Raw genomic sequence first — 144,179 nt, forward strand, 5'->3', positions numbered from 1 at the left:
CGTCGGAAGGAAAGAAGCCAATAAAAGATATTTAGCTATAATAAACATATTGATTTATGACTTTGAACAGCGGTATACTACTGTTGCCTTAACTTAATGCATGTTTGTATATACATGTGATCATTTATGTAATTTGTCAATTGACATTGTAAATATTTTCAAGAAAACAATTATATATGACAATGAGTTTGAAAAATAAATTATGAGAATACTTGCAGTCATTGATAAAATAAGTCTAGCTCAATATTTAAAATGTTGTTTGGCATTTAACTATTCTCCTTCTCCATGTTCTCTTCCTAATAAAATGAAATTTTAAAATTTACTGTGTTTAGATTTTTATTTTTGTGAAATGATAGGGAAAATTGTAAACAACAAGTCTAATCAGGGTAGAATTGTTCTTCGATGTTTTTGGTGATAACTGAGATATATATATATATATATATAAAATAAATTGGGAATGTGTCCATGGAACACGGATGATGCCCCCGCTTGTATATCATAAAAAGTTTAAAAGGGACATAACTGAAGAAAGTGACGCTACCAAATTCAAACTTGATCGGAAACCAAAAATTCAGCATTTTTTTTCATTTGTAAAGGGGCATAACTCTAGAACAGTATAAGTTATACCACCAAAATTCAAACTTGATCTGTGTTTTGTGGTAGTAAGCATTGTGTATAAGTTTCATAACATTTGGTTGAGGCAAATTAAAGTTATAGAACGGAAACGAAAAATTCAGCAATTTTTCCATTTGTAAAGGGGCATAACTCTAGAACTGTTAAAGTGACACCACCAAAATTCAGACTTGATCCGTGTTTTGTGGTAGTCAGCATTGTGTATAAGTTTCATAACATTTGGTTGAGGTAAACTAAAGTTAGAGAACGGAAACCAACTTTTGGACGTACCTACAAAGGTTAAACTTAATGCCCCTCCACTACGGCGGGGGCATAAAAAAACTTTCTCAGAGGCATCTTTGCTATCCAAAGATTACGATGCATTCCTTCCTCTTGGGACTGGATCGTAATCCTTTGCTATTAAAGATGCCCAAGAGGCGGACATAGGCTTTTACTGGTCAGCCTCATCATTTATGTTCATGATTTAGTGAAGGCTGTTTTCGTCATGCAGCAAATATTGTATGCATATACAGGAAGATAACATAATAATGAGATATGAATATACCATGACTGGAACAAGCGACTATGATCTGTGCTGTTAGTTACTGGTGAACTACAAGAGTACCTCATCTCCAGGCATCTTATTAAGGTAGAGACATATGTCTATGATTAAGGGGATAGTGTTCATTATCCAGTAGGACGCATATCAAATATTTTTTGGCTCAACTGGTCTAAAAGGTTGTGTAAACTAAATAATCACAAGTTATCATTACTAAAATCATATTCATTGTTTGCATGGTACATTTTGAACTTGAATAGAGAAGTTTACTCCATCCTACATCAAAATGTTACCTTAATACATTTCAAAGTTTTTGAAACGGTTTACGGGGTAAGTAATGTATGCTATTGTAGTACACTACAATTTATGATTTCGACGATAACCATATTCTATATGTAAGCTTTCAATGACTTTTCAATTTGGTCTTGTTTAGTGTTTGTTGTAATTTTACTGTAGATTTGAAGTCTATAGGCCTGACAAAGACACTATTGAGTTATAAAATAGAATAAATCTTCAAAACATGTAAACCTCTTCTTGAAAATGTTCCCAAGTTGAATTTATTTAATTTGATAACTTTGATTTCTGATGTTCCTGATTGATGCATCTTCTCCCAGGCTACTTTAGACAATGAACACAAATGCATCAACTGATTTTAACCTTTGATAACTGTTTACACCACTGGGTCGATGCCACTGCTGGTGGACGTTTCTTCCCTGAGGGTATCACCAGCCCAGTAGTCAACACTTTGGTGTTGACATGAATGTCAATAATGTGGTCATTTTTATAAATTTTCTGTTTACAAAATTTTGAATTTTTTGAAAAACTAAGGATTTTCCTATCCCAGGCATAGATTACCTTAGCCATATTTGGCACAACTTTTTGGAATTTTGGATCCCCAATGCTCTTCAACTTTTTATTTGTGAGCGTCACTGATGAGTCTTATGTAGACAAAACGCGCGTCTGGCATACTAAATTATAATCCTGGTACCTTTGAAAACTGTTTAAAAGTTTTTTTTTCTAGTTAAAACTTATTTATTTGTTCCAAAGCAGTAAGATATGCAACAAATACCTTCAAAAAGCAAGACTTGACCTCCATGAAAGACTCAAATCGTATTTTATTCATTCATATCATGCTTACCCCACTTCAAATCCATAAACTTATTGGTCAAAAGGATGCATAAATAATGAAACAAGAATAAGATAATTCACTTTTATATAACAACTGTTTTGTGGCAATCATGACTGCATGAATATATACTAACATAAGCAAATAAACTGGCTTTATAGTATTCTAAAAATAGATTGAAGAGCTAAAAATATCACTGTAAACCACAATATTATCTACTATTAAATATTAACCTATGCTATTGTAAAAACAAACTGAAAAAATATAAATCCTAAAATGCTTTTTCAAACAGAACAACTTTTTCCACTTGAATGAAAAATTTCTCGCATATGGTATGCTTGTTTTATAACTAGCATTCTATTTCAAGAAAAGGTGATTTTCAGTTAGACTATAATTAAAATAAAATCTATAATCATGAAGCAGTAATTACATAAAGAGACATCTCTTATGAAGTCTCGCTTAGTTCTATACAAATTTTAAACTTTAGTATCTGTAAGTCTGCCATTGTTATTTCATTTCTTAAAGAAATTTGAACACAACAATAAAATAATTATATAAATAACAGATGAAAAGTAAAATAACAAATATATCAAAAGTAACAGCCCAAAATGACTAGCAGTTATACAAAAATATTAATTACTATTGATTATTGATGATGTTGTTATACAAACTTTGGAATGATGCATTGGAATGCAGCTGTAGTGACAAGGGTTGTCACAATCTGTAGAAAACTTATGATTCTGTCAGCATTACAAAAATCCTTGTTTCAACTCCCCATCTAATTTCCATTTTACAAATTTGATTAAGGAACCTTTCATGATGTGTTTTTTTAAAATTAAATCCAAATATATTATCCTATATTATTATGAGTAAAGTTTTCCTCTATTTGTTAGATTTTGATTATTAGATAACACTATTGGCTATATTTAGCTGGTAAGTTTTCATTGGTAGAGGAAAGCCATAGAGATACTTTGGCAAGTGTCAGGAAAACGGACAATCCTAGTCAATTAAGTTTGGATTCAAACACACCTGCAAAGTGTGGGGATAAAATTCTTTCCTATTAAAATGCATTCTGGTCAGGATAAAACAATATTCACACTTAATGTTACATTCTAGATAGAATGATATACACATACATAATGGCATGTCCTAGGCTACTCTTCACATCAAACTTTCTACTGAATAACTCACATTTGAAAACAATATACGACCAAAAAATTTTCAATTTTTGCGGTCGTATAAAAATTAATACTAGAAAAAAAAATCTGATAGTAACTTGTGTGTAAACCATGAAAACTTATCATCGTAAACATTTACAACATTTACTATGTTTTGATTTGATTAATACATGGTTGAGTCGATTTTTGCGAAATTCAACTTCACTTCTCATGTTTGGCTCATTTAATTTTTCAGTTCCCAAAAAATCTCAAAAGCTTATATTTTCTACACAAAATAGTTATCCAATGACCTCCTTTCAATCGTAGTAGAGTTTAATATATAAATTGAATGTATGTAGATAGTCATGATACGCTAAGTATGTTGTAGGTGTTAACTTTACAAACACTTATTATTGGGACAGAATTTGTTTTACCAGTTTCTAGTAAATTTTCCTATTTTATCTTACTTTATGATATTCAGTTATAATTTTGTGAAATATATATTTGCAATCAATATTCAAAAAGGTCCAATTATTAAGTAAATAATTTGGGTTATCAACATGTTATGCAGCTTGAGTCAACTACATTTTGTAACAATGCATTTTTTTACATAAATGAGGCCGTTAGTTTTCTCGTTTGAATTGTTTTACATTGTCTTATCAGAGCCTATTATAGCTGACTACGAGGTATGGGCTTTGCTCATTGTTGAACGCTGTACAGTGACCTATAGTTGTTAATGTCTGTTTCATTTTGGTCTTTTGTCGATAGTTGTCTCATTTGCAGTCATACCACATCTTCTTTTTTATATTGTTGTTTAAACAAAAGTGGTTAAATTTTACAGGCCAAACGACTAATTGTAATAAAAATATGTTGACAAGGGGAGAAATAGGGATACTATTCACAAAAGAAAGACAATTACCTCCCTTATAGAAGACAGGTAATGTAAGGGAGATTCCTAAATTTTGATAAATTATTTGAAGACATGCATCCATATTTGGAAAGTTAACACCTGTTTATAAAGAAATCAATAGTTTACAAACAAATTATAATAAAAACAACCCCTGGTACTGACTAAATAGAATAAGCACTAGTTATATCTTAAAATAGATTTAGTACAATTTAATTATTTTATAAAATAAAAGCATAAAGGGCAGTGATTGGCGACTATATATAGCAATTTTTTGCAAGTACTTGTTAGCACATTCTTCTTGCTTCAGACACAACTTTATAAATCTTTGTCATAATTTTTTTCATTTTTCATTTTCGTTTTTCTAAAAGATTTTTTATATATCGTTCAAAGCCTGAGAAAAACTAGATATTCTTCTTATTTCAAATCACATGAAATTTCAAAAGATTCAAATATTGAAGAGAAATAGAAAGGGGTCAATTTAAAAAGTATAAAATTGCATAAAACTGTGATAATTCTCAATATGTTTTTCAAAATGTGTTAAAGACCATAAATAAATTATGTCAAGGTCAAAAGAATGAGCTATATAACAACCTTGCCACCAGATAAGACATTTGGGGACTGAGAATTCATTTTTTAATCAATTACTGATGCCCCAAACATGTGTAGTATAGCACCTTTTAATTTATTGTCAAATTTATGTCTTTGAAATCCATTACAAAATGATGATGAAATTGGGAAAATTATAACCAAAATAACAGGTAAATGAAACCTGATCTTTACTTGGAATGTAAAAATATTAATATGCCATTAGTTAATGAAATACCTGTTAGTAAGTTTTGGAGATGAGCAAACATGTTTTATACAAAGAAGACCTTTTCATCTTCTATCAAATTTAATTTTTTAGCTGTGTAACATAGATAAGTTTGATTTTTAGCATGTAAAACTCAACTTTAAAATATATCATAAAATGCATTTTACAAGGAAAATATTATAGATATAGAATAAATTGATTTAGTTTAGTTTTGGAGAAATATCCTCCATTTTTAAAGAACATTGTTTATAAATGGCTGTTTTCCTAAGTAAAACCAATGACATAGACTGGTGATGTCAAACATTCTCTTTCTGTTCAACTAAGAAAATCCCATATCACTTGAGTAGCATGATATGAAAAATTATCACAGAAACAGATCAAAGCAAAATTTGAAGTTATAGCCATATTTTCAAACAAATTCATAAACAGGACACACAATTTTTAATGCTTTGAAATTACTTCTTATAAAATCTAGGACCTATTTTGATCAATAACAAAGCTTCCCAAAAATTTCAGTAAATTTCAATGGTGAAAAGACTTGACTGTATGATTTTATATATGACTCTGAGATAAAAGTTTTGGTCAAAAGCAGAAAACCACAAATTATAGAAAAACAGTATTCATCTTCTACAAATAAGCAATATACAAGTAGAATAGTGAGCTATGTTAAATGTTCATTTATATATATACTATATGTCGCGTTACAATATATACAAATTTACAGTACTTATTTACAAAAATAAAATTTATATGCAATATATACATACAAAATAATGAAACATATTTAGATAATTGAAGCTAAATGAAAATGAATAATGTCAATTTTGGGAAGTCCCCACCATACCTGCCAAGTTATTTTTTAAGGGCCACATTCTAAAAAGTATTTAATACCACTCAAAATAATGAAAGACAGTCCGTCAACGCCATTCAACCCTCGTGTCCTTTAGAAAATGATTCCATACTAGCTTACCAATTATTTATATCCATTAATTTCCCAGTTACTATAGAATGATACATCCTATATCCATATTTTGTCATTATACATGTAATTTAAAATATTTTAATCTTGAGTTCTTTCAATTGAGTAGATATCAATGCTTTTTCTATGAAACTGTAATATTTTTTAACCCATGGAAAAGTGACTGCTGAATCATTAATCACATAAAAAAATAAAATTTGGCAGGTATGTCAAAGAATTCTAAATGATAAATAAATCAAATGTCTATGACTAAATGCAATTTACTTTTAAAAAGGGAATTACCTTTAATTTTATGATGTTTATCCCCACGTTTTAAGAAATGTAACTTAAAGGAAATAAATGCGTCACATAAATTTGATTATTATAATCTATGTATGTAAATTTAGTCAGTATATTATGTTTCAAAAGGGGTAACAATTGAATTGTCATTCATTGCATTATCTTCGCTTGATAACAAAAAGGTAGCCAAGATCACATAAAATTAATTAGAATTTTATCAAGTCTTATAATCTTGAAATAAACTGCACCAAATTGGTCTTTCTGATTTTTATCCTAAAAAATAATTTTTTTTTTTTTAAATTGGTCATTTCTGCTTTTTATGCATTTGCATGTCCATTTTCTCATGTATGCTTATCAACTTAGCATTACTTCCAGTCAATTTTATTTGCTACATCTTATCAAAATGCAAAACCAACTGATTTTAAACAACTGAGCATTGATTATATTCAGACAAAAAAAATTGAATTTCTTTCATTAAACTTTTCTTTGAGCAGTTGTGAAAAAATAATCCTCAAATCTTTTTTATTTTGGTGACAGGCAAATGAGAATCTTAATAAATTTGACTGTGTCTAACTGACAATCTACATTTCAGATGAATAAATATCCCTTACAATATGGTACAAAACATGAAGCAAACATAAAATATTTATACAGTGTTAACAAATATGTTAATTTCAATTATAGAACTCAAGTCACATGACTACAGGCAAAGCCATGTGACCTAGTTGTAAAAAATATCACAGTCTTTGTTGTAGTATATATACACCATAGACAGACAATAATGATAGATGAGTTCAATGCTCATGCCATAATGATAAAGTTCACTTCTGTTAAAATATTTAATACAGTAACTCTGTATTTCATATAACCTAATTTTACATATAACCTGTGGTGTTACATTGGAAACAGGACAGAGGCCTCCCCCCCCCCTTTTCTGGGAAAAATTTGATTGATTATATAGGGAATCACTAAAGAATGACCGGAGTCACCCCCTCTAAGGCAGTCAGTGAGTGGGCCCCAACTTTTTAAAATTTCTAGATTTGCCACTGCAGGATACTATTCAAAAGCATGTGTCACAGTCTCAAATAATATTGTAAACAATAGATAGATCTATCAAAATTAATAAACTTTAGTCAACATAATTTTGTACGTTTTAATATTTAAGAAAGCAAGTAATCTAGGTCGCTTTTGAGCAAGAAAAATACTACTACGTCAATTTGTAATCTTATCACTTAAAGTTTACAAAATCAGGTGGTCCGAGACCACCATTGTCGTCCCTTGATTTTCGTTGTTCACAAATATAGTCCCTAGTGTTGACAGTGGGTTACTTGCCATTAATTTTTATACCCCTTCCAAATTTATTTCTCCATGTTCACTGCCTCAAATTGCAAGAAGGGGGTTGAAATTACACTGTAAAAAAATTTGGGTCCAGAATTTTAAAGGAAAGTAGTGATTTGGTCCAGCTGAAAAAGGTTGAAAATGAGCACTTCGGAAGCTGTCAAAAGATTTCAAGACGCCCTAAACATAAAATTGGCCATATTTTGAGTTAGAGGCGATGAAGTTTTCTATAAATTTGATATAATTTGTCCCAAAAGTAGTACAACACACTGTAAAAGTTTCTTTGAGAAAGCGCAGGTGGGATTTTTTTTATTTTCATTTATGTTCTAAAAGAAATGCACTACGAATTAATTGTGTTCTCGGACCTAAGAGGTGAAATCTGTAAATATAGAATTTGTACTCTGGCAACTTCCCTAAATGATTTGATGGTGTCAACTTGTCAAATAGCATGAAACTAAAGGATTTAAACTTTTATTTTATAGAATTTCTGCCAAAACGACCAATTTTGACATTTTATGGTCAAAATAGGCATTTTATAACTTTTTCAATATTGATGCATAAATGGCATCCTGACTTTCTATCTGACAGGTTTTTATGTGTCAATATTTGTGTTTCTATGCCTTTACCTGCTTCTTTTACTTATTTATGAACTCTGAATCTACAGAAAAGAAGTTTATCTCAGATAAAATGTGCAAAATGTGTTGTATGAATGACCCTTGTCTAACGCCTTGTTTGGATGAAGGCAATAGTGGGGAGCTTGGTATATAAAATTTGATGTCCATATTAGAGACTTCACTAAATTTGTATCAAATGCACTTTACAATGTCTATTGTACCTGTTCCATTTCACATACTATATTTCTTTTCTTCTGTAGGATAGCAAGTGGTTTAAATATAAGCCTGTTGAGAATAAATTGCATGAAAGTTTTTCCCTAAAAAGGCAAAAATCTTTGTTTCAGCCCATACTGCTTGTAAGAAAAGTTATTTGCAAGAGTCTTTTTGTGCTCAGATTTGTTGTATCATGTCACATGAGTATAGAAATGATAAAAAAGACACACATTTTTATTTTTTATAGCCTCAATATGCATTTTTAAATGTAAATATGTGGCACGGCCTTAATTGACCCTAAATTTTTTCCAGTCTTACTTGGCCTAAGACCCTTTTAAACTAATATGATATGTTATTTGTAACTTTTCTTTCCATTTAAAGTACTTTAAATACATATGTAAGGATTATTTATAACCAAAAAGCTTCACAAATTTAAAATTGCTGGAAAATATTACATCTTCATGTAAGGCTCCACTTCATTGAAAAACCTGAATTTTTAGGCGCAGGCTCATATAAATTTGACTTATGAATAATTATGCCAAGTCTGATAAATCAAATGAGTACTCTATTGCTTTTAGTACATGATAAGTTATATATTAAGGCATTTAACAAGTATTTTTTTGCAATATTTAAATTTTTAAAGCCCCAAATGTTGATAGTTGAAATTTTTCAATTTTAACGTCAAAATTTTACACGCAAAGATGAGTATAGAACTAAAGTTAATGTCTATAATATACATCCTATTGTCATGAAACTTTGTAAGTAGTGTTATAATACATTAAGCTTTGTTCATACCAAGTTTTTTTAAGATTTGTCTACTCTTTCTACCCTATTAGGTCCGAGACCACCATTGTCGTCCCTTGATTTTCGTTGTTCACAAATATAGTCCCTAGTGTTGACAGTGGGTTACTTGCCATTAATTTTTATACCCCTTCCAAATTTATTTCTCCATGTTCACTGCCTCAAATTGCAAGAAGGGGGTTGAAATTACACTGTAAAAAAATTTGGGTCCAGAATTTTAAAGGAAAGTAGTGATTTGGTCCAGCTGAAAAAGGTTGAAAATGAGCACTTCGGAAGCTGTCAAAAGATTTCAAGACGCCCTAAACATAAAATTGGCCATATTTTGAGTTAGAGGCGATGAAGTTTTCTATAAATTTGATATAATTTGTCCCAAAAGTAGTACAACACACTGTAAAAGTTTCTTTGAGAAAGCGCAGGTGGGATTTTTTTTATTTTCATTTATGTTCTAAAAGAAATGCACTACGAATTAATTGTGTTCTCGGACCAGGTGTTGATTCTTAAGTAACAACCACTTAAACTGGTCATACTTTACTCAAAACCACTTAAAGTGGTCATGTTACTCTTAACCACTTAAACTTGCCATAGATTACTCTAAACCACATAAACTGGTCATACTTTACTCAAAACCACTTAAAGTGGTCATGTTACTCTTAACCACTTAAACTTGCCATAGATTACTCTACACCACATAAACTGGTCATACTTTACTCAAAACCACTTAAAGTGGTCACATGAGATATCAGTTATTACTAAAAAAATCTACTTTTATGAACCACATACAATGTGCTTGGCACAAATTCAGGACGTAAATTTTGCTGAGATTCACAAATCAATTTCAAATCAGACGTGGTAGTGCTGTAAGAAATGAAAGAAGTGCAAACCAAAGACTCATATAGGTAGAGATACTCATTTTTTCTTTCTTATTTTTCTTTTCTTTATACATAAAATGCAATGAATAGCCATACTTTTGATTGAAGAATACTTTGATGGAAGACATATACCACGTTTGAAGATAACATTATGGCATGAGCAAAGATTATGACTATGATGAAAACATTAAAATGTCTATACAGTCATAAGAACAACAAATGCAAATATGAACAGGAATAAGATACTTTTCACAAAGCTTTAAGCCTAGCCAGCAGTTTTTCAGCATCACTCTCATCTGTATCAATGGACGATTGTTTTGTTTTTGAATTTCGTCTTTCCCCTGCCTTTTCGTGATTATAATTGGTGTCCCTTTCTATATCAACTTTTTCTTTGTCTTTATTTTGAGACGGCGCTGTATTTGGGTCATCAAAACTGATTTCTGTTAATGTTGTATTATCCAGGTTGAAGAGATTCTGTCTAGATCTAGATCGAGAGAGTTGAGCACGTCTTTCAGCTAAAAGTATAATTCAAATTTATAAATAAATTACTTCATACAAATATTAGTATACAAATATTAATTTCATAATTGAAAATTATGTATATAGTTATTATTCATATCACACCTACCATAATCCAATGTTATGCATATAAAATATTATTCAAAGTTTCTGAGAAAATTTCATACATGGCCATTTTGTGCAAGGATATACATAAGTATTCCTGAAAAAGCAAGAAATTGATAAGCAACGTATGTTAAATCACATCACTTCTCCAATGAACCTTGATGCAAAATTTCCAGAAGCTCTAATTTTAAGTTAAAGATGAAGCTAGATGTCATATATAACTAGAAGTATGTGACTTATATAGTTGCTGATAAAATGTGAAAACAATTTCCAACATGTGCATCAAAGATATCATTTTTCCTGGCTAACAGAAATAAGAACATTGAAGGATCATGTCAAAAAGAATTGCAAAACTAGATGAAGCTTGTCGCCATAATGTTTTTAAAAGAAGCATTGTCTAGTAGTTCTAGACAAAAATATCGTAAATCGGTTATGGGTAGATGGATGAAAGTACATGAAGATCAATTAACCAGTCATTTGGAGCAGGACTTCAAATTGACTTATGTGACTGAAACTTTTGAAAGCGTTTTTTTAATATCGATCATCATAAAAGGTTCAGAATTAGAACAAGATGTATATATTCAACACTTATTAATTAATGAAATAAAAAAGTAATTCTCATTTCTATCAATATTGATATTTTTATGTAAATGAGTTTATAATATTATTTACCTATATTAAATTCATAAATTTTACTTCCATAACTAACATATTGCTGATCCTCTTTAGAATAGTAAAGTTAGTTAAGCTAATGTTTCAGCACAATTCAATTTAAGAACATTTTCAATTTTTATTTTACTGGTAATAAAATTGGCATGGACCCTTAACACATGCTCAATTCTGACAAGTTTCAGAACAAAAGTTTTCTTTTATGACTAACTAAAGTATGTTTTATTATCAACTTACTAAAACATTACATGTAAATAATTGGAACAATGTCAGTTTTTTCTTTTATGCATATACTGCACTTTACAAGCATATAGTTGTAGTTGTAAGCAGGCCATAACAAATTTACAAAATACACTATCATGCAGCGATTACATGTAAGCATACATGATGAATGAAATGATGCCAGCCTTCTCCTCCAACCCCATTCTACGCTCCCAAAAACATTGAACAGAATATATAATTTAACAAAAAAAATATTACTTAACTGAAATTATTTTCCTTCACACTCAACATTCAGACAAATGGTCTTTTAAAATAAAAAAAAAAATAGAAAAACATATATTCTTCGAATGGATTTATGTATATATATTTATGAATGTGAGTGGGTCAAATGTCAGATATTTATCATACACTAGATATTTTAGATTAATCTTGTTAGTCCTCTGTATGTTGTATATATCATGATTATGTCATGATTACCTCAATGTTCAATACTTGTTAACAGACTTGGGCGTCTGCTGTAGCATGCTGCAATCATATATCAACTTTTTTCACAAAATTACCAACAAAAAAACACAAACTCTACATCTCTATGTTTCAGATACACAAAAAATAAAATAATTCCCACACACAAAAATAATAAAAATCAAAACAAAAACAAAAATTCTAAAAATTAAAATTTCAGAAAACTAGTTTTTCAGGTGTACCATTTTCTAGTCTCCATAAAAAATAATAGAACAGAGTACATAGAGTATATGGGTTTCATAACAAAATTATTTCCATATTTTTGTGCAGATTTTCATGAACATACATGTATAATAAATACTCTGGTATTGATTGAATCCCTGAAACATCAAACAAGGTAACAACATTTTCTATATGTAAACATGTATAAATATTTCACATAACAATCTTGGGAATATACATAACAAAAAAAAAAGGATAAAAATCAAAGCAACGAAACCAAATGAATGCAGCACAACCCATTAATACAACAGCTATTTATAAATCTCTCCCTCTACGATATGCTACAGACAACATTTAACACATCATGCATGGCAGTGTATTGAGAAACAAACCAGTATGACGATGAGCCATGCACGATTTTACCACCGTGGTCGTCTAATCCATCACCGTTGACGAGGGGTTTATCGTGCCACACACGAGAACGAGACAAGTTGGAAAATCTATCTGCTAGTCAGTAAGAGAAAATAAAAAAAAATTGTCAGAAGACAAAATTTAACCACAATTAGTAGGATATTACAACTTATCACATGTCTGCTATATAATTCTAAGGTGAATATACCTTTTTCTTCTAAGATTGAAAATTCAAGTTTTGAAAATTTTACATCAACAGAAAATAATCAACATTAAAGACAACAACACTTCAAAAAATTTAGCAAAGTAATTTTTTTTATTGGTCTATACGTTTTGCTGTCAAGCATTGCTTGAATTTGATTGGCTTCTTCAGTATAAAAAGAAAAAAATATACCAGTTTAATGCACACAATTTCACTTTTTTAACAGTATACTTTCCATCAGAAAAAGGTATGTTCAACTATAGCATGTATAGAACTTAAAAACATTATATGAAGAATTGCTTCATTCTAATTATAAAAATATAGATACAAATGGAAATATATCCCAAGTTTACAAAAATCCCACATTTCTACAAATCCATAAAACTCTACAAAAAAAGCGACCCTCCAATATTTTGCCTCACCTCAATGTATCTGTCTTTGATTATGCAGGTACTGTTTGTTCACTTTCCCTGGGTTTATGACATACATGTATGATGCATTAAAAGCAGTTGGATATCACTTGGTTAATTTGGATATTTAAATATCCCAAAACCATGGGTTTGGTCAGATGTCTTTTTACAAGTGAAGATCATTTCAAAATGTTGATAAAGGAACAATTTTTATGCAAAATGTTTAGTGAAATATTTCTGAATTATTTTTCATTTTTGTTTAAAAAAAACCTTTGCAATACTATTTTCCCACAAAAAGAACCATAATTAATATATAATATATTAAACTCTTATGTCAAAATACTTACTAAACTATCTTAAAGATTTTGAAAAAAACATATGAAGCTCTTAAAATTATTTTCTAGTATTTCAAATTTTTTTAGGGTAATTTCCTGAATAATTTTGTGACCTTTATTGTCATGAAAACTTAGAAAATGCATCAATGTTCTGTTATTCCTTTAAGGTGGTACCTAACACTACAGGGAGATAACTCTGTAAAATCAGCTTAACGTTTTAATTGTGTTGTGTTGTAAAGGGAATATTAAGCTTCTCAATGATCAAAATTGGTGTTTATCAAACTACTATATAACCAGTGTATTTTTTCTGACAAAACGGTTGGTTCAAAATTTTTGAAATTTTTATATTTTTGTTAAAGGGTCAAAGTAAATACTTTGTCAAAATGTCAAAATTTTATGAAAATTAAACGAGCCAAATTTATTTTAGTGAAAGTGTTGAGTACCACCTTAAATTTTAAACTTAACGATCTTTTCAGTTTAATTACATGGACTACAGCCTTTCCCCTTGTCCTATTAAATTTTTCCAACAGGAAAACTTCATACAAAATTTCTATCTACAAATCTTAAAATACCAAACTTTTACTAAATAAACCCCTAAGTATTGTATATAAATAAATAAAAATAATAAAGAAATGATTTTCATTTGTAATGGTAAAGGTATTCATATCCAAACCACTCTAGTGTTACCATGATTTATCTCACGGGAATGTCCTGTTCAATGAAGCATGAAAAAAGCCAAGTGCATGATCAGCTTGAAAGTATGTATACTGTGCAACTACTAGTACAGATATATTTATAAGCTAAGTCGTCTCTACTAAATATAGACATTGATTTATGTAGATTACAATGTGTATTAATCACTGTAAACACATTTATTTAAAGGATAACTGATAAATAAAGCTGTAATCATAACAGGAAGACGAAAATTCAAGGGTGAGAAATCTTCCTTGGCTCATGACAGTACTTCAATACATTTTGTCCAAATATACCATACAGTAGAACTTATCTATTTTATTTCAAAAGGCAAGTGACATTTAATATATCTTAAATGAAAATCTGTTGAAAATATTTCTCATCTTAGACAAGCACTATGCAGTTTTTTACTCCAGAAATCGAAGCTATGACTTATTGTTCCACCAGAAAAAAAGTTACTTCCATTTATATTTAATGGAACAATAGAGATATGAAATGGCATAAGAGAAGTGAGAAAAGATCTTTACAGTATATATAATAGACAAACTAAAAACTGAATATACATGTAGTTCTAATACCATTGAAGATGAATATCATTTTGTTTCAGATTGTATCACTGATAAAGATAATAATGTGTAAAGAAAACATTGCAACATCCCATTGCTGCAGACACCCAACCAACAGAATTAAAATAAATATAATTATAATCTATTTATAACAGAGAGTTATCTCTCGAAGGACAGTACTTCTATATGAACAATTCCATTATTTTAAAATATTTGTTTCATGCTCCATAAAATTAGTATATTGTTTGAATACATGTATACCTATAGCTCTGTAACAATTATTTTGGGACGCCTCACTTTTGAAATAAAATAATATGCAAATGTATTAAATCTTTACATAGACATGAAAGAGTCACTGGATTTTGAATTCCTGGACAAAAACTGCCTGTAATGCATAAGATTTTCATAATTTCAGTAAAACAAAAAAATATTCAAATTCAATGCTAAACCACAGTAATTATACTTTAAAAGTATATGTCTAGTCAAAAGCCTTTAACTCTGTTACAATATTTACTTTAGAAAGCAGGTAAAAAAAGAATCAAGTTTATTTTCTCCTACAAATATAATTTGACGGTAATTGTTTCAAAGAAATGTGCTTTGAAAATGCAGCATGAGAAACCTGATCTGTTGAGTGTGATTTCCTTCATGTTACTTTGTGTCATGAGTCAATTCTTTATGTCCATTCAACTAACATCTTTATATTCTTGACCTATTAGGTCAAACTATTGATTTTACCTACCATCCTCCCTCAAAATCAATTCTTCTTGTAGACTTTAAAATGTACTTTTTTCTTTAAAATTGAAAGATTCAAACATTTATCATACATTGGGATCACTGTAATTAGTTATTAAAAAAAAAAACGAAAAAGTAGGAGCTTTAAAAGAGATGAGAAACATCTATCAAGATATAAAATAAACTGAGATTCTAATAACATATGACTATTTCAATGACATTACCTCCAGCCGCTCTAGGCGTCCTTTGTTTGCGGTCACGTTTTTCTCTGACATTATTAAAAGCAGAACCAGTCTTCAAAGCTTCTAACAAATTATCCATAACACCTTCCTGGTCTCCTTCTGCAAGCAAAACAAATATCTGCTTGTAATATAAAACTAGAGTCAAATAATAATATAACTGTTTTTTCAGTTGCAGTTGGATACAATTCTACTCTTATTTTTGTCGTTTGCAAAAATTACGAAAATAAATCGCACAGAAAAATGAAGCTCTTGTGGAATCAGGGTTAATATAATGCTTCACTCCATTAAGTTGTTTGCCTGTATTTTTCTAGAAATCATTCAAAGAACACTTTCTATCATAAATTCTAGCCAATTAAACATTACTAGAACACACCCGTGATATCGCGGGTCCGTGACTGAATTAAAGTACTGTAAATTCAGAAATTATTGCGAGGTTTTTATTAATGCGAATAATGCGAGCGTCGGACGATCGCAATAATTAAACCTCGCATTCTTACTTTCATTTTTCCAATGTCAATTTGTGATTGATTTATCTCCCTTTGTTCAGTGGTGTGATGTGTTTAACCTTTCACCTGGGGCATTTAAGGGTAATATGTTTTTACAACTTATTTCCGCTAATCTGTGTAATCAGTGAAGCCAGGTGACATTTTTATAACACTTCGACTTTTAATTGGTAATGTGTCTGTAATATGTTTATGATATCCTATAATTACCCAAGCCAGGCCTCGTTCTACACTAATCTTCTGCACGTGGTCGATGTTCAATTAAGTTTCTAGATCCCCAAAGTCGGCATGCACAACACATAAGTTCTAGTAATGCATCTTAGTTTCTAGATCCCCTTTACAAGTTACATCAGTTAAGAATTGTGTATTCAATCACAGAAAACATACGGAAGGTAACTAAATGCATAGATTTGAACAAAGCTTTACTTTGCGAAAAGACATGTGAACATCTGTGATTTACAATAATGTTCAGCATAAAAAAAATTTTTTTTTAATCGGCAAGTCGCAATAATTAAACCTCGCATTTTTGCCTGTGGTCGGCACATCGCAATAATAAATGCACGCAATAATTTCTGAATTTACAGTATACAACTAAGCGTATTATCTGATAAAGTTATGCCGATTATAAGCTGCACAGTTTTGGTCTGCTTTAAAAAGCTTTCTGTTTGAACCCGTCGACCTGGAACTTATCAATTATTGGTAATATTAATTATTTGGAAAACAAAAGTGCCTGGAATGGAGTATTTTTTAATCAACAGCATTGTCCTATATTAGTTATAAATAAAGTTGAATTATTTGATTCGCTTGTTTTATGTCATGTCGGCTAACCAATTGAAAACTGTACCTATACGCCTTAATTTAAGTCCAGATCTTTATTATTCGTATTGTTATCTTAAAAAGTCAGGCATACTGATTAACATACTACAATAGGGAACAATGTGACAATGGTTGAATTTAGTAGTGTCAACCCTGTAGTTATGACCCGTGTATATAGCAAAATCCTAAATACACCGTATGGTGGTGCGCCTGTTAGATGCGGAACGTACAGATAATTAAGGTAATAGGTATAACAGGTGAACATACTGATTAAAAAATACTACAATAGGGAACAATGTGACAATGGTTGAATTTATTAGTGTAACCCTGTAGTTTTGACCCGTTTATATATCAAAATCCTAAATACACCTTATGGTGGTGCGCCTGTTAGGTGCGAAACGTACAGATAAGGTAATAGGTAACAGGTGAATATACTATTGGTATCGGTATTGGATTCGACCGGGACTTGTTAATTATTGGCAATATTAATTATGTGGACAACAAAAGGGTCTGGAGTGGTGTAATTTTCAATCAACACCAATGTCCTATACTAGCTATATATAAAGTTGCATTCTTTGATTTGCCGTTTTTACCTGATGACGACTGACAAATTGGACCTTATTTTAGTATTATAGATAGTTACAATTGGATTTCTTTTTTTACATTGAAAATGATCCAATGAAGAAATATCATATTTTAGAAGATGAGAAAGTATAATCTGTATGTAATGGTTTTAATATTAGCCTATTGCAAATTCATGGTTCACTTATACCCATGTAATCTATGAAAAATTGGTATCCCATGGCTGGAAAAATAATAAATTAGACAGAAATACATCATGTCTAAAGACTGCAATATAAAATGATCAGTCTTATAGCCAAGATAACTTTTTCTATTCACAATTTCAATCTGAAGATTATACCCATCGTCATGTCCACAATAGCCTTCTTTCTTGCCACCTTGGCTGCTTTGTCTTTCTGTGCTCTATCCTTTGCTTCCTTCGCTCGTCTGATCTTCTCTTCCGTTTCTCTCATTTTAGCATTCTCCTTCATTGCATTCTGAAAAAAACAAACAAAAGCATTGATATTAACTACAATTTGCATGATAAAGGGAAGCTCAACAGTTCCCTGCATGTCAAAAGTAAGCTCACAGATAAGATAAGATATATCCAGTTTGTATAAACATTTAGAATTGCTAAATCATGTAAAACAATCAAACATCTATACAGTGTACTAGTAATTGAAGTTATTACAGTAATAACATTTATTAGTAATTGATCCCATGTCTGCTATACGCCATGATGATGCATTCAAAAAACAGATTCAATATGATATGCCCTTTAGATCCTCATACTTGTTAAAACTCAGCTTTATACTGTTGATACATTATCATTCATTACACACCAATTTTTTGTTGAAATTGTGAGTAAAGGTAAACCACGAATTTGAAAGTATAACCGAGTACTAATTCTATTTCCGACGAAGGAATCTAGGAATGCTATGTCTTGCTTTCGCGAAATAAATTTTGCAGGCTTGACAGAAAGAGTAAGCCTGTAACATTTGAAATGTCTGACATGTATTGATACCATCGCGGTCAAAATGTCTAACATAAGTCAGTAAATTCTTTTAATAGAATAATAATTTAGGGCTGATCAAAACTTGATTTTGACTGACACATTTTTAGACTTTGCCGACAGTCCAAACGTCTTATCCGTAATTCAAATTTCTCTTCAAGAACACTTGATACATTAATACTACTTACACTAAAGCTATCTCGGAATGCTTTTATATCCTGGAAGAACTCTTCAAAACCGTATTTCTTGTAATCAAATGCGTAGAACTTTCCCATTTCCTTGTATAAAGATTCCATCTTTTTCTGCATACCACTTAATACATCAGCCTGGTCTTTTGCAGATGTTATAAAGGAGTAAAAATAGTCAAGGAAAAATCTTTGGTATTTACAGACATTCCATTGCATTAAATAACCTTGAATTTAAATAGATTCATCTGTGCCTCACTAGTTTGAATTGTACCAAGTATAATGAAGACCCTTTTTTTTTTTTTTGCACTAAAACAAATTACATATAAATGTAAACAAAGATAGACATACTTATGAAGCAGCTCATATTCACACCATTTGGACTCTGATGGATAGTTGTCTCATTGGTTATATACCACATCTCCTATTTCAACTAAGAACAATCTATAGAACAAATACACAGAATAACTAAATAAAAAATCATTTAAGGTGGTACCTCACACCTGAACTAAAATTAATTTGGCTCGTTTAATTTTCTTTAAATTTTGACAAAGTATTTAATTTGACCCTTTGACAAAAATATAAAAAAATTCAAAAACTTTGAACCAACCGTTTAATCAGGAAAATTACACTGGTTATATAGCAGTTTGACCAAAACATATTTTGATCATTGAGAAGCTTAATATTCCCTTAACAACACAACATCAATAAAATGTTCTGCTGATTTTACAGAGTTATCTCCCTGTAGTGTTAGGTACCACCTTAAGCTAATAAAATTGAGAATGGAAATGGGGAATGTGTCAAAGAGACACCCCAACCAAAGAGTAGCCCAAAGCCAACAATGGATCTTTAAAAGAAACTTTAAGAAAGCCAGAAAAAACTGCACCAAAAGGCTTGCTTCAGCTGGCTAAATATGGTTAATATAAGGATATGTTCATAACTTCAGCAAAGCGATCCCCATCCACATTAGTTTTACTGATATTTTTAATATCCGTTTCTAACTGTTTTAACTGTTTCTCCATACTCTTCAGATTCTTTGTCACTGTTTCTTCTGAGACTGAAAAAGAGAAACATAATTTTTAATCAAGATGACTGATACAGATTGGTGTAAAACATTATCTGATAAAAAGTTCTGTTTCTAATACTACAAAATATTCAGTGTATATTATGTTCTCTCATCCTGCAAAAATCAAAAGAAAATCAACTAATGTGATGTATGCTTATTTCAACTGTAAAATAAAAAAGAAATATGTTTCATTGTCAAAATTTTTTTTATTGCTTTTAATGGCATATATTAAGGTAGATGGGGTGTCTAAATTATAATCCATAGATCTTTTTAATAATTTGCCAAAATGTAGTTTTTGTCATGCTTTTTTAAAAGAAATAACAAAAAGAATGGGTCACCGGGCTTATTTTCACACTACACGGTGTTCAAAATTGACAAATTTTGTATAGATTATGCATGGAAAACCAAATTTTCTGCAATAAAGTATAAACTACACCATAGAATTTTGAGATATCATATGAGAAGATAGCTTTAATAGTATGCTTTCAGTTAAGAAAAAGAAAAAATGGGATCACCGGACCTGTTTTCATGCTACGCTATAAAATCAGTAAATTCCTAACACATTCTATTGTAAATGTACCTTAATCTGAATTATCTGCCCTTGCATTTGAGTTGCCTCCCCTTATGTGACAGAGTTGGAAAAAAATTGACCAAACAAAAGTTTTCTGTTTTTTGTAAAATACAACCATAAATATGATAAAACATGTCATTTTCTATATCAAAGTGGATGTTCTTACACATGAGTACCTACTACTCTAAAAATTTGCACTTTCTATAAAAGATCTAGACCTTGTTTTCTGGTATTTCCAAATCCAAGATGGAGGAAGACACCCTATCTACCTTAACCCATGAAAAGGTAATATCGACCTCCACTTAAGGTTGTACGATCTTTAAGAAATCATAATTATAGGTTTATAACGAGTGAAAATTGGATATCACTCGTTATCATGCTTCCAGTTAGTATAAATGCCAGATTTTGATTGGCTTATAAAAGTGAGATAATTTATAAAATTGAGAATGGAAATGGGGAATGTGTCAAAGAGACAACAACCCGACCAAATAAAAAACAACAGCAGAGGGTCACCAACAGGTCTTCAATGTAGCGAGAAATTCCCGCACCCGGAGGCGTCCTTCAGCTGGCCCCTAAACAAATATATGCTAGTCCAGTGATAATGAACGCCATACTAATTTCCAAATTGTACACAAGAAACTAAAATTAAAATAATACAAGACTAACAAAGGCCAGAGGCTCCTGACTTGGGACAGGCGCAAAAATGCGGCGGGGTTAAACATGTTTGTGAGATCTCAACCCTCCCCCTATACCTCTAACCAATGTAGTAAAGTAAACGCATAACAATACGCACATTAAAATTCAGTTCAAGAGAAATCCGAGTCTGATGTCAGAAGATGTAACCAAAGAAAATAAACAAAATGACAATAATACATAAATAACAACAGACTACTAGCAGTTAACTGACATGCCAGCTCCAGACTTCAATTAAACTGACTGAAAGATTATGATTTCATCATATGAACATCAGGCACAATCCTTCCCGTTAGGGGTTTAGTATCATACCATCATAACATATATGAGAAGAACATAACCCGTGTCATGCCAACAACTGTTTTTAGAATAAATGTGTTTAGTTCCGATGCAAAGACCTTATCAGTGACTCAATATTAACGCCAAAATATGCAATCTTTAATGACTTGACAACAGTATCGTAATTATATCCCTTCTTAATAAGTCTATTCAAAGGTTTTGTAAGTTTCTGAGGTGAATACTGACACCTTTGTGCTTTATAAAGAATATTACCATAAAAAATTGGATGTGAAATACCTGAACGTATTAGAAGTCTGCATACTATATCTTATGGGCCAGCAGGAGAAAATTTGTTGAATGTCACCTTCTTTTACAGACCAATCAAAAATCAATAATCAAAAAGACAATGAATTGAATTTACATCAATAGTTTTAAAGACAATACTCAAGTTCTACACTATGATGTCCGAACTTTTTCAGACTGACATATGAAAAAAAACATCCTTCAAGTTTGTTGTTTTTTTTAATAAATGAATGTTGTTATGTAAATGACATCATAGATAAGACTTTAAATTTGTGTGGTTGTTGGGAGAGTTGTATCCCTTTACTTATTTACTAATATAATAATGTCATGTGTTATCAGCAGTTACTTTCTGAATTTAAATTCCATGGCATTGGAAGTGTTGATGGTGTATTCAAGTTTTTAGTTAAGTAAAATGAGGAAGCATATATATGTGGCTCAACATTCATAATTAACTCAAATTTAACAAAAATGTGTCCATAGTACACTGATGCCCCACTCGCACTGTCATTTTATATGTTCAGTGGACCGTGAAATTAGGTAAAAAAAACCTAATTTGGCATTTAGCTTAGAAAGATCATATCATACTGATCATGTGTTCTAAGTTTTAAGTTAATTGGACTTCAACATCATCAACAACAATCTTGACCAAACATTTTAACCTGAAGCGGGACAGAAGGACAGACATATGAACGGACAAACTGACAAACGAATGGTCGAAGACATGCACAGACCATAAAACATAATGCCCCTCTACTATCATAGGTAGGGCATAAAAACAGAAGAATTCATTATATGGTAAAAGTTTGTAATTATTGAATACTTAAAAGTGACTAACCTCTTGCTGCCTTATCTAAATGTGTAAATTCATCTAAAAATCCCACTAATTCTGGGTATTTTTGCTCCACAATGTTAGCTATGAAATGTACAAGTGTTGTTTTACCGTCTTGAGCTTTAGTATTGGCCAACTGAAAAAGAGATGATAGTAAAAATGTTTATTAACATATAATTAAACAGCATTATTTAATTTTTTTTTGTAATATTCATTTATCTTACAGCTTTTTCCTATTCCTTTAATTTCAAATATAAATATTTGCAATATTTTGTTTTAGAGCCAAAGTCCTTTTAGAGTTTATGATCCAAGATTCACACAAGGCAGTTCGGTTGTATTGCATCACCATCAAAATGATTCCAAAATTTTAAAGAATATTGGATTTGGCTGATCAAGCTATATATCTTATCATCCTTTGAACACTGCTTTTATTTCCTACATGTGGATAACATCTTGGTCATGATCATAAAATTGAGAAATATCTAATTAAAAAAAAAATCAACATTTCACCTAAAAAATGTTAATTTGCCATTCCACAAATGCACTGATGCAATATTTTTTTTTATATTCTAACACATATCATTCATATAAAAGAAATCAAAACCCCCAAATGAAAACAACAAATAAATAACAGAGATACACTTTATTTTCAAAAATAAATTCATTTAAGAAATAAAGTTTGTAAACATTAATACTTCACTTACCTTGGGAAGAAAACTAATTTCAAATCCTACAGACTGAGCATTACGAGATCCAGCATTGAGAAAGTTTCCCATTAACAATATAAGTTCTAATAACTTTGAGAATTTAGTGCTATTCTTAACTTCTTCACAGGCCTCAATGGCTGATACCAAATTCTAAAATGTAAAAGGAAGTACAAAATGTATGTTAATTATAGAAATATTTCAGTCACACTGTGGATTCATTTATTTTCGTGGATACCAACTTTTGTGGATTGATGAAAACTTGCTTATTTGTGGATACTAAATTTCTTGTTTTGGCCAAAGTCTAAATAAATTCCTGAATTAATTTTGGAATTCTTTGGACATTGGAATTCATGGCTCCCTGATAACCTCGAAATCCAAAAAATTGGTATCAAATGAATAACAATGAATCCACAGTATTCTAACAGACACCAAGAAGTTTTATATTGTTAATAATATCACAATTATGTTGTATATTTATATCATTATTATGCTCATGCTTAATTCTTAATGTATATACATGTTGTTTAAGTTGTTGTCATCTCTCATCAATTTGTATAGATTGGTGTATGCATAAATAAAAGGTATCTTTTATGAGGTGTGTAGAGGGCTGTATCTGCACAGAAGAACGCGATATAAAGTTGCCTTTTCACGATGAACAAACAATAAAAAATGTCATACACGTTGATCTGTTAACCGATTTCACGAAACACAGTGAATAACCAAGTTTAACCTTTTTCACGGCTGCATGTGAAATAAAAATGACAAAACACGTTGCACAAAAATAACCCTTTACCACCCTCTTTTATGATTGTATAGAAGAAACATGAAATATTGAGTTGCATATTTTTAATTTAAAAAAAAAAAAAAGGAAAATGTTGTATGATTGCCAATGAGACAACTATCGATCCAAGTTAAATGATGAATTTGGGTTTAAAAATATCAATGAGGGTCTTGCCAGTCTTCACAATGAACTTTTAAATATACAGGCCCTGAGCTCAATTTTCAATTTTTTTTTAGTTAGATTCTGTTGGCCTGTTGATATGATTTTTACAGGCCCGAGAGCAATTTTACTAGCCTGGGCTGCCACTCAGTGTGAAGACTGTCTTGCATGGTCATTCAGCCAATCAGAAGACGTGTTACATCCAAAATTAAATTATTGACAAACACATCAAACAAGAACTAATGCCCCTTCTTCAATTACAATACTTTATACCATATGTTGAATGTGTTCATATCACATGCAAAACAAACTTACTGGTTTAATATCTTGCACCATGTCTGGAAACTGCATTTTAAACAACATTGAATTTAATCTGGGTGTAACTCTCTTTATACCACACATCTGTAATAAAGATATATAGATCATATAATGACATGAGAATTTTGATTGCATATAAGTACTATAAATCTAAAACTTGTACGGCTGTGAAGTTTGGGAATTTAAAGAAAAAAAAAGGATATGAAATGTAACAGTATAAAATATCTTTTGCTGCCAATTAAATGTGAACAAAATACCCCTTACCCTACCAAGACTGAGATACAACCATGCCTAAATTAAAACATCTCTAAAGATTAAAACATTAGGAGGTTTATACTCTATAAATATGCCTTTCATGAATAAATATAAATATGTTATCATTTAGACAGAATCAAGTGGTTTTTACATTATAATTGAATAGGAAAAGAGACAAAATTAGAAAATCATTGTAATTTTCAGATGAAGAACAGTTATAAAAGCAGTGTTCATCAGCTGTGTGCTTTGTTAAATGTGTGTGAAGACTTTTCTGTCATTAGCTTTAATATTTTGCTGCATCCATTTTTTTCTAATTTTATGTACATTTATGTCACGTCTTTGCATATTGCTGTCATATCTTATTACATTCGTGTCATGCCTTTGTATATTTCTGTCATGTCTTTGTAAATTTGTGTTATGTCTGTATATTTCTGTCATGTCTTTGTATATTTGTCATTCCCTTGTATATTTGTGATATGTCTATATTTCTGTCATGTTTTTGTATATTTATGTCATGTCTGATCATATTTTTTTATTCTTTGACATGAAATGTTTAATCACATGTATACCATGTCTTTGTACATTAATGTTTTTCTTTTTACATTTATGTCATGACTTGGTTCATTTATGTCATGTTCTTAGTACATGTATGTCATGTTCTTTGCACATTTAAGACATGTATTTGTACATTTATGTCATGTATTTGTACAATTATGTCATATCTTTTCTCATTAGACAACAGCAGCCTCTTTATAACTCACAGTGACAGAAAACTGTTCTGGCTCTGATAAATCATTGTACTGGTCCTGTAATTTCTCTAATTGTTTCATCTGTTCAGGCTCTGGCATGTATCGTATCAAACTTTCTAATATGGAAGACGACAACTTTTCTTCATCAACTTCTACAATTCTCCGTTTAATTTCGGGATATGGGACCTTGATGGATCCTAATAAAATGGCTGAAAAAAAATAATAAGAAAAGCTGCAATCTTTTCAATACTTAGGAGTTGTGTGGAATTATTGAGTAAATGTAAGATTTGCAGTCCTCTAGCTTTCATTTTTTCTAACAGAAAAGTCCTTTTATCATAATCGCTGTAATCCGAAAAAAAATCTCAAAATTGTTAGATGTTAGTCAAACATGTATTTCTTATTTTTTCGATCATATCTTAAATGAAATAAAAAGAAATATTTTCACTTTCATGTTTTATATTTAAGAACCAAAGCTTCTCATTATTTTTTCAAAAGATCAAGTTTCACCTGTAGAACCTAGAACTTAAAATCATTAAAAGCTTACACAAATTCTGAGCTGCTTTAGGATCAAGTACTTTCAACTCTTTAGCCTTTTTTGTAGGTTTCTTTTCTGCTGTTTCCGAGGTATTCATAATTTTTGCTGAAAAAAAAGAAATATCATGAATAGTAAAACAAATTTTCTTAACACGACAGGGAGATAACTCTGTTAAATCAGCAAAACATTTTAATCATGTTGTATTGTTAAGGAATATTAAACTTCCCAATGATGAAAAGTAGTGTTTGTCAAACTGTCCATTCTCAATTTTATGCTATATAACCATTGAAATTTTTCTGATGAAATAGTTGGTTCAAATTTAAAAACAAATTCATATTTTTGTCAATGGGTCAAAGCTAATATTAAGTAAAAAAAATAAAACATGAAAATTCAACGAGCCAAATTAATTTTAGTCAAGGTGTTGGGTACCACCTAAACAAGCTGTTAGAAATGAATAACTGTAGGAATTTTCACCTATTTTTGTAAAGGAGTAGGTCCAGTAAGACCCCTTTTTGGCCCCAAAATATAGCAGATTTACATAATTGTTAAAATGTAAACTTTTAGTTATGTTTTGGACAGTAAAATGCTTCTGCTACATAAATATGGGCTGTTTTTGACTGTACAAAAAGTAACGATGCACTTATCTTGGGTACTAGCACCATTAAGTCATGCTAAATTACTAAAATCTTCACAATTCTAGCATTTTAATTAAATTTTATACGTTTTTCGTGTAAAACGAAAGTGGCCGCATTCATGTTCATCCTTAATATTGAAATGTAAGTTGTATTTGATGATAATACATAACATATATATAAAGGTTGAGGATGAACACAGATGCGGCCACTTTCATTTTTTACAAAAAAACATCTGAAAAGTGATATATTTGGTAGATTTTTCAGATTTGAGCTTGAATCGGATCGTTTTTAATGACTAAATCAGTTAAAATCTATTACATAAACTAATTGATTCAAATGAAATAGACTGTAGACACTTGTGTTTAAAAAGTGGTAACCAGATGCTCCGCAGGGCGTAGCTTTATACGACCGCAGAAATTGAACCCTGAACGGTTGGGGCAAGTATGGACACAACATTCAAGCTGGATTCAGCTCTAAATTTGGATTGTGATTAAATAGTTGACACAGCATAGGTTTCTGACACAGAATGAATGTGTTCTAATGAACTTAAAATTTTTATTTTCTCTTAGAGCAATTCACTATGCTGTTGAATATTAATCCTCTCAAAAAAATGTTTGAAGAAATTTTCTTTTTTATTTATGAAATTTCAAATGAGAAAAATTGATCCCAATTTTTTTAATCACATCCCCCTTTCCCTTATTCCAAAACTAATCTCAATTAAAATTTCTAATGGAGTTTGCAACAATAACTACTCATTTAAATACATCATAAAATTTTAAGATGTAAAAAAACTGCTTGTTATCACTGAATGGTAAAGATTATTTTAATTTATCAGTTGGTAGTAAAAAGTGAATATACATTGTTTATTGTATATAACAAAGATTTAAGTTGATTCTGGACAAAGAAAGATAACTCCAATTAAAAAAAAATCTTGCTATTGCACAATATTTTGCAATTAGATATTTCTTGCTTACTATTCTGGACAAAGAAAGATAACTCTAATTAAAAAAAAATTTGCTATTTCACAATATTGTGCAATTAGATATTTCTTGCCATTGCGCAATACTGTGCAATTGAAAAGACTTGCTATTGCACAATACTTAATATAATAATTTTAGATCCTGATTTGGACCAACTTGAAAACTGGGCCCATAATAAAAAATCTAAGTACATTTTTGGATTCAGCATATCAAAGAACCCCAAGATTTCAATTTTTGTTGAAATCAGACTAAGTTTAATTTTGGACCCTTTGGACTTTAGTGTAGACCAATTTGAAAACAGGACCAAAAATGAAGAATCTACATACACAGTTAGATTTGGTATATCAAAGAACCCCATTTATTAAATTTTTGATGAAATCAAACAAAGTTTAATTTTGGACCCTGATTTGGACCAACTTGAAAACTGGGCCAATAATCAAGAATCTAAGTACATTTTTAGATTCAGCATATCAAAGAACCTAACTGATTCATTTTTTGTCAAAATCAAACTAAGTTTAATTTTGGACCCTTTGGACCTTAATGTAGACCAATTTGAAAACGGGACCAAAAGTTAAAAATCTACATACACAGTCATGACAGTTAGATTCGGCATATCAAAGAACCCCAATTATTCAATTTTGATGAAATCAAACAAAGTTTAATTTTGGACCCTTTGGGCCCCTTATTCTGTTGGGACCAAAACTCCCAAAATCAATACCAACCTTCCTTTTATGGTCATAAACCTTGTGTTTAAATTTCATAGATTTCTATTTACTTATACTAACGTTATGGTGCGAAAACCAAGAAAAATGCTTATTTGGGTCCCTTTTTGGCCCCTAATTCCTAAACTGTTGGGACCTTAACTCCCAAAATCAATACCAACCTTCCTTTTGTAGTCATTAACATTGTGTTTAAATTTCATTGATTTCTATTTACTTAAACTAAAGTTATTGTGCGAAAACCAAGAATAATGCTTATTTGGGCCCTTTTTTGGCCCCTAATTCCTAAACTGTTGAAACCTAAACTCCCAAAATCAATCCCAACCGTTCTTTTGTGGTCATAAACCTTGTGTCAAAATTTCATAGATTTCTATTAACTTAAACTAAAGTTATAGTGCGAAAACCAAGAAAATGCTTATTTGGGCCCTTTTTGGCCCCTAATTCCTAAAATGTTGGGACCAAAACTCCCAAAATCAATACCAACCTTCCTTTTGTGGTCATAAACCTTGTGTTAAAATTTCATAGATTTCCATTCACTTTTACTAAAGTTAGAGTGCGAAAACTAAAAGTATTCGGACGCCGGACGACGACGACGACGACGACGCAGACGCCAACGTGATAGCAATATACGACGAATATTTTTTCAAATTTTGCGGTCGTATAAAAATCTTTCGTAAGAGGAACCTGAAATCTGAGGCCAAATTCGGTCCTAACCGGACCTACTCCTTTAAGCAGTTTCCAACCTGTCATTTCATCCAAGAGTTTCTACTTTAATCTAACCATAAATTTGATACTTGAAGAAAAGCCCTTTACACTTTTGAATTCAACATCTGTAAATGTCGGTTAAATGTTTAAAATCTATTCTTTTTTCTGAGAACGTTACATAAACTCACACCCCTAAAAACTGATCAGTAATTATGATAAAAGCAAGAAATCTTCAAAGGTATGAAATCTGAAATTTACAGCTTATTTCCTACGGCTTGTAGAGTTAAACTTTGGTAGTCTTGCTTGCTCTCCTTGTATACAAATTAATTCAAGCTTTGTTATTAACATTGACATCTTGAAACAATATATATATATATATATATTTCAACCTGTATACATTATCTATATTTAAATTTAATTGAACATTGTCCCAATTAAAATTGTTAAAATATACAAACAAAACAAGCTAGCTAACCAAAGTCTTGCTTTACATGCATTAGGAAATAAGCTGTAATAAAATTCATTCGCTGTCATTTAATGATGTGGTTCATAAGTCATAAATCTATTTACCTTTAGTTACTCCAAAATTTTCAATGAGACCTTGAAATAAAGATTCATCCTCATACTGATCTTCGCGAACTTGGACCCAAAATGAATCTTTTTCTAATTTTTTGGCTTGTACCTAAAAAAATATATATGTAAATACGTCAATTACAATAATCAAATGTAAATATGTAAACATTGAAGTTGTTTTTCAGGTCCAAACTAAGACAAGGAAATTTTCAGGTGAAGTGAAGAGTACAGGTTATTTTTGCTAAAACCTCAATTGCTTTTATGTTTTACATGTTATATTTGTAATATCTATCTTATTCTTGTTTTGATATTTTTTATTCAAATAAAATACATTTTATATCTCTGTAGTTACGTTTTTCATGTAAATTTGTCCATCTGTTTGCAATCTGGAAATCTGCCATGTCTTAATAAAGACACAATAAAGCTTTTGCTGTCGATTAAATTAGCCTCTGTGTTCCTTGTTGTCATAACTTACTGTTTGTGTATGTGTTCATCATAGAGAGTTGAAGAAAAGTGTATGAAAATTGAGTAAACCACGCTCGTTTTGAAAAGATAAACAACCATTTTTCTTATGTATCAGGTGATCGACAGTCATGTGGGTCAGTCATGTGACTTAATATTATAAAGTGATGATTAAGTCTATAAGAAGTTTATTTTTATCAATACAATTCTACTTTGAAACTTTTAAACAACTATTAAAAAAACTGTTCCAAGAAATAATGATTGAACACATAATGATTCCATAATAAACTTTTTTTTCTCACGTTTCGTGGACAATAAAGGGGGTGCACACTATTCACCCCAAAAGATGGTTGGTCAAAGTAGGACCTTAGTACTATATTTAGAAATTTTACCTGATTCCAGTTGAGTCGTTTGGTCTGCATTGGAGGTTGGTACTTCTTCTTCTTTATACCATATGGAAGACTAGTTGATGGGGCTGCGGGTGGACTCATGAATCCTCCTGGTGGGGGCGGAGGTGCTCCTGGAAATCCTGGTCCTCCTGGTGGGGGAGGAGGGGGTGGTACTCCTCCACCCCCTGGGAATGGTGGGGGAGGGGGTGGTGGCGGACCACCACCAAACCCTGGAGGAGGTGGTGGGGGAGGAGGAGGGGGAGGTCCTCCACCGCCCCCTGGTGGTGGTGGGGGTGGCGGTGGTGGAGGTGGAATAGCCCCTCCTCCTGGAGGTGGAGGTGGTGGTGGTGGTGGTGGCGGCCCTCCCCCTCCTCCAGCTGCTCCTGTGGACTGAATCTGAGCACCAATACCAAGTTTTATCTGCAAAGACAAGAAAATTCATCTTATTATCTATATATATATTTGAAATAAACATGATTATCATATATTTGATCATTTACACTGTGAATTCTTCTTTAATACACATATTTTATCCAGTTCATAGTTAATTATGAACTTTTAGATACAAAAACAAACATTATTTACTATTTGGGGATTTGACTAATTCACCGTTTCAGACAGTACTATTAACAATGTTTATATTTTTTCAAAACTTTTTTATCTTTTTTAATCTTGATTATTGAAAGGTGTGGCTTTTTTTTTTTAAATATTCGGAATTAAAATACAACTGACATAAACCTTACAGATTTCTTACTCCAGAGAATACTAAAGTATAACAAGTTTTGTTTTTTAGAGTACATGTAGTAATTAACTCTTTTTCATTTTACAAACAACATGCATGTTAAAAATTAAATGATATAATTAAATCCATTAAATTTATAAAAAATGTGTAATGTATTGTTCAGTCTGAGTTATTTTTATGGTATAAAATATTATTTTAAAAAATTGAAAAATTGAAAAATTGAAAAAAAAGCTAAAACCCCAAAACTCCACACATCATACTTTTCTCAAGGCTACCAAACCACAAATTCACAGCATACCATTAATCATCTAAAATGTATTGCGATGTACTTAAAATACAGTGATTATAATTAACCTTTATGTGATGATAAATGATAAGAATAAGAATTGAAATACGAATCTTAAGTGGAAGTGTGAGTAAAAACTATCCAACACCTAGGAATATCTAAAAAAAAATTGAAGTTGTGAAAAGGCATTCAGTAAAAGATATATGTGTGGATTAAAGAAAGCAAAAAAAGAAGAATTTATTTGATCTTTTCTTGTTTCTGTGACTATTTACTAAGAAGTAGATCATCACAATGAAAAATTCTTGTCATCATGCCAAAAAAAATCCATTTTATGTTACAAATCAGTTTGTTATGATTTCAAACACAAAAATTATTAAAAAAAAAATTAATACCATTTTGCATAATGTGACCTACCATTTTTCCAGTATGTTTAACCTAATGTGAATTTTATCAAAAATCTACATGTGACTTTTTTATTATCTGTGCAGCGAGATAACCCAGATTTCAGAATAGTCAGAATAGAAATTTTATAATCTAATGGAAGCAGAACTGTGTTTATGCTAAAGTGTTTCAGGACAAATTCACCATCTTGTATTCTACAACTAAAATTTATCTAAGGAAGGAACTGTGTAAAAGACTATAGTTCTGGCCTATCATATACAACTTAACAAAACAAATGAGTGTCTAAATTTAACTCTGTATCTTTTATGAATTGCAAGGGCATTTTTTATCCATTTATATCTATAAATAGTCTTGTTGTGTTTATATTATAGGATAATGATAAAAATCAGTACCTGAAAGAATTTATAAATAATACTTCTGTCACGGAAAAACCAATTTCTTGATAACCTTTTTTCTCTCACGGTAAAACCTGTTTATGAAATTTTTGATAACCTTTGTAAACTGACCTCTTATCTTTATACACGTAGTTTAACACATGTGCACTTGATGTTGTATTGTATAAATGTATAGTATAAATCAATTGAAGTTGCAAAAATATCAATGTAGATAGAAGTTGTCACATTGATTGTATATAAAATTAAAATTTATATATAAGATGCAAAATTAGAAAAAACAAGAATGTGTCCTCAGTACACGAATGCCCCACTCGCACTATCATTTTCCATGTTCAGTGGACCGTGAAATTGGGGTAAAAACTCTAATTTGGCATTAAAATTAGAAAGATCATATTATAGGGAACATGTGTACTAAGTTTGAAGTCGATTGGACTTCAACTTCATCAAAAACTACCTTGACCAAAAACTTTAACCTGAAGCGGGACGGACGGACGAACGGACGCACAGACCAGAAAACATAATGCCCCTCAACTATCGTAGGTGGGGCATAATAAAATGATGATACCAATGATTTTAATAGCTCAAACAGATTTAAAAGTAACGACACCTCTACTTATTACAAATTTTCTTGCAGAAAATTATTCTATGTAGATTTATTCATTAGGTTACTTTAAAAGAAAGCCAGAGAGGTACGGAATCAAAAGTGTGATGATAGAGCTAGAATGAATCAACCGACTCTTCCTGTTTCATTTACAATTTGTATTTCAAAAGTAAACTTATCATATCCTGAAAGTCTGATGAAGTAAACAATATGCAAGAAATTTTGTGTAAGACAGAGGGGTCTTACTGGCAAGCATGATGGGATTAAATTCTACCATGAAATAAGTGACCACGCGATACCTGATCTTGACCAGCTGGCATGCTATCCATAGTACTAAATCCTGACTTATTGCCAGCGGCAGTATTCATTAAAAACATTTTTTCCTGTTAAATCAGAATAAATAGCTGCTTAAAAAATTCTTGGAAGTTATAAAAATTAATCAAGATCTAGTACTGAAGTGGACAAAAGTTAAGAGTGTGGAAAATTGATTTAAAATTCTGTGTTCCTTAGAGCTATTTTTTTTATGCTTGTAGTTTGAAGGTGCTGTTAATGTATTGTGGAAAATAGCTCTAATGACAGCATTATTTGAGCGCTCAGATACATAAATGAATATCTGCAAACATTTTGTACATCTTTCCTTGTAGATGAAACTTCCCACAAAGCAATTTTCACATTTATTATAAAATCTTCACAAACATTTCTAAATCAAAGTATGTCTGACAAAAATCAGGTAACATGTGAATGTTGAAAAAAAAGTTATTATACAAAACAAATGTAAAATCATAGCTGAAATGTCTATCCAATTGTATACATCAAGGGTCCGGAAACGGTCATATATGCCAGACATGACCGATTCGGAAACTCAAAAGTCCTAAATCATTTATTGGGATTTAGGTCAAATTTTATTTTTCAACAGAAATAATTTCGGTCATTTCGTTGAGATTGAGTTTCAAATCGCCATTCTAAAAATATTTCTGTTTTTTTATCGATTTTATGTAATTAAACTGCCACTCCACACAGCTACTTTTGCATGCAATGGGTACTATTTCTGTACCAAAAATATGTAGTACTGGAAATCTACTTTTAATATTCAGTACTATTTTGTTACTTAATAATTATTGTAATATTAAGGTACCTGTATTTTACAGTACTTGATTTGTACTTGAAATTTAAGTACTACAGATTTTTGGTTGCACGGTTACATTTTCAGCATTTTCAGCATTTTGAAAGTTTGATCTTTTTCAAATCTCATAAAGTTATGATGTTCATACATGGAATACTGTGATCATTGTCGGTATTATTTTTGTACCAATATTTTAAGTACAAATCAAGTACTAGAAAATACAAGGACCTAAATTTGACAATAATTCTAAAGAATATTAGAAGTAAAGAAATAGTATTAAATATTAAAAGTAAGTTTCCAGTACTACAGATTATATGTACAGAAATAATACCTATACAAAATTAGCTGTGTACATGTGAACATTAATAATAGAATAATCCGGGGCTTAAATCAAAGACAGCAACTCAGAGACATATTCAGTGGTCTTGATGAATATGGAACATGTGGAACATGTGGAACAAAGAAACTAAGAGCAATGTTCTTGCATCTTCTTGGTTCAATTTGTATTTTATCAAGAGTTTTTCATATGTAAAAATAATAACTCTACTTATTCAAACTTGGATTCTTTCTAATATGAATACATCAACACAGATACAAAATCATGAAACAAATCCTTTGGAACTTGCATAGAAAAGATAGGAATTGATGTGAAAAAAGAATCTGCATCAATAAGTTTGTTTATCATATCGAAATGCTTTAATTATTACAACAGCTGGACAAAAATAATTATCCTCTGCACCTTCTAAATCTTTATAAAATATCAATAGAATTTCACAAAATGATGATGTGGCATAATATGAAACAGATTTTGTTAATAAAATAAAAATAGAATCTACTAGTGCACAAATTGTAAATAAATTTATCAACATGCCGAAAAATTATGAAATATATCTAAGATATATTTTGACCCAATGCCTTACTTTTTCTTTCATAACAGTGAGTTCATCCTCATATTTCTTCACTTTTTCTTCCAATGTCATTGCTTTGGCTTCTGATTCCTGTTTGGCAGTAATGGCTGTCTCTAATTTTGAACTTATTTCTACAATGCTGACTTCTGCATCTTCTACTCGTGATTTTTCATGTAATGAACCTGTTAGAAGAAACAGCATAAGAATATTCTTGTATAGACAATTTATATGTTAGAATAGGATAGAAAAGTGTAAGAATCCATGATTTCTGTATTGAAATATATACGCACTTTGAGTTTTCATCTATATTGAATAAACTAGTTCCTCTTTTTTTACTCCATAGTTCCAATGCAAGTAAGGCAAAGAAAGGTTTGAGAGCTCAAAACCAATTAAAACCTGTCCACATTTCTAATGTGTCTATCCTTAGCCAGATGCAGCTGTTAATCCAGTAGTTGTTGTTGTCTGACATAATAGTTTTATTTTAATAGGCCATTCTTTAAAGTTTTGAATTGTTTAACATTTTGTCAGCCTGTTAAATTTTACTTTGAGGTATCGTCTTTGTTTATTGTTGAAGGTGGTAGTTACATGTATCTATCAACATCTTTATCCTTGCAATGGATTGTTCTCTTCTTATTTCTACAGAACTAGATTAGCATTCAAGATCTGTTTTTTTTTTTATCTTCTTGAATAGATATTGTAGAGCAACGTACTTGTTTCTGAACTTATTTGTATTGTGCATTTTTTTCCTATGTTTTGTTTCTATATCAAAAACCTTATCTGTAATTGTCACTCTATCATTTATTATGTTTAGAGAGGGTGGTAAAGGGTTATTTTTGTGCAACATGTTTTGCCATTTTTATTTCACGTGCAGCTGTGAAAAAGGTTCGTTATTCACCGTGTTTCGTGAAATCGGTAAAAAGATCAACGTGCAAGACATTTTTAATTGTTCGTTCATCGTGAAATGGCAATTTTATTTCGCGTTCTTCCGTGCAGATACCCCCCCTTTACGCCCCTCTTTAGATGTCTATTGTGATGAATTTCAATAATATACACAACATACTACAGATAAAACAATTCCAAAACAATTCATGAAAACAAGACTGCTATTATCAATCAAATTTTACATGTCCAAAACCATATACTCTCACTCATTTATAAAAGACAAATATTTTTTTTCACTTTTGAATCAGGTAAAACAGAATATACCAGATGCTCCGCAGGGCGTAGCTTTATACGACCGCAGAGGTTGAACCCTGAACGGTTGGGGCAAGTATGGACACAACATTCAAGCTGGATTCAGCTCTAAATTTGGATTGTGATTAAATAGTTGACACAGCATAGGTTTCTGACACAGAATGAATGTGTTCTAATGAACTTAAAATTTTTGTTTTCTCTTAGAGCAATTCACTATGCTGTTGAATATTACTCCTCTCAAAAAAATGTTTGAAGAAATTTTCTTTTTTATTTATGAAATTTCAAATGAGAAAAATTGAACCCAATTTTTTTAATCACATCCCCCTTTCCCTTATTCCAAAACTAATCTCAATTAAAATTTCTAATGGAGTTTGCAACAATAACTACTCATTTAAATACATCATAAAATATTAAGATGTAAAACAAGTGAAACTGCGAGCTACTGCTCACTGATGATACCCCCACCGCAAGTGGATAATATTAATAGTGTAAAAATATGCAAGTGTTCGGTAAACAGGAAGTTGTCGAGTGATGAATCTGAAAACGCATCACACGGTATAGCTGACTTATATAAATACTGAAACCAAATTTCAGAAATCCTTGTATTGTAGTTCCTGAGAAAAATGTGACGAAAATTTTCAACTTGGCTATCATGTGTAAAATCAGACAAGTGTTCGGTAAACAGGAAGTTGTCAAGTGATGAATCTGAAAACGCATCACACGGTATGGCTGACATATATAAATGTTGATACCAAATTACAGAAAGGGTGGTTGTGTAGTTCCTGAGAAAAATGTGACGAAAGTTTCATGGGACGGACTGACTGACGGACGGACTGATGGACAGACAGAGGTAAAACAGTATACCCCCCTTTTTTAAAGCGGGGGTATAAAAACTGCTTGTTATCACTGAATGGTAAAGATTATTTTAATTTATCGGTAGTAAAAAGTGAATATACATTGTATATTGTATATAACAAAGATTTAAGTTGATTCTGGACAAAGAAAGATAACTCCAATTAAAAAAAAATCTTGCTATTGCACAATATTTTGCAATTAGATATTTCTTGCTTACTATTCTGGACAAAGAAAGATAACTCTAATTAAAAAAAATTTTGCTATTTCACAATATTGTGCAATTAGATATTTCTTGCTATTGCGGAATACTGTGCAATTGAAAAGACTTGCTATTGCACAATACTTAATATAATAATTTTAGATCCTGATTTGGACCAACTTGAAAACTGGGCCCATAATAAAAAATCTAAGTACATTTTTGGATTCAGCATATCAAAGAACCCCAAGATTTCAATTTTTGTTAAAATCAGACTAAGTTTAATTTTGGACCCTTTGGACTTTAGTGTAGACCAATTTGAAAACAGGACCAAAAATGAAGAATCTACATACACAGTTAGATTTGGTATATCAAAGAACCCCATTTATTCAATTTTTGATGAAATCAAACAAAGTTTAATTTTGGACCCCGATTTGGACCAACTTGAAAACTGGGCCAATAATCAAGAATCTAAGTACATTTTTAGATTCAGCATATCAAAGAACCTAACTGATTCATTTTTTGTCAAAATCAAACTAAGTTTAATTTTGGACCCTTTGGACCTTAATGTAGACCAATTTGAAAACGGGACCAAAAGTTAAGAATCTACATACACAGTCATGACAGCTAGATTCGGCATATCAAAGAACCCCAATTATTCAATTTGGATGAAATCAAACAAAGTTTAATTTTGGACCCTTTGGGCCCCTTATTCTGTTGGGACCAAAACTCCCAAAATCAATACCAACCTTCCTTTTATGGTCATAAACCTTGTGTTTAAATTTCATAGATTTCTATTTACTTATACTAACGTTATGGTGCGAAAACCAAGAAAAATGCTTATTTGGGTCCCTTTTTGGCCCCTAATTCCTAAACTGTTGGGACCTAAACTCCCAAAATCAATACCAACCTTCCTTTTGTAGTCATTAACATTGTGTTTAAATTTCATTGATTTCTATTTACTTAAACTAAAGTTATTGTGTGAAAACCAAGAATAATGCTTATTTGGGCCCTTTTTTGGCCCCTAATTCCTAAACTGTTGAAACCAAAACTCCCAAAATCAATCCCAACCGTTCTTTTGTGGTCATAAACCTTGTGTCAAAATTTCATAGATTTCTATTAACTTAAACTAAAGTTATAGTGCGAAAACCAAGAAAATGCTTATTTGGGCCCTTTTTGGCCCCTAATTCCTAAAATGTTGGGACCAAAACTCCCAAAATCAATACCAACCTTCCTTTTGTGGTCATAAACCTTGTGTTAAAATTTCATAGATTTCCATTCACTTTTACTAAAGTTAGAGTGCGAAAACTAAAAGTATTCGGACGACGACGCCAACGTGATAGCAATATACGACGAAAAAATTTTCAAATTTTGCGGTCGTATAAAAATGACTACCAACTGTAAAACTTACTTAGTAAAGGTTCTACATCAATATCAAATCTCTTTGTGTGTCTGAAATCTGGGTCTGTTCCATTCTTATGTAAAACTATCTGGGTTATACATTCTTCTATTAACTTATAATATTGAGGTCTGAAAAGGTAAAAAGTGCAACTAAGTGGTGAATAAATACATAAAATACATTCACTGATTTCTAAGATGTTTATTCTTTGTTTTACATTTTGTTAAGTTAGAGTTTCAAAGTTTGTTAAAGGTAGATAACTCTGTAAAAATCAGCTGAACATTTTAATCAAATTCTATTTAGAAGGAAATATCAAGCTTTTCAATGATCAAAATTAATGTTTGTCAAACTGCTATAAACATTTATCAATTGAAATTTTTCAGATAAAATGTGTGGTTTTTTTTTAATTTTTAATATTTTTTATCAAAGGGTTAAAGTAAATATTTTGTCAAAATATTATGAAAATTATACCAGACAAATCAATTTTAGTCAAGGAGTTTGGTACCACTTTAACTACTTACCTAGCATATGCATCATCTCGTACAATTAATAAATGCTGTAATATGGATAAAAAGTAAGGTTCTGATATTGTGTCTTTTGTTGAATTATAAACAAGGTCAAAACACTGACGTGGATCTCTAAGATATGGTTAAGAATAAATAATCATTTGTGAGACAACAATATTGAATGACTTCTGTTTGTTTAACTACATGTGTTGTAATAAAAAGTTAATTTTAATTCTGTAATAAATACCTTCAAAGCACCTTATATCCAACAAAATTATGCCTGTAATTACTTTACAACAAAATAAAAAAAAAATCAACTTCCTTTTTATTTTTTCAGTGAAATCAGTTAAAAAGTTAACTCAATGATGAGGGAATACCACATGATTTACATGTAGCATCATTTCGGATTTTTAATGTAACCTATTATAAATATACCTAAGGGTTTAAACAGTATCTAACTATTAACAATGCACTAAACATATGTCTATCTTAGCAGTAAATAACTGAAAAGTGTTCAACATAGAGAAATATCCAGTTTTGGCTGACAATAGAAATAAGAAGATGTTGTTTGAGTGCCAATGAGACAACTCTCCATCCAAGTCATAATATGTAAAAAGTAAACAATTACAGGTCAAAGTATGGCCTTCAACATCCAAGTCTTGGCTCACACCTAACAACAAGCTATAAAGGGTCCAAAAATGACTAGTGTAAAAAATTCAAACAGGAATATCAAATTTTATAAAAATTGATAAACATTTATGAACCACATCAACTAACGACAACCAATGAACAACGTGTTCCTGACTTAGGACAGGTGCAAACAAATGCAGGTATATAAGGGTAACTTATAATCTGGTATAAAGGATACTCTAGCTCAATATGAGCATTATCATAACGATGAACAAATTCATCTAAATCTTCTTCTTTATGGTCATGGAAAATTCTTAAATGTGTCTGTAATTCTTCATCTTGCTGAGTATCTAATGACTAAAATTAAAAGACAAAATATAAATGATACTGAAAAAATACTCTGACCAAAATGAAATTCCACCTTTATAAGTTTAAAGTCATATGAAATGAGTGACTGGTGAAAAATAATGTTTATCCAATTCTTAAACCAATGCATGTATATATCATAAACTTAGTCTTCTGTGCACTATTTAATCATTTGTAAGGCAAAACTATTGTATAATTGTCATTTTGTTGTCTCTGTCTGTTATGATTTAACAAATATGGCAGCTAATTAATTGCTGTGTTTTGAAGCCATTGTTTACAGATTGTCACCTTATAGTAAACAATCAACAAAGAAGCATGGCTACTGAAGTGTATAACATGTATAATCAGATAATAGTTTATTTCAATGACAGATCCATACGTTTTGCGATCACTGGATTTTTACGAGAAGGGTCGCGCTTAGGTCACTTGCATACAGAGAATTGATTCCTGGTAACAATTACTTAAAAAAAAGTAAACTTCTTCCAAATGTGGACAAATTAAAGAATTTTCTCAAAAAAATAGTATATGTACATAAGTTTTATATAAAAAACTTTCCATCTAGTTATAAAAAAACATGCATAATTTTTTTTTAATTTGAGGTTTCATATGACTTTAATGTGTCATTGGGCTTTTCTGTATTTATCTTCCTCAGGAGTGCTCAAGGAGTATAAGAAGTATATTTTAATTCTTGGATAAGTTATTATTTTGAATACATTGATCATTAACCTTTTCATGGTAAAAAGTACAAATTCAAAGGGTCTATATCTTTTTTTCTATGCCTTTTCAGTTGTTTTGATGTTACATCATTGACGATGTCTTGACAACACTCATTGTTGTATGACGTCCTAGAAGTGAAATCATTGAATCTATTTCACCTGTGAAATAATTTATTCTTACTTCATTGGGAAGTCACGGTATCTTTTATTGCCACCAATGAAATCAATTTTAGAAATACAAACCCCAATCAGATCTATCATCCCTGTCCTCATTATTTCATTCCGTAAATGCAGTCTGAAATCTAGGTCATCAGGCGTACTGACAATAGCATTGACTAGTTGAATGTTTGCCACTTGCATAGGTTGGTTGTCCCGCATACCTAAACCCATGATTATTGGCACAAATCTATCTCGCCCTCGAATCTCTCCACATACTGTTATACCCTCCAAAACTTTTTCATGTCTGCAAAGAAATTAGAATTAGAACTGATAATATAAAAAAGACCTAAATATATGTCAATAATTAGGTGAAACAACAATACAAAAGTATATGACAGGTGTATGAAGATATTGAATATAAAGTAGTTCTTTTAAAAGCACTATTACAACTATATATATATATGTATAATGGCACTTTGACACCATTTTTTACTAAAGGGTAAAACAGCTGGAAACATTTCATCTTGAAAATTCTGATTGAAGAGATACCAACTTTTCCTGTTATGATTTTGAATTAACCAAATGAAAAAGTATATTCTTCCTTAATCTGTTAATGATAAGGGATACAATTTCAAGTCTGGAGGATGTTCAGCAGATAACTGTCAATCAACTAAAAAAGTCTTACATCTGGAACATTATACCAGATATTTTTTTAATTCCTAAGGATAAATGTTTAAGCCTATAGATCAATTCTGGTCTAACCTTGAAATAGCAGGAATTAATAAATAGAACTTATTGCTATTTGAGAATTTGCAAGGCTTGACCTGAGAATTTGCATCACTTGAACTATTAATGTCAGATTTTTCTATTGTGACCTCAGGGGAACATGTGTGTTGTCAATGTAGTCTTTTTACTGCTAACTTTTACATATAAATCATCAGGGCCCTTATAGTTTGTAATACCTACCCATCTGGAGGTACTATACATATAGCAGCTAGAAGTCTGACAGCCTCTAACATTGTATTAGGGTCTGAAGGATCAACTGTTCTAGATAATATAGTTAAGGCTTCTTCATGTCCTATCATTTGCATCAAACCAAACTGAAAATAGAGATATATATAAAAGATATTCTGTTGTCAGAAATGAAACCAAGAACATTGATGTATTACACAGAATAAAACTTTCAACTAAAACAGGTATTTTTTTGTTTCAAAAGCTGAAAAACAGAAATGAGTTTATAAAAACTCGCCAACATGTGAATTCAAATATTGTGTTATTCAAATTACAGTTTATAAATGACTAAACAATAGAAAAGATCTTTAATTCCCACTATAACAGAATACTCTAAATGTATCTATTTCATGGGATACCAACTTTTGTAGATTTTTGTTGGACATAGCAAACCAAAAACATTAGAATCAAACAAAAAATTGATCCCAAGTTTCAATTGTGTTATGCAAGAATGAATTGAAAACATGAGAGGGTCTAATTTCATTGCTGATTGATGTTTTACTGTATAAGTAGCTTAGAATTAAATTTCTGTATTGTGCAAGGATTTAAGTAGAAATACTATTAATTCCTTGTATTAAGTGTGAATTTTATAACACTTTCCACAGATTTTTAAGAAAACAAATTAATGCGAAAGAAGAATGTGTCTAGGGTACATAAATGCCCTCACTTGTAAATTGAAGTGAAGAAATGGCGAAGTCAGCCATTTTTTTTTATATATATAAAGGGACACAAATAAAACAGTGAAGGTGACACTGTCTAAATTCCAAAACACATATCTGTTTATGGTGATAATAAGCATTGTGTATAAATTTCCAAACATTTGGTTCAGGAACAATAAAGTTAGTGTACTGAAACTACTTTCAGAATGTACAAACAGATGGACAGAAGAAAGTACAAACAGATAAGAATAAACCTTAATGTGCCCTATAATATTGGACATGGAACATATAAAGTATACTTAATTAATGTTGTTCATACAAGACGTTACCTTATTGTTCATAAATGCTTTGAGACATCTTACAGCCTCATATGTACTTCTTCTTTCTGTTTTTCTAAAAATAAACAAAAAAGAATGAACATAACAAACTATCCTTTGCAAGCCATTTGAGTTGTAGATTTGCTGTCTCCTTCTTAATTTTCTAGAGCTCTCTTCTTATATTTATAATATGCACATCTTACTCTGTTCAGTGTATTTCTTAATTCAAGGCAATTTGATGCTACGCACATAAAAAATAAATGGACTGATTATTTGGTAGCATTAGATCGATTAACCTTAAAGATCAGATGAACAATCAGACTTCTATAGTAGGCCAGGCCTGAAAATGTAAACAGGACGTTTCTAGTCTGCTTGACACAAACAGTAGCAAAATACTGGAAACAAACTTCTTTCCCATATGCCTTTTTTCCTGTTTAGCCCTTTCCAGATGGCCTTACAGCTTTCTATTCTTGTGATTTTCTAATTATATTGGTGTGATTCTACAAGGGAGATGCGGAAAAATACACATTTGGGTTGATTTATATTCACATTATTTTTCCAGTTGCAAAGTGAAAAAAATAAACTGCTCACAAAAATTGTGGCTATTTTAAACAAATTACTTACGAATCACAGCAGTAAGTTAAATTCCTTAAAATTCCATTTAATCCAGCTACACCAAACTCTTGTACCCAACTGTAATCATAAAGAACATCAGTATGAACATAATGATGAATAAGATATTTCTATAAAAGTGTTAATAAATAGTTTTTTTATCATAATTGTTTTGTACATAATTTATACAACATGTAATTTGTTTTCTTTTTTTCAGCTGGTTAATAGGCATTGATTTATCAAACTTTATTAATGTAATTATCTTTTTTCATTTTTCATAAATTTTCAACAAATAAACTTCAATTTTCATAAAGGAACTCTTCAAGGTATTATTTAAGGATGTTCAGTAGGTAATTTCTTCATTAAAGGTAAACCTTTTCATGTTTTACATAAAAATTCCTTCTCCTTCTCAAAAATGTGTTCAATACTTTCTAGGCACAAACAGTTCTTGGAACTATTATTAAGTTTTAAAGATGAGATATTAGATTTGAAATCATAACCATTTTCTACCATGTGATTTCAAACATTTTAAAATAACAAATTCTTACAATCTGCATTTCATAGATGAACTTGTACTTCAAAGAAAACAGCTGATTTTAAATGATGTATTAGCAAGTTATAACAGTACCACATTACCTTACAGGATTACTTGTTAATGATACTCGTAAAGATTCCAATAATTTTAATCGTTTATCTCCCTTGACTTCAGGATTCCGTAATTCTGCATGAAAACTGGCCGGTGTATCAAGGTTTCCTGGTCCTACTATCTGTAATGTTAATATAAAACTGTCAAAATCATCAAAATACAATTTGTCATGAATTTTATGTGCAGTTACATTGTATTCATATTTTAACAGATTTGGTTTGGTGATACTTGAATAATGGTCCAGACAATTAACATTCTATATGTGTCTGTCCAAAGTCAGGAACCTTTAATTCAGAGGTAGTGATTTGTTACTGTATACATGCATCAGATGGTTTTTTTGTTTTGTTTTGTTTTGTATGTAAATATACATCAGCCATTGGGTTTCTCATTTGAATTTTTTTAGTATTGTTATGTCAGAGCCTTATTTCAGTTTGATATCCATGATATCTGGTATGGGTTTTGCTCATTGTTGGCTTGTGAGTATTAAGATATTTAGGTTACCTACGGTATCACACGTTCATGTTGGACATATTGACCAGGATTAATAAAAGATCCTCATAGGAGCAAACATAGACTGTAGTTCTTTTAAGAGTTAAGTTGAGTGTCTCAAGGACTTTTTTTTAACATACCTTGACAGACTGGTGCATACCAAGCATAGAACGTTTCTGGAATATGTCTTTCTTTCTTAGAGGGGCTTTTTTTTCTTCTGACAAATTCATGTCATCCTGAAAATATATAGTATTAATTGTAATTATAGCAAGTATCAAATATCAAAATCAGATTCCTCACATTTCTATAATAAATCTTTCTGCCATCTCATACATTTGTCATAAAATTAAAAGAAACTTATTTTTCCTGAGACTGTCTTTGAAGATGAAATAAATGGATGATGTGGCCATGGGAAACAGATTATGACACCTCTTAGCTTGCATATAATGCTGCAAAAGGACATAACTAGAAAAAGTTCTGTAAAAGTGGAGCCATCCAAATTGGATCTTGATATGTGTTTTATGGTTATAAGCATAGTGAGTTTCATAACAATTGGTTGAAGCAAACTTAAGTTTAAGTTGCAACTAATTTTGTACGTACTGACCGACAAGGGTAACACTTAATGCCCCTCCACAGTTTTATTGGGCACAACAACAAAAATGATGGTACATTTAAAAAGGAGTACAAATCCTATCAAATGAGTAAACAAGAAAATCTATGAAAAATCATATTTCATAAACAAAATGACTGCATGTATGTATACTTCTTTTTTCATTGACAGAGAAAACACTTTATTCATTATTATTTGAGTAATATAACTTTTCAAGATTTTGAAATTATTTAATTTGTGAGAGTCTCTGTTAATTAGCTATATGTTAAAAGCTGGGGTGCCCCCTAAAAATAATCATCAGTCCAATACAAATTGATTTTCCCTAAAGCTATATTAAAACCACTAAATATTCAAAAAGGGAGGATTACAAAATTCTATAAATATCTAGTCATTGGTAGTTGTAACTGCTGCTAAAATTGTAACACAATTTATTAATAAAATATGTAACACATTTAACTTTTTGTCTTTTCCAGTATATGATACATGGCTACTTTTTACTGTATTAATCATAACAGAAATATTTTTATCAGGACTCTGACTGTGCATCATTTATTGTATACAAATATTTTTATGATCAGCCATGCAGAAAGTTTCACCTTTCCTCAGGTGTAAAAGTTATACTCCAGGTAATCAAAATTCTATGTAATCTAGCACCTCTACACCTTACAAAACTTGACAAGGTAATTGATATTGTGTGTACTGGAAAATACATCTTATATTGAACTAGTGGACCTTTGGGTTATTACCGTTAATATCATAATCAAACATAACTTGGATCTTGATATGAGAGAACTACATAATAATCTGTCTTGATGATGTCAGGAACTGGCCAAGTTATTTTTTTCGCCTTTAGGTGTTTGTTTGTATGTAATCCCACACCAAAATGAGAAATATCTAAATATTTATATCTAATGTTAAACTTTCAATTAATCCTTCAACATGATCAGCAGAGATGTCAAAGTTTGATTGTCTTAATTTGTCTACTTGACAAAAATATATTAGTTACTGTATCAACCCAAAATGTACTTTTAAAATAAAGTACACTGTATGACCAATTAACTTAATAGTACATCTAAACTAGTATACTACATTATACCATTCAAAAAAGGACCATATCTAAAATTGAGCCATGTTTTTTTGTGTGCTTTAAATGCCAGTCTCTTGAGTCAATCTCTTTTCAACTTTTTGTTCTTGTGCTGTGCTCTTACACCACTGTCCTGTGTTACTCGGGGAATGACCGCTCATCGAAAGCAAGAAGAATGTCATCTAATGGTGTTAAAGTTGCTCTACTGATTGCTGTCTGCCATATTGTTTTTCTCTTCGTTAAAATTGGCCACTTATTTTTTCTTGTTACCAAGGCATTTCATCATGTTCATTGCATACTATTCTGTATGGGTTTTGTACATTGAATTAAAATTAATAAAGCCTTTATCCGTGTCCTATGCATGCTATGGTCTCTTGCTCACTGGTATTCTATTTTCATACTGTATTGTTAGTTTGCTGTCTCTTTGAAGTGTATCGATTATTTCTGTATATTTTTAATGGTTGAGTGATTATTTATTGTTATTTCATTAAAGAAAATACAAAGGACTGTCGTTTTCAGAATAACATCCTTGTAATTTTAAATTACAATATTATTTGATCTTATTTGAAGTAGTAGATTTTTTTTTTCAAATTATAACTTCTCTTACGTCAAACTGATTTTAATTCTTTTATCTTAAGGAAGTTCTTTTCTAAAATTGTCTTAAATATTTGACATTTTACAGTTTTGATAACATAGGTGATCAAATTTACTTCAGAATATATGGTTACATCCCTTAAGCAATTATAAATGAAAAGACATGCTTTGATTAAAGAGCATGTTTATAAAACAAAGAGATAAAATAAAAGATGATTAAGAACATGAAGCATAGAAAGAAACAAGAGGAGAGAAAAAAACCTTTGATTTATCAAATGCAAATAAAACTGTGGAATGGTGGAAAGAAAAGCAAAGTTGATTAATTGATATCTGCTTAAGATCCAGATCAGGTACATATTTCTAACAAGAAAAAAGGAGTCGGACGGTTAGAATGAAGAGAGAAAAATAAGAACTGAAGAACAAGAATGTGTCCATTGTACATTGGATGCCTCACTTGCACTATTATTTTCTATGTTCAGATCGTGAAATTGAGATGGATGGACGAAGGAATGGCCGCACAGACCGAAAACATAATGCCCCAAGATTGGCAATAAAAATGAGAACTATTCGTGCAAATTCAACATGGTAGATGAATAAAAAGGTGTTTCAAACGTTTGCAAGTCATTTACACATCTATGGTTACATTTTTAATTTTATGTCTTAAATTCAGAATGCTGTCCCATCTCATATTCCAAAGTTAAGTGACATAAAACCATCATTGGTTGGAATAAAAACTATGCATATATTGCCAAAAACAAAATTTATTGGATGCTTAAAATCCAATTAAATTTTGTTATATTAAATAGTAAAAGGAAGGCATTTTAATTCTGTAATCTGTAGACACATAAGTAGTATTAGATCAAATTATAATATCTAATATCAAATTATACAGAAACAGTGCATTTAAACTTTAGTGTGTTACGTAATATACAACAATCGAATATATTATTATTTAAGCTGTCAAATTGTTACTGTAGTGTTTTCTTTCTGTATTGTAATTTGTACAATACTCTACTTGTCCCACGATTCAGGAAACTTATAACATAGAAAGGCCACGGTTTCATGTAATGTCCCTCAATTTGCTTGATTAACCTTACAATTAATTTGGAAAATATCAAAGTGGATTTTACATGAAGAATGAAAAGGAACAAAATGTGATCAATAAGAAATTAGAGAAATAAAATTAGATGTTAATTAAACTTTATAGGAATCAATGAGGCCTATTATAGATCAGAGACAACTTTTTAAAGAAGTAGTTGTACTGGCTTTTAAGCATCCTTACACCAAGTCATACGATTGTGATACTTCTAAAAATGAATCAAATAATGTGCCTAGGGAATGTAAAAGTCTTAAAAGCTTAAGAAACTTAAACTGAATATACAGTAACCTACAAAAGCATAAAATGTAGGTCACAAATGAACTAGTCTGATCAGAGCCTGTAAAGTTCCATGTACATGGCATACTGTATACTTATTTCAACATGTTCAAAATTTATTCACATGATCAAAGTCAATGAAGTGTAAAAGTTTAGGTCCCCATTTCATTAATTGTATGAATGGAGACACTATGTATGTGTATATAGTAATATACATGTTTGGTGGCCTTCGGCTGTTGTCTGCTATTTGGTCGGGTTGTTAGTCTATGACATTTCCATTCTCAATTTTATGTCAATCAGATAGCAAACCAATATTAAGAGAAAATCCAAAGCTAGAGACCAAAACATGTTCTTTGTAATCTTATGTAAACTTTCATTTCAATAGCAAAGTGAATTTTGAAAAAAACAACTTATTTTAGTAAAATGAACATGATGAAGAAATTTGAAAAAAATACCAGATTAAATCATACAATATAAAGGAGAACACTGAAGGTTTACTATCATACAATAAAGACTAGGGTATCCCATGGCCCTAATTCAAATTTACACTTCCCTTTCTTTCATAATATTGAATTTTAATATATTTTGAATTTCTTTTGAATCTAATTTTTAAAACTTCCTCCAAATCCTAAATAAACTGATGAGTAACTTTGTAAAATATCAGTGCAATGGAGATAGGGAATTCTGATGCAATATCTGCAATTGTTGACTTCTTTCTGATTCATTAAAACTTATAAATTGGATAATCCACAGGAGATTATACGAAACTGTCAACAATTGTTACAGGAAATTAACATAGCCTCTAAACTTCAAATAGCCTCTAACTGGGAGATCAATCATTTTGTATTCTAACATCTGCCAATAATATTTACGTAAGGAAACTGCTATTATCATCATTGCCATTATTTATTACATACACAATGGGTGGAGTTCTATTGTGCATGCATTTATTTCTTCCTCATCAATTTATTTATATAATATTGCTTTCTTTTCTTTTACAAAAGCTGCTACTTCAAGCGTACATCTGACGAAAAATAAACGAATAGCTTCCTCAAATCGTATAAATCATAAATCTAGTATATTACAGATATATAGTAAATCACATCCTACATGCTCTACATTTTCTAAAAAATTTAGTTCCTACAAAATGTTACCTCAAGATCTAGCAATCTTCAATTTTCCATAAATCTCAGGTTCATAAAACCCACACAGTCCTATTAAAACAATACAGTCCCTTGAGGACTAATGTCTTAATCGTCACGTTTGCTAAATTTTAGGCTCATCTTGGTGATAAAATTTTCTAATCAACTTATTATGTCAAATCAACATGTTTGGAAAATATTCAGCTCAATGTAAATCAGAATTTACTATCAAATAAAAGCCTCAAAAGTTTAGCTGAAAGGCTGTTGTGGATCTATACATCTGATAAATATTGAAAATTTTTACTCTGAATTTGCTAAAATTTCTTTGTGAATGGTTAACTAGATTTATTTTTATTAAATTGAAACAAATTGAAACAAATTGAAACAATTGAAACATCATCATGATAGAAAAATGTAAAAATTAAATAACAAAAGTATCGAACTCCAAGGAAAAATAACTGAAAGTACCTTATCAAAATGGTTAAATCAAAAGTGCAAACCCATCAGGAATGGAAAACAACTGTCGTATTCCTGACTTGGTATATTATAGAAAATAGTTAATTAATAGATATAGGAAGATGTGGTGTGAGTGCCAATGAGACAACTCTCCATCCAAATAACAATTTAAAAAAAGTAAACCATTATAGGTCAATGTACGGCCTTCAACATGGAGCCTTGGCGAGCTATAAAGGGCCCCAAAATTACTAGTGCAAAACCATTCAAACGGGAAAACCAACAGTCTAAACCTAGTTGTATAGCTAGCTAAACCTCTCACTTAATGTGTGACAATCAACTCTTTTTTTTTAAGTTAAAGCAGTGTAGAAATGATAATCAATTTCTATACAAACCCCATTTTGAAGTATTTTTACTCAATATATCTTTTTTCTGTTAAACATTTTACTTCTTATTCTACATTCTGTCATTTGAGAAATTGCACAACAACTAGAAAATGTGGTCATTATAAAAAGATGGGGCCATTTTCTGCTTGAATAAGAAAAGAGAAACTTGTCTGCAAGACATCCTCAGCATTTTCTTAACATACAATGACATGTGCGAGTAATTACTTTCACAAGACGACAAGAATTGGAAAAGATTGTAGGACTTATCTGTGGAATAGGAATTATAATTACGTAATACTGATTTCTTGGTTAATTACTTTGAAATCTTTCAGGCAATTCTAGCAATACATTAAATGTCACATAACAAAAAAAGTTATGTGTTGTAATGAAACTGACAACTGGGTAAAATATAATCATCACTCTAAACGCATGTGATAAGTCTCTACTTCTTTCATTTATTGTCCCCAAACATAAATAAAATTGTTACAAGTATTTCTATTATATTTTGTTTTACATTGTCGAGATATTGAAATATAAAAGGAAATAGTACTTTTATTGACCGATTTAAAGTATAAAAATTTACCTTGTAACACATTTATTACAAAAAGTACAATTAATCGTACATACTTAAAAGTTTGCAATAATCTCTAATGATTTCCTTATTTTTTTTATTTATTTTTTTTGGCAACTAAACATAAATTTCTACTTTTCATGTTTTTTAAGTGTTAATTTGTTCACATGGGAATGCATAATACAAGTTGTACAATTTTATTATATACTTCACATTTACATATCATCACCATAGGATTGTTTCTAAAAGGTCTTATTTATTAGCAAAACAGCTATTTTGAAATTTTGAAAATGTCATTTTCTTTACCAAATGAACCCACATGCCAGTCATGTGACACTGATGTAGACCATATAAGAAGATGTGGTATGATTGCAGGTGAGAAAACTCTCCGTCCTAGTCACAATTTATAAAAGTAAACCATCATAGGCCAAAGTATGCTTCTTCAACACGCATCCTTGGCACACACCAAACAGTAAGCTATAAAAGGGCCTCAAGAAGAAGTCACAATCAGCAACAAAATGTAAGCATACATAAACAGTCAGGGGACTTACTGAAATAAGTGATTTTTAAATCACTTATTTGAGTAGCAAATTCGAGGTTTTGTCACAAATTGGGATTTTGTAGTTTTTTCAAAATTTTAAACATAAAGGTTTAAATAACATCTTTTAATTAGTAAAATTAAAAAAATATGAACTTTTTGCTTCTTTAAAGTAGCAAGGTTTATGCCTTTGATGCTATCATTTACCTGAAAATTCTATTTTAGTTGAAAAAATGCTATAATAATGGCTTTACATAATGAACTGATACTTTCTTAAAAGATTTTTCACAGCAGTGGGAGTATTTTTCCTGTGAAGTTCAAGGTTTCATCTTTCAGATTATGTAATAAAATTCTACTGTTCGCGATAAAAATTTCACTGTTCGGGGGTGTTGAAATTAGTGGGGGTTATTAAAAGAATGATACTTAAAGAAGTGATTTTTGGGAAGGAAATTGAGGTCTGATACTTAAACAAGTGATTTTTATGTCATTATCCTAGATTCAGTACAAGGTCATCACCTGACATGACCGGGTCATCCTAGACAACACAGATGTTGGTTCTGATAAGTTTAGAAACATAATTAGTCCCTGGATCATTAGTATTCTATATTTAAAGCTACACTAATATTAAATCACTTCATCTAGTGAATAATTTGTACCACTTAAATAGGTGATTATTAAAGAAAGACAACTCTAACTTCCAACCTTTATGGAAATAATGTTACTTGAATCAGTGATTTAGAAAATCACTTGTTTAAGTAAGTCCCCTGACTGATAAACATGATATACACGTATAAGATAATATATATATCTATATTACACAATTAACATGAATGATTCCAAAATAAAATAAGAGTAGACATAATGAGGTCAACATGCTGTCTTCAACATAAGCCAAGTTTGTCAAACTACATGTATAAATGTCATTCATTTAAGTGTAGCAATGTTATGAATGAAGTGAACGCCTATCAAAGATCTGCCATCTGCATGCACAGTCTTCATATTATAACTAAAATCGTTTGCGTTATTTATGATGTCAGAGGTCTGTTATTACATCTGATGTCATTAACATATCCTGAAAGTGTGAAATCCATTAAACAAGTGAAAATTAACACACAGCTAAATATGATCGATAAAAAACAATATTGCTGAAACTGACAATATACATATATATCAGAATAAGTCTTTATATAATCTTGAAAAGTTTTAGCCAAGGTAAATTCAGTAAAGCAGATGATACAATGAATAACCTGGATTTATTTTTCACTGATTTAAGTTTTAATTAAAATTTGACTCTTTCTAAATCTGTATGTATTAAACTTGAAATGATAAGAATGCAAAATAAGTATCTTGTGAATCTTTATGATAACATTTATTGTGATCTCTTGAGGGGGGATTAAGCTATAAAACATATACATAACATACAATCGTAGTATCAAGATTTCTGTTTTTAATTTGCAAATAATTGAACACATGGGAGAACCAGTACAATAATTCGTAACAGAAACTGTATGCAAGAATACACCACTAACTGCATTGTACTAATTAATTATATGGTTTCTTATATCTCTTTACAAGTTTAAAATTTCAAAGAACAGGAATTTGAATCCCTTCTATTTGCACAAAAATTTCCATAAATATTCAAAAATCTAAACAGAAGAGAGTTGGGTATATTTATCCCATAAACAATCTTTTTTCTACTTCATTTTTTACTTCATGTTTAAGGTTTTACACAATACATGTAAGCATTTTAGATAATAATAAATTTTGAACAAAAAACACTTGAAAATTATACAACATTTACCATGTTACATATATACATTCTTAAAATAATTAATTTTATTGAAATAAAATTAAATGGACAATCACGGTTTGTCATTTCTTACTCTAAATGCTCCACGTCTACGAATCTATATACACAAAAGATGTTATCTGGTGTATATGTAAATTTCATTTAAGAAGACCTTTTAGCATTTGTTAAGCTACCATGATGATGTGAACAGATTGCCAATTACAGGCCAAAGTCTTTTAACATGTTGATAATGAATGACAATAGGTCTGAGCATCAATGATCAATATATTGGCCATTTTGTTTATTAACCATATTTAGATCATTTCAATATTTTACATATTTTATATGATTTATGTTTCAATAAATTAATTTACGAAGTTTTCACCATTGCATAATATTTTATATTGTTTGTATTGTGTATACTAGAAATAATTTAAAATTTGACTTTAATGGTCCTTGAATCGACCTTGACATTAGTTTACATGTACACAGATTTTTCTTCATTTTCTTGTGTAACAATGCAAACAGAAGGTGTTAAATGTCAATTTGTTTTATATTAGACATGAAAAATCTGTTGTGTCGTCACATTATTTATTTCAAAACTTTAATCTTACATGTAAACATCATTGTCAATAAAGGGAAAAGTTATAAAAAAAATATAAGTATCATATGAAAATGGAACCAAATAACAATCAGTTATAAAAAAAAAATGCATCTGTTTTTGTATCAAAATGTGTATGGCAACATAATATTTCCTAAAGAATTTATTTAACCAAAAATAACTGTCATGTTCATTAGTGCACTAGTGCAATATCCCTTTCATGTTTTACAGTTGTCAAACATGGGCTGCTTTAAATTTACATTTTAAAATCTTTGTTATACTGTACAATAAAACTTGCTATTGTCATGATTGTCTGAATTACTGTTGAATATTTATGAGAAATAATATTTACAAATACACATGTGACAAACAATCGAAAAATAAGGAGATGTGGTGTGATTGCAATTGAAACAACAATCAACAAAGACAGTTTATTGCTTGAGACATTATAACCTTATAAATGGCAATAGAATAAAGCTTATTGAAAGACAATTAAAATGAGGTCAAGGTTAAATGACCCTGGACACATTTTAATGAGTCAATAGACCTAAGGATGAGGATCTTTTACATATAAAAACTTGGATACTGACAGAATTAGGAAAGAAAGACACAAAACACTAACTTTAACATTTAAATAAGGTCAAGGTCACTCAGGCATGTCAAATGAAAATGTTCATCTTAAATTCTTTATTAAACCAAAAATATATAGCAGCCATGTTACATGTCCTTATATATTTGACCGCAACACCAGGCTTTAACACACACTGGGTCATCCTGATATTTAGTGATTTCAACAACATAGCAATCAAGGGCCACAACTCCTACACAGCATAGTGAAAAATTTAATATGACCTCCATTTTGTCATGAAAAACAACAAATCAAACTTTGACATTGAAATTGATTAAAAAGTTATCAAATCATTATTTACACACAACATCATTATCGAAGTGATTCAAACAGTTTAAGACAACAAAAAACATGAAAAATACCAAAATTGACCAAAAGTTTATCAATATTTTTTGTTATCATTATTTGGTTTAAGTGTATATATATCCACATGTAATGTATTTTCCTAACCTCTAATTAATAAAGGAGGGATATTTATACTAGATGCAATTTCTGATTTTGTTTTTGATGTTTTTACTTATATTTGCTGTAAAGACCACTAAAGAAAACAAACAGTATCAATACGTCTACATCTGCTCTCTGTATATCCATCTGACCAATACCTATTACTTAGCGTAGTGTTTATTTGAGGGCTTAGTACCATCTAAACAAACAGATATCATATCACATATGATAACGGTAAATACTACTGCCCAGAATTATTAAATACCTGAAATATTGTTGTTATCTAAGGTCAAGTGTTATACCTATACTGAACATGTTTAGAATATTTATTTTCACAACAAAATGCATATCTGGTTTGAGGCATGTACAAGTATACTGTACTACATATAGGTCAACCATGTCAACGTCGGTGTGTTGCTGTGAATAATCATTTGAGTCATTTTAAATTTTAATTATATTAAATTTGTCAGCTTTACTTTTCTTAATTTTCTAAATCAAAAATTCTGAACAAGAAAGAATGACATTAATGTCAGATTTAAGAACATAATTATGGTCAATATTCCTGAAATCAGTTTATAGTGTTTTCAAGACAAAATTTGCAAAGCAATTTGTCAAAATATATACTTTGCAAACTGTATCTTTAGAATTTCGAAACTTTAAAATGAAAAGAATAGAGAAAATCAAAAACATGGCTAAGGTCAATTTTGCTTGAGTTGTGTTAATCATAGTACAATTACCATATTCATGTATGTATAGATCTATAAATTAATATTTCTTTCTTTGTCTAGCATGTGTAGTTTAGCTGCTATGTTCCTGTACAATAATATAGTTTAGTAACCCAGTCTACATTTGATCAATCCAGTTATTTTTTGTCTCTTCATTTTACATTAAATTGTTTTGTTTAAGGAGCAAGAAAATTCAGGGTTGATGGATTACTTTTTCGTACATCTAATAAATTGAGAATGGAAACTTGGAATGTGTTACAGAGACAATCTGACCAAAGACCAGTAAACAGAAGAAGGCCACCAATGGGCAGATGGATCTTCAACACAGCAGGAAAATCCTGCACACAGAGGATCAGCTTACCATGCTTATTTTTGTTCTTTTACATTTCATAATCTTGGTAAATCCTTTGAACCCTTAAGAAAGGCTATAACAAAGTCTGCAGGATATATATGTATCAATAGCATTTAATAGAAATTTTATCACAACTTTTTATGGAGTGTGAAAAACTCTTTTGAAGTTTTAAATAAGCTTTGATCCTCAAAAGGTCAGTTTGCCATCATTTGACAGTTTAGAATTATTTACCCTTTTTGGTAGATGTACACTGCAAAAAATCTAATTAAAGAGAAATATTCAGGACTATAATGTTGATTCATTATTATTCGTTGGATACAAATTTTCGTGGTTTTAGTGGGTACAGATGAACCACGAATTTAAATGTTAAACGAAGTACAAATTTTCTATCAGGTCGTATGCAGACTTTGGCAAAACTACGAAGTTACATATCAAAGAAAATGCAAATATTTTCTGCAATCCATGAAAATAGGTACTCATGAAAATAAATGAATCCACAGTAATTCAATAAAAAAGTTATAGATCTCCAGAGGTGCAACTATATGACTATATACATGATATATCTGCTGTTTTTGTAACAGTTCCTTTATTTCATCAATTTTATTTAACTAACAACATGAACAAATGGCAAAGAAATGATTAAAGCCATTATTTTTTTGCTTTATAACATGTACAATGTATGTAACTGTTTTTCTTGTACATGTTGTAGATAAAGTATAAAATTCAGTGATTTGTACAAATTTCAATAGGAAAACGGTTACCCTCTTATTGCAGAGTGATGGTAAAGCTTCATAAGGAACTAATTATGTATAAAACACCACTTGATATATATATTTATCATATATTTAGTACAAAATACAGCTATTTTGTATATCTAATAAAGGTTGTTTTTCCAGTCTGTATCACCTACCCTGTATCGCATACCCCGTATCGCATAGCTAAACCCGTATCGCATACCCCGTATCGTATGGTAAAACCCGTATCGCATACCTTTTTTTTTTTTTTTTTTTTTTTTTACATAAAGTTTTTTTTTTTTTTTTTGCTTAAGAAAAAATTTCCTCAAAATAGGTCATTTTTTTTAATGACGTCATTGTTTGGTATGTAACGTCACGAACGTCAAGTTTTCATATTGTATGTGACGTCACGAACATCAAGTTTGCATATTTTTTGGCACACTAAATGCAACTATAAAAAATACAAAACACTCAAATAAATACAATAATAAACAAAATATTTTTAAAACAGCAGCAGGCAAATGGTAAGGTAACCCAGGTGCTTTGTATAAGCAGTTATTTTAAGGCTTTGAACCAAGACAAAAGCAGAACTGAAGGTAACCCAGTGCTAATCTATCGGGATCAGAAAACAGTTCATATAATATAATACTCTTCTGTTGAAATATATGATAAAGCGTATAATACATGGCAAAATCCGTATCACATGCCGTATCACCCTCGACCAATATCATCCCTCGGGCCTAAAGGCCCTTGGGCTGATATTGATGTCTCGGGATGATACGACATATGATACGGATTTTGCCATGTATTATTCTCTATATACATTGTATTTAAACAATACAAGCAGACATATTGTATTCAGATACTATATATACAAAAACGTATAAGGCAAAAATAAAATGTGTGTTACCTTCCTATTTATCTACATGCAGTCTGGAATTTTGATGAAATAAGTTTGTGGATACTAGTCATATATTGGTGAGGAGTTTTTGAAGAAAATCTCATTAAAACCATTAAGGTTCAAATAAGGGTTAGTTGGGAAACATTGAAGTTTTGAACCCTTGTAGGTGTCATTTCATCAACCCTTTCCCAGTTGAACATATTGAGGACACATGCGTCACATGATGTAAAAATAAATACTAACCAGCATTCTCTCAAACTTTTCCAAGACCTCTTTGTCCGACAATTGGCTAGTGTCTGGACGGAATCCATAAGCGTTCCCATTAGTGTCATCGGACTCACTGGGTGTTGGTAGTTTGTTTGGCGCCTTTTTGTCTTTTCCTCCTCCCTTAATTTTATTAAACTGTAAACAAAATAAAAACACATTTCAAAGTAATTAAACTTAATGCAGTTAAAAAATGTACTGGATCTAGATAAATCTGTTGATATTTTTTAACACATATAGCTAATAGTCTTTGATATACAGTAGTTGTTTCTCGATGTTTCACAAAGACATTAGGGAGTTGCATTTTGGCTAACAACTTCAGATAATTCACTAATATAGAAAATCTGGTCTTGATGTTAATATTTCTGTAGATCAACATTTGTGTACATGCATCAATTATTGTAATTATAAGCCAGAATTCAATATGTTCAAAGCCAAGGCCAAAAAAATAATGCATGTGTTTCTGCTAACCCCTACCTACCCTAATTTTTAGTGAGCGCCTACCCTAACACTTTTTATGCGATTTTGTAATAAGCTGTTGAAGTCTGACTGATTCCCTAATATAGTAGTAACCAGCTAAAAAATGTTTAAAAAAAATAAAATGATATTGCCTACCTACATTCATTTTGACATTGTACCATGCCTAAAAGATGTATGTTCAGTAAGCTACAATGTACTACCCTATTTTTTTTCAAAAGAAAGAATATACCTGTAAGATACCTGTAAGATCGTTGTGGGGCTCATATGGAAGGATCCTATCCTTTTTAGCCCACCATATTTTGGTACACTTTTAAAACTGATACAATACATGACCTATTATTTATTTGTTTGGCATTAATGATTAAAATTATCAATTACATTTGGAATGGTCATAACTCCTACATGTATGAAGATTTACCAACAATTTTGGCAATATTGATTTATTTGTCATGTTTGTCATGTTTGTAGATCTTGTCTTGTGGATCATTTTTTGCTTTTCAAATATTCTTTCTCATAATTTTAAAATTATTAGAATGTCCTATGTGTACCACAAAGTTTGTTAACGGTTGAAAAATTATATAACGCCCGGTAGTTGCATTCAAAATTTAAAGTCAGTAATTTTAGAACGGTCTTTAAACATTGTTAAAGATTACCATAGCTGTAGAATCGTGGCGCTTAGGTGACAGGTCCTGGCATTAGTTTCTGACAATTGGACCTTAGAGCTACGGTTCTGCAACTACATGTAAATATTACCATGGCTATTGTATATGAGAGGGGGATAGAAGGGGTCCTGATCCCGAAATCCTGGGCTTAAAAACACTAAATCCTGAGGTCCCGAAATTAAATAAAGTAAATCCAGGAATCCTGAAATCTGAAAAAAAGAATTCCCGGATCCCGAAAGGGTCAATCCCGAAATCCCAAGCTTAAAAACAGCCGATCCCGGAGTCCCGATAAAGGTCCTATCCCCCCTCTATATGCTGTACCCTAGTTACAAATGTATCATTTATATTATTGAATGATAACAATGTCCACAAATGCATTTCAGTTGTTCAAGTACATTGTACAAGTTTATTTTTCCGTTTGTCTACCTGTAGTTTCTGATTTCTTCTTCCTGCAGGTACATTTTGTAACTATACTGTATAAATTTGTTACCTATTTATACTTTTTTAAATCTTTTACCTTGAATGATTTTCTCTTCTGTTGGTCCTTCTTGGGAACAACCTGTTCACTCATTGTATAATTAATACTCCTGTCAGCGATATAATATAAATTGTGTTACTGTGTACCCCAATGATGTTAAGGAACACAAATGTGTATTTGTCTTATCAGAGAGCTAACTTCCTGAATGTCAGAGGGGAAACAACACAGTAAATAGTAGTGTATATGTGCTATATACTTACAATACTGTTCCGTTTTGATATATCTTTTTTGTCCATGGTTTATCTTCAAGTATATACTTCCTCCGATATACAAAACCGCATGTAAACATACGACATTAAGTCATATAAGACATTTAGTCCATTTGAATCTTGGAGCTGGGCTGATTTGAACGAATCTGTTCGTGAAGTTTCATTAATTTTCAAAGAATAAAACTTGAAGGGATTATATGAAAATGAAGGTAAATTATCAGTTTATAACAAAATCTTGCTGTCAATAGTTGCTGCGGTATTTAACACTTGAATATAAATGAACTTCCATTCATTGTGTTTTGACACACTTTTTTGTGATTCACTATCCGCCATATCATACTCCCAAAATTTTGTCCAATGAGATTCACGGTTATATGTTCACTTCGGCACTGTTTACTATTTTTAGATTCTGCATAAGATTTCTTTTTTCATTTAAGTCCATTTTCAATTTTCTTTATTGCATCCTTCTCAGATGTATATAAAGTTATTCGCTATTAAATATTGTAAGAATTAAGGGCAGAAAAAAAGAAGTAAAAAAAAGGGGATTTTCCAATATTTCCAAATTGACCAATCAAAATTGCTGTTTTAAAATCAAGGAGGTTGGAAAATGGCAGGTGCCACATTGGATGCCAAAGGATGGTTAGAAGAAACCCAATTTTAATACACTATCTCTCACATTAACACGATAGTTGCAAAGTTTAATATTGTGCTTGACATGTTAAGCTTGTGCATTATTAATTAACACAAAATTTCATTTCATTTAAACAAATTATTTACTTTAGTTTTAAAACTCAATCTGACAGTTGTTCTGGAATGTTTATGTCTGATACTACAGAGATAAGAGTTCATACTTCTTCAGACCATTGGTATTTTTTTGGTGTCACAATTTTACATAAGCAATATATGGTCAAGAGAATGACATGAACCTAGTGACACCCGACATGCATCATGTTTCAAAATCTGCAGCTCCCGTCTCAACGTCTGGGTGCATTCGAGACCGGCATGCACATGTTCTCCAATCATGAAGAGTCTTATTTCTGCGCCATAAAGTATTAAGAATCCACAGGGTTCCAATAGAAACTGCAAGCGACTGTACTGAAGAAATCACTCGCATCTGTTACTTTGACAGTGTTGCCCAATTGTCAAAATTGATATAAAGTTACCTTCATGTTCACATTAGTCCCTATCCTCATCATCAGTTTTCTAGTTCAACCAAGTCAATGAAACATTAATTTTTCATTTATAAGTAAAGAAGTTCAAAGACATGAAAAATATATATATTTCTTTAGAAGAGCTGAAAGCATTTGGAATCGGCCTCATCAGGTCTATTCACTGCCACTACACTTAGCACCATATGCATCTATACGTTCGCCCCCTTAGGTCGGTTCTCACCCAATCATTATTCAAATTCCAGTTGAATTAATAGATGTTTTTTTATATGTATATATATTCCAAATAAAATAAATATTTCGTTTGGAAAAAAAAAATAAAAAAATATATAGCATGTTTAGCAATGCAATTACCATGATTACCAAAACATAATTTACAATTTATTAAAAAAAAAAATGTTGTGAAAATCTTACTTTGTTTTGAAACAACAATGATTTTGTTTTATAGAAATACACTTTAACCAAAACATGTTTAAGATTTTTACTATATTTGATGAAACAAACAAAAAACATCAAAATTTCACTTACATGTACTTAGAAACAAATATATTTTTTATATAGTAATATTATACTAACTAAAACATGATTTAGTTTTATTCCACTAAAATATGTTGTCAGAATCTCACTATTTGAAACAAAGAAAAAAAATAGCATTAAGCAATACTTTCCAAAACTCGAGCACAAAAGTATTAAACACAAAACCAATAAAAAGGCTTCGAACTGACTATAAGAGAATTTCAAGAAAAGAATGAATAATGGGGTTTATGCAGCTCTGAATTATCCAAAGTAAAGCCAAAAGTGTAAGGCACACAGATACAGCAGACTGCACCGTACATATTAAACAGCTGAAAGCAAGATTATCGATCATCATTAATAATTGATACATGTAGATTACAGAATAAATTTCAAAATTTCAAATCTTACATTATATTTTAGGCATTTAAGTACAGAGGGTATTGAACAGTGTGTTGGTGATAACGCCAGAAAAGATGAAAAGATAATTGATGTTGCCAAAGATGTAAGTACTTTTAAAGATTTAAATCAGATTTTGGTTCTGTAGGATAGTCATGATATTCTCCCTATCTTGGCATATATTTTCTGACTTTGATTTAAACAGTCATGGTCTTACCAAAAAAATCACTCACATGTTTCATTAGGAGAAGAAGCAAATGCCAATTATAATCAAATTTTTGGATTGATTTGACAATGGATCAAACTGACAATATCCAGCGCCAGAGGTGGGCATTGAATTCTTTTAAAACTATTATGTATATTAATGATACACTGCTTTTAAGAATACAGAACATTAATTTAACATTAGAAAAGAAAATGAAAACATCTATTTTTTTTTGTTGATTGTACATTAGGCTTAAATTAAAATATTGTTTGTTTGCAGTTTACCGACCGACCCTTGAAAATCCTCCCGACTGTGAAAATTTTATTGCTTTAAATTTAAAGAAATTTTTTTTAATACTTCTATTTACGCGATCCGGAACTTTGGGTCCTTTCCGGAAATGATTTAAAGTCTGGGTCAATTACGCATTTCAAGTTCGGTTTTTCTTAGCTTCCCGTCAAGCGTTCATGTGACCATTTAATGATAAAGCACATGGAAATTGTTTACAGGTATCCATGAAGTCACGGAGGAGTACTTTACGCTGTCGTCTCGTGTCAATTTTAAAACAAATAACAAACAAAAAAGTTTATTAGTAAACTGTTTATACAGATTCAGGCACATGTAACGATGTGTGATGATATCATTGACGATGATGCAGCAGATATTCATAACTGACACGATAACCATTCCGTCTCAAACAAATCGGGTACAGAATCTGTGGAGCCTGACTTTATGGAACCAATTTCAGTGGTTAAATAATTCGACAGCAGCTTGAAGTATGGCATATTTTCTACTAATCGTTGTGGAGACGACAAAGATGAAACCACTCCTCCGTGACTTAAATCTTCATGGATATCTGTAAACACGCCTGTACGGAGAAATGGGCTCATTTGAAATGTTAATGGATATAGATCATGCCAAATCAATAAGAAGCAACCCTAACTACACAAAGATGTAGAGAAAATGAATGGTTAGCTTGAAAAATAAATATACTCTATCTATATTAAATCTATCTTCGATTGCAATGAGTATGCTCCTTTAGGATAAGGGGGGCTGCCCCACTCATTGCAATTATTCTCTTTCTTACAATATTGAATATACCCAAACTGTGTGGCCTGTGTGAATTCAATTAAAACGTGTCCTTAGGAGCTATGCTGCCAATTTTTTTTATGCATTAAAAACATTTCAGTACAGACCATTTACTTTTAATGGGGTGCTATGGATTTCACCCCAAACTTTAGATTTCTTTGGTTTTCATTAAAGCCTGGCAAAAATATAACCTTATCACATATAATTAAATATTGTTAGAAATATGAAAACAGTCGAATGTCTTAATACTTTTTTTTCAATTGAGGAAGATTCAATGGTTATTTTTTTTTTTATTAAAAATACACTCTTTAATACATTGTCTTATTTATCTTTAATATCTACATTTTTCTGATGAAAATACTCTACTCATGGAAACATTCTAGTCAAGAAGCATACATGTCTGAATATATTTCTTTAAAACAGTTCTAGTCATAATGACATTCCTTGTTTATAAGTGTTCCAGTATTTAATAATTATACCATATTTTATGTCATAAATTGGATAATGACACTATGTTAAAGTTTCAGTTTTGGTGTAAAGTTTTTTATCTGAAAATGCCTGTTCATTTGATGTTGGTTTTCAGCATGTCCAGTGTTTGTTGTTTTAAAATGTTTTTTTTTTCTTCACAAGAAACTTGGTTTAGTGTAACTGCTTGTTTAAACTGTATTTTGACTGATAAAATAAAATATTTTTCCTACCTACCGACCCTTCAGTCTGAAGGTACAGTCGGAAAACTGCAAACAAACATATTTTTAAGGTTGGCCTTATTTGCACCTTTTTAATAATGTTCTTTTCTCTTCCAGACTGATTTTAAAGAAATTGGAAGGAAATGGTTACCAGAAGATGTTAGTAAAGTCAGCTGTGAATATGTAAGTACTATGGAAGCCCTTTCAATACACCATTTTTTATCACATTGTAAATTGGCTACGTAAATGTGACACATACAAAAAGTAAAATAACAAAAATAGAAAATTTAAACAGAAATCCATTATCAAATGGCAAAATGAAATCAAAAGTAAAAAAATATCAAACCAATGGAAAACAGCTGTCATGTTCCTGACTTGGTATAGGCATTTCTTAACAAGATAAAAAGATTTACATATCTCTTTTCTTGTCTTCGTATCAGCTTCCTGTTATTGTATTAGGTAAACCCCTTATCAATTGTTAAATTTAAGAATGTTACATCTATAATAATAACACCATTAACTATATTATCATGATTATGTGATTAAAAAACTCTGTTAATGGTTGATCTCAATTTAAGTTTTGTTGTGAACTATTATAATAAGTTGAATAACTCTGAACCCCCGGTTAAATCTGCACTGCCGGTTACCATATCTATATAAATAGGGTGCAAACATTAATCCACCATTCTGCCTCTGATGAAGGTCATTTTTGGACCAAAACCGGTCAGGCTAATAGGCGGCTATGAAACATCACCAGGCGCTGTTAATTATGTGTATATTTTTATACTTTTACATAGTCCCCACTGATACACATAATTAATGTGGCTTCTACTAATGAAAGCTCTATTTGGAGTTATGTATTTAGAGACCACTTATGTCAGTACACCTTTCCTATATTGCCTATTACATGTATTATAATAAGTTGCAATATTAATTCCTGCTAGATAATGCATAAAAAGAATACAGGAATTGACACAAATATCCTCAGAAAAAAAGCCGCAAATGATAAACAATTACAAACTGCACATCATCCATATATCTAGAATGTTTTAGAGGTAAAACCAGTTGTACATATATGTGCACAAGAACCCCTTTTTTGCTTAGATAGACCATCATTGACCATATATTGTGAAACACACAATAAAAACTAGCAGAGGGTACTCAATATTCAGATTAAAATCATAAATTTGTTCAAGGAAATTCATGTGTGCATGTTACAGGGTCTACTGTGTATGGATTTAGAAGAATACAAATTTCACATCAGGAAAGCTGACATAATTGCAAACATGACAATATCAATTTTTTATAGGTTGAAGGTCCAGGGGTGTTACAAATACAGAAGATTAGGAATGTAGCAGCCCCTAAAGATAATGAGGAATCTCAAGGAGCCCCCAGACTGCTGAAACTGACCCTTACTGATGGTCATCTTAACTGTAATGGTGTGGAAACAGAAAAACTTGATAAGTTTGGGTATAAATTAATATTTATTTCTCAGTGTATATTTATTTAACTATATATATAGCTTTGACTGTAAGCTGCAAATATGTTGAGTCTACTGCACCGCATTTGGCAAAGCTCAATGATGCACCTAAAACATTCACAATGAAGAAATACTATTTAAAAATAGTCATGCAAATTTATTTGCAAGTATATATTTCTATATAAATGTGGCAGTGTAACACAAGGTGTAATATTAGTACTTTTTGTATTAGTTGAGATATGAAAAATATCTTTCATTAATTGGAAACTTTTCAGATTATTGATTTGTTTTCATTTTTAACTGTTATAGGTTAGCATATCTAATATTAAAGTTTGAAATAAAAAAAACTTTTTTTATGATAGTTAATTTAATGAATTAATGAAATGTATATATGACATAGCATAGTATGCAGTTGTTCCATACTTAAAGTGTATACTGCCAATTTTCACAACAATGACATATTGTATATATTTGCAGAGTGAATGTACCACCAGGAACTAAAGTACTGTTAAAGGGAACAGTAGCAGTAGAACATGGAATTCTGTTGTTGAACAATAAAAATTGTCACCTGATTGGTGGACGTGTGGAGAAAATGGCGGAAAACTGGGAACTTAAAAAGGTATGTTAAAAATAATAAATGAAGACACTATATGATGAAAATTATATTACATGTATGTTGGTTAAATTGGGTCAGTTTGATTGGATAAAAGCAATTGAGGGGCATTTCAATATCAAATTGTAATTCTCAAAATTAAGTCTACCATTATGACAACACAAGATTCCTGTGACCACCTCACAACAATGTATAGGAAAACAATTGAAATATTTGCTGTAGCATTTAATTTCATGGTTGTTGCATTATAGTATAATTAAAAGAATTGAACTCTTCTTTTTTGTTATTTAATAGGTTTGTAAAGCATTGATTTTGGGAACATTTAAGTATAAAGTGCTTCCACGTATTTCATTTTATTGGTCACAGTATTCACATTTTTTATTCTCGAGGCTGAATGCAGGTATAGTTATTATGATGCAGAAATATGAACAACTAATGGTAATGTAATTGTACTATTTATTTTATTTTTAGATGTTATCTAAACAGTCCAAACTGAGAGGTGTGACAGAAGGAGGACCACCTCCATTTGTTCCTTTTGGGCATAAAATACAACAAGTCAAACCTGCAACTCAGAAAGGTAAATTTCATGGACTGCTGCAAACTACATATGCCAAATTTAACGTTTGCATACCTTTAAATGACATCTACATCTACATAATACTTCTTAACAACATTATGGTGAAGACACATGCTAGGTATTTTTTTTTTTGTATATGAACTAATAATACTCCCTGAACAGATATGTTTTCTTTTTTTTTTTATGCCCCATTTATGGGCATTATGTTTTCTGGTCTGTGGGTCTGTTCGTCCATCCATTCGTTCATTTGTCCATCTGTTCGTCCTGCCTCAGGTAAAAGTTTTTGGTTGAGGTAGTTTTTGATGAAGTTGGAAGTCCAATCAATTTGAAACTTGGTACACATGTTCCTTGTGATATGATCTTTCTAATTTTGATGCCTAATCAGAGATTTTCCCCCATTTTCACGGTCCATTGAACATAGAAAATGATAGTGCGGATCTGTGTACTATGAACACATTCTTGTTTTAAAAAGAATTTAAACACTTGTAACCTGGAAGATTCTACTCAAATTATATTAAATTCTTGAAAAATTTGGTCATCAAGTTTGACAGGTGTTTGAAAGGTTAAGTTTTAGACCGTTTTCTATTCTCTGTAAAATGCTTATGGTCCTAAGAAAATCTGAAAGAGTTTAAACACCGCTATTTCTGTCAGTCTTTTATAGTAAGTAGTGGCTTCCATTGATATGTTGAAAAAGAGATTTAACTTAAGTTTTTTATTCTTTGAATAATTAAAGACTAAATAATTTGAGATGATTAAAGTGTATCGTGTTAGAAGGCCATTGTCAGTTTCTTTTTGACTTATGAACTTTTAATGTCCTATTGTTACATCAGCCTCTTTTATCCTTCATTTATGTAGCTATTATCTTCAAAACTGAAGTATATAGAAATAGATGTAGGCCTTATTCATTTGTTATTGCTAAAAATTGAAGATAAATGCTTATTCTAATGCAACAACGTTTGTAACGTTCATTTTGATTGGATAACGTCACTTTTTTACATGGCATCAATTGACAATTGATGCTATGGGACGTACGCGCAAGCGCATACGGCATATGACAGATTTTAATTACATGTTTTAACGTTGTTTTCTGTCAGTTTCATTAGAATGGAGATAACAATATTGTATTTTAAGCTCCGACGGCATCAATTGGGGATTTGATGGTCGCAAATACCCGTTTACTGTCTCCGCTAACGCGTCGCCAGTAAACTTAATTTGCGACCATCAAATCCCCAATTGATGCCGTCGGAGCTTAAAATACAATACAGTTATCTCCTAATTGATACAATTTTTTGTTGGGTATTAAAAACTGATTATTGGACAGTTGAAAGATGAACATTTTCTTTTGATTTTTCTAGACAATTTTAAGTCCCTTGCAACAAAGAAGGAAGAAAAGAAAGAGGAAGGAGAATTTGAACAACAGAGACAGGCAACCATTGCTGAAGCTCTGCAGGCCAAAGAAGAAAAGACAAAAACATTTGGTGGTGGACAAAAACAGGTGAACTTTTAAGGCTGCAAAATTTATAACGAAATAAAGGAATTGAATACTAATTTATAGCTTTAGTTTAAAATTGGATAATCTGATTTTCAATCATATCTAAAAAAAAAAAAAAAAAAAAGCATTTATAAATTCAATGCAATTGCCCTCAATCAAAGACAACAGTAGTATATCAGTGTTGGATAGTCATAAAAAGTAAAATCACAAAAATACTGAACTTAAAGGAAAATCAATTCGGAAAGTCCATAATCACATGGCAAAATCAAATAACAAAACGCATCAAAAACGAATGGACAAGAACTGTCATATTCCTGACTTGGTACAGGCATTTTCAAATGTAGAAAATGGTGGATTGAACCTGGTTTTATAGCTAGCTAAACCTCTCACTTGTATGACAGTCGCATCAAATTCCATTATATTGTCACCGATGCGTGAACAAAACAAACAGACATAATAGGTAAAAATGTCAAAAAATATGGGTACAGCAGTCAACATTGTGTTATCATATTAATCACTATAAAAACAACAAATTGATTACGCAAAAACAAATCTGGGTCACAAACCAAAACTGAGGGAAATACATCATCTAAAAGAGAAAACAACAGAACAATAGATACACTGAACTGCAACAAAAACAAACGCCAACATTTCTAATGTAAAAAAAATCTAAGTTTTTTCTTTAGAATTAAATCTTAATAATAAAAGTGATTTAGAAGCAGATTGTATATATTTTGAGTGTATGCCACTATATTTAAATACACAGTATTTTTATATGTTTTTTATGCCCCATTTATGGGCATTATGTTTTTCTGGTCTGTGCTTCCGTTCATTTGTCCGTTTGTTTGCTCGTCTGTCTGTCTGTCCCGCCTCAGGTTAAAGTTTTTGGTCGAGGTAGTTTTTGATGAAGTTGAAGTCGAATCAACTTGAAGCTTAGTACACATGTTCCCTATGATATGATCTTTCTAATTTTGATGCCAAATTAGAGCTTTTACCCCATTTTCATGGTCCACTGAACATAGAAAATGATAGATGGGGCATCCATGTACTATGGACGCATTCTTGTTTAGTCAAATTTTTTTAAATAACAAGTTTACCTTTCAGGTTGGCTCTGATAAAGACATTGCAAGAATTATGGAAATGGGATTTTCTGCTGATCAGGCCAGTAATTCTTTAAAACAGAACAATGGGAACTTCCAACTAGCTGTCAATGATCTCCTACAAGGAAGGGGAGGAGCTAGACAGAACCAATATGGTAGTGATAGACAAGGTCCATCAACAAGAGGTGGGAAAGGAGATTTCCAAGGGAGACAACCCAGGGAAGATAGGAGAGGTAATTAAAAAGGAAATTTCTTAATCCATCAGAAAACAAATCTGCATGTATTTGAATTTTTTATTTTATAGTTGGACATAACAATATTCAATCAAATTTTTTAATGCAAAACAAAATCAGAATTTTTGAAAGTCATTTATTTTTTTGGATTTTTAGTAAAATATCTTGATGTCTTGAATACAGTTTTTTTTCTAAAACTTCTGTAAAAAGTTCTCATCTCAACACACTTTCAAATTCCAATATTAAAACTTGGGTTCAAGGCCCAGGTTTTTTCTTTAAAATACACTGAAATTGATGAAATCACAGTTATTTGAGTTATATAGTAAAAACTTAATTTTTTCTTATTGATGAAACATTAAACAATATATATGTTAAAATTCAATGATTACTTTTGAGAAAATCATTAAGATAAGGGGATCATATGCCTTATTTTCTTGAAAAATGAAAATCACAAATTGTCTAATCAAACAGTATAATTATCTGCCTTTTGTTTTTAAAAAGATTTTTTTCTTAAAATTTGGTATACACATAATAACAGTTTTTTGAGAGTTTATTCATTAAATTTCAAGATTAAGAAGTTTTTGTTGTATATTCAATAATACTTGGTTAAATATTTTTAAATCAAAAAATATTTTTTCAACATGCCGAGAAGAAATACTTAAAAAAAGGACACCCATCTACAAAAGAAGAATTAAGACATTTTAAAAAAAAGATTTTGATATCAAAAGGTTGTTATGTCTTCTCAAACTGAGTTACAGTAACTTTGTTTCGAGCATCTTTAATAAATAAATCTAATGCTGGTAGATTATATTCATGTCAAGCATAGTCAAATTTCTGAATATTTGTAACTGCTCGAGGACTGAAATCCCCCACCTAGGGTATCATTTACCAAGCAGTTTTTATAAGTGGCATTGTTTATATTACATACATTTCTTACATTTTCTAGAAGGTCGTGGCAGACGACAGAAAGATGAAGATTCTGAGGAAATGTCCAGTAAACCATCAGCTCCTGTTACTCTGTTTGACTTCTTAGCTAAAAGTAATAAAATACCTGTGGGAAGTAAAGAAAATAAAGGTACTTGAAATTACAGATGGTTATACTCATTATCAACAGCAGGGTACTTTGATACTTCTGTGTTAAAGAGTCTGTTCTATATTGTTTTGACACCATTTATCCATTTATTACCTCTTCAGAGTTATGATTGATAATCATGCAGTATCCTGATACAATATTTGAAACTAATGGTTGTCTTTAGTTTTACTATAGAGATTATCTTCATTTCAGTTGTTACATATATCCTTCACACGTAATGGCTAGTTCTGAGACAGAAATTAAGATTAAGATATCTCTACAGATTATTCTTCAAAAAGCCTATAAAAATCAGTTTGCATACTTAATTGATATATGTTAACCAAACAAACCATTAAGAAAGATACCTTTTCCAAGTATCCATTGTAATAAAAGATTAAATAAGTGAATATTTTTCAACTTTTATTTTATATTTAAAATTTTATCAAAATAATTTGATGTCTCATTTATTTCATAGAAAACAAAGATTCAAAATCCAGCAATAGTGTGCCTTCTAAATCTATGCAATACTCAAACGATGGCAGCAGACAGGGTGATAGAGGTTATAAACCCAAATATCAAGACAATTCATCTAACTATGATAGACAAAATTCACAAAACGATAGACGAAACTTTGATAGCAGACCCAAATCTAGTCCCGCATTTAATCCACAACAATCCTCCAACTATGATAATAAATCTCAGCGACCTGGGAGTGGTTACGATCGAAATAAACAACCTGATAAATTTGACAGAGGTCAGGGTGGTTACGATCGTAATAAACAACCAGATAAATTTGACAGAGGTCAAAGTGGTTACGATCGTAATAAACAACCAGATAAATTTGACAGAGGTCAAAGTGGTTATGATCGAAATAAACAACCAGATAAATTTGACAAAGGTCAGAGGTCACAACAGACAAATAATGACAGAAACTTTCAACAAAGTAAAGGTGATGGGCAGTTTAGTAATAATCGTCAAAATTATAACAATGATAAAGTAACAAGAAACGATAGGCCACAAAATTACGACAAAAGGTCAGAGCAAGGGTCAAATACTAGTGATAGAAACTTTCAAGACAGCAGACGACCAAATCAAAAAGGAAATGATCGAGAACAGAACTATGACGGACGGTCAGATACCAGTAAAAGTCGTAATTACAATGACCGAGGTTCACAAAATGAAAACCGTAGTTCAAATGGAAATGATTATGATAGCAGAGACTCTCAAAACAGAAATCCTGGAGATTATAGTTCTGGTAGAACAGAACAAAGAGACAGTAATTATACTACAAGTAATAGGAGAGATGGACAAAATAACAAATCACAAACTAACTACAAAGGAAAGTCTGAAAACAGTGACCAGTCGTATCAAGGACAAACAAATGATTTTAAATCCAGGAAAAAAGAACCCACAAATAATGGACAAAAACAGTATCAAGCAGTAAGTTATCTTAAAGCTGTTTTGTTTGATGGTTTGTATTTAGAAGTGGTCACTTTTATATACCATCAGCCAAGTGGTTAAAAAAAATATTCAATCACATGGAATTTTAAAAGTATCTTGCATATTGCCATAAATTAACTGGAATTACTTGTGTTTCGATACTTATTGCTGATTTGTTATAATTTTACATTTTTGTGATAGTCAACTACAGGATTTTGGACAGGAAATACTTGAAAAAATATAAGAAGAAACAAAAATTTTCTCTTGTGTTTTTGCTCTGACATGAATTACTATGAATAAAACATGAAAGCGGGGTGAATATGTAAGATTGAACTTTTTCTGGTGCAATGTCTTTATTACTCCCACTAAAAGAAGAATATATATATACATTTCCTCAAGCTTTCAATTGTCTAGGTGGATATGTAGTGATGCTGACAGGAAACCACACAGACAAATTTAACCGTTAAGGTGCACATGGTAATTGTTAGGCCTTTAACTTTACCATGACCACACAGCCACAAAATATTCTGTCTGATCTTTACTTAAATCATATCATTTACAGTATTGTAGTGAGATGTATTGTAGCATTTAGGTACCAAAATCATACACAATTTCTCACATAATTTTATTTTATTTTATACCTTTTCTTAGACTCATTGAAACTTTTTTTGTTATACGTTATAATTTGATGGTAGCATAATATCTGTTTACTTGCACCCAAACGCATGGCCAGTACAGCTATATTTTTTAATCAAATTTTAAGTATAATATATTTCTTATCTTTTACTAGCCTGCTGGTGAAATTAAGACCTGGAAAGAAGGAGAACATTGTTTGGCCAAATATTGGGAAGATAATCAGGTTAATATTAACAGATTTACATGATTACAAAAACATTTAAACAAAACAATACAACTTCAAAATGAAATATAATACAATTTGTATTATAGAAAACAAAAGATATGGGGTATCCATACATGACACCAAATCAGTTCATGCAGAGAAACAAAAAAAAAACAAACACGAAAAGCAAAGGAACAGTCCTTTTATTGCTATTCTTCATCCCAAAGTCACAGTGAGGCCTTTAACACGGAACATAAAACCTCTCACCTCACTACAAGCTTAATATGGCCCTAAGCACTGGTTTCAGTGGAATTATTTTTGCTTTGTAAGATGTTAAAATCAGAGCTACGAATGAATATTGTAATAGACTGTCTGTTTTCTTATATTCATAAAATTAAAAAAAATGGAATGTTGGATGTGTATTTATACTCCTACTCAGAAAGAGGAGTATATTGTTTTTCATCTGATGGTTCTCTGTTACATATTTTTATATCAGCATTTAAAAGTCTTGGCTTTCTAATATTGCTCACATCATTTTTTTTTAGTACATAAAAAGCATATTTGTATAAGGTATTTAAGAAAAATATTATAATCTGCTAGCAAATGTTAATCTTATCCATCAATTCTAATTAGATTGTTTAGAAAAATATAAAAGAAAGTTGGTAAATCAACATTGGTACCATGAAAAAGCACAATCAGTTAACTTTAAATTACTATTATCTTTCATCACCCCACTGGATGTTAAGGGGGCTCCTGGCAGTCCTGGGTATAAATCAATTTTTTTTTTCTAATATAGGATTTCGCTATATTTTTTTATAAATGAACTTTATCATATACTTTAAAGAAAAATGAAATAAAAAAATGGAGTCACCGTTCATTTAAGCTTACAATCTGCGTCCGGAAGAAGCATACATTTTTGTTAAGGTCCTTTTTTTCTGTTGAACTAATAGGAGAAATAGAGGTAATATCGAAATAAAAAAATAACCTAATTACAGAATTCGCTTAAATTTTACAATTATTTAGTTTATGTACAGCTTATATGAAAACAATAATAAAAAATTGGATATTTCAAATTTAATGCCAAAAAATGGTATTTTTGCACCAAAGGGAGATATTTTGGAGCTTTTTCAATGAAATAAACATTTCAAAAGTCATCTGGGGCCAAACCGAACCGATTTTTTGGGTTGATTTTTTTTACCATATCATAAAGTAATAACTTAAAGTGTAATAAATAAAATTTGTAATGAAAAAATAAAGGTTCAACTTTTTGCTGAAATTTTTGTACCCACGAGCCACCTTAAACAACAATCAATAAATCTTTCACCACTTCACAGTAATAGATAGCTGTTTGTGCATTAGGTATCAAGAGGAAAATATAAATCAATGAAGTAATCTTTCATCATAGTTATACCCCCGCGTTTTCAGATTCATCACTCAACAACTTCCTGTTTACCGAACACTTGCATATTTTTACACTATTAAAATTATCCACTTGCGGCGGGGGTATCATCAGTGAGCAGTAGCTCACAGTTTTACCTGTTAAGATTTCAACCCTAAGCTTTTATAATGAAACCTATAAACATTTCATTAGGACAAAGAACTAATAACAATAAATAGATAACTAAGAAAATTGACAAATGGCTTCTGCTTTAATGACTTATAAAAATGTCTCTGAAATTCAACAATTCATAATCTACCCAGAGTGTTAGAAGGATTTTTAAAAGCATGGGGTACAACAAGATTTTGTTAAACTGAATTCTATTACAGACTTTTTTTGCTGTTTCTCTGGTAACACATGACATTTTAATATGAGTAAAGAGCAAAATCTTGGGCTGGGAGTCAAAATAAAATAATGGATATGACTGTTACCTTTTGAACTAACACATTAAATTTTCCGCTCAGGATGTCTGTCAAGTTTAGTATTCATGTAACATTATCCTGCTTTCGTCTCGATAGACATTTAATTTGATGTCTGTCAAGTTTAGTATTCATGTAACATTATCCTGCTTTCGTCTCAATAGGCTTTTAATTTGCTATTAGACATTGAACAGAACCATCAATCATCAAATGTATTTCTAGTGTAGTATTTCTATTTCAGTATTATCATGCTGTGATACACCAGTGCATACAGAGTTTTGCTGTTGTACTATTTCTGGAATATGGAAATCATGAGGAAGTTAAATTAACAGATATAAAACCAGTAGGTATTAATTAACACATTAAAGATGAAATAAACATGATTTGATTAGATCATTTATAAATATGCAGTGGCGGATCCAGCCATTTTAAAAAGGGGGGTTCCCAACCCAGAGTAAAGGGGGGGTTCCAACTATATGCTCCCATTCAAATGCATTGATCGGCCAAAAAAAAGGGGGGTTCCAACCCCCGGAACCCCCCCTGGATCCGCCCCTGATATGTATGCCATTAATGAGGAAAGAAATAATTAACATACATTTTTGATAATTTGTGTATGCCCCATACTTTGCTTTTAAAAATCATGAAAATTAGTAGGTGTACAGTATTCTATAAATTTGGCAGCCATTTATCTTCTTGAATCCATTATTGGTAGACTGGTATGTTTATTGTTTTGTCTTGTCTTTTGTTCCATCTCCTTATAAGAGATGTATATAGGCACTGCCTTGTGTCAATGAATTAAATGAGACTAAAAATTAGTCTTCGATTTAAAAAGTTTAATCCATATATTAAAAGATGATTAGATACTACACATGAAATACATTAACAGTGTCAATGTTACTATACCAGATATTTTTTTGATAGGTCTGAAGGAGTTTCAAATACAATGTTCAGACATATGAATTAACTGTGATATAGAAAAAAAGGTAGTTCCAGGGGAGTATAATATAAACATTTTTAGAAGTCAAAGTAAACATTAATTATTTAATCCATATTATTCCTTTACAGCTGCCTAAAGTACAAGCAGTAGCACTACCAGACTTCAGTATGCCACCACCTGGGATGTTTGCTTATAACGTACCCCCACCAGCTAATCAACCAACCAATGCCAGCCAAATACAAAGCATGGAATTCAGACGGAAGAAGCCAGATAATGACAAACCAACCATGCAATATTATCAACCACCAAAACAACGATATAATTAAATTCATACTCAATAAAATTGACATTATTTATTGAATTAGATTACTTTTATATCAACTCTTATAATTTACCAAATTGATTGCAGTAAAACTGTGCATTTAAACAATGATGATCTAAAAATGGTTGATCTTTCACCGATTCTCAGCAGGCATCTTAAAAAGAGATGAGTTATAAAGGTGTCATCATAGATTTTCATTTGTGTCATGGTTTCATGTGTTTGCTCTAAAGATATCTGTATTACAGATCAAAAGATGTTTGAGTGGAAGAGCCAACTTGTACTACATCTTCCAATCAGTAATGTCATACAATACAATAACTTCCAATTTTAGCTCACCTGGCCCAAAGGGCCAAGTGAGCTTTTCTCATCAATTGGTGCAGTCGTCCCTCGTCGTCGTTAACTTTTTACATTTTGAACTTCTTCTAGAGAACCACTGAATGGAAAAAACCAAACATGGCATAAATGTTCCTTATGAGGTGCTGACCAAATGTTGTTAGTTTGTAGCTGATCCATCATCCAAGATGGCTGCCAGCAGGGGACTTAGTTTAACATAGGACCCTATGGGAAATACATACAAATGTCTTCTTTTAGAGACCCACCAAATGGAATGAAACCAAACATAGCATGAATGTTCCTCATGAGGTGCTGACCAAGTTTTGTTACTTTGTAGCTGATCCATCTTCCAAGATTGCCAACAGCAGGGACTTAGTTTAACATAGTACCCTATGGGAAATGCATACAAATGTCTTCTTTTAGAGAACCACTGAATAGAATGAAACCAAACATAGCATGAATGTTCCTTATGAGGTGCTGACCAAGTGTTGTTACTTTGTACCCGATCCATCATCTAAGATAGCCGCCAGCGGGGGACTTAGTTTAACATAGGGAAATCTTCTTTTAGAGAACCATTGAATGGAATGCAATATTAAACCAAGTTTGGCCTCCATCATTATTTAAGTACCTGTGATGATTTTATCTTTTTCAAAAACCCAAGTAGAGTCGGGTGAGCGATACAGGCTCTTGAGAGCCTCTAGTTTTCAGAAGTTACAGTCTGGGAAGTTATTAGTTCTGCCAAAAATGTGCTTCCCATGGAAAATAAATTGCCTTTATTTCAATCACCCTCCCAGTTTAGAAACTAAAATGCAGACCCTATTGAAAATGAATGAGACATTATCGAAAACATTGTTATATACCCATTAGGTATGTATTGTCTGCAAGTAAGGTTTGATTCCAATTTCACAGACTCTACTGTCGTCCTTGGAAGGAATATGCAATTTGTATAACAAATTTCGTTTATAACGATTCATATCTACATTGCTTTAAAACTTCAAAGGTATGAAACTTTTGTTTGGTCTTCTTTTGTCCCTTTTTGGACAGAATGGATATGAATTTGCTAATGTGGATTGGGAAACCGAAATTGAAGACATGGAACAAGCAGTGAATAATTGCAATTTTTGAGTTCGGAAGCAACAATAGATGACCTAAGGACAGAAAATCTTATCTACATGGTGACCATTACTAATTTAAAGAACACATAATCGAACAGGCTACGTGTATGTTTGTTTTCATTGCTTTTTAAGTAAATATATTGCTTTTTTTTGTTTGAAGCATGGAGCAATAAGTAGTTACATATTACATTTTTTCAAGTTATCTCCAGTTGATATAATTCTAAATATTTATTCAGCGAAATGATTACCATTGCAATTTTAAAATGTGAGAGCATAACAAATAAATTGTTATCAAATAGCTACTCAATGAATAGTGCAGCAATTAATTAAAATAATATTCTGTCTAATCTAAAACTTGAGGTTAATCCCCTACAACATCATAATCCGAACATGTTCTGACGAAGGTTTCATCCATGCAACTGCGAATATTTTTGACGAATTCAGTTTCCATGGTTCGTAAGTCCCATCACTATAACCACGTCTTTGGATTTCATTATTGACTGATATGTGCAGCTCTGGGTACTCAAAACGGACAGGCCTCTCTTCGGTCATTTGTTAGATTGTGCTGTCTCGTTGACGTATGCCAAGTAAATCATTTGTTAATGCATGTGTATCTGTTTTTAAATTTCTTTTTTTTAGTTAGACATTTGCTTGCTTCGGTTTTTTTATCCGGAAGATTAACTTCATATATGGAAAGTGACACTGGATTTAAATTTTTCTCTATTTTACCACAGTGACTTTGAATAATCTAGTACGTAGTATTTAGTTTTGCTTTGATGTCGGTTTTCTGTTTTTTTTAAGCTCGACAATCTGTCTTTTCTGCTTATAATTTGTCTTACTTTATTTATAATATATCTCTGTGTTCTAGCGACATCGATTAATCATTTAATTTATTTTTTAAATGAAAATATGTTAAAGGTCAGAATTTTGTGTCTTTAGGTCATCTATTGTTGCTTTCAAATTCTAAATGCGGTTATTCACTGCTTGTCCCATGCCTTCCATTTTGGGTTTCCAATCCACATTAGCAAATTCATGGCCATTCATTCGAAAAAGGACAAAAGAACACAAAACAATATTGTCCTACCTTTGAAGATTTAAAGCAAGGTAGATAGGAATCGTTACATAAATCGCATATTCCTTCCAAGGACGACAGAACAGAGTCTGTGAAATTGGAATCGAACCTTCCTTGCAGAAACAATGCATATTTTATACGTATATAACCATGCTTTCGATAATGTTTCATTCATATTCAATACCATCTGCAGTTGCGTTTCTTTTATCGACACATTGAGAGTGTTAATAAATATATACTCATTAGGCAATATATTCAGTACTACAAATAACAAATAATGGGCACCATTTTGTGACACTGACCAAATATTTTCATATGACCAAAACAAATATAGACAACAAAATAGTTGATGTATGAACCCCCTACGTATATCATGTTCTATGCGTAATGTATGGCCTGAATGTAAAATGCCGGAAGCAAAAAAAAGGGGGGAAGGGGCATCAGAAAAAGTTAAATAACAGCGATATTTAACTGTGAGGGAAATTCAAAATGGAGAGTCCCTCATCAAATGGTAAAATCATAAGCTCAAACACATCAAACGAATGGACAACAACTGTCATATTCCTGACTTGGTAAAGACAAGATCTAAATTCAGGTATGATGAGATGAATAGGAAAAAGGGGATCTCTTTTGGCTAAAGTCAAAAAATTGTTGTCACATTGAATAATTACAAATGAAGGAGGTATGTTTCTCTTTCATTTATTAAGATAAAGGCTGCTGTTTAGTTCTTTAAGTTGCAAATGCATTTAATAAATGTAAATTAAGACTTGTAATTATAGTATTTCATTAATAATTTATAATAAATCTTAGATTACGATAGCTTTTGGAGAAAATTTATAACAATTGAATCTGCAAAATGTAAAAAGATGTTTTTTATTGAGAAAATATGATTTCACATTTAATCTGAAATTTTCCATCCAGCAAAACTGCACCTAAGTATGGTGCCGCTGTAAAGACTTCCATATGAGTTGTAACTAGCACTGGTTCTTACAAAACTAACGTCTCCTTGGTTCATCCATGCTATAACAATACCTGTGGAAGCGTTTATGTCCCAACCGTCAGAACTATCCGTAAATATTGAACCATGGACGTTGCTGTTTACTATAATTTCAATGGACGCTGCGCTATTTTCGTATGGATGTATTGTAGTTGTAATGACATACACGCCACTGACAGGTGCCGTGAATATTCCTGTATTATTGTTATAACCACTACCGTAATTAACTTTTGTCACATCGAAAGTCAGAGTATGGTGTTTCAGAATTGCTTCATTGTTACTCATAAATGCATAAAATGCCACACGGTCTCCGTGATCTCCACCATTTACTAATAGTCTTCTTTCTGAAAAGAAGATCTATACGTTCTATAAGACGAAAGTTTATGAAATATTAAACAAGATTAAAATCTTATATATATATTTACTTCACTGAAGTACGTCTGTTATCCGCTTTTTTTTTACATATTAACTTTATTTTGGTATGTAGTTCCTTCGTTTCTGTCCTTATTCATTTTGCTGACCTACCAATAAGCTTTACGAATTACTTATTAGTTATATCTGTTAACATTCTTTAAACATCCTTACGTTGTTGGGTTGGTTGGGTTTTGTTTTTGTTTTTTTTGCATTGAACTGCATATTTTTGGGATAAAATGTTAAAAAGCCTATCAGTGTTATGAGCGTTATAATGTGACGACTTTAAATTAAATGATATACTAAATTGATACATAGATGGCGAAGAGTCGCTGCAGTCCTTGTACAAAATTTTATATACAATATCTTCGACATATTACATAATTCTTTATTCAGCATTATCATAATTTTCATTGTTCGTACCTACAAATTCCATCAGATTAATGGACAATTCGTAATGGTATATTATTTCAATGAACACGAATAACGGGCAAACTTCGTATGTCAAATGACAGTAAAGTTATAGGTTATGAATAACGAAGGTATTTGTTCGTGTAGCTTATTTTCTGCAGCATATTTTCTGACAATTTGTTAGATATATTTACCTTTATGATTGAAAATATCTCTCTCTTTTGGCCTTATCAGTTTATCTTTTCCATCAACCAAACGGGTTTTGGATTCAGAGTTCAACAACTTCTTCAAGTGTTTGTTTTCGTCTATCACGTTCCCCATTGCTTTTTTTAAATGCATCATTTCCATTCCCTGAATATCTAGTGTTCGTTTCATTTCTTCACCTTCATTTTTAAGTCGTTCAATTTCATCTTTTTGTTCGTTTAAAAGTCTTTCAATTTTTAGAAAGCGTTTTTGGTTTACTTTTTCATCTGCCGCTGTTACGACAATGAAATACACAAGCACCAAATAATAAAACTTGTACATGTCTACCACTCAGGTGCAATTTAAGGTGTACTAAATAAAACATGATAAGACTATTAAAGTGTCATATCTTCTTCACACACTTTTATCTTAACAAGACCACTCTCAACAAGTCTTGAAATCACTGGATAACAAAATCTATCTTACCTTTTTCAATTACATGACACTCAAGTTAAGCATAAACAATTATATATGTTAGAAATTTTATGATGAAATGAGAATAAGAACACAAAAATCCAAAACATTACAGACTATTTGACACAGAGATATAGTTCCAAAACACATATATACATGTACTAAACGACTAGAACGCCAACGCCGCAACCAACCAACTGGAGAAGATGGGTCATCACAAAGGGTCCTGCAGTAAGTATAATAATTCAAATAACCTGTGGCAATGGTAAATTGCGACATAAATATTTTTTCCCTCAATATCTTTTATATACCTGATGTGTCAACATTGCTTGATATATGAATTGGTTGCAGTAAACGTTCATAGAACTTTTTTGCCTTAATTTGGGGGCTCATAGTCAGGATAGTTTTTGCCTTGTCTTCAGTTGCTATATATATGCGAGGTCAATACAATTTTGCATGTTGATTGTCTAGAAGGCATATAATAATTTTTCTTAATTATGTAAATAAGTCTAGGGCTAATTTGAATGTGACGCTTTAAAAACCTTCTGCCCAAACTTTACAGTGATCAATTCTTGAAATTGAAAGATTTATACTTTACTTTTGAATATATAGCTGTTATATTTTTTTATACAAATTTCATTTTTACAAAGGTTGTGCTTGGTATATATGTCGTAGTGTAAAATTTAAAAAGAATGTGTCAGAGAACATAAATGTCCCGCTCAAGCTTTGCAATAGACCACTTTCGAGTTCATCTGTCACCGGAAAAAACTCGTCAATTATACGCGCCTTTATGACGCCATTTGCCAGATAGAGGGGGTCGCCTGTATCCCTGCACTATTTACGTTCATCAAGCGTCTTAACGATCATCATTGTGCAGGAAAAACTAGAAATAGTGGTTGTTTTGTAGGTACTTAATGACAATTCCCTAATGACAGAAATGCTGATTGTCAATTTTTAGAATTCAATTTGCCGAATAATTCGTACAATATAGAATTATAGTTTTCCAACCACTCGCTGAACATTGGAATGGAAGTGACGATGCCCCTAAACGCACAAATGACGTTCACTAAAACCAGAGTTTTTGACGGAAATACATCGAACTCGAAAGTTGTCTATTGTGTAAGTTAAAAATAGGGCATAACTATAGGACGAACGGATTGAAAGACAGTCAAGAGTAACACTCAATGCCCTAACTCTATATGTCGGGGACATAAAAAAACCCAGAATAATCATATGAAATAAAAGAACAATGTGACTGAGGACACGATTACCCTGTTCAAGCTTAGTAATTTTCAAGCTTAAAAGGGGCATAAATCTTGAACGTTATATGACTCAAATTTAAACTACTTAGTATGTCTGCTAGTTTTGGTTCTAAGCATTATTCATCACATAATGGTTAAACAGGTAGAGCAGATACTTCAATTGACAACTATGTCTTTAAAAAGAATCTCCAAAAGAAAAAGAAATGAAAAAAGAGGGAAACACTTGATGTTATGTTATGAATTGTATCATACAGGAAGGTTTTTAGGTCCTGTAACATATATATTAATAGCACTTTCACCCAAGTGCCAAGATGCTTAACATAGGACTATATACTCTTGTGAATTACTAAACTCTAAGGAGTTTACCTTTAATTGATGTTAATTGGGGCTCTGTCGATTAATCGATGGACGGTTAACAGTAAACAGCTTGTCCGTCAATGCCGTCAATGCATCTGTCACAAATTAATTCCGTATCCTAATTGGTAAAAACATATCTTAGAATTGGGTAATGTCATGTATCATGATAGTTCATCAATACCAGAAGATGGTTCATGTGAAAGGAAAACAATGTAGGTATAAAGTCATGGCCAAAAATGTAAAAAAAAAAATTCGAGTCCGCTTTCTATAACTGAAACACTCAATCACATTTGGGTCAATTTGATTCGTCACTTCCAGAATGTGTGGTAAAACTGTTTACAAATTGAAAGTCATGATCAAGCTTTTAGAATTATACAACTTCGACACCCTCTGCATACATACAATAATCATTGCAAATATCTAATTTACTACTAAAAGTTCGAATATGAATCTTGGCATTATTACTTACTACTAGCATTTTTATATATACAATGTATTAGTAGCACTGAGATAAAATGAAGTTAAGGTGATAATGTCTGGATGACAAAATATCTTGGTCATTTGATTTTTTTTTGTTTTTTTTTTTTGAAAATTGTTAATATTGATATGGATGAGATGAAAAGAAAATACCTATGTATCACTAATCGTTCCTTGTACCCAATCGAAACTAGAAATGATATCGTTTAGTAAACTGCCGTAAGCATCGGTATATGTATCTACCTTCAGAGATATTTGCACTAATCAAACTGTAAGAAAGCACTAAATGCATTCCGGAAAGGCATACACCACATACAAAGATAAAAAAAAAAAAAAAAAAAATTGAAAACTTTTTAATTTCACATTGCAATGGTTGATTATCTAATTTGCAATTTTCCATCCTGCAAAACTAAACTTTGCCATATAATCACTATATATTGTACCAGTGGAATCATAATCAGGGCTGGTTCTAACGAAACTGACATCTCCTTGATTCATCCAAGCAACTGCAATTATGGTCGCCGAATTTAAATCCCAAGCTTCTGAGCTATCAGTGAAACCTCTTCCAACACTTACATTATTTACGATAATGTCGGCACTTGTGTAACTCTTTGAACTCGAATGAATAGAAAATGTAAGGATGTACACACAACTTTTTGGTGCAGTGAAAGTTCCAGTATTATTGTTATAGCCGTGGCCATAATTAACGTTGATATTATCGAACACAAGGGTTCTGTGCCTTTGTACTGGTTCACTTGTACTCATGGAGGCATAAAAGGCGATACGGTCTCCTTGGTCTGGATTGCTCATCAAAAGTCTCTTTCCTTAAAAAAAAGTATGTAATGAAATATTACATATAAGATATTCTTGGCAAGATATACAGGCATCAGATAATTGGTTTTAAAATAGTGTTGTCTAATTAAATGGATTGATAAATAACCTTTCAGCTGTTAATATGTTAGTTCAAACCACGCTTGTGGTGAGATGTGTTTTGACAAGGATGCAATGTTTTTATGGCAAAAGTTGGTGGTTTTCTCAAGCACTCCACCATAATTTAGAAAACAATTTTTTTTTATTTTAATTTTAAATTGTGTAATTATTTCTTAATCTCGGGATACAACTTCTTGCTTCGCCTCGATTGACAATTTGTTCTCGGGTTAACAATTTACTTTGCCACCCTCTTAACCATTCATTATACATACATAAACATGGATTTATTAAGTGAAAATGATTTTGTTGGTTGGTGTTATTTTGGGTTGTTTAGTTGGTAATTTTTTTAACTGGCAGGTTTATTGCACATATTGTAGTATCTAATAAGTGTATCTGTTCAATGCATTGATAATTGTGATATTAATTTCAAATACCAATGATAATGAAGCTGATACTGACATTATAATATTTAAGAAAACGACATAAGCAATTAAGTCTTACTAAGTACCACTTGCAACAAAACCTATTGGACATTGTCAGTTCAGATATTAGTAGATTAGATAGAATTTCTACCAGAAAATTAGTTCTATGCATTTTTTATTTTTCTACTCTGGGTTGCGTTTTAATCTTTCTATTCACATGGTTAATTTCAGGTGGTAAAATAATAATTCCCCTTAACACATACCTCGTTTCTGGGTACTCGTGTTCTGAGTCAGTTTGGTTATTTCCTTTGTAAGATTAGCAATGGTCCGTTTTAATTCGACATTTTCATTCTTCTGGTCAACAACAGATGCCTCTAGCGTCAGAAGTCGGTTATTCATAGATTGTTCCATATGATCAAGTCTGGATTTCAAATCTGTATTTGAACATTCTTTCCCATGTACTCCAACAAAGAATACTACAATACAACACAGTATTTTCATGTCTACGACACTACTTATTTCGACATTTAATGACGAAACTCGGTTATCTTATCACGTGAACGTTTATGTTCCAATCATCTTATCAAGGACATCAGTAGAACGTCCAAAGAATTAATGAGAAACCCTTCAACCTTAACATAACCTTGGTTTTTCCTGATATTTTTTCGCATTTTGAATAGATTTTTGGCATACAAATAACAAATTTGAAGCAGTTATCAAAGAATAATATATAGTAAAAAATAGAAAACAAAGGCACTGAAACGTGTATTGTATTCGTCTATATATTTTCTATTTGTTTGCTACGTTGTTTTGTTTGAACGGTGTCTGTTTTATTTCTGCGTGTGGTTGGGGCTGGTACATTGCAATTATTAGCATGAACTAATGAACTAGACAGACAGACTATCAAACCCTACATAAGTCATCTTGGATACAAATTCATTTGTGGGTAAACTTAAAGAAGGCTTTACAGTTTATATATAATTAGAAAGTAAATACATAGTGGGGAAATTGTTGCATTCAGTATAATTCTAGTTTATTTCAAAAGTGGATTGGTTTTTTTGTTTGTCCTTCATTGAGTTAATTCGTCACAAATCAACTGTGGAGGTCTTTTGTAACAATGATAAAACCACATGATATCGTAACGCTATATCATGGAAATTGAAGTATACAGAACTAGAAATTTGATTTTAAAGAGGGGCGAAAGATACCAGGGGGACAGTCAAACTCATTGATTAAAAATAAACTGTCATCGCCATGGCCAAAAAGTAAAAAGACAAACACCGTGTTTGTATTCCTTCTAGTTGACGACTGCATGTACGCTTATTTTATAGCATCTTAGTTGTCGCGCATTTATAATTATTTTGTTGATGTCTATAATTATATCATGATTGTTATGGGTTGTTGAATTCAAAAATATCATATTTGTTACCAGAAGCAAAAGGATTTACATGTTATCATTTTTAGAAAATATATTCCAAATAAAAGCAAATGTAGTATACCGCTGTCCGAACGTCATAAATCAATTGAGAGAAAAAAAATCAGGATTACAAACTTAAACTGATGGACACACATAAACTATAAGTGGAAAACAAAGAAACAACAGAAACACTGTAGTGCAACAAAAAAGCAAATGACAATGCAACATACACAGAAACGAACTATAAGATAACAACTGCCATTTTCCTGACTTGATACAGGACATTTTAAAGAAAAAAAATGGTGGGTTGAACCTGGTTTTGTGGCTAGCCAAAACTCCCGCTTTTATGGTAATGTTAAATATAACACTGAAAATACAACATTACATGCCAGGACTACAGTACAATTAAATGGGAGAAAATTTAGGACAGAGAAATACACAAATTAACATTTCGACATGTTAATAGTCATCAAAGGTACCAAACTAGATCAACAAAACATGTAATAATTTGTTATAATTACCTTGTTAATGATTTTGCATCTGTTTGATCAAAATTATCGGATTCCATACTTTGTATAGGCAGATTTTTATGAAGAGCTTTTATAATTCTATATTACTGAGAAAAGAGAAAAATTTGAAAATACACAAAACTGTTCACCACTTCAATTTCATCTTCTTTGAAATTTGATAAAACCTAAAGTCTAATATGACGACCTATTATCGTCAACCAGTATAATTGCAATATGTCTACCTTTAGTGCAAACGCAGTAATACACAAAAACGGCTGTTCCGCGTTACCACCAACTTATTTATACTTCGAGATATTCTGAATTTTTTTTCTTCATCAAAACCGCCAGTTTTCGTAGGCCAAGATTCCGATATAATACATTCATCTCTATTTTTACAGCAAAATTAACAAATCAGTCCATTTCAATTGATTTTTTATGGAAAATTTCATAAAACGAAAATTCAGCTAAATGATGTTTTTGTCTTGGCATGGCAATGAAACAAGTTGACGTCACAAGTATCTTTCCGTAAACAAAAAATCAAATGTAAATACCGGGTGTTTTAAGCTTCTTTGCACGCATCAGAACGAATAAAATTACATTGGAAGAAAATATAAGTGAAAATTGCAATTAAAAAAAATAATCATTGAAATATATAATATTACTAATATTATCAAAATTGGGTAAAACGGGACGGCCAGAACAGTATCGTATGATATACTTATTATCGTCAACTAGTATAATCACAATATATCTACCTTTAGCGCAAACGCAGTAATACACAAAAACAGCTGTTCCTCGTTACGATCAACGTATTTATACTGCCAGATATTCTCAATTTTTGACATCAAAACCCTCAGTTTACGTAGACGAAGATTAAGAAACAATAAATACATCTCTAACGCTCAGGGTAAAATAATCGAATATAAATGCCCAACCCATGGTTAAATGAAAACAAATATACGGCTGCCATGAATTATTTCTTAAACCATTTAGTTACTTCGGTGTACATTCACGATATATTATCTTTGAGGGAAGGTGAAACATCATTATTGACCTTAAATGATCTTATCTCTCTTGTATGTGTCGATTGCGTTTCAGTCATGTCTTTATTTACTGTAGCTCTTTTAAGTTTATGTTTTTACTTTTGTTCTGTGACAAATGCAGATCTAGACACGGAATCTAGAATTGTACTATTGGAAAAGATCATGCATGACCGCATGGCATACATGGAAAAAATTGTGCACGAGCAAAAAGACGAAATTTACCAGTTGAGACAAGAAGTAACTTTACTTCGATCACAGGTAGACCAAACCAGCAGTCAGACCAAAACACCAACACAAGTATCGTCTAGGACAAAGTTAAGTGATGATGACGCGGATGATGACGTACCTCTTAAACATTTTCATGTGGAACATAGTATACATCAAATAAAGAAAGGTATTTTTTTAATCTTACGATCGGTACTGAGGGTCAAACCGACTTGAATCATTACTTTATTTTCATTTAAGTTCTTTTCACACGAACTGAAGAATTAAACGTGACCATATCTTAATCGTTGAATACATATTTCATCCTAGTATTTCAACTATTGATTCATGTATTGATAGTAGACCGATCTCTTGTCAGTTCAAGCAATTGTTTTTTTAAAACAAGTATCTACCTCTTTCTTCGGTACGCCAGCATTATTCAGATTTAAAAAAAAAAATCTTTCCAATTGTGATTCGGAATTAAATGTGGTGAGATGCAGACTGTTTTCTTGAATGCTATCAAGTTATAGTACGTGCTCTTTAGGTTAAAGCAGGGTATCTGCGAATAATATATGCGTGATACGGTAGTGAAAACTATATATTTCATATTACGTTTTCGTCAAAACATTTTCTGTAATATAAGTTAGAAAAGAAACGGAGAATGGGTCAAAAAGACAACAACCTGACTAAAGCGCAGAAAACAATCGAAAGTCACAAATGGGTCCACATCTGGCCCTTAACCATGTATTAATTCAGCGAAAATGGACGTCACACTAAACTCACAAACATGAAAAGAAACAAATATTAAAAACAAACTTACGAGACTAACAGAGGTTCTAACAGATTTTCCCGTTTCTTTTATCATTAATCAAAGTAGACTGCACATTTTGTGAAATAATTTGACGGTTCGCTTTCAAATTTTCAAATGTGCTAAGACTAAATACAATGTACGGCCTTCAACACGGAGCCTTGGCTCACACCGAACAACAAGCTATAAAGGGTCCCAAAAAAGTGTAAAACCATTCAAACGGGAAAACCAACGGTCTAATCTATATAAAAAAAAGAGAAACGAGAAATTGTATCTATATGTTATCTTTTTGGAGAGATTTTGTGCCGGGAATTAAATTGCTTCTCTGTTTTTATTCCTGAACAACAGCAAAGTTGTAATAAAATACGTAAAAATGAAATCAGACCAATATTAACCTGTGGTTAGGTGTCAATTACACTCCATTAAAATTTCACCCTTAAAACCTGATTTTCACAATTAAACGATTATCCACCATAATTCTGAAACAGTAAATTTGAAGTGTTCCAAAACACTCATTTACATCTCTAGTTTATATCCTATTGTGGTTCTCTGATAACCAATTGGAAGTTTTAAAAAAATTGGGAATATTCCAAGCAGTAAAGTCAAAGATCAAACACAATACATGCAACATTCAAACAATTTCAAGAACTTTACAATGCACAGTTACATTTGATAAACAATATATTCTACAAAGCATGTTTGAAGTCCTGTCCTTGGTAATCATATTCAAATAATAACCATTTTTATTTCTTTAAGATAAACGTCTCTTGGTTAACAACATTGTAAGTAATCGCATCGCCTTCTATGCTTATATGAAGAAAAACGAACCAATTCAACAGCACAAAACTCTTATATACGATGTCATCAAAATTAACTTTGGCAACGGGTATAACAACAACACAGGGGCGTTTACAGCGCCATCAAGTGGCGTTTATGTCTTGACCTTCACAGTTCACCCAGGAAGTAGTAGCAGCTTTGCTAGTGTTGAAATTGTTGTTAACAACGAGCAGGAAGGAGCTATATACGCTGACAGCAACGAAGGCACGTTTGATCTGAATGCGGCGACTGCTGTTGTAGTTGTCTGGATGAATCAAGGCGATGTAAGCTTCGTCAGGACTTCCACAACGCATCCGCCCAGTGGGTCTCTACGTAGTGATGATGGAGGAAGATGTAGTTTTGCAGGATGGAAAATATCCGATTAAATGTCATAATAATTAATTTGTTTTGCATTTGTTATTTAATAATTTAGTCTTAATTCATTTAGAGATATGGATAAATAAGAAGTGGGTGAACGTCAAGGAGAGATGTCTCTAAAAATTACCAAGCACTAAACCGCCACTAGTCTGAAAAAGATCTGTCAGGAATACTGCATTCCACCATTTAAAGAAAACATAATAACGTCATGCATAAAAGGATTGAAACTGCAAAAGCAGTCAAAACGTGACAAATGGGAATAGGAAATCATTGTTAGATTGAAAGATAAGTTGACGTTTCTGGTATCAAACGATCCTAAAATCTCACACTAGGAAACATGTTGCTACAGATACAGTTTTACAGTCAACAAAATAATTTGTGGTGTTGACCATACACATGTCAATTTCATTCGTTCTTTCTAGGAAGTCTATTGGAGAAGTTTTTGTGTAAGGAGCATACCCTTATCAATGTAGTAAATGAATAACGTAATAGTATATATTACAATCCCCTTCCCTTTTCATGAACGTGACCTACCAAATTAGACTATTTAACGGCTTTGAAATAACGTGAACAACACGACGGGTGTCACATGTGGAGCAAGACCTGCTTACCCTTCAGGAGCATCTGAGATCACCCCAGGTTTATGGTTGGGTTCGTGTTGCTCAGTATTTAGTTTTCTATGTTGTTTCTTGTGTACTGTTATTTGTCTGTTTGTCTTTTTCATTTTTGGCCATGGCGTTGTCAGTTTGTTTTCGATTAATGAGCTTGACTGTTCCTCTGGTATATTGAGCCCCTCTTGTATACTGGTAGCATTAACGAGATTGAGATATGTCAATGCTATACAATAGGATAGAGGGTATGCTAGTTCTAAGATATGGACAGTTGGTATCATCACACTTGACATAAATACTAGTTGAGGATGTCTACTTTTTGAAGATATCTAGAAAAAAGATCAAGATATGAAGGGAACTCTTTAATTTTGGAAGTATCTTTAATCTCAACTTCACTGGGATTTATGAGATACAAGCACTCACTGACATATTGGCGATTGAGTAGCAAAAATCATCAATATATCCTTTTTGTCTTTGAGAAGGCCATGCATTTTATATGCTTACATGAAATGAAATAAATGTAGGTAAGGTAGGGTTCACAGCTAGAAACTATTTGAATACCGCCTGTCTGTTGAAATATCAACCAATCTTACTAACGCAATATGTATATACTACAAGACTACCACTGCAGATGTTCTTTGTTTCTATTCCTGCAAAATTTTATCAAGTTTTGAGAAGAATGGGTATTTTCTAAACCCGAAACACACGTTATTGAAATTAAATGTGCTTGTATCAAATAAATCACATGATTGACTCACAAGATGCTGGTACATATTAAAATAAAACTTTGAAAAGCACAAAAAACATAAACAGACACATTTAAAGGAACACAAGCTTTATTAAGATTTATACATTTCTGGTAAAAAGTTTCCAGCTAGGTAAAACAAATATTCATTAGATGCATGTCAACACAATTTTCAGTAACATTGTTTTCTTTTGATTTGAAAACATTTTTAAATTTTCATATGTTACTTTTAAAAAAGCATGCAGGTTAGTATTGTCTCATACAAATATAGGACTAATTCACGCGCTGAAGTACGTCCATTTTTCAATTTTCATTAATCAAACTTCAATAATGAATAACGAAACAGTTCATCATTCACTATTCAATGTTAAGTGGTGAATAATGAATAATGAAATAGTTTATGTTCCAGTATTCAAGTTGATAGGTAATAAGGGTTATTTATATAGGTTCACCTAAATAAATTGGTTTTATACACACAAAATAATTTTTCACGTGCACCTTATGGTGCCTCATGCATGAAGAGTGAAGTCATATATCACGTGACCTATGCCATCATTAAATTGCAATGGAGTAGTGTGGTCGATTCTATGTAGACTAAACTCAATATCATTTCATTTTCATTCATGATTAACTTTATACACAAATTTATATTTACTGGACTATCACTATCTTTTCACAATGAGTAGTCGAAAGCGGCCAGCGCGGCATGATCCAAATGATCTAATGCATTGGACCAAAGAACAGTATGTTACCCATTTGAAAAGTATGGGAATTAGTAAAATCTACTTGGAGATTAGACATGATTCGACAACTGTATTTTGTCAATCAAAAGGACGTTGCAAGTTCAACAGAAAGTGGTCAAAATGGTTCTATGGAATCAAGTATTAGGAATATTGATGAAGTGACAGTTGCTGCCGATGACCAACCTAACGTGGACACTGACCAACCAGTAAATGAAAACAATGCAATGTCACGTACAGCAGACATTCTAAAGGATTCTACTTCCGCAATATAGTCGGTAAATGAAGCTATGTCGGCTATGTCATCTATGGTTGTAGGACTTCTAGCCAATAAAGATGCTTCATCAAACAGTAGTCTGCAGAATCTAAAGTCAAACTATGACTTTGCCTCGGCATATCAAGCCACATACGGACACATTACCCCAATCTCTTCTGTAAATGCGGAACAAACCTTCCAAAGACAAGTTGCCACTTCGAAAGGGATTGTATTTGCAGAGGACTTACCAAAAATGGACTACGTGTCTACTTCTTTAAGAAAGCAAATTCTAGAAGGTAAGGATATAAACCTTTCTCTTTTATTGTATCCAAAAAATGAGGTTCCCCAAACACGCACTGTCTTTTCTGAAGGGCTAACTGTAGAGTTATCTGCTCCTAAGGATCCTCGTCTAGAGAAAACATTGACCCTTGATGAGTTCAATAAGGCCTTCAGGAAGTTCAGGAATATCATCTGTAAAGTATATCCTCAACGGCGAGATGAATTAGATCAATACGAGGCCGATATAAATGATATAGCCTATAACTACGGACAAAGATTTTACAAATACCACAAATTGTTTTCGGCTAAGGCCGCCACTGCTATCATTGAAAATAATATTGCAATTAACTGGGGAAAGGTAGACGTCTATTACATCTAGTTATGAATGGGTTACAAAGTAGAGAATGTGAATTATGTGGAGATTACGACCACGCAACGAAATTCTGCCAAAAACAAGTTTATCAAGAAACTCCTCCATGCGCCCCACAAGCCACGACGAACGGTCGTGTTGTAGATAAATCAAAAGATAGGCATGGGAGAAATATCATTCAAGCAGAGGGTCATGACCTTTGTAATAATTTCAATTATGGAACATGCAAATGGAAAGAATGCAAGTTTACACATGCGTGTCTTAAGTGTAAAAGTACAGGTCACGGTTTTAAGACATGTGGTAACAACAAGGATACCAGTAGTAGTAATCAAAACAAAACTGCTGATAAGCCGAACGTAAAAACATCTAGGTGACTCGAAATGAATGATGATTATCAACTTTCTCACATAAATGTAAATAACCTTGAAAAAGAATTAGAAAAACATCCGGATAGACATTTTGTTAAATATTTATTAGACGGTATAACAAACGGTTTTGATACCATGGTGTCGAAAACAGAATTACCAACAGTTGAATGTAAAAATCTACAATCAGCTTTCCGAAATCCAGACAGCGTTGATATTATAATTAAACAAGAGGTCGATAAAGGTTATCTAGTTGGACCATTTAAAAAGCTCCCTTTTGATAGGTATCGTGTGAGCCCAATAGGTATAGTGGAAGGCAAATATTCAGGAAAAAAGAGGTTAATAGTTGATCTGTCGTCTCCACATGAAAGTCAAGATCATTTTAGTATTAACGATTTAATCGATAAAGAACAATGCTCGCTGTCATACGTTAAAATAGATGATGCAATCAACGCAATTAAAGAATTCGGACGATTATCAATACTAAATAAGGCGCACATTGCCGATGCATTCAAGCAATTAGGGATCAAAAGGGATCAGCATCATTTATACTGTATTAAATGGAGAAATGTATATTACTATTATGTGCGTCTTTGTTTTGGCTCACGATCATCACCTAAAATATTTGACAATTTGTCAGTGGCAATTTGTTGGATAGCCAAGAACAATTACAATATTCCAGTTATACTTCATCTGCTTGATGATTTTTTAACTGTTCAAGCATCAGACACTTCAGGAGACAGAACTAGGGCACTTATCACTTTAATTTTTAATAGATTGAATATACCATTATCTAAGAAAAAGACTGTAGGTCCACATACCACACTAGAGTATCTCGGAATTATATTAGATACAGATAAGATGGAAGCTAGACTTCCACAAGATAAAGTTGAACGCATTATTTATTTCATTGGAACATTTCTACGTCGACATTCTATTAAAAAACGAGAACTTTTACAACTCTTGGGACATTTCAATTTTGCCGCGAGAGTTATTATACCTAGACGGACTTTTGTAACTTATCTCATTAACCTATCGACTAAAGTTAACAATCTCAATTACTATGTTACACTGTCAGCCGAATGTCGAGATGATTTAAAGATGTGGTATATTTTTCTGAAACAGTGGAACTGCGTCTCCTTTTTCTATGATACTTTCACTACCAATGCAGCGGATTTCGAATTGTATACAGATGCTGCTTCAACACTTGGCTTTAGGGGGGTACTTCAAGGGACATTGGTTTTGTAGTTCTTGGCCACCAGAGTTACAAAATATACTTGATTCGGATATGTCTATGGCTTTCCGAGAATTGTATCCAATTGTAGTGGCGGCAGTACTTTGGGGCAAACATTGGACGAGAAAACGAATAGTTTTTCATTGTGATAATGAATCTACTGTTAATATTATAAACAAAGGACGATCAAAGGTGCAAGATATTATGAAACTAATGCGTAAACTCACTTGGTTAGCTGCAATTAACAATTTTACATTTTCAAGTAAGCATATCCCTGGTGTTAAAAATGTGATTGCAGATTCACTTTCTCGATTTGATTTTCCGACGTTCCGGAAAGAAGCGCCGGAAGCAGATGTACAAGCCATGATTTGTCCGCACTTCTCACTCGTAATGTGGAATTGACTAATAGTGTAAGTTGTTTACTCAAAACTTCAATAGCTCCCAGAACACGTTCACAGTATGAGTGTGGGTATTCTGCCTATGCAACCTTTTTACGAATGACTGGAGTGATTTGGCTTAATTCAGACATGCCTCCGTTAACTGAAGAATCACTTATTCATTTCGCTACGCATTGTTTTAAAAACTTGCATTTGAAATGTTCAACTATTAAAATGTATATATGTGGGATACGATATAAATACTTAGAGAATGGGAAGACTTCAATATTTAGCGACAGTTCTGATAAACTTTATCGACTCGATGCGTTATATAGAGGAATAAAGAAAAATGAGAAAAAAATCAACAAAACCTAGACTGCCAATTACCTTCACGATACTCAAGGACATCTGTCAGTTTTTGAGGAAAGGGTATTATACGCCGTATGTAGACATTCTTCTGGAAGCAGCGTGTGTCACGGCATATTTTGGATTTCTTCGATGTGGGGAATTTACAGTATTACATTCGTTTGATTCAGAATGCAATGTGAGTATCGAAGATATCCGGTTTCTTAAGGACAAAGTGACCTTTCATTTGAAAGCTTCAAAAACAGACCCATTTCGTGAAGGTGTTGATATTCATTTATTTGCGTCGGGAGCTTCTGTTTGTCCAGTCTTATCTCTGGAACGTTACATGGACTATCGTTCTAGGAAATTCAAAGATAGTAAATCACAAGACGCTTTCTTTGTGATGGAAAATAGGTAAGCTTTAACACGAAACTACTTCATTTCTTCTCTAAAAAATATACTTGCCGTACTTGGATACAATTCAGACTTATATAATGGTCACAGCTTTCGCATTGGAGCAAGTACCACAGCAGGTTCAAAAATTGAAGATCACCTTATTCAGACACTTGGACGGTGGAGTTCACAGTGTTATACTCGCTATATCAGAACATCTTTATCAACGATACAGCAAGCTCAACAAGCATTAGTCGAGTGAAGATTTAGTGTTTATTGTACATAGGAATATTTCAATCGCATACTTTTTTATCTTGATTTAATATTGTTAGTGCCTTAGAGTATATATAGACTGTTTCATTACCACATGTCAGTTCATCGTGTTTATGAGGTCAACACAACGACATCAATTGCGTTTTTGATCAGTGTTTCAGGGGCATAATAATCCCCATTGTTTAATCTGATATTAGTTTTAAGTGTGTTTCGATAGTGTTGGGGCATAATAATCCCCATATTATGTAAATATATTGACGTATCATTGTCTTCATTATGTCTACATTTATTATGTGTATATTAATTGCTAAACATATGCATTTGTTTATAATCGCTATCAGTGATGTACCATTTTCAATGAATGAGACAGGGTTAAACATTTAAACCAAGTTATCTCAACAAGTTATAGTAGTATGACAACTTCCGATTTTGTGTTGATATTTGAACTTACTATTAACTATGTAGATAAAAGAACATGATAGCATAGCAGATGCAGAGAACATTGACATGTTAATGAAAGTTATGTTAAGGTCAAGCAGAACATTTGATTTCATCAAGTCGTAACATTTTTTCTCACGACCTGCTGAGATAGACTGTAGTTAATCAGAACACTTGTGCTTATCACTAAAATGTTTCCATGTTTTCCAGCACGCCGGAGTTACATACTGATAAACGATTAGTGATGGACGCGTTTTAATTGCTATTCATCTATTCGCATCTGATACTAAGTTTATTTGTATATCAATTAACATATTCAGATATATTAACATAGTTATAAATCTTTGTTCAAAGATACTGTAAATTCAGAATTGATGCGTGCATTTATCATTGCGATTTTAGAAAATCTGTAGAATATAAGTATCATCTATTAATGCGAAATTTGTCATTGCCATACGCACTCAGTAAAATTTGAATTTACAGTAACCATCTTCAATTGGGGTTCAGTTGTCTCCTTTAAATACCAGTCATCAACTGTATTTTGGCATATTTTCGTTATTATTAACTCAATTTCCCCAAATTTGATGCAGAGTTATTGATGTATAAGTTGATTGTCACAGTTAATGGGACTTATAGCAGTAATTTGGTTAAATTTTAAATAGACCAGACACGTGCTAGAAGTTTCCGGACACTAACTAACAACAGATCCCTGTTCTAAGTCAGTCCTTACGTCAGTCCATGCATGGACTTCTATCACTGACGTTTTTGATCTACATGCTTGTAGTCATAAACAAGAACAGGTCCATCAGTAATAGTGGAAGATATTATGGACATAATTGTGCAAATCGTGATACAAGCATGAAATTTGGTATACAGGTTGACTAAATGATACTTAAAAAAAATCTGCTGCTGGCCAGAAAAAAAAATCATTTTTTCAAGATGGCCACCACACATTTCGGAAATGGCGTCATTACAAATTGACAATAATTCGTTAATCCTTTAAAAGGTGTGTTATATGTAAAATACAATGTTAGATTTGATAAAAAGTAAATGACAATTCCTAAATTACGACTTACAATACATTAATGAAACTAAAGGTGACTTCCGGTTTCAAAATGCCGGCAAAAAAGTCAAAAATTTCAATTTTTATACTTTCAAGCAACTTCACAAGGGATGTAAATCCTTTAAAGATGTGTTATAATTATAATCTAATGTAAGGTATGATAAAACGTTAAATAAAAGTTCCTTAGTACGACAAAACAACACATACATGAAGAAAAATAGTGACTTTCGGTTCTAAAATGGCGGCAAATACGTAGAAAATATTTTTATAATTTCCATCAACATAACAAGTGTTAACACTCTTTGTTAAGTTTGAATGCCTAGTTTGGTTAAAAAAACAGGTTGCTTATTTTATAATTATCTGATAGTTGCCTATACAACAACCCGTACAAGGAAAGCCAGAACGGTAGCATCTTCAGTTACCAACACAGCTTTATTTTCGCCTCCGCATTTCAAATTTTTTGACACGAGGATGCAACGGCAGTCAAAGAAGTCCACTTTGGTTTCCATTGATTCTTTCTTTCATCCAATCCCAGTGTTCATGACTTGGAACACGTACCTGTCGAATACATGAATCAGGCTGAGCCCAAACAACTCCTCCTTGATATACTTCTCTTTTGATGTGTTCTGGAAAAGAACCTCTTGTAGGCGGAATTGAATCACAATGCCGCTGCTTCCCGGCAAAAAATTTACATCGTGCCTCGCTTCATACTTAAGCCTAAAAAAAGTCCTTTACATCTGGAAAACCTTCCATTGTTAGCCAAGCTGACCTTTTGCCTTTCTCATGACAATTCGACAAAGTGCCACATCCAATAAATGCATGGACGAAAGAAAGAGCAGCTACACAAAGACCAAACACATTTGATATGTCACGTGCAGGAAGCCATCAAAAGTCGTTATTCCTTCCATAACCTATCCACAATTTGTTCTACATAATTTTGCCATTGCTGCAATTCTTGATACTATTACATCTGTGTCAGTACTACCTAAAATTACATTTTACAACACTTCATAATCATGCCGAACATGGACAAACATTCGTGTATCTGCTTCTTCATGATTACAAGGGGATAGATAGGAAGTATCTTTATTGAAATTGCTAAGAATATTTTCACCATGAGTAACATACATAGTTTTATTAGTCTCTTAAGAAGCAATTTTGTCAGCAAGACACTTGAAAAATTTTGTTTTGTTGTCATCTTCACAGAGTTAAACCACTCCATACCCTTGGTGTTCTACCAGAACCAACACCTTTCCATCTGGCACAAGAACCTTGCTTTTGTCTTGTCACAGCCTTTAAATTATTCATTTAGAAAACATCAAATACAATGTCTACTTTAGAATGCTTATCGATGCAAGATTTTATATAAGGCAGTATGACATCATTAGCATAATCATCAAATATTTTTGCCCAACTTTGTGACCTGGAATTAACCATTGCTGCCCCACCAACGATAAATGCGTCCGAATTTGGATCAGCAAATCGCAGAATGTTTCAAGTAAACCCATTTGCAGCGATTTAATACCCCTATTTCAAGTGACATTCTGAGATAAAGACGGAGGAGCAGTTTGTTTTCTATGGATAAAGAAATATTCCAAGTAAAACTGTCTACTGTGACAAGAAATAAAAAGTCTAGAAAAGATATCGCAATCACTTTTGAGGTTCTCTAGCTTTGTTTTTGACAAAGACGTTTCCAGTTTCTTTTTGCGGCAAAAATAGGAAGTTGTTCTTTTTTATTTGGTTATAAAAAGCAGGTTCTCCTTCTTTTTGAATTTGCTTCAAGAGATCTTCGTATTGTTTGAACCAATATCTTGGAGTTTATTTACATATCTTACCTGTTTCCGAATCAACAATTTCCCAAATGGAGTATTTTTTTTTTGCAAATCTGACGAATTTCCAAACTCGTTCATCACTTTACAAAGCCTTTAAAGCTGTTTAAAGAAATCTTTTTGTGTTTTCGTAGAGTCTTCATTATGTCGTTCGTCTGCAGAATGACCCAAACCACTAGATCTTTCAAATTAATCTTCTAGTATACTGACTCCTGGTCCAGCTACATGTACCATCCATTTGTCTAAAAGGGATCTTCGGTTAATCCTATGGCACCAACATCGCCCTTCACAATTGCATTATTCTGTTTTTGTGCCTGAACAATTGTGTTCCAAGAAAGAAATTTGCTGGTCTTACGTACAGTGAAATTATCATTTTCAAATTCCACTGCCACCTTTGGGTGATGTTCGGGAAGGGGAGTCATATCTCGGAGATGAGTCGGTAACGATCGAGCATAATTTACACGATCGAAACCCAAAACAATTCGCCATCATGCTTTATATGGACTGTTTCAAAAGTACGAAATCTCACTCATGAAATGAGCATAATACCAAAATCAGAAGAAGTTCTTAATTAATAATTGAACGCCCGGAACTAAATTGTGGTCGAGATGACTCTATTTCCTTACACCAGTCTTTTAAATCATTGAACGTCACAGAGTCATGACATAATTATATATTCTGAGTTTAGCTTTCATAATCTGAAATTAACAATTTTTAAGCAAAATACATGCAGTTGTCTGATGCGTCTGTCTAGTCCTAGGTACATTTGAACATACATAAAAAGAATCTGCCGTTCTTGGTGTTGCAATATTGGCTTCAGTAAGACAACATGTCTATCCCCTATCACGCAATATATCACCCAGAGTTTTATAACAAGTCATTTCAATGTGCAATCCACCAAACATGACGATACACTTATATTTTCCTTACAAATCAGGCCATGACCATTGAATTTGCTTAGACATTTCCAAAAGTGGCTGATCTGCAGTTACAATTGATGTTTCTCCGGGATGAACCACATTTTCGCCTTAACAATCGAATACCTGAGAATTACCTGGTAGTGCATACAAATCGCTCTTGATGTCTATAAATAGTTTGCACATGCGCAAAAGTGTGTAACACATGTGTATCATAACCTTGAAAAATGTTATGAAACTAATTCATAATATCATTAAAAATCCAAAAACACTAAATATATAGTAAATAGTTCAAATGTTTTTGAAAGAATGTTGTTACATTTTCGCGCATGCGCAAATACTGGATACATGTATGTCAAATACTCATTTTTAATAAATATGTGATGTAAGGAAGGTAGCCACCAAACCTGGTAATTGTTTTTTACTAAAAGAAGTTCAAAGAAAAGTTTTCCAGAAAATTCAGTATTTTCAAACTAAAGAAAACAGCCATTTTACAAAATGGCCGTGGCCATCTTGAAAAAAAATTTTTTAATGGCCAGCAGTTATTTCTTACAAAGTATATAATAATGATGCGTTGTGGTAATTTTCATGCTTGTATCATCATTTGCACAATTCCCTCGATTTTGCTTGCTAATATCTTCCACTATAAGTTCAAGCATGAACTTAAAGTTAGTGTCCTATCGTTATCAGAAGTTCAAGCATGAACTCAGATCTTCCGATTGATATGATTCTCAAGCTTTGGAATTAATCAATCACTGTGACAACGACCGAGACGGCTAAACGCCAAATGATGTTTATTTTATTGTATGTATATCATGTAGTATGTATCTTAGTTTATTATATCTTAATAAATATATATTCTATGTTTTGTTGTGTATAAAGGGTTATTTATATAGGTTCACCTAAATAAATTGGTTTTATACACACAAAATAATTGTTCACGTGCACCTTATGGTGCCTCATGCATGAAGAGTGAAGTCATATAGCACGTGACCTATGCCATTATTAAATTGCAATGGAGTAGTGTGGTCGATTCTATGTAGACTAATAAGCTTTCAAATAGTGTATAAAGTCTTTTGAAATAAGGGGATGACGGGTCGCAGCAGTCCATTTCATTTTGATCCTGCGTTATTTTTTGATAGGCGTTGCGATACATATTGACTATATACCTTTTGTTCCTCCATCGATTAACTTTTGAATAAGTTTTAATGTTTGTCTGTCATTAGAAGCTGAAGGGTGCAGCAGTGCATTCCATTATTCAAAGTATCCATTTCATTATTCAAAATTGGCTATTTTTTTTATTTTCACGCGTATTTGGGAATTTAGGTCCTCCGTAACCACTCTCATGGTCATTGCGGTACATACTGTGTATAAACATTTTATTCCTCTATCTCTGAGCTTTCAGATGGTGTATAAAGTTTTCTTTAATTAGGGGCTGGCGGTTCGCAGCAGTCAATTCCATTATTCAAAATACGCTATTGCTTAATGTTCACGCGTAACTAGGTCCTGTTATACTCCTCTAATAGGCGTTGTGGAACCTTTTGACTAAATGCATTTGTTCCTCTATTCATAAGCTTTCGACGAGAAAAAGGTGTGTCTGTAGTAAGGGATTGAAGGGTCGCATCAGTCTTTTTCGTTATTTAAATTACCCATTTCATTATTTAAAATTGAGAATTTCTTAATTTTAACGCGTATTTTGGCATTTAGGTCCTCCGTAACCCCTTCAATGTTCTTAGTGGCACAATCGATAAGTTTTATCCATAGTCAGGGGATGAGGAATAACAAAGCTCAAGTGAAAATAAAAAAGACAACGTAGAGTATTCATTTTTTTTTATATATGTTTTGTTATTCAGGTCATCCATACATTGAAACACGGAATTTAGGTTAAAAATAACCAATAATTTGGTTACTTATGTAAAAGACTGGTCGAGTATTGTTCAGACCTTTGGTTGAGTATGTTTTATACTGAAAAATAAGTACAGGTCGAGAATGGGTTTAGACTGTCTCAGACTTGCCGAGTAAGAGACTATTTTTAAAGTACAAGTCAGTACAGTCGAGTTTGGTTAACACTGGGGTCAAGTTATATCGGGTAAAATTCAGACCAATTCATACTGATCGAGTAAAAATAAGTATAGTTGAGAACAGATATAGACCATTTCAGAATTTTACTGGTTTGAAGGGAATACGATGTCACCTGTAAGTGTTTAAAAAACCCATCTGTCTTCAAGACCATTTTCTGTTTGTAGTGAAGCGCATAAATATACCAAAAAATCATATTATAATATATAATATAAATATAACACACATTTAAGATAAAATATGCAAAATCATTAAAATGTGTTGAAAAAAGTTAACTACTCTTATGTTCTATTTACAGTAAACAGACAAAACTATATTAGAGGGCGACACAGTTACTTTTGCAAAGTATAAACATATTCATATAACACAAGAACAAAGAAAAACATGTAAATAAATTTGCAAGACTGGCTATGAAAACAATTTTTTTTTTATTTCAGAAAGTATGTCACTTCAAGATGTAACCTTCAAAATTTTCTAGAATAAAAATATATCCAGAATTATCGTTCTCTATATTATACTTCATGTAAATTTCATTTGTAGATTTCACATTACATAGCACTATCCAAATCCTCGTGATTTAGATAGAAATACACAGTTAGAAGTTTAGTTTCGCATTTTGTCCTTGGAGAATGTTTCAAATAAGAATGTTTTTGTATAATAAAATTGATTTTCAGATAATTAAAGAATTATAATGCCTTCCAAGTGAGTTAACATGAACATTTAGATTGCTTTTAGCATGTTTTATATGCCATTGTATGTGTTTCACTCTGTATTTCCACATGCGTACCGCCCATATAAAGGTTCAGATATTATTGCAGTTTTCCACCACATTTTTTTAGACTTTTGTCTCAAATTCCACCCCCCCTCCCCTTACTTTTGTATCGAATAAAGCTGATTGTTGCCATGGTTACAAAAAAAAAGAAATTATACATTTCACCATTTTAACTATTCGAAAGAAAATCTATGAAAGATGCTCTTTCCATGGATAAACACAAGCACAAGTATTGAGCCTTATTTGTTAGAAAGGAAAGACAAAAGGGTGGTTAATATTATGAGTATCAATTTTAAGTTTTGATCCTAATTGTGTATTGCTACGTACCTTACTGATTTTTTGTTTGAAGAAACACGGAATTTCTCGATAGTTATTAGGTATATGTATTGAAATTCAACAAATCACGTACTTTGTTTTTTTGCCTGCAGTTTTAACATGTTTCTTACTTAGTTAAATAACGTATGTATGATAGTAAATTTCGGATAGTAAAAAATATTTATATCGGATTCCTGAAAGTGTAAAAGTATTCAAAATAGCGTGTGCGTATTACAAACTAATCTACAACGAAACTGAAGATACGCGGTGTTAATATCGTGCACTCCTAAACTTAATAAGATACTCCGGATACGCTTGGTTATCGCGAAATATTACATGTATTTTTGGATCATATACATTGTCGACAGCACTATCATATCTAGCACCATTTATATCTTTTGGTGGTTCTTTCAAATTTTCTTCCCCATTTCCATATCTTCCTACTAAAACACTACATTTGTAAACAAGTTTATATCCTCTACTATCTGGAACAGAATACATATCCCTGGTTGAGTATCTTGGTTCAGTGGCAAAATAAACTCCATCACCGTAACGACAAGCTGAAGATAGATAAAAGCTACTATTTATTTTCATTGAATTACAACAATTCTGAGTATAGAAGTTAAAATATGATGATCTCTTTCTAGCTACAACCGTGTATCTAGCCCACCCTAGGTACCAGGGAACCTCTATATTTTACGGTCGGAAGCAAAAAAAAAGCAATAGAAAAATAAGATAACAATAAATACCAGACAGTTGTTGTTTAACCTGCAAATGTATTCTGTGATGCACATATGTCAAATTCAAGAAAAGAATTGTACTAAAACCAGTGATTCGGGCTTTAATATGCCTTGTGGTTTAATACAAGAAAATCTGATGTACAGTAGTTGTCGTCTGTTTATGTAGTTAATACGTGTTTCTCGTTTTTTTTGTTTTTTTTTTAATTACACCGTTTTTTTTTTTACGTTTTAATGGTTTTACACTTTTAATTTTGGGGGCCCTTTATAGCTTGCTGTTCGGTGTGAGCCAAAGCTCCTTGTCGAATGTCGTACCTTGACCTATAATAGTTAACTTTTATAAATTGATACTTGGATGGAGGGTTGTCTCATTGGCACTCATACCACATCTTTTTATATCTAATTACCATTTCTTTCTTTCTTTTCATTTTATGCGGGGAATTGGGACACTAGAGATCTGAGTGACTTGTAGCTTCAAAAATCTGCAAACTGCTGTAGCATTGATTTGTCATGCGAGGTAATTGTTAAACACTGCATGCTGATAATCTTCAACACTTGTTATCACTTGTGTAACTAGGTTGTTTTGTTTATAAAGATTAGCTCGACTTATTCGTGCCTTGTACGAGAAGATGTTGACCGGATTCCGGTCTGTGTTGAACAAAATGAATTCGTAAGAGATGTATCATCATCAACCTTGGAATATTCTAGGGTAAGAACGAAAACTGGTTGACTGACAGTCGCAATAGTGTAACTTTGTTTGTATAATGTTACCTTATGTGATAGTAAGTTACACGCCTGTAAATTTTTTTTTTCATGTTTCATTATAATATTATTCTCTTCAATATGCATACACTATTATTCCAGCTTTATGTAGGATTGTGCAACATCAATTGAAGCCAATAAGTCAGTGAAAACACTAAAGATTCAAGCAAGAGAATTCAAATGATCACATTTTCCCTCTAAGTCTATGTTTGAAATCCTTACCATTTTTCCCCTGGTAGTTCCTATTAAAACCATATTGATTGATATTATAGGACGAGTCTTCCGACGTACCATGCCATAGGTATCTCATATAGGAGTATGGGTATTGTTGTTTTGCAATATCCATGAAGGTCTTTTCAAAAGAAATGTATGCTTCATATAACCTTCTATTCTGTACTCTACATATCTGTAAGAAAATATGCAATTATTTTTTACTTGAATTTAAATAACTATTTTTTTTATACTTATTCATCGAATTTGACATACACGGTCAGTCATCCCAGTACCAAAATATATGACAAACAAGACGATTTTAATTTTGAAATTATCAATTCCATACACATAAGTAACAAACTACCAACTTCACCTGCATATGGAATATACATTTCCCAACTTATTTAGTATCCAAGAGCTCTGTAAAACGTCAACAGTGTATGAGCAGAAAATTGATGAACCAGTAGAATGTCAAAAAGATCGTCTCGACCTTAGTCCTTAAAAGTTCATCGGAAGATACTAAGACATTATAGATAGATATTCCTTGTCAACTTCCCAAATAATGCACGATGGTCTTGACGTATAGATTCTGGATTCTGATGTTGTTTATCATCTGAATAACTATTTATAGTATTCTCTGCTATTTCTATTTGAATACTGCTATTAAATTATAGTCCTGGTACCTTTTCTAACGTTTTGCTGTTTAGTATTTTTTGTTGATATACATTTGAAGTGGCTGGTTACTTGTAAATCCCGTCATTGTGTTATGATAAATTTTTGTATTCTTGTCTTTCATTTTTGCTTTTGAGCCTTGTCTACAGGTATATAGCCTTTTGTTTTCTTTCTTACACAATACATCTTAATGGTGTGTGTAAAGTTATGGATTTCATAAAAGTGGCGTGAACAAGTCTTATAACGTGTATTATATCTCTCTTCCGATGTAAAATTTGATTTTATACTACAGAGATATTAAGATCAACCATACTTTGATTTCCATAATGTTCTGGCCTATTATTCTGCAAGTAAACATACCATGTAGTTTGTTTACTTAGTCTATTCATACCTCGAATATTTCAAAATTTCTATTATGCTCCTGGAAACTTTTCTTAGCAATTTTGTACTCGTTGCTATTTTTATTAAGAGGTACAATCTGCAAATTATCATCTGTTTGTGCTCTAGTCCATTTCTCTCTAAAACCTGTTAACAATCAGGCAAAGTTGAGTGACGTAAAATGAAAAAAAACTTGAAATATATGACTTTCTATGGGCTACTCGGGGAATATGGCGTACCGGCCTTCTACTTTAGAATACAATAAAGATGCTTATGAATAGATTATATATTTGCAGCTGTTTTAGCCACGTTATGGAACGAATTCATAAAATCCTGCATTACGTTTACTATTTATCACCATTTTAACCTTTAGAAATATCTGCATGAAAAAAAAGAAAAAACATTATTTCTGTAAGGTAAAGACTGTAATACGTACTTTAAATTCAAAATAAGTTTTGGAAAAAAAAATAATGTCTACCTTATGGTTTTTCATCTAAGACAGATGTAGTATGTAGAGTATAAGACCAAACTAGTCTTTCTGGTACAGCACAAATAGATAACGTTTTTGTTGTCAGATATTCGTGATTTTATGGATAATTTTTTTGTGCACAATGGGCATATATTGTTGTAATGAAGGGCCATATATAATGTGAGAGAAAACTAGTATAAAGAATTTAGCAGTTGATTTTAACAAAGTATAAGCATGTATGCTATTTACAACTATCTTTTGAAAAAAAGTCAAATTCTAATTACATAATAAAAGTTATCGAATTATGAGTTTGTCTTACTGAGTTTTTTAATTTCGCTTTAAGTCCCCAGTTTGGGATTTGCGTACTATTGAATGTTTACCTCCATCATGATTGAAGAGACATTAATAGTCGAAATGCATAGTTGGCGCATTAAAATTGGTATCGTTTACGTTCTCATATTTTAAACTTTGTTATATTTACAATCATTCATCACTTCTTTCAAATTGGACTTTATATAAACTTTGACAACGCAAAATAGAAACTTTAACAGTCAGTACTTGTAGTAGTTAAGATTATCCACATATCAAATCAAGATCATGTGAATGGTGAATGAAATTATTCAAATAAATCATTTATCTCTTTATTACACAACAATCATATTTGCTTCAGAAAGCGTCCCGAATGTTCCAGTCACATTCCAGTTCTGATCCGATTTGTTGTCATTTGTGTCATTGCTTTTAAAAGAGATGTATGTGAAAAAAAATATCAATATTGATATAAAAATGATATTTTCTCCTGCCAAATGTATCAAACCTTATTACCTACATGGTTTTAATTGTTTACATTGTTTCCAATGTGTTAAACTATGTAACTGTAAGTAATAGTTATTTTCTATTAACCGACGGATAGATGTGTCGGGATAATGAGCCTCGACGCCGTATCCCGGGATGTCTTGTGAACATAGATTATTAAATAAAAAAGAACGGATCATTATTTATTGATAGTATCAAACCATGATATATAAGATTTTAATTCACATGAAAACCCGCTAGTAACCTTACTTTGGCTATATTCGTTTTTACTTTGACTTGTGAGTAGATGTTACAAAAAATCAAAGTTTCTGTTTTGCATATTTCCGTTAACCCTTATTTTCATTTTCACAATTTTCAAATGTTGGTATATTGAAAGGCGAGTTTAGTTCGAACCTAATTTAAGCTGTCTATAACATGTATAACCATACTTACTGTTCCTTAAATTTTGTTTTCCTACAAAAAAAAGTATGTTCAAATGCTTGTTTCTATTTAATATAACTCCATCGAAAATCTTTTATAAAATGGCAAAATCAAAAGATAAAACACATAAATAAGAAAAAGAATGTCAAAATTGAAAGTGGAACTAGATTAAATCATTTAATTGATTTGACTCCATCAATAAATTTTTTTTTTAAAGATACAAGCGATGAAAAACATATCATTTAACCTATCATATGAAATTAACTGACATTTAGAACATTGTACGAGTTCGCTTTTATTTAATTAAAAATTCATGAGATGGTATTCAAGGTGGTAGTGTAACCAACTTTTTTTTTTAAATGTATCTAATTCGTCTGTACTTTAAACCTAGCAGTTATTGAAAGAGGACCAAAAAATAATGTTGTTTCTTATCTGCCAATAAGAATGATGCAGCAACATCTAAAATAATATACAAGTTTGACTCCACAAAGCATTTAATCATGGAATTACGGTGTTTTAAGGTTCAACAAATGTTTAAAGGAAGAACCTTGAAATGCTTCTTAAAAAAACTATTTCCTGTTGAGTTTTGAGAAAGATTCATGACATCATTTCGAAGAGAAAATTATAAAGTTTCAGTGCAATAAAACATTGTTATACTATTGCAAATCAGACAACTCTTCATAAGAGACTAAATGACATGTAATTCAACAACTATAGGTAACTCTACGGCCTTAAAAAATTAGCAACGTCCAAACCGCATATTCAGATATGAAAGGCCCTGAAATAACTAATGTGAAGCAATTCAAACGAGAAAACTAGCAGCATCATATATGTACAAAAGAATGAACGAAAAACAAATATGGAGCACAGCAACACCCGACAACAACTGACTTAAGACAAGCACATACAAAATGAGGAGTTAACCATGTCAGCTGACGCCGAAACCTACTGTAACAATTCAACACAAGAACAAACTATGAAAATCATTAGAAAAAGACTAAATTTATAACATGGATATCAAACGGAAAAGATCTAACAAAAACACAGAGTAGACGTGGCCGGGTTCTTATATATCTTTTTTTTTTTTTTACCAAAGTCATAACAACTATATGCATACAACATATAAACTACACAAAGTGTACACCCCACCAAAAAAACACAGATCTAACATGTCTAGGCTATATAGGTTTTTGTTACTGTATGAATTCAGTTCTAGCAATAATTGAAGGTTAAGTCAAATCCAATAACAACTTAGAAACAAATCATGCATCTAAGATTATAAATTGTATATCGTTTTACTTAAGTTGATTTTTAAGTTTTCTTATTGACGATCATACCACATTTAATAATTTATCTAAATACTTTAAATGCATGTCTAAAAAAGAACATGTATTTTAATCAATTGCTGTCGTTTTATCTTAATAAATTTTCTTTAGTTTGCTAAGCAATGAGATGTAAAAATCTTGTTTCGAGTTAAAGAAACTTGTTGTTTCATGATTTTTTTAAAGTTAAAATATCTCTGATTTCAGTCAATATTGATATCAAAATTATATTCTCTCCTGCCAAATGCATCCAACTTTATTTACCTACATTGTTTTAATTGTTTACATTGTTTCCAATGTGATAAATTATGTAACTGTAAGTAATAGTTATTAACCGAATTATACATATAATACTGATAGATGTGTCTGGATGAGTAACCCTGACGCTGTATCCCTAGATGTCTTACTAACTTACACCCGATGCTTAACCCTATATTTGTGAACATTGATAATCAAATAAAAAAAAGTACGGAAAGTATATTTATTGACAGTATCGAACCATGATATATAAGATTTTTATTTACATAAAACCCACTAGTTACCTTACTTTGGCTATATTCGTTTACACTTTGACATGTGAGTAGAGTTTACAAAAGAAAATCAAAGTTGCTGTTTTGCAGATTCCCGTTAAGTCTATGTGCTAATATGTTTCAGCAGGCCCTGGTTGCCCGTTTCGTGCATTGTTATTACAAAAATACAGCATACTCCTTGTATGCAATTATCAATATGGAAGGGTATAAGACGGACGACATTTTGAATCAAGCGTTGGATTTGGTAGTAGAGACTTAAGATAAACGCAATATTATACCCCGAAGTACTTACCTGTATCAATTCAATGAAGGTAATTATAAAAATATTTGATATGTTACGGTTTTATACATGAATAAAAGATACCACAAGCAAACATTTATATGCACTATCAGTAATTTCTCCAAAATTTCATTTGGCTAGCATTTAATTTTGAAGTCGATTAGTTTCTCTTTTTTTATTATTCTTTTTCATAAAAATTAACTGAAGGAATACACTAATTGCTAAAAATGTATATTTAAGATAATACATACTAGAGAGGTCTTTTGATCCAAATGGTTCTGTAAACATAAAATCTCGAGTACATTAGGGTCGATAAGTCCTAAGTTTCCTATAGGACGTAGCAGAAGGGAACAATTTAAATTAGCAAATGAAGCCTGTTTATCGGTATGTTGTTCGTTATTTGAAAGAGATGCAAGGAAGATCATGCACGTTTCATATATCTTATATATCTCTCTCTATATATATATTATATGTTATTCAGGTCTCAGACAGGGTATATACTGTGACATTCCCGGCTTAGAGTTTATATCCCCTGAGCCGAAGGCGAAGGGGATATAAGCCCTAAGCCGGGAATGTCACAGTATATACCCTTTCTGAGACCTGAATTACACATATATTACGGATTACCCTTGACTTAATGTTATTTTCCAGTGCAGGTATTTGTTGACAAGTTGAAAACCCAACCTGATATGTTCGGCATACGTGGAGGATTTTCTAATTTGCTGTGAACATAATTTTATCGTGTATGTAATAATTTATAATAATACTTTTAACATTAAATTTAAGTATTAAAAGTGTTAATTGCGTGATTTAGTATCAAAAATGTATTATTGACTGAAGCACGTCATAATTTTCCCTCTGTGAGCCTCTGACAGTCTGATAGCTTTACGCACATAGTAACCGGTGTTATGATGACGTTTTTGAGGTTCCAATTGGGGATAAAAACGTCGTATATACCCCGGCAGTTTCCTGAATATATACTGACATCTTTGTGTTGTTATCCAATCACAAACCTCGACACATTTGTAATCCGTAATATATATATATATCTATCATGAGATATATCTCATGTTTGCGGTACACCATCTTTTCCACAAGTTTATTGCTTTCTGTTTGATAATATATTAATAATAAGATCCATTTGATTACATCTGTTGATACATATATACAAGTCTAAATTGGAGAAAAAAACTTTCAATCCTGATTGCCGTAATTTTCACACGTGTGCATGGAAAAGAAACTTCCCTGTAGAGGGATCAAAGTACAGCATTTTTAAAGACCAATGAAGGGGAAAAGTATATTTTAACGAAACGCATTTGACTAGCAGGTCGAACAACTGATGTTCTTAAACCCTGCTGACTAAAAACTGAAGTGATCTCAGTTGCTCCGGAAGAGTAAGCAGTTCCGGCTCCACACGTTGCACCCTTCGTGTTGCTCATGTTATCACAAATCTTGAAAATAGCTGTATTTGTCAAAACTTTTTGGGCCCTCAATGCTGTTCAAATACTTTTATTTTGCCTTTTTAACTTTTTTTCGAAGGGTCACTGGTGATCCCTTGCGCCTGGCGTAGAAAAGTGTTACCCTGGTATGTATGACAATGTTTGATGAGATCATATACATTTACAGCACATGTTTACATTTTTTTACCACCTGTTAAGAGTTTGCTTCGTTAAAAAGGTGTGTATATCGTCTGAGAGATTTTTAAATCACAGGTTGCGTGTCTAACAATTTCTTTTCAACGAAGCTTGTCCACACAAGCACACTTGCACGTCTCAAATATTTTAGGGTTAATATATCCTATGTGACGAAAATAAGGTCAACATAAGTCATAAGGCACTTAATTGAAAATGTTTACTTGAACTCCATAGAGGCTAAATTGTCACCTCATAGCAAAACTTTTGCCGCTTGTATGATATAACAATGTTTAACGTTTGAATCAGTTATTTTTTCTCTCTGAACATAAAATGATACAAATATAGTGTCAACTTTCAAGTTCAATTCATAATAAGAGAATGCCAGGTATTTTTAAACATTTCCTATGTTATAATTCCAAGCTAGCTAATAGTTTACAAAGGAAGGATATGATACAAATGAAACCAATACAAATTAAGAGGATGTGTCATAACTGTCAATGAGATAACTATCAACCAGAGACAAAATGCCATAGAAGTATACACATCTGTAGGTCATCGTACGGCCGCTCAAAGTAGTTCTCAATTCTAATAGACCACTTATGAGTTTGTCTGTCACTGGAACAAATTCGTCAATTATGTGCGCCTTTATTTCGTCATGTACTAAATAGAGGGGATCGTCTGCATCACTGCACTATAACGTTCTTGAAGCGTCTTAGTAATTGTCATTGTACAGGATAAACTAGAAATTGTATTTGTTCTGTAATTACCTAATCTCCATTTTCTTATGATAGCTGTGCTAAATATCAATTATAAGAATTTAATTTGCCGAATAATCCGTGCAATTTAGTATTGTCATTTGTTCCACCAATCGCTTAACAAAGGAACGGAAGTGAAAACGCACTAAACGCATGAATGATCTTAATTAAAACCAAATTTTTAACGGATTTGCAATGAACTCGAAAGTTGGTAATTGACATCTGCCAAGTAATTATAAAAGTATTATTAACCACCGGTGCCTTATTTCATTAGATTAAGTCTTATTTTTCTATGATGTGTATGTATACTGTATTTTCTTTGTCTTTTTGTCTTTTCTTTTTTTAGCCATGGTGTTTATTTTCTACTTTCAGTGTCTCTTTGGTATCTTGCGCCTATAAAAGTAAGCTAAACAAAATCAAAGTGCTAAAGTTTTTAACAGACCTAGACTAACATATACTGTAACAAAATAATTCTTACGATTACCTGCAACATACGGAATTTCCTTATTTTTTCTATTTCGAACCCTTGTAACAACTGCATCTGTAAACATACAAATTATCAAAATAAAGCCAGTTTATTGTTGTCATATGTTATGTATATTATGTAAGTTAAGGCATCGATGAAATAGCATATCATTAAAAATAATCATCAATATGTCCATGTAGTTAACATGTTTTACTTTTGCCAGGCCATGAATCTTAAACGACAGTAGTGAAATCTGTCAAATCTAATCTTCAACTGTATGTATTTTTCTATTCTACCTTTTCAGATTCTTAAAATCTTTAGTCGAAGCTTATTTGACTTATCAACATAAACAAAATAAGTACTTAAGTACTAGTCATTTTTTAGTCACAATCTTCTTTTGGCGGAAGTATAGTCATATGACAAGCGTCCCCTTTCTGATTATCATATAGAATGTGACGGGGTTACACGCCGTTAAAGTGCTCTACACTCTACTCTACTCTTGAACAATGAATTGCAGAACGGAGAAACAAATTTAATATGGATTGACTACATACGTGCAATTCCTAGTTTGTACTTTCAAACTTTCTGAACCCTAATGAGATAACATAGATTTTAAATGAAGGAAATTCAATTGTAAAAATAATCTTGCATTGTCAATGACAAACGTTGTTAACCGTCATTACTTAAACAAGAATATTTTTTTGGTAGTTTCTCGTCGGAATCAAAAATAAAATAGTTATAAGAAAATAAATAAGTAAATGAAATGCAGCGGAAATCTACGTTGAAACATTGAATTAGAGAAAATAAGTGTACAAAGGAAAAACAAATTATGAAGATTCTATAGAAATAAAATAAATATTTAACGCTATATGATATAATTAGTATCCCAAATGTAGAAAAGAACATGAAAATTATAAATCATGACGACCCACCAATTTAATGATATGAAAATATTTTATCTTTAAGTTCATTTTTCAATTTTGTGTATAAAAAAAGTGATAAATCATGACATTGTCTACAAATTTGCTGCCTTTGAATTTCAATTTTGAGTAGACTGTAACACTGATTTTGTAATGCCTCGAACTTTGTCAGTATATATATAGCAACACTACAGATACAGATAATGAAGAAGGTGTTCTATATCTGAGAACATAGATTCACCTTAAGTTACTTAAGTTCGATACATAGTACTCAAAGTTTAAGATTGCTTGTCATACGAGCAAAGACAAAAAACAATGGAGCGAATACCAATCTATCCATAGAGCCTAAATTGTTACAAACACAAAATATGAAGGGGTTAAACCAGTTTTAAACAGCGGTATACAACTGTTGCCTTTATTCAAGTGTGAACAAATACCTCTCTTTGCCTATTTAAAACATGTAACATAACATCGATACACGATATATTTTTTTTTTTTAAATGCACATTACAACTACCAACAGAACTTTTTTGAATAGGGACATAAAACAGACACAGAGTATGAAAATAGTGTTTAAATGTACCCAACACTGGAGGAAGCTAGTTCAAGAAGCTTATATATAAGAAGATGTGGTATGAGTGCCAATGAGACAACTCTCCATATAATTTATAGATGAAAACCATTATAGATAAAAGTACGGCCTTCAACACGAAGTATTGGCTCACAACGAACAGCAAGCTATACAGGACCCCATCAAACCATTTAAACGGGAAAACTAAAGGTTTAATCTATATAAAAACGACAAACGGGAAACCATTATGAAACACATTCACAAACGACGACTAGTGAATATCAGATTCCTGACTTAGAACAGGTGTACACAAATGTAGTGGGTACCAACCTTTAACCTTTATTAAACAATAATGTAACATAGAAAGACACACTATATAATTGAAATGACTTAACTCAAAATAGAAAGACATATTAACACAAGTGAACATACATTGAACGAATAAATTTGATCAGTGATCAAAAAGTGCATTTATATTTCTAGTATGTATTTTAGATCTTTGAAAGGAATAATTGAGTTTACTTTTGTCAAACCTGTACACCTAAGGTATGGAAGGTGAATGCAATGCCCAGGTTTTTGATATTCATACTTTAGTTCTGTTAACGACAAAAGGAATAATGAGAAAATCCGTATTGTATTAGCAAGGAAAGCAATAAATGATACGACAATCTGACTCCTTGAAAATCTAAACGAACCGACAATACTATTGGAAAAATAAAAATAAATAATCTACAAGCAAAACATTAAAATATTGAAGGCTGAGCACAACAACCTTAACAAATTCGATGTTGTTCATGTTAGTATCATTTTTTGGATAGATCGAATTATGTATGTATCATTAAATGATCATAACAAAACGGAATTATTTCATAACGTCAATCAACTCGTGATTCAACTCGTGAACATTCCGAATAGATGATTTCAGCTCCGCAAGTTATAACTTTTGGCAAAAAAAGATCTTAGAAAACAGAAATCCATTATAAAGGAGCCAAAACTAGGACATGCAAACTCTTGTATACCTTTAGTATAAACGTAAAAAAGATAATGAATGTATCCAATCATTAAAGGGACACTAGCTGTAATAATCAAGTTCACAGATTTGACTCAAATTCTCAAATTTGATTCATAACAAAGTATTGAATTTATCTAAATTATAAAAAAAAGTGTAAAATAAACATTTTACCAAACATTGGCTAGAAATAATGTAGCTTCATTTTAGTCTAGATGCCATATAACTAACTGACGAGGTGACCTTCGAACACCTCCGATTGCCATATAACATATTAAAATAGATACCAGACTCGTGTTTTTAGAATTTTATATAAGTCTGTTAATTTCATATTAATTTTATATTATCGATAAGAAATGTATGTTAATCGTCGTATTTACCTTTATAAGAATACTTTTTTGGGGGATCGAATCAGTCAATCAAATGATTTAACTTTGTTCAATTTCCATGATGACAATCTTTTCCTTTAAATAATTGAACACGCACAATGCTATCTCTGGCTAAGTGAATTATTCATCCCCAATGTTTGTTGATAAAAACAACCATCTATACCATATAGTTTAATTTATGATCACTTACCACAGTAATTTCTCATAGGCTTTTCCCCCTTGAAAATGTATATACTCGTGAAAATACCAGCAAATGTATATAACAAAAGACAAATAATTGCTATTCCAAAAGATGAGTGAAGGTTATGGTGTTTCAGGCTGATTGTGCTCTTGAAATTAGTACCATAGACACATACTGCAACCATTAAGCACACGGCTGAAATTTTAAATTGTTCAGTTAAATTTTAACCTTAACCTCCGGTAATTAAATTATCAATCACTAATTTTTACCCAACATATATCAAACCTAAAACAGAGCTTGGAAAGTAATGGCTTTATACACAGTCATGTAATTTAATCAGTTTTATATATTGAAAAAAAACACACATCTTTTACCAATATGGAATTTTAAAGATCATAGAGTATTGGAAATTCTTAAATTAGTCCCTATAGAGTGTTGATTTGTTCTGATGCACCACTAATTCATTATCAACTGAAATATAGCATTTTTAACACCTGTTAATCAGAGCTTAAAGTTGAAATATATTTGGCTTGTATGCATAATTTCCTAAATCATATGTAATTTTTATAATTCGGCATGTAAACAATTTTTTCGTAACCTACTGTTTAGTGCTTAAGAGTATCATTCCTATGACGTCATGCTTTGTAAATTTTATTCATCGTTATTTCGTTTGAATTATTCAAAGCTGTGATGCATTCATTTTGTTATTCAATAAGAATAAAATAATGGTACAGCTGTTATTTTCTACTTCCATTTGACACACCAATATCTACTGTATTGTGTTTGCACATAGGAAACGATATCTTTAAATTTATCTATGTGGAGGGGGTTGTTACATCCATTGTTATTGACATCTCTTAGTCTGTGTTGAGTATAGATGTATCAAAAGTATTGTTTATAAAACGAAAGGAGCATGTAATATCAATCTTCTCAGTTTCACATCGAACTGTTTATATATTAACAAGGGACATGCGAGAAAGAATTTTGTATCTTAACCTTTGAATCAGTTTATAATTGTAGATACTACGAATTCCTTTATGTTCGTTGGCATCAATTTCATGGACTGAAATTTTCCCGATAATTACGAGATAAATGCTTCAGACTAGAATTCATGACTCATATGATAATTTTACGTTCAATTTAACATTTTAACATTAATCAATTAACTTTGTTCTCAGCCGTATGCTGTATCTCTGTTTTACACTTAACTGATTTTGAAACAGTGATTTGTTCCTTACACTTAATATATTCCAACTGAAACTGTTACAACAGTGTTATGAAAAAGAACGACTGAAAAAAACAATATCAGTGTACGGCCATGCACGTGACTAGGTTGACCGATATGATGCTACTGTATCTAAAATCACTCGGGAGATGTATCAACGTACTGGCTGTATCACTGAAAATATTAGGCAATACATTGTGTGACGTCATAAATACCGATAAACAGAATAAGAGGTAGTTTCGTTTTTTATACTGACTATATCATGTGGAATATCTTAACTCAACCTAACGGGCTCGTCTAGATATTCCACATGATATAGTCAGTATCAAAAACGAAACTGCCTCTTTTTCTTATGTCTTACTCAGCTTGACGATTATCCGCCAAATAACATGTATAGTAAAAACTTAATATCGTAAAGTATAAACCGTTCTGGGACATTATTTCAGTTAATAGGAATCTTACTAATACGAAAATTGAGCAATACAAACAGATTTTTAAACCAATAACAATTTATATTACTTTTTCAATATGCTTTTCATGCTGGTAATTTCAAAATCAAAAAGCAGAATGCAGAAACTTCTCCGATGACACGTATTATTTATGTCATCCTGAAAGTAGTATTCTATGATTGCTCTAAAAAAAATGTACTGTACCAGCGGAATGCTATTCATGTTGTGACTCATAAATTATATTAAATTGAAGCAGGAAGGCAATTTAAAACAAATTGCACGTATAAAATTATATCGGATTACATGTTATAAATATATATATGTATATACGTTTATGTTACTCAGTTACTTACTTCAAAGATTTCCAGTATAGAATTGTAAACGCCAAGCGCCAATGTCGTCCTCAAAAGACATATCAGTGACGCTTGGATCAACAAAGTTAAGAAGGCCAACAAAATACGAATTAAACGAGCATTAAGTACAAAATTTTGGTTTTCAATCGACAAGAGTCCTTTAAATGAAAAGGCAAACATTCAAAACACTTATATCCTGATCTGAGTTTTGTTATATCTATCTATTCTATTTAATTAGCTATATTTACCTGATGAAAAACAAGAAAGACTCAGCAATACTAATGCATATTTTTTTCTTTCTTCCCATTCTATCACCATGCAGTATGGAGCAATAATCAGCGTCAAAGCTATAAAAACCCAAGCTCCCCACACAGAATTTTGGAAGTGGTGGAACCAAACTAAAAAAAAACATATAGAAAAATGTTTAATGCACCAATCGTAGCTTATATACTACAGAGTTTCGCATATTGTACACTAAGATACGAGACGATTATAACTATTGTGTTAATGTACAGATCTTTTGATATTGTTCTCATTAGCATAAGTATAAATTTTGTCAAATTTAAATTCAAACCATACGAAATATATTGTTTTACACATTTGTGCACTCATAGTGCTAGAATTTGTCGATACCTATAGTTTGGTATCGTAAAATGTCATGCGTTGCTCACTTTATTACGTCTTTAATCTAATTCTATCGGATGTTTGATGTTGACTGATTGATATTCTTGTCGTAGATAAATGATTTTTATTAAGTTGTTAGTGGCTTTAAACAAGCTGTCAGAAACAGCTACTGCTGAAAGATCGGTACTTAGTATCTTTTTTGTCTTTTGTTTTTTAGGTTAATGTTCATAAATGTGCTTTTGAAATTTGTGTACATACAAACGAATAGTCCATAACGGATTGTGATCTGTGCAATAGTCTAAGTTAGCTAAGACTTGTTGAAACAGAAAAGACTCCCGTCATACCTAAATACTTAGAATCTAAAAATTACCAGTAAAAGGCAAATAAGAACAACACATTCGGCATAATCAATTGAATAACACATAACTGAGATAGTGACCCCTCGAAAACATTCTCAACCTTGGCCTTGCCTTAATTGAACATGTTTTCTCGTTGTAACAAGCTGCTCTATAAACCCTCTCAGCTATGTATTATTTAATGTAGTCCAGAAGTCGATTTCACAAAAAAACTTACGACTCAGATTATCGTAAATATATTGATTTGTTCATGACTTAAGATCAATCTTAGTCGTAAGTTTCTTGGTAAAACAGACCCCTGGTGGTTTAGAACACTAGTCACGGTGCAAGGGGTGTTTCCAAGATATCACAGAAACAAGGATTCGAATCACGTTGAGGAAAGAACACAATTTTCAAACGCAAATTTGTAGACTTCACATTGTTAGATCTAATTTTAAACGAATGATGCGTATATTATAGAGCTACCCCGATATAACTACGTGTTATCCGATGTAGAATGTCACATGTTAAGACGTGTATAATAAAATATCAATTGCAGTTGCGGCATGATACAAAGATTATCATCCTTTGCGACAGACAAAATAGCTGATCTGAAAGGTAAACTATACATCATGCACTGTGTTACGACCCGATATGAAGACGCCGATGTAAGCCATTACATCGACCACCAAAAGCTATATTTGTAATTATCCTAGGCGTGCGAGCAAAAGCATAAATCGATACGCTTGTAAATTGTGTATTGTAGAGCATTGTTGGTTGAGTGGTCTAGCACGTCGGATATAGTGCAAGGCGATTATGGGGCCACTATATCTCAGTAGCATAAGTTTGAATCCCGGCGAGGTAAAAGGTAAAAATTAAAAAATTGCGAAAGCAAATTTACAGATCTAACAATATTGTGCTGATGTTTATACAAATTGTATATACAGAATGTATTGTCAGCCTTGTATTATCATCACTGCTGGTGATCCGATGGATAAAATATGTTGAAGAGCAGTCACTGGTTCATCAGACGTACTTTTAATATAATTATTTCTGTGACTGCATTCACATTAATTTGCAGGATCCTTTACACGAGATAATTCAGTTGATCTGTAACAGTTCCATCTTCAGGCATAATATATAATGTACTGTATTACGACGCTAGATTAAAACTGACGAGGAAAGGTAACACCCGGACACCGAAAGCTTTATTATTGTAGAGCATATGTGGTGGAGTGGCGTCCTATAGTTAAAAAGTTTTATTCTGCAGATAAGTGAAAATATTGTGTACTTATTTTATATAGAAAATGATAACTGAGGTATAATAAATATTTATATATATATATATACGTTTAGTAACACACCTAATACATATGTTTAAGTAACAAACCTACTTTCTCAAAAGTTGCTAAGACAGGGTATGAATGAATCAAATTAAGGTCATCACTCAAGAAATTTTACCGTCGCCATCATGAGCTTTTTGACAATTATGACAAAAGTGTGTGAGAAATCATATCTGATATTCTTCCTCAGTCATAATAACCTTCAATCATTATCTAACTGAACAAAGAAATAACAGGACGGGTGCCGTATACGGTACAGGAAATGCTTACCCTTCCGGAGCACCTGATTTCACTACCGGTATTTAGTGGAGTTCGTGCTGTTTCTTATTTTTTATTTATAACTGTTAATGTAAATGTCTTTTGGTTTGGAGTCTTTGTTTACTCCTTGGTTTTGATTATTATTGTCTTAGCACAAATAGTTTTAGGGATTTTGGTCCTCAATGCTCTTCCACTTCGTACTTTATTTTGCCTGTATAACTCTTTTGGATCCGAACGTCACTGATCAGTCTTTTGTAGACGAAACGCGCGTCTGGCGTAAAAACAAAATTTTATCCTGGTGTCTATGATGAGTTTATTTATGGCTATGTAGTTTTAACCAAAAGTACAATCTTATTCCGATTTAAAATAGCATTTTTAAATTTCAACTATATTTTTTTCTGTTTACGCCACTTTCATTTTTTCAGGTTCTGTAGTTTTATTTTCACTTCATTCATTTAGCCCGTCACAAAGGGTTTCAAATAAAAACCAAATCCTCCCAATAATTTTTCATTTATCTATTCATGGTCTCTACAACACATTTTCTAGTATGAATCATTTGAAAATCAAAACGTTATGATAAGAAAGAGAGAAAATTTATTTTGCCTTAAATTTGTAAATTTTTCAATTACCTTGTGTGTTAATCTCATTGTCCGAAACGGATTGACAGCATCTTTCACCATCTACGTTGAAGCACCATTCCAATAGACCTTGTGAATCGTTTTTGGACTTTGACCATTGTCCAGACCAAAATGAATAATTAAAGAATAAGAATGCAACTAAAAGAACTATGTTTGTAGAGATTTCCCAAGGATTCATACTTGCGTTATGTCTTAATCCTAAAAAAAACCCTTATATCTACTGTAAAAATATAGAACGTTTCTAATCAATTCAAAATATGAATCAATGCATATAATAAACACGATAAATGGCTAATCAAATATTTGAACTAGTCAAGTTCATGATAGCAACGACTTTGATAAACTGTATAAATATATGTTAGTATTAGGTCCAGATTCAAACTTGATTAAAAAAAAACATAAGCCTTCTCTATCACAACATTCGAATGTTTTCGGTTAGAAACAGCAAGTAATGCGTTTACGTAATAGGATCATCCTTACTGCTGTAACACAGTATTTCCTTATTACATACTACTTAATGTTTGTTAGTATCAGTACAGATTATTGGACGGATGACGGTAAAAATCATGAAGGATTATGGAAGAAATGCTTATACAATACAAAAAGATCATCCCTCTACAATGTAACGTGCTGTTCGTCTACACCGTTTAAAGGTAAGAAACCCAATTTACTAATGTCACATCGTATCAATAAAATTCAGAAGTAATGTTTTTTTCCCTGTAAGTAAGATCTGTTTCTGCCTTTATTCATTCAAAGAGATTGAAAGGTAAAGCTCCGAGATCTAATTACTATTAGGTTAAATCTGCAGCATTATGGTGTAGACCTAAATATAGTAAACAACATACCAGCCCATAAATCAAATTTGTCCCTTATAAAAGGTTCCAAAATTTACCAAAGTTTCATTCTCAGAAATCAAAAATAAACAGACAATGTCATGGTAAATAACGAAATACGACAAAAGACAAACAACAGTACAAAAACAACATAAGAAATTAGAAGACTGAAAACTCAGCAAATCTGCATGTTTTTTTTTAGTTTTTTCGGGATGGAAATAGTTCTTGCTTCAAATGTCACAACCAAACATAAAACGGTTTATAAGTCTAATTCAAAAGGTCACATAGGTGGAAGAAGGACTGGATGGTGATTGCGACATTTGAAACATACGCATCGCCATATTTAAAAAATGTCAAAACTTTTTAAACAGTTGATTTCAAATTCACCACGTGGACATCTTTGTGCAATAACCTACTTGTAAATAGCAATCCTCTATCAAGGAAAAAATGAATGGCAACATCTGGATTATTTTCTCACCCTGGAGATGTGTACCTCGTATGTAGACACTGAAACAATTTTGCTACATTGAAATGGAAATTTCCCTATTGGGAAGCTACTATCATCTCTTTGGTCGTAAAACGTGGTTCTCAACTGGCCCTCAGCCAGATTGTAATTAAGCTTTGAGGCAGACTTTCTGCATTGGTTGTATCCTTTTTTTCTAGTTTACGGGGGGAAATGTTTCAACATAATCAACACCTTTGAATTGTTAGGTCTAAGGACCACCAACTATATTGGTGAACGGGAAGTTGAAGTGTTATATTCGTATAATTCTTTTACAACAAGATTGTCAAAAGAATGTTTGATCTCATTTTGTGTGAAACCCAAGACCCTTTATGCAAACTAATGCTCATTGTTGAAGGCCGTACGGTGACCTTTAGTTGTTAATGTCTGTGTTATTTTGGTCTTTTGTGGATAGTTGTCTCATTGGCAATCATACCACATCTTCTTTTTTTATAATGCTAAAATTAGGCGATTTCGGTTTAATCTACTGTTATATAATAACTGGACCCAAACACTACCAAGTAACACCTAGCTGGAAAAGCTATGTCCTAGTCATGTTTCTTCGAATGCTATTTGTTTAACCTTTAGTAAAGTTGATAATTCGAATAAATATGTTTACATTTTTTTGTACATCAATTCAAATAGATCGACAAAAGAGACCGCAACTTATAATTATTATATTTTTAATATTAATTTGTTTTGTCACTTCACTGACGAGACATTAATTGGTAATGTTTTTATCACCGTCTTAGACTTGTAATGGGTAATTTGAGGGTTGCCACTGTCTTTTCGTCATCATTCTATTATTGTTACTTTCATTACACCTAGTACATGTCTTAATCGAAATTTAACTTTGCATGGAACGTCCATTTATAATTTAAAAATACTTGTTTAATCATTGGATAATGTTTATCCTAGTCTATTTACAAAATGAGCAAAAACATTTCGGATTTTTCATGCAAATGTACTGACTATTTATTATCCCTAAATGATGATAATTTTTATTAACTTTTTCAGGCCATATTGGAGCAGAACGTTTCTTTTTTGTTCTACAACTTATTTTGGATACTCTCTGTATTTTTCCTTGGTTCGTCTGGTTATTTTTGAAGAAAAGAAATTATAAAGGGGTATTTTGGGGAATTGGTACTAACATCTTTAATGGTAAGTACACATATCAATCATAATATCAAAACATAATTCCTATACTTGCGCATTTAAGCTGATAGGGTAAAATTACTTCTCCTGTACTAATGCCTAGTTCATGTTTAACCTGATCAATTTATTGCTTAGTTGGACCGCGTGTCCCAGTTAAATAAAGTTATAAGAAACATTGAGATAAATTAACATTTAAGTCCAGCAAAACCATAATTGAGATCAAAGTATTTTTAAAGAATAAACCATTTCAAAAAATGGTGCTATCCCACAGTCATTATAACATGTATAAACATCAATATGTAAACGGAGTTATTTATGTTTTCACTGCAACGAATCAATAAAACTAATGGAACGACTTTGCCAAATTTTTAGGAAAATGACTGTTTTACAAAACTTTGAATGGATTGAAAAACTAAGGATTTTCTTATCCTAGGCAGAGCTTACCTTATCCGTATTTAACACAACTTTTTGGAATTTTGGGTCCTCATGCTCTTCAAATTTTTTCTCGTTTTGGCTTTGTTACTATTTTGATCTGAGCGTCGTTATGTAGAAGAAACGAGCTCTCGATGATATCAACAGCCTAGAAGTCAGCACTTCTGTTTAGATATGAATTATTAGCTAATGGTCATAATCATAAGTTAATTGTTACAAAACTTAGATTATTCAAAATATTAGGGATATTTGCCCTATGAATAAATTTTATTTATCTGTTTTTGGTAAACTATTTCGATTTTCGGGTCATCAGTGCTCTTCTATGTCCTACTTCATTAGGTCTTTACAGCAATTTTGATTCCAGTTTTTTTTAAGACTAAACACGCATCTAGCGTTTATAATTTAAATCCTGGTTCTTATGAAGAGTTAATAGACAGCTGCAACACACAAAACAATTAAAAAAAATATAACAAATCCTAAACGGTTTCATATCTAAATTGGTAAAATACACAAAGCAGATATTCGTTTATCTTCAGAACAATTACTTTCAAAAACAGACTTATTTTAATTGTTGAAACGTCTTCAAAACATGTTCTTGATGCAGTATATCATATGCTTATTTCCGTCTTAAAACTTTTAAACGGAGTTTGAAATAATATTATTTTTTTAATTTAAGAGGTGTATAGGAAGGGTGTTCAACTTATTATGACAGAGAGAGTAAAAAACAACATTACTAAGTAGAAATGTTGAATCATCTTTCCTTTAATTTCTTTTAAAACCAACTACTTTTACTTACACAAGATATTATCAAACTTGTTTTGTTCAGACATCTTAAAAAAGGAGATCAATTTCCTATAGCTGAAGGCCAAAATATCATGTCTAGAAATAAGTGCTATCAAGTCTTTTCTTAAATTTTCATGGGAGACTACTTTAAATCAACATTCTTATGAATATAGAAGACTTTTCAAAAGAAAGTTTGATTTTTTAAGCGTGACAAATACAACAACATTTGTGAGATTTTAAATTATCATTGCACTGGAATTTAAGTCTAATATGATTGAAAGTATGCTTTGTTTTAAATCTTTGCACTTTTACGACTTGACAGTGATTTTCTACAGCAGTTTGCTATAATATATGTCAAGTTGAACCGTCTGGTTTTATAAAAAAAATTGTAATTTGGTCACGATTATGAATGATTTTATTTACAGTCAAGTCACAGTAATTATATGGAACAATGCCTTATGGGCTCTCTAAAGTGTTCAATTCTTGTATGATTGTTATGAAATCGATACTGTAGATTTATATCACCAATATCTAGAAAAAGTTCAAAAATAAGGGCCGATTAATTATTTTTAAGAGTTATGCTCCTTGATCATGTTGATAATAATGATTATATCGAACATTGCTAAATACTTTTGCAGAATTTGTTTTGCAAATAGATATAAAGCGATGTGGTATGAGTGCCAACGAGTGCCAATGAGACAACTCTCCATTAAAGTCACAATTTATTAAAATAAACCATATTGGGTCAAAGTACGGTCGTCATCATGGGTATTTGGCTCACATCGAACAGCAAGCTATCAAGGGCCCAGAAAATGATTACTGTAAAACCATTTAAACAGAAAAATCAACGTTCTAGTCAATATAAAAAGACAATAAACACTTTTGAACAACACCAACAAACGACAACCAATGACCATCAGGTTCCTGACTTATGACTGGTGCAAACAAATCTAGCGGATGTAAAGTGTATTAAAGTATGAAACAATTTGCTGATATAAACCAATGATTAAAGTTTCATTAAATTCAGTCAGGAACCAAACTTATGAGAGCGATAACTATGGATCGCCAGAACTGTCTTGTTATTCCCATTTTCATATATGATGTGTATTTACCCTTTTATGAGGTGCACTGCTAATTCATTATATGATGTGCAAACACCTTTATATGACGTGAAAATATCCTTATATGATGTGCAAATATCGTTTTATAATGTGCAATCATCATTATATGATGTGCAAATATCATTATATGATTTTCAAACATCATTATATGATGTACAAATATACTTATATGATGTACAAACATTCTTACATGTTGTGTAAACATTGTTATCTTACCTCCAATAAATTGATAGAGAGATGATTGGTTAAAGGACTATACCTGGTGACTATGTGTATTTCATTTAAAGTGTCCTTAAAAAGATAGGGTTAGTTACCATACATGGTTAGTTTCCATATGGGGTTAGTGAAAAGTTACTTCCCTTTCAAAATAAAAAAGATTCCACAACGCTTTATATAAACAATACGGTAAAATTGATGATGAAAGGTTGAAATAAGTTGATAAACATAATTAAAGCTAACAACTTGTTATTGTTGGCATAACGGAGATACTTCCCATTCAACACAAAAAAAAAGAAATCTGAAAGGATTCAACAGACGAAGAAATTGATACATGTAATGAACGATTGCAATACATTCATAGAACAAATTTTAAGTTAAAAAGTTTGTTTGCATTTGTTTTTTGTATAGACAAATTGAAGTAGGATCTTAATACTAAGTATTGAAGCATTATCACTGTCATAGGCCGCTAGTCGAAATTATGAATGCATGTGAAGATAGTTGGTAAGATACATTCGTTACACGGTGTGTTAGTGAACTAGCTTCGCTCTCGACCCATATGGAATTTAGTGACCCAATATATATCGAATATTAAAGGATATGCAAATATCCTTATATGATGTGTAAATATACTTATATGATGTTCAAATGTCCTTATATGATGTGCAAACATCTTTATATGATATGATTGTGCCATTATATTATGTACTTGTAATTTTATATCATGTGGCTTTGTTGATTTATTAATATGGTGTGCTTTCAATTTCGTTAATGGCAATGAACATTATTACGATTATAATGATTACTGTCTACGTCAAAACTGTTTCTAATCTGCTTCTGCGTTACTATAATGCCAATTATAATCTGTAGCTATCGCAAGAAAAGTGCATGTTTTAAGATAAAGTGAGTCAGTACAATTTATCAACAATAACGTTCAAACATTCCGGAGGAAGATTAAGATCAATTGATACAGGAGCTATTTGAAGAATTTCCCGGCTGCGGAGAAAATAATATCAAAGAAAGTTTTGGGCCCGTCTTTATAGCTTGCTGTTCATTTTGAGCAAAGCCTCCGTGTTTAAAGCCGTACTTTGACCTATAATTGTTTACTTCTTATATATTGTGAACTGGATGTAGAGTTGTCTATTTTGTAATCACACCACATCTTCTTATTTCTATTCATTGCAGAAAGCAAATGAACTCAAATTTAGTTTGAAAAAATATTTCATTTCATACCGATAGCTACAAATCTATCTACTCTTGGATAATTATACCGGTAAGCATAATTGGTTGATTGGCATGGGGTTTTTTTTGTAAATGTGTTGATTTTATCTTTTTCAGAAGGGAAGCAAAATAATTTCTTGTTATATATATTTTTTTATCAAAGTAGAAAAATGTTTGTCCTGAGCACAAGAAATACCACCTTTCTGTTAAACGAAATCTCCCTTAATTTCGTTCTATCTCCTCTTAATGTGGTTGCAAATGACCGGTCCATTTTATATGTCATTATTCTATCAATATGCGATTTTTGTCAATGTTTGCGTCTATCTTGAGAAAAGTGATGTATATATACATAGAAAATTGCACAGCTAACATGACCAGCAAGGCAAAATTTACAGAAAAGGAACATATTGGAAATTCATATATTATCTTCTTACAGAAAAAAACGTTTACGCTAGGTATAAAGATATTGTCAAACATAAGCCTACCTTAAAATGAGCAAAATTAGCATGGCATAAAAGAATAATTTTCAAAATAACTTTAACCGCATGTTATTTTTTTGTAAACCCGTTGATTTAAACTCAACTTTTAATTTGATCAGTTTCCGAAAATATGATTTTTTTTTTCAATTGAATCGAGATACCAACATCAAGGTTTTATTCTTTTTTTATATCTCAACCATTTTCCAAACGATAGCTACAGATTTTAGCCGGATTTATATTAATTCCGCAGAAGTAGATCGGAATCGGACAGTTATCATTCTAATCGTTTTCATTTTCATTAACCGTAACGACGACGCACATCTTTTAATGCCGTTTCGACACCATATAATAAAGTTAACCGAACCACATGATATAATATTACAAGCACATAACATAATGACACAGCCACATCATATAAAGATGTTTGCGCATAATATAATCATATAAAAATATTTGCACATCATATAATAAAATGTGAATGGAAATGGGGAATGTGTCAAAGAGACAACAACCCGATCATAGAACAGACAACAGTAGAAGGTCACAATATAAGTACATTTGAACATCATATAAGTACATTAATTTTGCACATCATATAAGGATATTTGCACATCATATAAGAAAGTGTGCAGATAATATAAATATGAATGCGCATCATATAAGTATATTTGCATATCATATAAAGATATCTGCATATCATATAAAGATATCTGCATATCATATAAAGATATTTGCATATTATCATGATCATATAAAGATGTTTGGACATCATATAATGATACTTGCACAAAATATAAGGATATTTGCAAATCATTCAAAGGTTCTTGCAAATTATATAAAGGTCCTTGCACATCATATAAAGGTGTTTGTATATCATATGAAGGTGTTTGCACATCATATAATAACAAGTGCACATCATATAAAGGCAAATGCACATAATATAATGAAAATGATCCAAATTTTAAAATTGCTCATGCAGAATAGTGTTAAATGGTGAAGTTGAAATCATTCCTTTTTTTTTAAGGACGCTATCATGAGTTGATTGAACGTTATGGAATAACCGTTTCACAGATGATATCGGATTTGTTTCTTATGTCGTAAAAACAATCCCTTTCCTTTTTTTCTAATGTGACCTGCCAAATTATACAGGGTATGTAATATAATGAGCAACACGATGGGTGCCACATGTGGAGCAGGATCTGCCTACCCTGACGGAGCACCTGACATTACCCCAGTTTTGGGTGTGGTTCATGTTGCTAAGTCTTTAGTTTTCTTTGTTGTGTCTAGAGTACTTTTATTTGTCTGTTTTCCTTTTTCATTTCAAGCCATGGCGTTGTCAGTTTATTTTCGATCTATGAGTTTGACCGTCCCTCTGGTATCTTTCGTCCCCTATAACATTAGAAAAATCAATAAAAATGTACATATAAAATTAATTTACTAATGAACTCAAAATCGTTATTTTTCTAACTTTTTTTTATTTTTTCTGGATTTGCGCAGAAATCTCTTTCTTTCTTCCGGTATCGTTTGTCATGAGACTTTGAGTGTAGAAATTTTTAGTGACGTAATATATAGGAATCGGCACAATAACAATTTCAAAGCATTTACATTTGATATGGAAAAAAAACGTTACTTGATGATAGCGTCTCTTTGTTATCATTGAAAATGACATTATGACTAAAATGACGTCACGTCTAAAATCCCTAATAACAGAACCAAAGTATAAAAGTCTTAGAATTTGACTGGCGGTGGGCAAACAAAACAACCAGACACATTTGTAGATATCATAAAACAAGTAATATGGGGAAATAAATTTATAAAATTTGGTAATAAACCAATTGTATTTGAGAACTGGAGTGATCTGATATACAAAAATGATATCTTAGATGATAAAATGTCATTATCAGAAATCTACATAATTAACAAAATAAAGTTCGAAATAAGCTGGATCTTTGAATTTCACAAATTAAAAAAAAATCTATACCACAGAATGGATCCAAGATTTAGAAAATAAAATGTTATATATATATAACTCTTTGATAAGCATAAAACTAGAGTCGTCAATAGGGATAAACAGATGGCTTAGAATCCTACCAATACAAGAAGCTCTTAATATGAATCCATTGTGCCAATTAATTTTTGAATATATGACTGAAAATAAAATAAAAATATTTAAATGGAAATTATAACATTGTATAGCTTAAATGAAAAAAAACTGTTATTGCAGTGGAAAGTAACTAAGATTGATAAGTGTAATTTTTGTAACCAAGAACAAGATTATGCTCACTATTTTCTGAAGTGTAGATATTTGACTAGATTTTGGCAAAAAATCTATGACCGCTGTGAAAGAAGTAAAATAGATTTTGATATTAAATTGCAACATCTTGTATTTGGATATAACATCACAGATAGTGAATATTACCTTTTGAATTATGTATTGACAGTATTTAGTTTTTCTATTTATAAGTCATATTATGTATCCGAGTAGAGAACACAAACTGTTGAAGTCTTGAGTATTTTTGAAAATGAATTTAATAAAACAGTTGATACATTTAAATCAAGATATCCAATCTCTCATCGATAAGTCTCTATACGGGACAATTATACATCCTTCATATCATTTTTGTAAGTTAATACGTTGGATCAGCTGTTTTATTTCCATAGATAATCAGTGGAGTGTAAATGGTTCATCCAGAGAAGCTTGGACTCTTGGTGAAATTTGTAACAAGCAAGATTTGATGAATAAATATTATTATGTTGTTAAAAAAAATAAAAAGAAACTAACAGAAACCAACATCGAAACGATACAGTAATTCCGTTTCTTTTTTAATATTAAAATATGTTAGCATTACAAAATTTTATTGACTTCGTCCCCTCTCACATGCACATAGGGTATGCTGGCAATAATTAAAGTCTTGTTATCAAATTTATTAAAAATTGAAGCAGGTTGGATGTATAAAATGTACAAAAAAAGTCAAACTATATGTAGTGATTTCATTATTCTGATAGATCAGTTTTGTTGTGTGAGAAAAGGTATTTATCAAACATTTTCTATTTGTATTATTTCAGGTTACCTGTATATGATAATAGTGTTGTCTGTATATGGTGGTAAAGAGCCAAATAATTTGGGTTGGTCATTTCATCTATTACTGAGTGTTTTGTTTCTCCGAATTCCATGCTATTCAGTGTTGTGTAAAGTTTTATATGAAGAACAAAACAATTACAGCAGGTATTGAACTATGTTGGAACAAGTGTGAAATAATATACGATTTCAATTTAAAGTAAATACTCAGTTGAAATCCGTTGTTTATTATTATTAATATTATCATGCATGAAATAATTAACATATTTTTCAATATAAACACGAGTAGTTAAATCTATTCCGTCATTTCCCTCCACCACCTTTTTTTAGCGTTTCGAAAAAAAAGGTATACTGTTGGTTTTTTTTAGTAATGGCTATAATTCTATGATGCAGTAATACTTACTTGTAGTATTGATTTTCTTATTTTGGATGTACTTTGAATTAAAGTTATGAAATATTTAACATTCCCTTATTGTTGCTACTGCTTGTACAATTTGTAATTCAAACGATCCTCATTCAAATCCGCCGTAAATTAACGAACATATTTTAAGCTAGTAGCCTTGTCAGTGAGTATCTTTGTTATATATATATCATAACGTTTACCCCACTTAAATATTTGGTTAAGGTGATGATGGGAATTCTTCCATCTATAAAATGTATTTTAAACGTGTAAACCTCCGGCGATTAAAAGAAAGTCTCATAGCAGACACCTTATTATTGTTGTTGGAAACCATTTATTGATCTCTTATTGCATTTTTCTGTCATATGGACATAAAAAAAGAAAACTGGCAAGTCTTTTTCTTTGATTGACAAAGTTTTACGACTGATAAAATGAAACTAAAGATTAAGAAAGAGAAAATACATGTAAATGATAAGCCATTTCTTTATGACTAGAAGACATCTTTCAATTATTTCTAGGCTGATCGACAACTTTTCACGAATATATGTTGTTAAGTAGGCAAACATATTTTGATTTAAACCAAACGACACAGCAGCTGCTGGAAAGTTGATTCGATTAATAAAATAAGGTGAACAAGGCACCAAATAAAAAAAAAATTCAGGAAGTGACAGTAAATATTCTAGGGAATCGATGTACCTTCTCACCGCCCTCAAAACAGTGTGTCATAATACACGAAGAGTGAGATATACATCTAGATAAACGGTGTACTTTATTGACAGATAGCATCATCGATAAATTTTCCAAAATATTTGTTTCCAAATCTCTTATTCAATTCAAATGAATTTCTACCCCTTCTTTGTTATATTTGATATGTTTACAATTTGCAGAAGATTGTGAAATGTTGTGGAAATAGATAAAAAAATAAATAAAGAGTGTAAATAGGAAACAATACGCCGAGGAAAAAAGAAAAAAACATGGTCTAAATGACACACGTTAAAGAGATTGAAAGTTAAAAATAAAAATCAAGATGATTGAGTTGCAAATATTCCCATACGCTACTCAGTTTCAAAATATTAAGACTTTCAAAGACTAACATGAATTGGATGTACATAAATTTAGGTTTTTAAAAATAGAAAGAAAAAATTAATGGTCCGTGTGCTTGTTTTCGAGATATAAGCCATGGAAAATTTAGCAGGAAATGATTCATAATATGTAACACTTGCACGTTTTTTCATTCAAAAATAAAGAACATATATTAAGGATTTTATATGATTTTCAAAGATGGATCTTTACAGTATATGAAATAAAACAATAAAAAAAAGGTATGGGTTAGCCCGCAAAATGTGTAAGGGTACTACTTTCAGATAAAACCAGAGGATATCGAATACATTCCATAAATAAAAATTCGAGATAGGCAAACATCCTTAATACCGGGAACAAACTCAAATAATCCTGCAAGTAACCAGTTACTGTCTAACTAGTGACACATTAAATATTGATTATGGTAATTTATGTTAATGTGTTTTCTGCACTAAGTGATACACTATAATCGAAAAAAGAGGATATGAGTCTGGCTGAGACACATATATGTATATGTTTCCATCTGATTTTAATAACGGTCAATCAAATTATGATGACATAAAAACCCGATAGAATGAATGACTTAAATCAGGCTAATGTCTGTGAGTTGGGTATTCACCACCTCTGCGTTCCACTCGGCCAATTTGGGTATATCAATGCCTTTCCCCGTCCGTTTTATTAAGATTTGTATGTAAAGTCATGTAAATGGATTACCTTGCAGATCACCTGTTTAGTGGTGTAGTGTTTCCCAATGTCACAGTAGTATGGGTTCAACTTTCCCTTACAGAAGCGTAACAACTTAAAAATGTAAATTTGCAGATTTAGCGATTGCTAGTTATCAAAGGTTTTTGCCATTCATTGACACCTTTCGTAACCAAGACATTACATTCGTGTTAGATTGAATAAAGACTAAAGCTACTTATTAGTATTACATGTATTAGCAAGACTTTCAATTTAAAATTGAAATTTAATATCAGCTTAGGGGTTTTGTATGCAAGTCAGTGTGTTATCTCAACATTTTCAAATAACATCCTTGTTAAAAGGGACTTATTAAATACCGTCTTGTTTCTAGCGTCACATCCTTAACACAATATTACCAGAAAATCATTTCAGACAATATCACATCATAGCAATATATCATTACATTATCAAGATGACATATAAAGGCAACAGTAGTATACTGCTATTCAAAATGCGATATGGAAAACTTCGTGAAGCTCGACTAAAGTAAATAATGTCATGAGATCATCAATTTCAAACCAGAGGGTCATTCAAACTAATAGATAGAAAATAAACTGACAACGCCATGGCTATAAAAGAAAAGAAAACAGACAAATAATAGTATATATGACGCAACATATAAAACTAAAGGCTAAGCAACACGAACCCCATCAAAAGCTGTGGTGATCTCAGGTGCTCCGAAGGGTAAGTAGATCATGTTCCACATGTGGCACCGGTCATTTTGCATAAATTATTACAAACCCGGTGAACAGTCTTATATGGTCGGTCACTTTCGTGAAAAGGAAACGGGATCGAAAATGTACATATCCGATATCATCAGTGAAACTGACATTCTATAACGGTCAACCAACTTGTGATGGCGTTTGTAAAATTTACGAAGGGTTGATTTCAACTTCACCATTTGGACCTCTTGGTTTAAAAGCTTCCTTGTGAAAATCATGATAGGAAATACAAGTCCGAAAATATCGTATCAATTGGGAGAAATATACTCCGTATGCAGGCACTACTAGAATGCTGCTACATAGAAATGGAAAGTTCACAATTGAGAATTCGAAGCTGAATCATCACTTTTGTCGTAAAAGTTTGTTTTCGACGGACCCTCATTGTGAATTTCTAGATGAAAGTCAAGATATACTTAATTGCATCTATTGTATCGTTTATCTCAAATTCGTTCTACATAGTCCCATAAATTTTGAATGATTTAGTGAGAAAATATCATCTATATAGCGGAAAGTAAGGTAAGAGGGTATTGCTAATATTATTCCTTCTTCCTAAGAAGTTTCTGTATGAGGTGAGCCTTATAAGACATGCTAAAATAAAGGAACAAGTCGGGAAGATCAAATACAATTAGTTCTTATGGCAATGCCGATAGTTCGTTGAAAAACACGTTCTACAAACGTAACATATATGTTGTCAATGAATTAAAAAAGCATCTTGATAATGTCAGTTTGAGCTAATTTTTTTTTAGTGATTTTGACCTTACAAAGTATGGTTTATCCCTCCTTAAGAAAAAATACTTGAATGTACATTGACCATTCTCTTCTATGAAACAAAACAATACCAACTCTTTTAATTTTTCTTTTAATTTGGAATTGGGGAAAGCTTGTGTAAAATGTAGAAAAGTCAAATGTTCTAATACTATTGCAAGATGGAAGTGTCTTAAATTGTATGTATTTTTAGTATCCACATCTGATTCACGCCACTTTTAGAATAGGAAGTTTTACAATAACTTTAAAGCACAGCTGTTAATGCTGATAAAATAGATGTTCGAACATTGGTATACAGCTATTGCTATTTTTTTTATAATTAAGAAAGAGGTTTCGTGGATCAGTTGGAAAACCTAGCAATATACCGTTGTTTGTAAGGACACTTGTGCAATTTGGGTATCAAATACAGAGATGGACGATCTTCATCTTTGGTTGAAATTCTAAGGGAACACTGAACTGACCAATGATTATGTAGGATTTCCTGTTAAGTAAGTGTCATGGGGGTATATGTTGAGTTTCAAAGTTAATTGTCAATACCAAATTCATTTATCAAGCAGTTTATATAATGAAAATTACACACAAAAACGTTGATGTTTTGGGCTTTAAATGCAAATAAAACAACACATTTGTCAAGGAGAAGTGTTTTGCAACATTTGGGTCTTTAAAGATTGACGTAGCATCGGTATTGATAGACCTACTCAGTTTCTTAATTTTGATTTGTATCAAATACCTCACAGTCTTAATCAATTCGGAAAGAGTATCTCATCTTTCTCTTGTTTAGCAAATTGCCTGGCATAATCCTCGACTGAATCCATCAGTATTTTGAAGTACATCCAAGTGATGGATTTAGGCTAGCGATATTTCAGACCTCTGTATAACACATTTGGCTGGGAAATGTTAATGACAATGTTGAGGCACTGGTAATAACGTGACAAGCTTGATAATATGTGATTTGGTAACAAGCACATGTGCAATCATGAGATTTAGACTTAATTGATGTCGTCAATATTGATATCCTGGAAAACGTGTTTGTAATTGAAAGTTTTAGATGCAATCGGTTTGATATAGGAAATGATTTGTACAGACTGATCTTTAAAATAGGGAGGACGTTCGATTGAACTTATTTACGATGAAGGATATTGCCCAAGTTGACGCCATCGAGACTTTTGTTGGCAATAAACTCATCATAGAAACCAGGACTAAATTTTATATATATACTCATCATAGATACCAGGACTTAATTTCATATATATGCGCCTGACGCGCGTTTCGTCTACAAAAGACTCATCAGTGACGCTCGAATCCAAAAAAAGTTAAAAAAAAAAAAAAAAGCCAAATAAAGTACGTAGTTGGTGAGCATTGAGATCCAAAATTCCTAAAAGTCTTGCCAAATACAGCTAAGGTAATCTATGCCTGAGGTAGAAAAGCCTTAGTATTTCAAAAAATTCAAAATTTTGTAAACAGTAAATTTATAAATATAACAATATCAATGATAATTCATGTCAGCACAAAAAGTGCTGACTACTGGACTTGTGATACCCTCGGGGAAATAAATCTCCAACAGTAGTGGCATCGACCCAGTTGTTGTAAATGAACTCATCATAGATACCAGGACTAAATTTTATATATATACGCCAGACGCGCGTTTCGTCTACAAAAGACTCGTCAGTGACGCTCGTATCCAGAAAAGTTTTTAAAAAAAGCCAAATAAAGTACGAAGTTGAAGAGCATTGAGATCCCAAATTCCTAAAAGTGTTGCCAAATACAGCTAAGGTAATCTATGCCTAAGGTAGAAAAGCCTTAGTATTTCAAAAAATTCAACATTTTGTAAACAGTAAATTTATAAATATAACAATATCAATGATAATTCATGTCAGCACAAAAAGTGCTGACTACTGGGCTTGTGATACCCTCAGGGAAATAAATCTCCACCAGCAGTGGCATCGACCCAGTGGTTGTTAATAAACTCATCATAGATACCAGGACTAAATTTTATATATATACGTTAGACGCGCGTTTCGTCTACAAAAGACTCATCAGTGACGCTCGAATCCAAAAAAGTTTTAAAAAAAAAGTCAAATAAAGTACGAAGTTGAAGAGCATTGAGATATGAAATTCCTTAGAGTGTTGTCAGATGCAGTTAAAGTAATGTATGCCTGAGGTAGAAAAGCCATAGTATTTCAAAACATTCAACATTTTGTAAACATTAAATTTATAAATATATCAATATCAATGATAATTCATGTCAGCACAAAAAGTGCTGACTACTGGGCTTGTGATACCCTCGGGGAAATAAATCTCTACCAGCAGTGGCATCGACTCAGTGGTTGTAAATAAACTCATCATAGATACCAGGAATGAATTATATATATATATACGCCAGACGCACGTTTCGTGTAAAAAAGCCTCATCAGTGACGCTCGAATCCAAAAAAGCTTTTAAAAAAAAAGCCAAATAAAGTACGAAGTTGAAGAGCATTGAGATCCAAAATTCCTTAAAGTGTTGCCAGCTGCAGCTAAGGTAATCTATGCCTGAGGTAGAATAGCCGTAGTATTTCAAAAAATTCAACATTTTGTAAACAGTAAATTTATAAATATAACAATATCAATGATAATTCATGTCAGCACAAAAAGTGCTGACTACTGGGCTTGTGATACCCTCAGGGAAATAATCTCCACCAGCAGTGGCAACGACCCAGTTGTTGTAAATAAACTCATCATAGATACCAGGACTTAATTTTATATATATGCCAGACGCGTGTTTCGTCTACAAAAGACTCGCCAGTGACGCTCGAATCCAAAAAAACTATAAAAAAAAAAGCCAAATAAAGTACGAAGTTGAAGAGCATTGAGATCCAAAATACCTAAAAGTGCTGCCAAATGCAGCTAAGGTAATCAATGCTTGAGGTAGAAAAGCCTTAGTATTTCAAAACATTAAAAATTTTGTAAACAGTAAATTTATAAATATAACACTATCAATGATAATTCATGTCAGCACTACTGACTACTGGGCTTGTGATACTCTCGGGGAAATAAATCTCTACCAGCAGTGGCATCGACCAAGTGGTTGTAAATAAACTCATCATAGATACCAGGACTAAATTTTATATATATACGTCAGAAGCGCGTTCCGTCTACAAAAGCCTCATCAGTGACGCTCGAATCCAAAAAAGTTTTTAAAAAAAAAGCCAAATAAAGTACAAAGTTGAAGAGCATTGAGATCTACAATTCCTTAAAGTGTTGTCAGATGCAGTTAAGGTAATCTATGCCTGAGGTAAAAAAGCCGTAGTATTTAAAAAAATTCAACATTTTGTAAACAGTAAATTTATAAATATAACAATATCAATGATAATTCATGTCAGCACAAAAAGTGCTGACTACTGGGCTTGTGATACCCTCGGGGAAATAAATCTCGAACAGCAGTGGCAACGACCCAGTGGTTGTAAATAAATTCATCATAGATACCAGGACTTAATTTTATATATACGCCAGACGCGTGTTTCGTCTACAAAAGACTCATCAGTGACGCTCGAATCAAAATTAGTTAAAAAAAAAAGCCAAATAAAGTACGAAGTTGAAGAGCATTGAGATCCAAAATTCCTAAAAGTGTTGCCAAATGCAGCTAAGGTAATCAATGCTTGAGGTAGAAAAGCCATAGTATTTCAAAACATTAAAAATTTTGTAAACAGTAAATTTATAAATATAACAATATCAATGATAATTCATGTCAGCACAAAACGTGCTGACTACTGGGCTTGTGATACCCTCGGGGAAATAAATCTCCACAAGCGGTGGCATCGACCCAGTGGCTGTAAATAAACTCATCATAGATACCGGGACTATATTATATATATATATATATATATATATATATATATATATATATATATATATATACGCCAGACGCGCGTTTCGTCTACAAAAGACTCATCAGTGACGCCGCTCGAATTCAAAAATTTAAAGTTAAAAAAAAAAATAAAATAAAAAAAAATAAAGAAATAAAAAAATAAAGTACGAAGTTGAAGAGCATTGAGATCCCAAATTCCTAAAAGTGTTGCCCAATGCAGCTAAGGTAATCTATGCCTGAGATAGAAAAGTCTTAGTATTTCAAAAAATTCAAAATTTTGTAAACAGTAAATTTATAAATATAACAATATCAATGATAATTCGTGTCAGCACAAAAAGTGCTGACTACTGGGCTTGTGATATACTCGGGGAAATACATCTCCACCAGTAGTGGCATCGACCCAGTGGTTGTAAATAAATTCCTCACAGATACCAGGACTAAATTTTATATATATACGCCAGACGCGCGTTTCGTCTACAAAAGACTCATCAGTGACAGTCGAATCCAAAAAAAAGTTAAAAAAGCCAAATAAAATAAGAAGATGAAGAGCATTGAGCAAAGGAAAGTTTAAGAAACGATCTGATTGTCTTGTTCATTTTTTTCGAATGCAAACTTTTTCGCAAAGTCTGGGGCTTGCTATATCCGAAATGATAGCTGTATGTTTGTATATGTTTAAATGAAGGTTTGTAACAGCGGTTTCTAAACATAAATTGATCAAAGAAAGACGTTTTGAAATGAGTAATGGATTTAGTTTCGTGCGGATGTGATAAATACCTTACGGCTTTTGTATAGAGTTAAAATATTCATCACATTCACCGAGCTACAGGAAGGACTAGATAGAATACCTATACCATCAAGTTATCATTGCACCCATATGGTGTCACTGTTCCCAATTGTCGAACTAGTATTCCTCTTTTTGTCTACAGAAATGCGTTGCAAGATTAGGATTGTCAGTTCGATGGTATAGTTTTTTCGAAGATGCGAACTGCCATAGAAACGATAGAATGACCAAAAGCAGAAATGAAAGACGAGAAAAAAAAAATACGATTGCACAATAACATAATGACGAGATGTATAAGTACAGAGCCATGTCATAAGTATAAAAGAAAAAAATGATATTTTTAGTACCTATGCTTAACTGTCGTCACTTGTATGATTGACTTTTTTTTACATTTTTTTATTCGACAATTGGAGAGAGACGAGCAGTAATTTTTCAAAACATTTAAATATATAAATGTTAACTATTAACTATAAAAAACAAAAGCTCGTTGATTACAAATTAAACCAAAAAAAACTAAGAATCCCATCGCAATCAAAGATATAAGACAAAACTAAAATCAACTGTACAACATTAAAAACTAATTTAAATGACTGAACAACATAAATCTTATCAAAACCCGGGTTGATCTTAGGTGCCCCTAACATTTAGTAAAATCATTGAATACATATGTAATGCATAAGTAAGACAAAATTGAAAAATGCATGTTATCTAGTATTGTACATGTTGTATTCCATTACGTCAATTAGCAATGAAAAGTAAAAAACATATTTTACCATATATCGTAGGAATAAACAAGGAGTTTGAATGTCTCACAAAAAATTTATAAAACTGACTTATGCAAATCCTTTACACATACTGTATGGCTTTAATCGAACACAAAAATCATTCAACAATGTTTAAGTCATTTCAAATTATTCCATAAGCAAAAAGCAAGAGATACTTATAAAAAGTAAGATATTGAGAGTAAATCAGATATTAATATCATCCATGAAATAAATAAAAAAATATATATTACGAAGTAGTTAACCCGATACCCCTATATACAACTTTTCAAAGTACTATATTTTCATATACTAGTATAGGAAATGGCTTTCAATTCCTGTGAAGACATTGCAGAAAGAAATGTAAAGCAAACACAACGTACACGAGTAGTGTGTATTGAATAAAAAATACAAATCAACTTTCATTAAAGGTATAATCGCATCATACGCTTTTTACATGACTTTTCAACAATTTCATGCACCTTTTTGTCTGTATTCCTTTTAGTACGTATGGCTCTCAATGATCAGACGTGTCATGTATACGCTAGGCAGAAACCTTAGGACAATAGTACACAATAAAACCAATTGTTACAATTTTATCTAATTTTAGGTTTCAATGCTCATTTACCTCGGTATTGCTTTAGATTTCCAACGGCTATGAAGTACACTGTTGATTCGTATATAGACAAAACATGTGTCTAATATAGTTATGGAAAAAAAATTGTTATATTGATATATATGAAAGTTTATTTTCCTTTGCTGGACGTTTTTCAACCGCCATATGCTTATCATTTAGACCGAGCTTTGACATATAATGGTTTGCTTTTACAAATTATTACTTGGATGGATAGTTGTCTCATTGTCATTCATATACCATCTTCTTACATATATACAAATGATGGATATGTCCTTGCTATATTCGACCAAAAACACAAAAATCAGATGTCGCATGTACTGGTAGTACAAATGACATTAATCAGATATATACAGCGAGACAAGCTTTGAGAAAGTTTTAATCATCACAGGGGCCTGGTTTTTATACGTATTTATGACAGACATGTCTAGTGATGGTCTTAGGACATGTCATAGTCGTAAACTATGTTTCGAATTTGTCATAGTAGAATATATCATAACATTTGTCTTAAACAGATTCCTCCAGACATGACTTATGATAGTCATATGATTATCAACTTAAGTTGTAACTACTTTTATGTATAAATTCATGTTCATTACAATAGAATATATATTTGGTTGCTCAGTCGGCTAAATAATATATATATTTTATTTTTCACCTCGTCATTTAAAATGTGAATCTCCTGCCACATAAAATTGAACTTTAGTTTTTACTCATGATTGTGCATAATAACTAAACATATAAGTAGTATTGATTGAGGGTTTTTGTGATACCATTAGGGCATAATGACCAAAAATGACCAATAATGGCGGCCATCGGGAAATTCCCCTAACACTAAATATAGATTATATAATCCGATTAAGAACGTAATTACGTAAGTCCTATATATTTAGACCAATGAAACGACTGCAAAATTATATAGCCAAATAAGGATAATAATCCACTATACACAAATCCGTGTAAGGACATATCGTTTGCTTAATCCTAGTATAATAAAATGCCTCACGTTTTTTTTTACCAATGAAATATGTTGCATTATGAAAAAATGGTACAAAGATGTTAATTATGTGTCGGGGATTCACGTTATCCTCTGAAAGATTAAGTTGTCATTGGAGAATTGAATAGCGTTCTACATATTATTTAAAAAAAATAATAATACTTTGTAAAATATGCCGAATTTTAATTGACTTGGATTTTTAAGCAATAGTGAACAATAATTGTAGCGAAAGAAATTGATCGAACCTCGAAATCATTGTAAATCTGTTGCATATTAATAAAACTGTAAAATAATGTTAATTCGTCTTCGGAATTGAGTCATCTTCCCATTGGATATCAAGTTGTCATACATATATTTGACCAGTGCATATAAATATAACGGTATAAAGATGCTATCCCTTGCCGAGGACTAAGTCGTCATCCCATGGGAGATCAAGTCAGGAATATGACAGTTTTTGTCCATTCGTTTTTGATGCGTTTTGTTATTTGATTTTGCCATGTGATTATGGACTTTCCCAATTGATCTTCCTCTAAGTTCAGTATTTTTGTGATTTTACTTTTTATATAACGGTATGCCGAGGTTTAAATGGCCATTCGCTGTGAGATTAAATGTGCATAATAGAATTGGATATAGTATTGTCGGTTGGGTTTTTTTTTGGTACTTTTTTTAATAAATATAGAGTCGAGAGAACAAACTCTATACGAATCCAGGAAGCAATAGCTACATCGAAACAATGAACGACTTTTACCTATTCGTATCAAGCAAAGATTCTCTCTCGCTTTTTGAAAATAATAATAGCGGTGCTTTTAGACTTCAACTTCATAAAGAAATGCACTCTTGATTTACACAAATTATCAACTGAGATTTGTATTTCTTTTTATACATAATATCTAGGTTTAGTTTAAACATAGTTTATTGTTAAAAAATGACAAAATTTATAGATTTCCTGGAAGTAAAGGAATATGTCATTGCAATTATGTCTCACTTATAATGTTATACTTCGTAGTTTATATTTCGTAAACAAGAGTTAACTGAATAGATCTATTGTTACGAATAACAATAGCTTTCGGTAACAGGGTGTGACGAGCGGGGTTTCTGGAAACCCCTGCTTCTACACCCCAAAAACATAGTTCATTGTTATTTATAGAAATAGAAATTGTTCATTAGAAATTATTAATTTGTTCACTGCAAGTTGTTTCAAGATTTGAAAAAAAAACATTTTAGAAAATTGCAATAGCGAAAAGATATTATGCATCTACCTTTAATAAAAAAAAAAAAAAAAGATCTTTAAATATTCCTTTACTTCAAGGTAAAATTTTTGTTCCAAGTCAAATTCGAAATTTTTTAAAAATTAGTACAAAGTGACTTTTCAAGTGATTTTTTATAATATAGATACCATAAGATGGTTTTAGTGTTCATTTGGTCATAACTTTTGTGAGGGATGTTTTCATTATCTGAAGTGTTACGATTTTTACGATTTTAATTTGGTTATTCATTTCATATAAATCAGTCATATAGTTCTTTTGATTTTTTTAGATTTTTTTTGAAAATTATTGATTTTAGTTTAAATGAAAGGACATTTTTTGAATGAGAACACACTTTTGTTCACTGATTGTTTGTTTTTTACATAAATTTCAAATATTCAGTCTTAATAAGCCACATACGAAGACAACACTTTCCCTATTGTCTTATTACTTTCTGTGTAATTATGGATACTCGTCTGTTTATGTAGTTCGTACATGTTTCTCGTTTTTATATAGATTAGACCGTTGAACGGTTTTATACTTGTAATTTTAGGGCCCTTTATAGCTTGGTGTTCGGTGTGAGTCAATGCTCCGTGTTAAAGGCTGTACCTTGACCTATAATGGATTACTTTTATAGATTGTGATTTGGATGGAGAGTTGTCTCATTGGCACTCATATCACATCTTCCTATATTTATTTAAGTATTGTTTGGAATTACGAGTAAATTGCAAACAATTTAATATCATACTCCTTCGAATCAAAAAGAGAAAACGAAAAAAATACGTTGAAATTGTATTCTTTCAAATTCGACAAAAATATATCTTTCTCAAATAGAAAAGGAAGCAAATAGATAAAGTTAAAGGGAAAACTATCACTGTGTATTCACCAGACATTGTTCAAAATGTGGTTATGTGCTTAATTAGTTATTAAAGGTACCAGAGCGCGTTTCGTCTATATAAGAAAAAAAAAGTTAGAAAGCCAAACACGTATAAAGTTGAAGAGCATTGATTACTTTTTGGAAATTATAATAGAAATATAGTTGAATAACATTATTCCTATCTTATCACGAAGAGAAAACGGTAAGCAAATTCTTGCAAATGAATAGTTAGTTTATCTCAAATTGAAATGGAATTTGCTTGCTGTGCATAAAAATACAGAAAAACCATGACTGTTCCTTCAACATATTGTGTTCTAAGTTAATGTGGTGTGACAGAATTGCAATATAGACAGAATTTTGAATGAAAAACAAAAAGAAATACAATCAGTTCTGTTACACATGCTTTATCAATGACGATGCTGTTGGGTACAATTATAAACGTTAGTACACGAAATTCCAAGCTGAATAAAGAGCTATTTTAAACGTGTCGAACCAATCAGAAATATAAAGATACATCAAATCAATGATGTTTAAATCTACAGTTTCCTCCTTTGAAGTTCAATTGATAATATGTTATGTCTATGCAT

At 31.5% G+C, this 144,179-nt stretch overlaps 2 protein-coding genes and 2 long non-coding RNA genes across 8 annotated transcripts; 2 read left to right on the top strand and 2 right to left on the bottom strand.

Moving 5' to 3' along the window:
• Positions 1–10,023: 10,023 nt before the first annotated feature.
• Positions 10,024–60,483, bottom strand: LOC143042163 (protein diaphanous homolog 2-like). Of its 4 annotated transcripts, XM_076214429.1 has the most exons (26): positions 59,906–60,068; positions 58,226–58,384; positions 45,196–45,291; positions 44,557–44,687; positions 43,933–44,001; positions 43,321–43,384; positions 42,288–42,421; positions 41,406–41,625; positions 40,319–40,437; positions 39,466–39,582; positions 38,957–39,075; positions 35,313–35,482; positions 33,569–33,652; positions 30,847–31,263; positions 29,990–30,101; positions 26,390–26,485; positions 25,858–26,054; positions 24,839–24,925; positions 23,581–23,733; positions 22,883–23,012; positions 20,068–20,192; positions 19,139–19,303; positions 18,300–18,435; positions 16,041–16,157; positions 12,860–12,971; positions 10,665–10,783 (listed from the first exon to the last, which is right to left on the bottom strand). In XM_076214429.1, the coding sequence occupies exons 1-26, from the start codon at positions 59,957–59,959 to the stop codon at positions 10,780–10,782; spliced, it is 3,387 nt and encodes a 1,128-aa protein (XP_076070544.1). In that variant the 5' UTR covers positions 59,960–60,068; the 3' UTR covers positions 10,665–10,779. The 4 variants fall into 4 exon arrangements, with proteins under 4 accessions (XP_076070541.1, XP_076070540.1, XP_076070543.1 ...); XM_076214426.1 differs by lacking the exons at positions 12,860–12,971; positions 59,906–60,068 and adding an exon at positions 60,127–60,483 and having other exon boundaries at positions 10,024–10,783; XM_076214425.1 differs by lacking the exon at positions 12,860–12,971 and having other exon boundaries at positions 10,024–10,783.
• Positions 60,246–76,189, top strand: LOC143042164 (uncharacterized). 2 transcript variants are annotated; one of them, XM_076214431.1, is made up of 13 exons: positions 60,246–60,344; positions 62,241–62,322; positions 64,311–64,376; positions 65,503–65,663; positions 66,151–66,292; positions 66,758–66,863; positions 68,219–68,358; positions 69,460–69,688; positions 70,635–70,763; positions 71,236–72,200; positions 72,991–73,059; positions 75,140–75,241; positions 75,964–76,189. In XM_076214431.1, the coding sequence occupies exons 5-13, from the start codon at positions 66,266–66,268 to the stop codon at positions 76,159–76,161; spliced, it is 1,965 nt and encodes a 654-aa protein (XP_076070546.1). In that variant the 5' UTR covers positions 60,246–60,344; positions 62,241–62,322; positions 64,311–64,376; positions 65,503–65,663; positions 66,151–66,265; the 3' UTR covers positions 76,162–76,189. The 2 variants fall into 2 exon arrangements, with proteins under 2 accessions (XP_076070546.1, XP_076070545.1); XM_076214430.1 differs by lacking the exon at positions 60,246–60,344 and adding an exon at positions 60,630–60,774.
• A 7,402-nt stretch (positions 76,190–83,591) lies between these two features.
• Positions 83,592–85,140, bottom strand: LOC143043361 (uncharacterized). Its single transcript, XR_012968337.1, has 2 exons — positions 84,865–85,140; positions 83,592–84,073 (listed from the first exon to the last, which is right to left on the bottom strand). It is a non-coding gene; the product is annotated as an uncharacterized LOC143043361 (long non-coding RNA).
• Positions 85,141–87,612: 2,472 nt separating this feature from the next.
• On the top strand, positions 87,613–89,800 carry LOC143043363 (uncharacterized). Its single transcript, XR_012968338.1, has 2 exons — positions 87,613–87,964; positions 89,339–89,800. It is a non-coding gene; the product is annotated as an uncharacterized LOC143043363 (long non-coding RNA).
• Positions 89,801–144,179: the final 54,379 nt, after the last annotated feature.

The sequence above is a fragment of the Mytilus galloprovincialis genome, chromosome 8 (genome assembly GCF_965363235.1).
Source record: "Mytilus galloprovincialis chromosome 8, xbMytGall1.hap1.1, whole genome shotgun sequence".
NCBI classification, from domain to species: Eukaryota; Metazoa; Mollusca; class Bivalvia; order Mytilida; family Mytilidae; genus Mytilus; species Mytilus galloprovincialis.

Bases quoted from the DNA above. Each gene is read 5' to 3' on its own strand.
- LOC143042164 (XM_076214430.1), top strand. From the start codon at position 60,743: ATGGCAGGTGCCACATTGGATGCCAAAGGATG. The intron at 60,775-62,240 runs GTTAGAAGAAAC...ATTATATTTTAG, and splicing joins ACATTGGATGCCAAAGGATG to GCATTTAAGTACAGAGGGTA. The intron at 66,864-68,218 runs GTAAATTTCATG...TGATTTTTCTAG, and splicing joins CAAACCTGCAACTCAGAAAG to ACAATTTTAAGTCCCTTGCA.
- LOC143042163 (XM_076214425.1), bottom strand. From the start codon at position 59,959: ATGAGTGAACAGGTTGTTCCCAAGAAGGACCAACAGAAGAGAAAATCA. The intron at 39,076-39,465 runs GTAAGTAGTTAA...TTACCTTTTCAG, and splicing joins CGAGATGATGCATATGCTAG to ACCTCAATATTATAAGTTAA. The intron at 31,264-33,568 runs GTATCGCGTGGT...TTGTCTTTGCAG, and splicing joins TGCCAGCTGGTCAAGATCAG to ATAAAACTTGGTATTGGTGC.